General features: G+C 42.5%; 1 protein-coding gene across 1 annotated transcript; it reads left to right on the top strand.

Moving 5' to 3' along the window:
• The first annotated feature begins 88,057 nt into the window (after positions 1-88,057).
• znrf2b (zinc and ring finger 2b) lies at positions 88,058-143,953 on the top strand. Its single transcript, XM_085290545.1, has 5 exons — positions 88,058-88,991; positions 123,942-124,037; positions 137,847-137,952; positions 139,732-139,805; positions 139,880-143,953. Exons 1-4 carry the CDS (start codon positions 88,601-88,603, stop codon positions 139,787-139,789), a joined length of 651 nt encoding a protein of 216 aa, XP_085146671.1. The 5' UTR covers positions 88,058-88,600; the 3' UTR covers positions 139,790-139,805; positions 139,880-143,953.
• Positions 143,954-144,179: the final 226 nt, after the last annotated feature.

The raw sequence follows: 144,179 nt of genomic DNA, 5'->3' as shown, positions 1-144,179 counted from the left end.
GTTACTCCCTTGTGTATTTAAGCCCTTTGTTTTCCTCTGCCCGTTGTTGCATCGTTACCCGACGTTGCTGTCCGTTTCTCCATGTGCCTCGTTTCCCTAGTTGTTTCCCGTCAGCTCCTAGTTTCAATTTTATTTTATTTTCCTCTGTTTGTATTATTCGAGTTTTTGATACAGCATTAAAACTGCCTCCCTGAGTTCACTCCTTTGTTTCTCGTGAGTCCTGCATTTTGGGTCCTTCATCCCGCCTGCCACACATGGCAGTCTGTAACAATAGTAGTGATTAGTTGTATATGTCAAAGTAACGTCCACATGATGTTGGACCCAAGGTTTCCCAGCAGAACACTGCCCAAAGCATCACGCTCCCTCCGTCAGCTCGCCTTCTTCCCACAGTGTAAGTGAAGCACACACACCAAGCCATCAGACCGGCCCACCGTTCAATGCTCCACGGTCCAGTTCTGATCGCATGCATTCAGTGGTGGACAGGGGTGAGCATGGGAACCCTGTTTGGTGTGTGGCTGTTCAGCCCCATACACAAACTGAAGAACTGAGTATTCTGACACTTTTCTATCAGAACCAGCATGAACCTTTTCAGCAGTTTGAGCTACAGTCGCTCATCTGATGGGTCAGACTACATGAACCAGCCTTCACTCCCAATGCACATCAATGATCTTTTCAACAGATACTGACCACTGCAGAGTGGGAACACCCCACAAAAGCTGCAGTTCTGGAGATACTCTGACCCTCACTCATAACCTTACGATTGCCCATTTCCCTGCTTCTAATATATCAACTTTAATGGGAAAATTTTCACTTGCAAAAAACTTAATAGTATATCCCACCCAACTGACTGACAATCATCAAATCTTAATGCCTGTGATGAAGAACTTCAAGCTGGTTGGAGCATTTTGAAACAATTTATGTCAATTTTTAAAAAAATCAATCAAAGTCAGACATTGTTTTGAGGCAACTATTACAGTCTGTCCATTATATGAAGCAGTCAAAGGAGCTTGCAAAGAAAAGCGTCTGGACTTCTTTAAGTTGCTTGAAGACGTTTCACCTCTCATCCGAGAAGCTTCTTCAGTTCTAAGGTGAACATTGGCATCCTCGAAAGAGTGTCCTTTATCCAATCCTATCGAGGATGCCAATGTTCACATTTTGGACAGAGAGGACAGATGGTTTGAAAGAGGAGTGAAAGAAGCATCTATGTCCACTGTGAGCGACCATCTTTGAACAGAGGCGGGGGTTTACGACACCAACTCTCTGCCATCTATAATCCAGTTTTGAGATCCCTTCCCAGACGCCTTAACGCCCACTCACATCCTGGGCCATCTGACCTCAGGAATTCGCATGATAAGGTGGGGCCAGGTTTCACAATGAACACACCCGAAACTCTGGCTGATTGGGACCCACGCCCAGTTTCCCACCTTGGCTCAGGCGATTAGAGGATCATCAGGGGGTCCTTTTGTCCCTCTGTGGGGGGAAACTCCCACTAGGTTTATATCTGGGACTCTCCACCATTTGACCTTAGAACTGAAGAAGCTTCTCGGATGAGAGGTGAAACGTCTTCAAGCAACTTAAAGAAGTCCAGACGCTTTTCTTTGCAAGCTCCTTCGACTACGATGACCTGGATGACTGAGAACCTTCACAGACATTATATGAAGCACTTAATCCTTAAACTGATGACTTGAATGGAAAAAAGTTTACAAACCCTCAAACAGCGACAGAGAAGGAATCGGTTTTCCTGGACAGACAGGCAGGCACATAGCAGATGTCATTGTGCATCATTGTCAGTAGAATACACCCCACTGTGAACGAGACTTGCTCCGTTCCCAACCCCTTTGCCTGATGCTCAAATTTAACTGTAAACATGAACAGATTAACGCTTCAGACACAAAAGACTGAAGCAACGGTGCTCAGATTTCAGACATGATTGATTACACTCACAGAGGGGGATATCCAGGCTGCAAGGGCCAGGCCCCTTCTGTAATGTGACCTCAAGATCAAAGGAGGCCACCAGACTCAGGACACTGTCCAGAATCATTGTGTATTTGCAGTGGGAGCGAGCACTTGTCCCGTTTCCATACATGCTGACAGGAACGTCTGGAATGCTGCCGCGGAGAGACTGGAGGAGGTGGTGTCGAATGGAAACCTAATTATGGCAACAAAAAAACCAAACAGAAAAACTTAACCTTACTTTGTAATAAAAATATGACACCTAAAAAAATGTTTTCAGTTTTTGTCATGGTTGTTGTGGTAGAAGAGGACCCAAGTGACAGACTTAAGAAGCAGAATGTAAAATCTGTATCAGGCAAAGGTTAGACATAAGTGAGTGAGAGCAAACAGAGCAGCAGGCAAAAGGCAGAATCCCAAAAATGTTCCGAAAAGCCTATAGAAACAGAAGGAACTCTGGGAATTGCTGGAACGCTTGGCTAATAGGAGTTCAAAAACAATCTGACAAGGAGAACGGGGACAGCTGGCTCCATATACAGTGAGAGGACTGACTGTCTGATTGCGAACAGGTGTTGTAAATCAAACACAAGTGATGCTATAGCGCAAGTAGACAATTACTAATAAGAGAAAACTAAGCAAAAGCTAACACGAATAACAAAGTAACAAGGATTTCAAAGTAAAACAGTAAATAACTTGAGAAATAAACACAATGGAAGTCCCAGAATCCTCTTAGGTCCAAGGACCAGAGCTCCCCCACCCACTCCTGACCCGCGCCTTAACCGGTTGTTTTGGAGAATTGCAACATACTGTTTGGGAAATTGTTGGTTTTAATGTTAAGCCATCCACCCATTCTCTTCCACTTATCCTCATCAGGGTCACATGAAGGCGGAGAGGCAGGGTGCACCTTCGACAGGTCGCCAGTCTGTTGCAGGGCCAACACAGAGACAGACAACCATTAGCACTCACATTCACACCTAGGGGACATTTAGATTCACCAGTTAATGTGTACTTGTTAAACTGTTTTTTTTTTCTTTGTTTTCTGATTGCTAAAGTCTTTTTGTAGAATCCATAGGGTTAGTAGAGGTTTTTAAAAGTATTGAAGTATTATGAACAAAGGCATCTTTAGCTCAGAATATACTGATGGCAGAGATTTAGAGTTGGGGTACACCTGAGCTAAGAAAAGTTTCTGTGGAGATGGTTGCAAAAAGCCCAAAGTTGTGTTAGCTGGATAATGGAGTTTCTGGACATTTGTCCTTTTGTGCAATAAATGTAAAAGAAATGTCTGTATCTCCGTTATAGAGCATTCTGCTTTTCTCCTCCTCGCCTACACGTATTGAAATCAGGTGACTGACCCGCAGATGACTGAGGACCCTTTCTGAGACAACAATATAATTGTAACTGATGTAATTACTGACTCTAGTACAGCAACATGTTCCATGGCTGTGTGATGGCAAGCTCCACACCTCACCACCAGTTGATTCGCTTTAGTTTACTTTGCAGTCACTACTTTAAATATATTCTACTTATTGTTCAATATTGTTTCTTTATTAAATATATTTATTTTTCCATCACACACACCAATGTTTATATGGCGTGCACACATATTAACACTGCAAGGTCAAAGTTGTGTTTTATGTTATATTAATGCATCTTTGTTTGACTTAGCTGGGTTTGGCTTCTCCTCCTGTCTGGCAAAAGGTGTGGCAAAGTGCTGGGAGAGCTGAAGTACCACTGACAGCCTAATTGGGTGAAACCACATGCTTCATTGCCTGGGGGGTGTTTTAAGTTTGTTTAATTGTTTTGTACTAGTTGGTTATACGGCAGCCATTTTATTTTCCCCGTGTGTGTCATGTGGTTTAGCTAAGCCAGTATTAAAGTTCCCCCGTGTGTCATTTCAGGAGGTCAGTCTGTCTTATGTTTGTTTGAAGTTTTATTAATTGTTAGCTTGACTTTCGTCTATTGAGTTGACCTCTTTTATTGGTCTGCCTGTTTAAGTTTTTTGGTTTTGTTAAATATATTTTCATATTTTTGGGTCAATAAAACCCCTGTTTTTGAATTAAACACCTGTGTCCTTTATGCCTACTGCTTGGTCCCTGACACTGTGTTAATGAAAAATGTAATGTGATTGCACCAGGACACTGAACAATCTGGTGGATTGCAGGATGTCCTCTGAGGGATGAGCCTCGGGTATGCCGGCTGATTGACCAGGAGTATTCATGTCCCACAAACACTCACACATCAGATTCTCTTACACTAACACTTTGGCAGGTTAGCTGGTTATCAACTCACTAGATTAAACTAGCATTTCCCAATCTAGCTACAAGCGCGTTTACGTGAAAGGAGTGACAGTGGCAGCATGTGACTAATCACAAACATGGATAAATGTACAGCAGAGCAGCTGATTATACAAAGGAAGACACGCCTATATGACGAGAATAAACATGTATACTACAAACTGAAACCACCAAAGCTGTGAAAAGTGTTATACAGTAGTTATGCATTAGAAGCGCTTAAAGCAGACATGCGTGTGAACTTTCATCTGGATATCACAGCAAACCGTGTAATAGACACGCATGTGGAAGTTAAATTAATCTGCAGTAACAGCAGAGGGAAATATTTTATTTCAAGCCAACATGAAAATAATCACAGGAAAGTGTTTAAACAGACATTATTAACACATTTACATGTATATACATATTAGCCGCTTAGCTTATTCTAGAAATTAAGAACCCTTGAATTTGCTTCATACGTCTTTTTCGTACTGTCGACTTCTTGCCTTTAAATAAATTATCTCCCCCTGCTGGTAATGCAACTTGTGCATGCATTAATGCAACCTTATGTGTGTCCAGGTCACGTTTTGGTGGGTTGGAGCTATAGCTATTTGGGCAGTAAGGCTGCAAAAGAGCTACTATATAAATAACGTTTAGGTTGTTTGAAGCCAGCGAAGAAAATCAGCAAAAATCCAGACTGTGAATCCAGTGTGAATTAAGTGACTTAATAAAACAATGATACCATTAAGACTCATGTCATTATACATGTAATGTTTATAAGACAGTCTTAGTTTTTATTCTCTAAACTGCAGCCTTGGTCTGAGAACAAAGAATAAATATAAAAACTGAATTCAAACTGTGGTTTTAGTGCAAACTTAGTCCACAAGTACAAGCAGGTGTGATGTTTCAGGATCGTACTGATGCTTGTGGAACAATAAAACTGTTGTAAAGCTGTTTGCAGCCAACAGGAGAAAGGAATCAAATGTTTGCTGATAGTTTACATGAACTACTGATGCTCATCAGGGAAACAGAAGACTTTATTACAGAAACGTTAGACCTCTCTGTGCACGGAGGGCCGAGGATCTTCCAGGATCAGAGACACTCCGTTTCCAGAGAACTGATTGTTCAGAAAGTTAATAATTTCATAACTGTTGATGTAAGGTTTACAACCTTCAAATTAATTCAATTAATGTTTATTTATTTCAGTAGCTGGGACTACGTTTTGATTTAGATTTGACATTGGCAGACGGAAAGGTCCCACTCCTGAAATTCAGATGAATTATTTCCACAGCATCCTTGTATTTCTTGAAAGGTGCTATACAAATGTATTATTATTATTATTATTATTGTTATTATTATTATTGTTATTATTGTTATTGTTATTATTATATCAAAATTTGACAAACAAATAGTAAAGATAGTAAACATCTGCTTCATTTCTCATCACGGAGGAAGACTCTTGTACAATAACCAGTCCATCTGAGAAAAACTGAACTGAAATGGAATAAAAGTGGTCTGCCAACAAAAACGGTCTTTACTATCTACGAAGGCTCAGATCCTTCGATGTATGTAGCAGGCTGATCTATTTGTTTTATCAGTCTGTTGTTGTGGTGTGCTGGGGTGCAGGCATCAAAGCAAAGGACAGACTGAACAAACTCATCAGGATTGCCGAGTCTGTCGTTGGCATGATGCTCGATGATGGAGGTGATCAATGGCAGAGCAGCAATCTTGGACAATGACTCCCACCCCCTCCATGACACAGTGGGCAGTCTGAAGAGCAGTTTGAGCAACAGGTTCCTTCAACCTGGCTGTCTGAGGGAACGTTACAGGAGGTCGTTCCTTCTGCTGCTGTCAGACTCTTGGGTCATATCCACACATGTGGATCAAAGTTAATCACAGTGCACACTGTCACTTTTGTACACCACGCCATATATTTGGACACGTACTTGTCCTTTTATATTTATACCTATATCTCTATATTTATCTTAATACGTATCTATTAGAACTCTGTGTTTCTACACTCATTTTATATGAATGCTTGTTGTGTATTTGCTGCTATGACAACTCAATTTCCCTCTGGGATTGATAAAGTTTCTCTGATTCTGAAACTATAATAAAACAAAGGAAACTTACTTACTTAGCACACTTAGCACGTAGTTCCTCCTACACCGGGCGGCGCATCGGGCAGCTAGTGATCTCCAACTGCTTCAGCTTCGTCCCAGGCAATGTCGACAATTCTCAGATCGTCCATGAATGTCCGACGCCATGTGGTCTTTGGTCGGCCTTGCTTTCGCTTGCCAGTGCGTGGACGCCATGTAATAGCAATCTTAGCTGGGCGATGAGGGGGTAGGCGTAAAATATGGCCCACGAAGCCGAAGCGCATATCTGCAACAACATCGGCTAACGGGCTGGTGCCTGCTCTTCATAGAACCTTCTCATTTGTTATTCGGTCCCGGTAGGAAATTCTCAGGATTCGCTGCAGGCCACGTTGTTGAAGCACGTTCAGGTGTTGAGTAATTGCACTTGTTGAGCGCCAGGTTTCACTAGCGTGTAGTGCAGTAGGAAAGACGATAGAGTTTAATAGTCTGATCTTGACCTTAACGTTTAGGGAGGTCGAGGAGGGAGGACCTCCAAAAGTTGACCGCGGCCCTGCAGAGGGAGGTGACGAAAGTTGGATTAAGAATCAGCGCCAAAAAAACCAAGGTAGTCCGAGTTGGCTATGCACGTGCCCGCATTCCTGTCATGATCAACCAACAACGTGCTGAAGAGGGGGAGAATTTTACATATCTTGGCAGCATCATCTCGAATGACGGGGTCTCTGATCAGGATGTCGACGCCAGAGTAGGGAAGGCAACTGGTGTCCTGCGACGTCTCCAACCTATTTGGAACTCAACCTCCCTGAATGTTAGGGTCAAACAAAGGAAAAGAATTTTAAAAAAAAAGTGTGTGTGAATAAACAGGGTCTGAGTCTGTTTTTGCATGTATGATATAATATAATTGATCTCAGGTCAGCAGGAAGCTTGTTCCAAAGAACAGGACAACAATCGCTGGAAGCAGCCTTGGCAAACTAAGGCTCGACACTCAAAGCTTGTACTCTAATATAATTTAGCCAGGTCACTTTAGTTATTGAAGTTTTGATGTCTCTATTGTGTTATCTATGAGAACAGCAGCGGGCAAAGCAGGCATCAATGATAACAGACATTATCTCGGCTACAGGCAGAAACAAAGGAGTAATGGGGTTGCAAAGTGGCTTGCAGATATGTAGCAACTGTGGAAAAGCTAAAGCAGTTTTAACAGGATGAATTTCCATATCTAATTTTCCAAATGGAAATGTAGAAATATATCTAGAGTCACCAGCTAATGTGTGCTGGCACTGAGATTATTTGTGGTTTATAATAAAGCAGACAAGTTTTCTGTTTCTGACCTCACTGAATGTGTAAACCTGACAATTGATTTTATTTATATTTCCAGCTTGAACTTTGTGTATTCTCTTGTCATTCCTCCTCTGACATGAAGTTAACCTCATGTGGCAGGAATCCTGATTTTCTTAAGCTTTTTCACTTCCAGCACATTTCCTTGTTTGTTCCGACCTGTGTATACAGAGCTCTTATTATTACTTTCCGCTTCTTGACACAAGTCTTAGACAAGAACAATAATATGATGACAGAGCAGCAGCTACATCAATAGTTCGAACCATTCCCTCAGGAAGCTTGTCACTGTGAGGGATTAGGAATGGTTGTAATTTGTGTTTAAGTGCAACCAGCGCTTCCAGCCACAGATGTAATGATGAAGATCTGTGTGGACTCGCCTCCCAGCACATCCCACAGATCCTCAGACTGCGATCAGGAGAACGAATTCGAGGACTGAAGGTTTACCAGCAGAACTTCAGCCAAAGCCTCTCATTGTCTCCTATCAGCTCGCTTTCTTACATATACTGCATTTTCCTGCTAGTTCTTTCACAGGCAAATTATATACAAACACATATGATGTAAAAAAAAATCTGAATCATCAGACCTGGTCACAATTTTTTCTTAGATGCTCATGTACCCAATGTATACAGCCAAAAGTACGGACAGTAGTCACATAGTGTTTGGCAGATCAGAAGAGCTCAACACGCCGCGACTTGATACAAATATAGTCTTCGTTTAAGATGGCGCGGCCACGTCCAGACGCCTTCCTGACCGCTCCGCTCCGACTCCTTCAAGTATCTTGGTGTCCACATCTCCTCAGACCTGACATGGGCTGCCCACATTCAGGTCCAGACCAAAAAGGCTAGGCAGCGCCTGTATCACCTACGACAACTGAGGAAGTTCAGGGTCTCTCCAAAGATCCTCAGGATTTTCTATACAGGCGCTGTGGAGAGCATCCTCACACAGAACATGACATCGTGGTTTGGGAACAGCTGTGTGAAGGACCAAAAAGCTCTCCAGAGAGTGATCCGTACAGCAGAACGCTGCTGCAGGATTGCTCTCCCCCCGCTTCAGGACACCTACACCAGGAGATGCCGGACTAGAGCAGATACTGAAGGACCCGTCCCATCCTGGCAACAAACTGTTCCAACTTCTGCAATCTGGTAGAAGGTTCCGCATCTTCCGGGCAAGGACAGAGAGACTCAAGAGGAGCTTCTATCCCCAAGCCATCCGTGCCCTAAACACACACACCCGCCCTCTCACATCATCTATAATTGACTGAGACAGGACTCTTCCAAACACTCTAAACCCAGGCACAATGTACATTTCAATTCCTTTAATTTTAAATATGTTTATATTGTCTATCCTGTAAAATAGTCAGATGTCTATTCATATTAATGTACAGAATTCACCTGCTTGCTGCTACTACTGCACATTCACCCAGTGTATATACTATATGTATATATATATATATATATATATATATATATATATATATATATATATATATATAATGTTCTTCCTCTACACCCCCCCCCCCCTTCCCCCAATTTTTGCACATGTCGAGGAGCGTGTCAGGCTACATTTCACTGTGTGTTATACTTGTATAACTATGCATGTGACAAATAAAGAACCTTGAACCTTGAACCTTGAATCTAAAATAAAAACCAAGCACGTCAGTCCTTGGATTAGAAGTCCTGTTAGGAAGCCTCGTAATGATGTGTCTAACTGTGAAACCACACACTTGGCAAATGACTTGTAATTGACAACTCACATGTTCTTCCCACCCAGTTCCCATCCGCTGGCATTGAGGAGGCGGGGTTTATGACCTGTACTGCGGCCAGACAGCAGGGGGCGATAGAGACATTTTGGCTCCATTTTTGGGGAGCTATTAGGTCGTCCATGTTTCTGCAACCACTGTTCCAACCACAACTGTGGCCCTCTGGTGGCCTTTGAATAGAGTGCAGTTTTGTTTATAGCATCTATGCATGGCGGCAGTGAAAGTGCTAACCGATGACAGCCGTCTATCTTTCAAATCTTTCGTCTGTAGTAATTGAAAACTGGACTTTCCATGACTTTATCAGAGTGAACCTTTATAAGTGCTACATTATCCAAATCATTATCACTGCTAAAATCATGGCTTGATTATCGTCAGTCTGCACTTGAAATGTAGCTCCTTTATTCAGAGAAAATGATGGTGAGGACTGCTTTATCTGGGACACTCCTACACTTTGGCACACTTATCATGATCATTGCTTTTTTTTTTTTTTTTAGCTCCGTGTGTGTGTGTGTGTGTGTGTGTGTGTGTGTGTGTGTGTGTGTGTGTGTGTGTGTGTGTGTGTGTTTTTTAGGAAGCCAAAACAACTGCACGCTCTTAGCAGACAACAGTCTGATTGCATGTGTGGACAGAAACTAGCAGCCTGGAGATATACTGCCACAGTGGCCTGACCACAGAGGGTGGTGTGGTGTTTGTGCACACATGAGCATACTTACTGCAGCTTTGTGTGTGGCAAATGTCCCATGAGAAGAGTGAAAAATTAACTCTGACCAGAATTATAGCATATTACTGAATCTAGTAGTGCTTGAAAACACAACCCTCTAATTACCCACAGTGAATGAGTCTCAGGGTGGCAGTCTTTACTGAGATCTGCTACTCTGCTAAAACTCTGCACAGCACCGTCCCAGTGTCACCACTATTTTAAATGGTTGGTGGTAACACAGTGGTTGTCTTTTAGAATGGAAAACAGCAAACAGAGCAGAGTGAGAGCGCAAAGTGTGGACGAGCGTGAGAATTCAGAGAGTTGTAAATCAAAGAAAACCAGCTGTACAATACGATGGCAGAAAGTGCGCTCAGCCTGAGCACATGGTGAAATGGTGTTAGTGAGATTCAGTTCCAGAAACAGGAATCACTATAAGTGTGGGTCAGTTACTGTGGAAACTGTGTAAGGATAACCTGCATCCCAGCAGGACTACTTTAACAAACCTGGTGTTTCCCTCTGTCTCTGCTCCTCCTGCTGAGCCTGAAGCAACTGCCTGACACACTGCTTCGTTTCCACATTCATACAGTCCACATCAAAGGGTGGAGTGTAGTAATCTGCAGAAGTTTACATCAGGACAAGATCACTTGTCTTTTTTCGACACAGTACCTAGGGGTAATTAAGCCATGTATGGATCAGTTTTGTTACACTGAAATATTTACTGTTCACCAGCGTAATGACTAAAAATGCAAAAACTATAACAGACACTATCCTGTTATAGTGTTATAGCTCATGCTTTGATTTGCTGTACTTACAGAGTAATCAGCCAGATCACCCTAAGCAGGCCTGTTAGATCATAGAAGTTAAACAGGGCTGGGCCTGGATGGGAGACTGTTAGGACGATCAGGAGTTGTTGCTGTAGCTCAAGAGGTAGAGCAGGTCATAGATTAGAGGTTCAGTCACTGGCTGCTCCACTCTGCGTGTCAAAATATCCTTGGGCAAGATACTAATCCCAAGTTGCTCTCCAGGTCGTGTGTGAATATTAGACAGAAAGTTAGTGCTTGTATGAATGGTTGAATGAGACCAGTTGTATAAACCACTCTGATGCTGAGGTAAAGTAGAGATGGCAACAAGTCCTTTACCCTGGATCATTCCTATCAGTTATTGTGTCTCTATTTCATACTGAGCATGGCCTCCGCATTTTAGAGGTGGCTTAAACATATTTAAAGAGTAAGCTTTTTAATATAGCTAGAGTGATGGTGCATTGTGAGCAAGGATTTTAAATTTAAATTTGAAACGTTTACTCAGTTTTCCTAAATTTTATTTGCATATCAACAAGCTCTCCATTAAAAGCTTGCTCTACTTTCATTTTCCTCCTCAAGCGAAAGAGAAACTGCTAAATAGATGTAGATATATTAATATAACATAACATTTCAGACCTGTATCGTTTCTTAAAAACACAATATATCAAAAGATGAAGGAGGATATTTAGAAGTGACGTTCTCCTCAACACTACTTGCACTAGGTCCTTCAGATGTTATGTCTAATGATGACTCTATACATGAACTCGGCTCATCTGAGCATAGATGGATGCTTGAAGTCCCTAGAATATGTGTATGGTGGATTTAGAGGCCTTTAGGTCCGACAATGACCCTCCAGGGCACCTCAGCATTTTTTATTACATATCTGCCTCTAGTGGTTGGATCGGGAACTTCCATCTGCAATTATCAGTTGTAATGGCAACCGGTACACATCATCTCTTACTGGCCAAAAAATACTTGTTGCCAAGTCATAAGGATGTATAAATCAAATTAAAACATCTGGCTTTGGTTCTCAAACAGCCTTCTACTTGATCCAAATTTTAAATGTCTCCTCAAATAGTGATGTTCGAAAACACAAACACTTCTATGTCCAACAAGAATAGAACGAAGGAGCTTTAAAGGTTTTTTATGTGTGTGTGCAACTGCTGTTTAAAGTAAATCTAAAGTGAAATATTTCGGCCAGTGAGATGAAAATATGCCAGAACAACACAAATGGGAACAAATAAAGCAGCTCACAGACAGATCAGGGTTTTTCTAATCTGGATTGTTCTCTCGTTGCTCCCCACGATTATGTTCAAATAATGTCATAAGAAGTATGTCATATTAGCTGTTCCTGATTTCAAAAATACCCACAGATGCATTAGTGGATTACTTTGAAACTGTAGGATGTTTGTTTCTTAACTGTCTGGTTTGTGGGACAGATTTATGGAGGGTTTACATTTATTTGCCTGCTTTTTTTAGTTTGTCACGCTTTATGACCAAATCGTGTCATCATATCAACTAATTCCACAAAATCTGGAGTGATTAATACGAACCACCCAAGAAGCATACTCGCAATATTTTTCTCCATCTTCCACTGCGATGTTAAACCTGACCAAACGGGCCTGTAGTCACATTTTCCATGTTTAAAAAACAATAATAGCCTGCTAAATCGTACAAACTAGCATCGATTTATTATATTTATGCTTCCCATGTTTACACTGACAACAGAATCTATTGCTTTCCAAACCAAGCACACACCCACACATACACACAGGCATATTGTAATCACAGAAGACAGTGAAATGGCAGGGCTGCATTCTTCCTGCCCTGCTGAGCAGAGCAGCAGAAAAATGTCTTAGATCACTGTACTCTGACATGTTTGGCTGACCCGATAGGAATCCGCTGATAAGAGAGGAAAGATGCAACACACTGAGAGCGCAAAGCCAACGGTGTGCGAAAACACAAGTGTCACGTTAAACAGAAACGGCACAAACAAGCCTCTGTGTCTAGCACGTTAGAACTAAAATCTCCTACGTGTGACGCTATGCCGTCACGTGAGCTACCACAGGCTATGTTGCATTCTGCACAGTTTTTCCTGAGGGCTATCTGTGCGAGATAAGGCCAAATGGCAGTCAGGGGATGGTGAGTGATTGAATGTGTGCGTATCTTTTTACATGAACAGTGTGTGAGGATGTGGAGAGCAGCGAGGGTTGAGAATGATGATGGGATATGTCAACACAGTCAGCTGCCGACAGGGAGACGCAGACCTGCCCAGTGAGACGTGGCTCCTCGGTGTCTCCTCAACTCAAATTCCAGCCAGCTCAGATTGTTATCAGATCTGAAGATACCCTCCTACTCAGCCTTTTTTCTTTGTTTTTTATTCCTGAGCAAGATATGCCATGCATAGAAGACATGTTAATCATAAATAGTTCTTTGAGTTTTAAAAATATTGGAATTTAACAGAAGAACAAGTTTTGGTGTGAACCTTACAAACAGTGTTTGTCATCCAGGTAAAGAAAATGTTCTTAATACTCCACCTGTCATGTGGATCTGAAAGATCAGACCTTATTGAACTGTCCAAACTGATCACCAACATAAGGAAGTGATCATCAGCCTCTCTGAATGCTTTTCAATTCAATTCAATTTTATTTATAAAGTTCCAAATCAACAGTCGCCTCAAGGCGCTTTATATTCTAAGGTTGAGATGCTACAACAACACAAAGGAAACAGAGAAAGCCCCAACAATCATATGACCCCCTATAAGCAGCACTTTGACGACAGTGGGAAAGAAAAACTCCCTTTGAACAGGAAGAAACCTCCGGCAGAACCAGGCTCAGGGAGGGGCCGTCCTGGGGTGAGAGGAAAGAGGAAAGAGCAGAGCCAGAGATGAATAATTGTGTATAAGCGCACAAATTGAAGACATGATTGAAGAAGAAACACTCAGCGCCTAGACCTTATGCAGAGTAACTAAGGGAGGATTCAGGGTCACCTTTTTGATAAATTATAACTTTATGCTTTATCAAAAAGGAAAGTTCTAAGTCTACTCTTAAAAGTAGAGAGAGTGTCTGTCTACGAATTCAAAGGTTCCACTGAACCTGAAGCTGAAGGCTCTGACTGAAATCTGGAGCAAGCACGCCCGAAGTGCTCTATTAGGATAATATGGAGCTATGAGGTCTTTAAGATATGGAAAGTCTCATGTGCTACATGTCATTCATTATTTTTAAGAAACTTGGAAAAATATTCACCATTCCACATTATTAATAGGGATTAATAACTGGTACCAGGGTCGATCTTAGCCCATTTTGGGGGTGCTTCAGCTCGCCTCTCCCCTACTCTGGCTAAGTGCCTGGCTTAAAACAGGACCTTCAGTTACTCTTTATATAGTTAGGTAGGAGTCACACCATGTTTCTTTTTAGCTGAAAAACATTACACCAGGTAACCTGCAGTGTTGAAAACGAGTTTTCTGACGATGTTTGCTACCCTACAATCCGTCCTGCTCTGTAGTAAAATCAGCGACATCTGACCGTCCTGTTGCTCCCATTGAAATGTATACAGCCTATTTAAAATCTGAAACTTAAAATGGTTTTAGCCTACTGTTGTTACCACTGTCCTGTTTGAAATGGAAGGAGAGAAGCTGCTTATTTTGTCATATGTGCCGATATTAATCCCAGGAGCCACATTCAGGTAAAAGTGTAAGATCAAATGATCCGTCAATAAAGAATAATGTTGGATCAGTGTTTCAATATTTATATATCTTTTGTTAGATGTACATGTGGTTTGGTTATTTGCCTTTTGGTTGAAAGTACACTGAGAGAGGACTTTTTTTTTGTTAGTGATCTTGATAGTTTGTTTTTTTCATATTAATGTAATTTTTTTAATCTAATTGAACACAATCTATTTGTGTATGATTGTCAGTCCAAAGAGGGAGAGAGGAAAGAGGGGAACATGAGGAGAAAGTACAAGGTGAGGAAGAACAGGTAAGAAAACAGAGAGGGAACAGTGACAGGCACGACAGAAACTGTTAAACTGCCTGAGAGAGTTGACCACCAAAAGTGATAGACAGATTTGCCAACCTGAAGGTGAGGCTACATAGGTTAAAATAAAAGTAAAAAATCTGCAGAGCCATAGTAGCATCTGCAGTAAAGATCTTTTCATACATTGTATAGATTGTACCATAGGCAAAGTTGCCTCCATTTTTATATTTGTTTATCAATATTTTGTACGTTTCAAGGACTCTATTTTTGGAGTGTATTTTTATATATCTGTATTGTATTATACACACACATTAAAAGTGAACCTCTGTCCAAAGAAATGCACTCACTTTACTTCTGAGCATCATTCATTATTCTCCTGCAGTAATTACGGTTAGGATATGTATTTTTTTTATTCCAATCCATTCTTCTCTTGCAGCATTTAAATAACCTTTATCAGATTTGATGGTTTTGTTACAGACTTTAAAAAAGTGTTTTTCTTTTCTTTCACAAATGTGGGATTAAATTGTGTTAAAATGTACAAAACAGTGATGTCATGTTTTGTGACGAGGACCCAGGCACAGAGAGACTTGATGAATTTAAGAATCTTATGATTTAATAAAGAAATTTGCAGAGTTGCACAGAGAGGATAAAATTATGATGACTGATAATGGAGACGAAGAAAACAGATGATGAGGACAGGGAGGAACAGGGGTTTAAATGCACCAAGGAGACAGTCAGAGAGAACTCGGGACAACTGGAGACATTTAAGGATGCAGGGACTGACAGAGACAGGGAAGAAGTCTCATCTCATCTATGAAGCGCCTTGAGGCAATTTTTGTTGTGATTTGGCGCTATATAAATAAAATTGAATTGAATTGAATTGAATCGTGACGAGTGAAGTTTATCTTGCCTGGCTGAGCAGCTCTCTGGGTGCTCAGCACCCCCAAAGCTCTGATCCTAGAATCGCCCCTGACTGGTACCCTTTAACATCCTGAGAGGATATCATTGCTCACACGTGTGCATGCTGTAGTGCTTACACACAGTAAAGAACACACAATGTCAGTAGGATTCAGCATCTTGTAGCAACAAATGGAAGAAATAAGTGTGAGTGGGTTAAAAACTCAAAATTCACAATCAGTCCACACTGATTAAATAGGAAGCGTTCTTCACAGAAGACAGGTGGGTGTTGGAAGCATCTCGGTGAAGTTATTCTTCTGTGGTTTTCGGCTGTGTTAGTTTCCTCTGTTTCTTCATGTGATACCACACTGACTTTATGATGTTGAGATCAATGCTCTGTGGGGGTCAGACCATCTGTTGCAGCACTCCTTGCTCGTCTTGTGGCTGAATGTAATCTTTTCTCACTCTGGCTGCATCTTCGGCCTCGTTTTCATGCTGCAGAATGAATTTGGGGCTGATCAGAGCTCTTCTTGATGGATTTTGTGATTCTTAAGAATTGTTTTGCGCTTGTATGAGCCATCCTAAAATGCAAAGCTTGGCACGTATTGCATCAGTAAGCAGGGTGCGGCAATCAGTCAGTTCACCTTTGCAGAGCTGTGTATACAATACTTTATGGATGGGCGTATGTGATGCTTTCACTGTGACAGACACGCACACACACAAACAGATGTATACTCATGGTTCCCACTAATGATGGTAAACCAATCAATCACAGTTGGAAGCTTAAGCTTCTGATCTATAATTCATAGACTTTTTCACAACATTTTGACATGCGTGCAGATTTTTGAAGCACAGACATGCATGTTGCTCTGTTTTTCCAGTCTAACTGATCAGTCAACACATCAGAGGCTTTGAAAACAACGTCTACTCGAGTAAATCACCTGCTCACGGGATCATCTGTGCTGTTAGACACCTTTCACCGGGGCCCATTATTCATATAGCATTCATATTTCTCTGAATGCGGGACCATTCCATTTTTTACGGGACGGTTAGCAACTCTACTAACTAACCTTATGAATAAAATAAAGTTCACTATCAGTAACATCATAGCACCCACCCAGCTGTATAGAAACCCCGTCATGCTAGCTAGTACGCAGTACGAGTTATTGCAACTGACTGTAAAAAGTCAGCACAACGAAAATAAACTCCACCTAAACTTGGTTTATATCTGACCCAGATAGACTGCAGGTCATAACTTCTTACCTGAAGTTCAGTTCACCTGACACTCGGACCGGCAGCCGCCTCAGGTCTCTGCTCCTCCTGCCTCCCCTTTCCCTCATCCACCTGCTGGCCTCTGTGGAAGCTCCGCCACAGCCACCACCAAACAACTGAGTTATTTTTGCACATCGGCCAGCATCTGGCCAATCCACCAGTGTTTATACAGTTACAAAAACAACAACAACAACAGAAACGTCGACCCTTCACGTGCCAGCTGTGCCCAGGGTTGCTGACCCCTGGTCTACAATGAGTCTAAGTCTGACGCTGAAAAATGTCCAAAACGTCCAAAAATGACACATAGCTCTGATGTCACTGTGCACAGTGGGAAGATCCTGTATTTGGCACTGGATTAATGTATCCATCCATCCTCTTCAGCTTACCCTTATCAGGGTAGGGTGGCGGCAGGATCCCAGCAGGGTGAGAAGCGGGGGAAACCCTGGTCAGTCATACAGCTATCACAGAGAGACAGACAACCATTCACACCTGTGGGCATTTAGAATCACCAGTTAACCTAACCCCACTAACTGCATGTCTTTGGACACCCAAACACATCATGCAAACTCCACACAGAAAGGTCCCAGCCAGATGGTGGAGTCAAACTCAGCTGTGAGGCAACAGTGCTCACATAGCACAGATATCTGACTGAAGTCATTGTAACATGTTGACCTATGTTTGTATCAGCCACTAGATGGCACTGTGTTGCTGCAATGTGTGTAATTCACTGGCGAGCAAGAAGCTCCAGCAAGAAAATGGGAATAGGAAATAAAGTGGAATCGGAGCAGAGATCGGTGTGTGCGTGCATTTAATAAGAAGCTCGGTATACAGACAAAGATAATACATGGTGTCAGAGTAGCGGTTTTCTACGCAATCCCTTGCCGTCGGACAGCGCAGACATGGAGGCTTACGGCGTTCCCACACCACGCATGGATTGGGACTCTAGCAACCTGCCCGAGGCATGGCGGCGTTTCAAGCAGCACGCTGATCTAATGTTCGCTGGTCCTCTTCGGGGGAAGGAGGAGGCAGACAAGTGCAGCTACCTTCTTCTATGGGTCGATGAGAAAGGACGGGACGTCTACAACACGTGGACGCTCACCGCAGACGACTCCCGAAAGCTTCAGACGTACTACGATAAGTACACTGATTACATCATACCAAAAGCTAACCCAATCTACGCCCGATATAAGTTCCATGAAAAGATGCAGGGTGAAAATGAGGCGTTTGAACAGTTTATTACAGAACTGAAACTACTTGCTAAAGACTGTGGGTACCCAAATACAGATGAAATGGTCAGGGATCGCATCGTATTTGCCACTAACTCGCCACACATCCGAGAAAAGTTACTCAGCCAAGGTGCAGAGCTCACGCTAGAGAAAGCTATAGATATAGCACACGAGCTAGCAAAGCAACAGCTAAAAACTATGGGTCACTCCAGGGGCCAAGAAACTGTGCACGCCATCGGCAGGAAACCGCACAGACAAGAAAATCAAACAAGAAGCGTGAAACCAAAAGAACACGCTAATGCAACACTAAAAACGTGCAGCTATTGTGCCGGACAACACAGTAATAAAGACACCTGACCAGCAAAAGGGAAGCAATGTGCAAAATGCAAGAAAATGAACCATTTTGCAAGAGCATGCAGGTCAAGACTCCCTTCTCAGACAAAAGCCACCTCAAATCAGTACACACTGTGAGAGAGAACATAGAAATGACAACTAAGGACACAGATGAGGAGCAAGACTGTTTCTACATTGATAGCATCACCATAGAAAATGAAGGAAGAAATGATGAACAAGCATATGCAGACATGCAACTTGGTTTCTCCCCACAGACAGTGAGGTTTAAAGTTGACACTGGGGTACAAGCAAACACAATTCCAGCCAACAAGTTCCAGACACTCTTCCCACATGTGACACTGAAGCCTGTCACACACAAGCTCACAGATTACGGGGGACACTCACTCAGCGTGGAAGGGAAATGCCAGCTAAAATGCAAACACAAAGACAAAACCCGCACGTTGGAATTCCATGTTGTTAACACAAGCGCCCCACCTGTATTAGCAATGAAAGCTTGCCGTGACCTTAACCTGGTCAGGATCGTGATGGCAGTGACGGAGGAAAGAGACAAGACAACCAACAGTTCACAGGCAATACTAGACGAGTATGCTGACGTATTTAAAGGGATAGGAGAATTTCCTGGTGAATGCAGTTTCCATGTAAACCTAGACGTTGCACCCACAGTCAGCCCACCTCGTCGGATTCCCATCGCTCTGCGAGCCCGACTCAAAGACGAGCTTGACAGCATGGAAAGGAATCAAATCATATGCAAGTCCTACGGACTAGGTGAATGCACTTGTTGTCGTGGAAAAACCCAAGACAGGCAGACTCAGAGTATGTCTGGACCCCAGACCCCTCAACAAGGCTATACAAAGACCCCATTACCCTCTACCCACCTTGGAGGATGTCACCACAAAACTTGCTGGGGCCAAGTATTTCAGTGTTTTGGACGCCAGATCAGGCTACTGGGCCATTAAGCTAAGCCACGAATCATCTCTGTTAACCACATTTAATACTGTGTTTGGCAGGTACCGCTTCCTCAGGCTGCCATTCGGCATAATCTCAGCCCAGGATGAGTTCCAGCGACGCGTGGATGAGACCTACGAGGGCCTGAGGGGCGTGGCAGCCATTGTGGACGACGTATTGGTCTTTGGAGGAACCAAACAGGAGCATGACGACAACCTGAGGGCCATGCTGCAGCGCAGCAGGGAGAGAGGTGTAAAAACTGAACCCTGACAAGTGTACCATCTGCGTCAAAGAGGTCAGTTACTTCGGTCACACATTGTCACACGAAGGACTAAAACCAGATCCACAAAAAGTAAAAGCAGTCCAAGACATGGCGCCCCCACAGAACAGGGCAGAACTGGAATCAGTGCTGGGAATGGTTAATTATTTAGCAAGATTTGCCCCACACCTGTCAGAGATAAATGCACTGCTCCGCCAGCTGTTAAAGCAGGACAGTGAGTTTGTATGGGACAAGAACCATGACAGATCCTTTCAACAAATGAAGGAGCTGATCACTAGAGAACCAGGCCCAGTTCTCTCCTTCTTCAACCCCAAGAAAGCGCTATGACTCCAGGTCGACGCATCCAAAAGTGGCCTCGGTGCTGTGATGCTGCAGGACAGCAAGCCAGTCACCTACGCATCCAAGTCACTTAACAGCACTGAGCAGAACTATGCCCAAATAGAAAAGGAGCTGTATGCTGTTCTCTTTGGCTGCAAGCGGTTCCACGAGTACATGTACGGTCGACATGTGACCATTGAATCGGACCACAAGCCACTCGAGTCCATACTCAAAAAACCACTAGCATCAGCACCACCATGGCTACAGAGGATGATACTACAGCTGCAAAAGTACGACATCAGCATCATCCACAAGCCAGGAAAAGACATCCCGGTAGCCGACACGCTCTCCCGGAAATCCATACAGTTCCACGATAAATCACTATGTGACGGGATGGATGCACAGATTCACTCAGTCCTCAGCAACATGCCTGTCAGTGATCAGAGTCTCTCAGAGATAAGAAACAAAACAGCCCAGGATCCTCAGCTCAACACCCTGAAAAGGACCACATTGAGTGGATGGCCGGATAAAAGGTCTCAATGTCCGCCTGACATCCAGGAGTTTTGGAACCACAGGGATGAGATCTCACTGATAGACGGGATCATGTTCAAAGGAGAGAAAATGATCATCCCAAAAAGGCTCAGAAAGGACATGATAGATCAGATTCATTCCAGCCATATGGGCATAGAAAAGAGTAAAAACAGAGCCAGAGACCTTCTGTTTTGGCCAGGCATGGGAAAGCAGATTGAGGAAGCAGTCGGAGCCTGCAGCACATGCCAGGAGAGACAAGCTGCTAACCCCACGGATCCCCTGTTGTCACATGCAATACCAGAACGACCGTGGCAGGTCATAGCCACCGATCTGTTCACTTGGAACTCGGAAGACTACATCATCATCGTAGATTACTACAGTAGATTCTTCGAGTTGGAAAGACTGCACAGCTGCACTGCAGAAGCAGTGATCCACAAACTAAAGTCAGCCATGGCTAGGCATGGTATTCCAGAGTCGGTGATTAGTGATAACAGCCCGTGCTATGCTTCAAGTAAGTTCCAACAGTTCGCAAAGTCATGGAGTTTCACCCACACCACTACTAGTCCCCATTACCCACAGAGCAACGGCCTAGCCGAGAAAACGGTCCAGACAGCAAAAAAACTACTGGACAAGGCCAAAGCTGAACATAAGGATCCCTACTTGAGCCTATTAGAATACCGGAACACCCCTGTAGACAACTTAAAGTCGCCTGCACAACTACTCATGAGCCAGAGACTCCGCTCCATCCTCCCTGCAACACCAAAACAGCTGGAACCCCGAGTAGTTTGCCAGCAAACAGTGCGTGAGAGGAGAGAAGTCTGCCAGCAGCGCCAGCAGACTTATTTCAACAGAGCGGCCCGACCTCTGCCTCAACTATATCCTGGCACACCGGTCCGGTTCTGGCAACAAGATGGTTCCTGGAAACCAGCTGTGATCACAAGTTGTGCTGACACGTCCAGAAGCTACAACATAACCACAGATACAGGACAACTTTATCGCCGTAACCGCCGACACCTCCGCGAAGGCAGAAACAGCGTAGGAGGTGAGGAGTTCATTCAACCAACAGTCAACAGCGATGACAGCTCTGTGGTTTCTCAGCCCCCGCCTGTGGAGCCCCCTGATAAAGACATTACAACACCCGGATACACGACTCGATATGGGCGTGTTACTAAACCAAGACAGGTCTTGGACCTGTAATATTGTAAAGGGTGCAGGCAGATCGCTGCCCTAAAAAAAAAAAAAAAAAAAGGGCTGTTCACATGTTTGTTGTTCCAATGATGTCACTAAATACATCTGTTTATTATGGTTATGATGTAGCCAGTATTGAGTCGAATGCTATGTTATTAATGGATGTTGCTCAGGATGTTATTCCCGTAATTTCAGTTGCCTTAGAAATTTTACAAGCCTGAGTTGTTTTGTTGTTTTGGGGTTTTTTTTAAGAAGGGAGATGTAACATGTTGACCTATGTTTGTATCAGCCACTAGATGGCACTGTGTTGCTGCAATGTGTGTAATTCACTGGCGAGCAAGAAGCTCCAGCAAGAAAATGGGAATAGGAAATAAAGTGGAATCGGAGCAGAGATCGGTGTGTGCGTGCATTTAATAAGAAGCTCGGTATACAGACAAAGATAATACAGTCATCAGTGAATGCTAGCAAACTTCATTTATAAACTGTAACTGGGTATCTGCTAATAGAGGCTAAATACTAGAATTTTACTCTTCAAAAACCGAAGCACAAACTTCTTGGATAGGCTGTACCACACAAGAAGGCACATTCATTTTCAGGTAATTAACAAAAATATTGCAAAAGTCGCCAACAGCACAAATAAGCTCCAGTTTGATGTCTCATGTTAGTGGAAGTGAGGTCCAGCACTAAGATCACCTTCACCCACTCTATAGTTGCTAAGAAGAGGCAGGCTTCCCATAAAGGCCAAAACTGTGTTTCAAACCAGACACTAAATATTGTTAACGTGGGGGCTGACATGCTTTTGGAGTGGTCATTCAAGGCAGTATAGTTTTGGTAGTGTTGATATCATTTTTCAGCCCCATAGGCTGCTGCTCATCAGTAACAGGAAAATATAGATTTTTTCCTATTCAGAGTTATCAAAGCATTCGGTTTACCCCAAACACATGCTTACATGCATAGCTCCGAGCCCCATGCATGGAACAATAAAAAGTGACTCATATCAGTGTGAAAATGATAAATCCATAATAACAGACACCATGAGATCATTGACCGTCAGAAAACGAGTCAGTACAGTTTAATACAAAAAATATTGTTTACTCAGTTTTTCATTTTTTGGAAATACTCTTTACTTCATTATTAATATTATTACAATATTACAATGCATTTGTGTTCTTTATTTTCAATTGCAAAATTAACAGGAATGCACAGTTTCATACATACATATAGGGCTGGGCGATATGGCCTAAAATTCACATCGTGATATAATTTGAAGCATGTAACGATATATATCACGATATATTCTTTTCTTCTGTATAACATATTTTCCACACTATAAAGACTTAAAATCCTTTAATTTTCTCAAAAATTGAGAGTGTGCCTTATGTATGAATTCTGGTTGTGCTTACTGACCTCGAACCGATTTGGGCAGAAATCTGTTAAAAAATGTTTTAGTACAACTTTGGTAAGCCGCACTGCTTGATGGCTCGTCAGAGCATTACGGCTGCCGTAGTGAGGAGCTTCGCGGAGTAATCTGGGTCCAAAACTCCGTCAGCTTCAGGTCCCAAAGTCAAACAAACACTAAGAGTTAAAAACGGTCTAAATTCTTTCATCTTTAATTAAATCATCAGCGTTGCTGCTTTACCAGGTGTAACAATTAAGTTTTACATCCATGAAAACAGAATTTATTAAATTTAACGGAGTTAGAAGTTAACAGGAAGTTAGCTCGCTAGTTTCCACCTAAACATTTCATAGCATGTTCTGACAGAGATTTTTGAAACTAATTCAAACGTACAGCTCTGCTACCACTTCCAACATAAATGAAGACAGAAAACTAAACAGCAGTGACGTTTGCAGGTTACTGAAGTTGGACTACCTGGTATATAATGTTGTGCTACGTGATTGCTAGCGACACAGCTATGTTAGCATAACATTAGCACAGTGAAGCTGGAGGATGAACGCCAACTTTTTTTCCACTCGATAAAAGTTAACGTGAGTGATTCTGGTGGTCAGGGACAAATGCAGTCGCATAGCAGGATGCTATACACGGGCCAAACTTCAGTCAGGAGAACAACTGAGATTATTCATCCACAATACGAGGTTAGTTATTAATATACTGCAACAACATGGGAATAGAGCAGCTGTGAGAGAATTCAGCATTAATGAATCAATGTTACGGAAGTGGAGGAAGCGCAGTTTTTGGCTTTCCCCATATTTCAAAAGTGCTTCATCTCTTTGCTGTGACTGTCGCCCGCCATAATTTGGAGATGATAATGGTTTTAGCCGCTGCGATGCTTTCGACCAAAACAGGCGTAGCTTGATGACATCATCAACATGCGCTATCACGATAGAGTGATAGTCAAAATCTCTATCATTGGCCAAATTTATATAGTTTCTATCGTATATCGTTTATATCGCCCACCCCTACATACATATACAGTATATATATTTATGCTTCAAACACAAGCAAGGGAAGTTAATATATCACATTGTATAGCACATTTTCTACACTTAGTACCCATTAAAACACAATATATGACTCGAGTAATTAGAGGTACGTATGTGGTCAGATAGCCAATATTCACATTAAATCCAAATCCACCAAAAACATTCTGGTTTCATTAAAGCATCTCAGCCCTCTTAAACCAATGACCTCTCCCATCCATGCATTTACTATGAGCTACGTTATTGTACAAAGCACGCCTCATTACGCCCTATCAAATCTGCTTTGATCTCTAAGCAGCTGAATGCCTGTTTACCTGTAATTGATTCCCTTTTGGAAACACAAATGCAAAGTGTCCACGAAGAAACATTTGAAAAATTGTCTGCAGATGTGATTTATACACAGTCCAAGATTTTTATCCAGGCCTCCCTTTGATAAAACTGACCGACAAAAGGAAACATTTACTCCTCTGCACAGGCTCCAAACATTTCTTCTTCTTCATCCCAGCCCCCAGCTGCATATGGAAAGGCTCTGCTGAATAACTGATCCAACCTTCCTGTCTCTCTGGCAGCACATCTATTAGTTCAGCTGCGAGTTTGACTTGGATATAGGACATGCTGGCTTTGCTTTCTACCTTTGTACCGTTCTCATTCTGTATGGACACATGCCCAAGTGCATCTGGAAAGTACCCTGAGTGTATAGTGTGCGTGGGTTGTGAAAGGCTCCTGACCTCAGCACTGGACAGTTAGAGCCTGTCCTGTAAGGTTTAATTGTGTGGATGCCCTCAAGGGCATCCACACTATTGAGTTCCTGTTTCTCTTTATTCTTTATTATTCCTGTCGCTTCCGTACGTTTTTTGAGTTCGAACTACTCCCTCAGTTTTCAGCCGATTTTCTCCGTTCAAACTCTAAACTCTTCTGCTCTTTCTACTAATGCCGGCTATATCTTTTGGTGTTTATTACTATTATACTTTTTAAAATATTACACTTTTTTCCTTTAATTTGTCCCATTGAAATGAATGGGAAACTTCCACAATTCTGCTAAAACTTTCTTGTCTTTGAAACGTAACTAGAAAAATTTGCATTTCCTGCGAAAATGCTGTGTGGATGCCTTACGCTGAAGATTTCTGCTGAAAAAAGCTGAAAAAGTTGAAAAAACAAAAAACATTGCCCTGAGCAGGATTCGAACCTGGCCCTCCTGATCTAAAGGCGGCGACTCACCTCACTGCACCAAACTCATTCTTACACTCTCCAGTGTGTCATTACACATACAGCCATCTTCAGCAAGCACTTCTGCTTCTACACCTCTTTTCAACTCATCTTTTTGCTTCTTTACCTCTTTTCAGCAGAAATTCTTCTGATTCACCTCTTTTCTGCCAAATGTTTAGCCTTTTCACCTCTTATCAGCACAATTCTAAGCAGCTTCTGCTAATTTCACCAGAATTGTGAGTCTCTCCACCTCTTCTCTGTAAGAATGAGTTTGGTGCAGTGAGGTGAGTCGCTGCCTTTAGATCAGGAGGGCCAGGTTCGAATCCTGCTCAGGGCAATGTTTTTTCTTTTTTCAGCAGAAATCTTCAGCGTAAGGCATCCACACAGCATTTTCGCAGGAAATGCAAATTTTTCTAGTTCTCTTTGAGATGAGAAAACATGCAAAGGTAGTACTAAGAAGATAGTATTTCTATCCCCATAGTAGAGTATGAGAGAATCTTGCTAACACTCCTGAAGCACTTTCCCAGAATTCTAGTCCAAATTGCTTCTTGCAAATCTAACGGCTTTTCATACTAAAAGTTTGAGTAATTTTTATATATTTTTCGATCTTTCTGTCTGCTCTTCAACTTTATCAACAGCTGTTCATCCAATGTTTTTGTGTTAGGTGAGTGTATCGCTGAGGACTGGAGTAAAAGTGCTGTGGGAGCTGAAGTTCTTTGGAGGAGTGTTTCTCATGTTTTGGCTAAAAGCTGCTTTTTGCTAAGGGACTGCTGCCTGCTCGCACATACACACTATCTTTGTGAGGACATTCACTGACATCATTGCATACCCAACAATCTGACTTCTAAGTTTACCCATTGCTGGCCCAAACCCTTACACAACAATAGCCTAAAGCTAATTCTGACTTTAACATTAGCTGCTTAACTTTAACTGTTTTCATTTTTTTATTTATTGTCTGTGACAACAGACTGCGATCGCCCACTCGTGTTGTTTGGGTGAGTTCCCATCAGTCTTTGAGTTCATCACAGCCAGGTCCAGCAAACACACAAAGGCCAAAAAAGGTCACAGACTCAAAAATCAACAGTGTGCCTTCTGTATGAATTCTGGTTGTGCTTACTGACCTCGAACCGATTTTATGTGGTACTTGGCAAGTTTATTTATATAGCACAATTCAACAACAAGGTGATTCAAAGTGCTTTACAGAGACATTAAAAAACCAAAACAATAAAAAAGCACAATTTAAAAATGATTAAAAAAAACAGTAGATAAAATCAGAACAGTAGATAAAATCAGAACAGTAGATAAAATCAGTAGTTAAAATGTACGTTTTGAAATTTAAGCTTAAAAGTGTGGATCTGGTGCTTTATTCAAATGCAGCTGAGAACAGGTGAGTCTTCAACCTGGATTTAAATAAACTGAGTGTTTCAGCTGATCTGAGGCTTTCTGGGAGTTTGTTCCAGATATAAGGAGCATAAAAGCTGAATGCAGCTTCTCCGTGTCTGGTTCTGACTCTGGGAACTGATAAAAGACCGGATCCAGATGACCTGAGGGATCTGGAAGGTTCATACTGGGTCAGGAGGTCATTGATGTATTTTGGTCCTAAACCATTCAGAGCTTTATAGACCAGCATCAGAACTTTAAAGTCTATCCTCTGACGGACAGGCAGCCAGTGTAAAGACCTCAGAGCTGGACTGATGTGGTCCACTTTTTTGGTCTTAGTGAGGACTCGAGCAGCAGAGTTCTGAATGAGCTGTAGTTCTCTGACTGATTTTTTAGGTAGACCTGTAAAGATGCTGTTACAGTAATCAAGCCTGCTAAAGATGAATGCATGGACTAGTTTTTCCAGGTCCTGTTGAGACATCAGATCTTTTATCCTTGATATATTCTTGAGGTGTGAAATGTGTGTGTTTAGTTAGTTAGTTTGTTTGCTTGTTTTAATCAATTTTAAATCATGCTTTTTATTTGTTTTTGTTTCTAATGTCTCTGTAAAGCACTTTGAATCACTTGTTGTTGAATTGTGCTATACAAATAAATTTGCCTTGCCTTGCCTTGCCTTGAGGTGATAGTAAGCTGACTTTGTTATTGTTTTAATGTGTTTTTCTAAGTTTAGGTCTGCATCCATCACTACACCCAAATTTCTCGCCTGGTTTGTGGTTTTTAGGTGTATAGATTGAAGTTCTCTGGTGACCTGTAATCGTTTTTCTTTGGCGCCAAAGACTATTACTTCAGTTTTGTTTTTGTTTAGCTGGAGAAAATTGTGGCACAACCAGTCATTAATTTCCTCGATGCATTTACCAAGAGCCTGTACAGGGCTCTTGGTAACATTGTGATATATATTTGTGTGTCATCTGCATAGCTGTGATAGTTTATTTTGTTGTTCTTTATAATCTGTGCCAGTGGGAGCATGTAGATGTTAAACAGAAGGGGTCCCAAGATGGAACCTTGGGGAACTCCACATGTGATACTTGTCTGCTCAGATGTTACCTATTGATACAAAGTATTTCCTGTTTTCTAAGTATGTTTTGAACCAGTTTAGTACAGTTCCTGAAAGACCTGTCCAGTTCTCCAGTCGTTTGAGTAATATGTTGTGGTCAACTGTATCAAATGCTGCACTGAGATCCAGTAAAACTAAGACTGACATTTTTCCACTGTCTGTATTCAGACATATGTCATTAAACACTTTGGTCAGAGCGGTTTCAGTGCTGTGGTTCTGTCTAAAACCTGACTGGAAGGCATCGTAGCAGTTATTCTGTGTTAAGAAGTAACTGAGCTGTTGAGAAACTGCTTTTTCAATTTAATTTTTTTAATTCAATTTAATGTTTAATTACAGCAGTTTTTAGTGGTTCTGGAAACACAGCTGACATTAAAGAAAAGTTGACGATCTGTAACAGGTCTGACTCCAAAGTCTTTGAGACCTTTTTGAAAAAACTTTTTGTCAGGACATCTAAACAGCAAGAGGAGGAGTTCAGTTGACCTAAGATGTCCTCCAGGTCAAATTCAAATTCAAATTCAAATTTTATTTGTCACACACACACACACAACCATACACAGTATGACATGGGGGTGAAATGCTTGTAGCTGTACAATGCCCGACCATTAAATGACAGAAGAAAAGTTTTACAAGATTTACAATTTACAGTTTACTACAGAATTTACAAATTAACTTAGGAATTTACAGTAAAGAATGTGCAAATAGCAGAAGAGATTATAAAGATAAGGATTATAAATTATAGGAATTATAGGATTATAGGAAATGTGTGGTGGTGCGTGTGGTGATGTGTGGGAGAGTCCAGTCCTACACCTGGTTCAGGGCCCGAATAGCCTGGGGGAAGAAGCTCCTCCTCATTCTCTCTGTTTTGGCCTTAAGGGAGCGGAAGCGCTTCCCAGACCTCAACAGTGAGAAGAGTCCATTGTTGGGATGGGAGAGGTCCATCATAATCTTCCTAGCTTTGGACTTGCACCGCTTGGTGTAGATGGACAGCAGGTCAGGGAGCTCTGATTGAATGATGCATTCGGCTGAGCGCACCACTCTTTGCAGATCTCGTCTGTCCTGCTTGGTGCTGTTCCCAAACCAGGTGCAGATGTTTGCCGTCAGGACGCTCTCGATGGTGCAGGAGTAGAAGTTCTTGAGCACCTTCAGTGGCAGATGGAAGTCTCTAAGTCTTCTGAGGAAGAAGAGACGCTGACGGGCTTTCTTAACCAGGTTGTTGATGTGGCAGGACCATGACAGGTCCTGAGTGATGTGGACACCCAGGTATCGGAAACTGTCCACTCTCTCCACTGGCGTGCCACTGATGATGAGGGGTTTGTAATTCCTCGCCTGCTTTGTAGTGAAGTCCACGATCAGCTCCTTAGTCTTACTGATGTTTAGGAGGAGGTTATTCTCCTGGCACCAGGTCTCCAGGTTCCTAATCTCCTCCAGGTAGGCCGTCTCGATGTTGTCGGAGATCAGGTCCACAACAGCAGTGTCGTCAGCAAACTTGACAATGGAGGTGGTGTCTGATGTGGCTACACAGTCATAAGTGTACAGTGAGTACAGCAGGGGGCTTCAAACACAGCCCTGAGGCACTTCAGTGCTGAGTGAGATGGAGGGGGAGACTTGTTTTCCCACCCTCACTGATTGGGGTTTGTCTGTGAGGAAGTTGAGGATCCACTGACACAGTGATGGGCTGAGTCCAAGATCCGTCAACTTGGTGAAAAGCTTAGAGGGAATTATTGTGTTGAATACTGAACTGTAGTCCACGAACAGCATCCTAACATAATTCCCTCTGCCAGTGTCCAGGTGACTCAGGGATGTGTGGAGCAGGTGAGATATGGCATCGTCTGTGGAACGATTAGTCCGGTAAGCAAACTGAAGTGAGTCGATGGTGGGAGGAAGTGAAGAAGTGATGTGATCTCTCATCAGTCTTTCAAAACACTTCATCACAATTGAAGTCAGTGCTACTGGACGGTAGTCATTGTGGCAAGCGGGCTGTTGTTTCTTTGGAACAGGGACAATGATGGACTGTTTGAAGCACGTGGGAACCACAGCTTGGGCCAGGGAGAGGTTGAAGATCTCCGTGAACACCGGTGCTAGCTGGTCAGCGCAGGCCCTCAGGACCCGGCCAGGGATTGCATCTGGTCCTGCTGCCTTCCTGGTGTTCACCCTCCTGAAGGTGTTCCTCACGGCATGCTCTGTGATGACGAATGCATTTTCTTCATTGGTGCACTCCGAGCGCGCGCAGCCGTTTGTTGTTTTAATTGCTGCGGCGTCGAAGCGAGCATAAAACGTGTTCAGCTCATCAGCCAGTGAAGCATCTGCATTCATCACTGAAGAAGCTGGTCATTTATAGTCCGTTATAGTCCGCAGTCCCTTCCACAGGCTCCTAGAGTCGCACTGTCGTAGCTGTGACTCTAGTTTTTCCCCGTAGCTCCGCTTTGCCTTTCGGACCGCGCTGCGCACGTTGTAGGACGCAGCCTTGTATAGGTCCATATTACCGGAGACAAGCCCTTCATTGTAGGCAGCGGTGCGTGATCTCAGAGCATCGCGGATGTTTTTATCCACCCACGGCTTCTGGTTGGGAAACGTTCGGATGATAGTTCTTTCTGCAGTGTCGTCCGCTAGTTTCCCGATAAATCCCACAACCGCTTCCGTAAACATGTTGATGTCATCAGAGCTGCGCCGAAACATGTCCCAGTCTGCGTCATCCAGTGCGTCCTGCAGCGCGGCCACTGATTGGTCCGTCCAGCGAGCAACCTCCCTCCTGATTGGCGGTTGCTGCTTTAGCCTTTGTTTGTAAGCAGGTATGAGGAAGATGGCGGCATGGTCCGATTTTCCAAATGCCGGCAGGGGCTGAGCCTTGTAACAGTTCTTGAACGGGGTGTAGCAGTGGTCTAATGTCCTCGTGCCCCGGGTGGGGCAGTTGATGTGCTGGTGAAGGTTGTGAAATGTCCGTTTGAGATTCACTCTGTTAAAATCTCCCATAACAATGAGTGCGGCATCTTGGTGAAGTGTTTGTTGATGTGTGAGAGCCTCATGTAGCTCACATAAGGCAGTGTCCGAGTCCGCGTGAGGCGGAATGTAAACAGTGCAGGCAATGACCGCAGTGAATTCCCGAGGGAGATAGAAAGGGCGACACTTAACGATCAAAAGCTCCAGATTGGGCGAGCAAGAGCGTGTAAGTGGGGAGATGTTTGTGCTGTCGCACCATCTGTTGTTCACCATCAAACACACTCCACCACCTCTTTTCTTCCCCGACTCCTTTGTCCTGTCCATGCGGTAAACTGAAAAGAACCCCATCGGCTGCACAGCGTGGTCTGGTATCGCTGGGTTCAGCCAAGTCTCGGTGAAGCAGAGGAGGTTGCAGTCCCGAATGTCTCTCTGGAACTTGATTCTGGCTCTGAGGTCATCAAGCTTGTTCTCGATGGATTGAACATTGGCTAGCAGGATACTGGGCATGGGTGCGCGGTGTGCGCGAGCCCGTAGCCTGTTCCTGATGCCGGCTCGTTTCCCTCGAGGCCGTCGCTTAGGGTCGCGTCCTTTGTTCTCTCTCAGGATCTCCTTTGGCCAGATTGGATCCGGAGTTAAACATGGTGAAATGTTCGTGTATTGTAGACCAATAGAAACCAACCTCTACTGTAGCAGATTTGTGTGTTTTGCATGATGCCCATGCAAGATTATGGCAGATATAGCAAAAAGTGACGAAAAACTGCAAAAAGTGGAGAAGTTGGGGCAGAGCATCCAGCACGGCAGCCGACCTCACCGGCGCCATTTTAAACAGGTGAAACTGTTTCATGGTGTTTAAACAGTTTTTCGGTGGACACAGTACATATTCTGGATCTGCTGTTGATGTACCAATTTCTTGTCTAATCTTTTGGATTTTTTCTGTGAAGAATTTGGCAAAGTCATTGCAGGCCATGGTCGAAGTTCAGCTGGCACTGGCACAGGAGGGTTTGTTAGCCTGTCAACTGTAGAAAATAAGACCCGAGCATTATGACTGTTTTTGGTGATGTCAGAGGAGTAGGACCTTCTTGCACTCCTCAGTTGTAAATTATAATTGTGAAGTTTCTCTTTATAGATGTCATAATGAACCTGGAGGTTTGTTTTTCTCCATCTGCGCTCAGCTTTCCTACACTCTCTTTTTTCATTTTTCACCAGTGTGAAGTTTCTCCATGGAGACTTTTTCCTTCCAGAGATAACCTTCACCTTAATGGGAGCAATAGTGTCCATTACATTTAACATGTTAGCATTGAAGCTATTGACGAGCTCATTGACTGAACCTTTGGACAGGTCAGGTGTTAATGGGAAGACCTGGTTAAAGATCTCACTACTGTCTTCAGTTATACACCGTTTTGTTATCACTGCTGTTGATATATTTATGTGGGCTGAGATTTTACTTTCAAAGAAAACACAGTAATGATCAGACAGGCCCACATCAGACACAGTAACCTTTGAAATGCTCAGGCTCTTGGAGATCAGTAGGTCGAGAGTGTGTCCTCTATTATGTGTGGCCTCTGTTACATGCTGAGTCAGCCCAAAGTTGCCCAGAGTGTTACTCAGGTCTTTAGTCCCTTTGTCCTGAGGGTTGTCCACATGAATGTTAAAATCCCCAACAATAATTACACAGTCAAAATCAACACAGATCACAGACAGCAGTTCACTGAGGTCATTAAAAAAGTCTGTGCAGTATTTGGGAGGCCTGTAAACATTAAGAAACACAACTTTGGATGGGGCCTTCAGCTGTAAAGCCACATATTCAAAAGACTGAAAACTTCCAGGAGATAGCTGCTTACATTGAAATGATTCATTAAATAAGACCGCAACCCCTCCTCCTCTCCTGCTCGCCCTGACCTCACTGATAAAACTGTAGTTAGGAGGGGTCGTCTCGATGAGAACAGCTCCACTGTTACTTTGGTCCAACCAAGTTTCAGTTAAAAACATAAAATCAAGGCTGTGCTCAGTGATTAAATCATTAATTAAAAATGTTTTCCCAGCTAAAGATCGAACGTTTAATAAAGCCAACTTAAGTGTTTTAGAGGCATTACTTGTCCCCTCGTGTTTGGGAGCAGTCTGTGGCACACGAGGTATGTTTACTATGTTTAAAGATCTTTTAGAGTGCAGCTCTCTGTGTTTTGACCAGGCCACATGTCTCCTGTCACCTAAAAGTACAGAAATTTTAAAACCTTCTAGTAAACAGGGTCCCAGCTTCTCCTGGGAAAAGTCATCACTGCCATAATCCTCGCAGCCCGGACCCTCCACACATCACACATCAGACTGCGGAGACAGGGCATGAAGGTGGTAAGGAGGAACTAAGGGGGGCGGGGCTGGGCAATGTAACTTTGATTGCTCTGTTGAGGGTGGGGCTCGGTGGCGAACCTTTGGCCGCTCTGGTGGGGGGTTTATGGGGGACAAAAAGGGATTGGGCCGGGGGGTAGATCTGAGCCCAGCATTGACCCGCTCCATCATCTCCTCAGTGAATTTCAGGTGTGTGGAGGAGGGAGAAAGGGAGGGGGAGGAGGGTGATGGCCTGTCAGGGGTTTGGGGGACTGGGGAAGGTCATGGTCCCTGGTATGGTCGTTGGTGTTGTTGAGAGAGTTGGAGGCAAATCGGGACCCCTCTTCTTGCCTCTGATGTCTCTCCTTTCTGAAGCTCATCCCGGGTGGGGGCAGATGGAGCTCCTCCTCAAGGTTTCTGCTGGGCTTTGTCTGTTCTTGGAGTACTGTTTGTTCCTCTTTATGAGATAACTCCTCGTTTATCTCAGCCTTGGCACCAAGCACGGATGGATGACGTTTGGAATAAAACAAGTTGGAGGGGAAGAGTTTCACCCCTGACTTGTTAAAATTAAATCCATTTGCTTTAAACAGATGCCTGCGTTCCCAAAAAATATTAAAGTTGTTGATAAAATGCACTGAGTGGTCAGCACATGCTGATATAAGCCATTTATTCAGTGCAAACAACCTGCTGAATCTCTCGTCTCCTCCTCTGACCGGCGGTAGAGGTCCACTGATGAATACAGCTGCATTGAGAGTTTACAGTATTTAATAAATCCAAATCCAGTTTATTTATATAGCACGTTTAAAAACAAAAAGTAAAACACAAGATACAACCACTGACACTCGCATAAAACATAATAAAACACATAAAAACCAACTCAAGCCAGTCTGAACGCTATCGAAAAAAGGTGTGTTTTCAAAAGCATTTTAAAAACAGGAAACAAAGATGCCTGTCTAATATTTAAAGGCTGCGTATTCCAAAGTTTTGGGGCCATAACTGAAAAGGCTCGTTCTCCTCTACGTTTAAGCCTTGATTTTGGGACAACCAACAGCAGCTGGTCAGCTGATCTGAGGCTCCGTGAAGGAATATAAGGCTGAAGTAACTCGGAAAGGTATGGGGGAGAAAGACCATTAAGGCATTTATAAACCAGTATTAGGACTTTGAAATTAATTCTGTGATGAACAGGAAGCCAATGAAGAGAAGACAGGATAGATGTTACATGTTCATAGCTGTGGGTACCAGTTAAGAGGCGGGCAGCAGCATTTTGAATGAGCTGAAGACGAGCAGGAGATCGTTGGCTGACTCCAAAAAACAGCATTACAGTAGTCAAGCCGTGTTGAAATAAGGGCATGTATTACCTTCTCCATGTCACGTCTTGACAAAACTGGCTTCAGCTTAGCTATTTGCCTCAGTTGGAAAAAGCCTTTTTGCAACGCTGAACTAATATCTTTGTCCAATTTAAAATCTGCGTCCATAATGACTCCCAAGTTTGTCACATGCTGCTTGATATAAGACCCTAGCCAACCACAATTTACGAGCAGGCTGCATGAAATATTATTAGGTCTAAATACAATCACCTCCGTTTTACTCTCATTGAAACTCCAAAAGTTCAGAGCCATCCAAGCTTTGATATCTTCAAGGCAGTTCAAAAGGATTTGGATGGAGCCTGGGCCATTTGGTGCTAAAGGCAAATAAATTTGGCAGTCGTCTGCGTAGCAGTGAAAGGATATTTCGTGTTTTCTAAAAATAGACCCCAAAGGGAGCAGGTATAATGAAAAAAGAAGAGGGCCAAGGATTGAGCCCTGGGGCACAAGGAAGGGGGGCTGATGTGGACTCAAAATCTTCAACTTTAACACTAAACGTTCTGCCACTCAAATATGAGCGAAGCCAATCCAGTGCTGCACCTTTAATGCCAACCAGGTGTTCCAAACGAGAGATAAGAATATTGTGGTCAACAGTGTCAAACGCTGCAGTGAGATCTAAAAGCACCATGATCACGGAACTTCCACAATCAGTAGCTAAAAAGATATCGTTAAAAACACGTAAAAGTGCTGTTTCAGTGGAGTGTAGATGTTTAAAACCAGACTGAAAAAGTTCTATGATGCCATTAGCATCAAGAAACATATTCAGTTGGGTAAAAACTATTTTTTCCAATAACTTTGAAAGGAACAGAAGTCTTGAAATAGGTCTAAAATTTGAGCAAACTAAAGGGTCAAGGCCATTTTTTTAAATAAAGGGCTAAAAATTGCACATTTAAAACCATCAGGAACCACACTGGAAGTAATACTGCTATTTATAATAGCAAGGACTGAGGTTCCAATTGAAGGGAAAACCTCTTTAAAGAGCCATGCAGGGATCACATCCACGAGAGAACCAGAAGGTTTAATTTGTCTAACCATCTCGTTAAGAAGTGTAATTGAAATGGGTTCAAACTGGTATAAGGCAGCTGAACAGGGACTAAACGTGGATGGGTCATATGTAGGAGGTACTATTGCTGACCTGATGGACTCAACCTTGTTTACAAAGAAAGAAAGAAACCGATTACATCTATTAGCAGAGCCTTCCAGGGTGGCAGACTGGGGCACATTTAAAATAGAACTGATGGTCTTATAATGTGCGCGAGGATTATGACAATTTGATGCAATCACCTGAGAAAAATGGCTGTTTTTCTCATTTTTCACTGTATTTTGATAGCATTTCCAACAGTCCTTTAACATTTCAAAAGAAACCTGCAATTTGTCCTTCTTCCACTCTAGCTCTGCTCTCCTGCATTGACGTCATAATCCAGTAAAGTCCCGTTTCAGAACCTCCGTCTGTTATTTGGACACATCGTTTGACCCTGTATGCAGAACAATGTTTGTCACATTTGGATATTCATCTGCAATTTGAAGAATTCTCTCCTTCAGGTTGTTGACCATATCCATGGGAAAGCAGAGGACTTTAGTGTTCTTACCACACATCCTTTGTACATCCTTTACGGCAGAGTCACCCACAATCAGAGTTTCAGGCCTAGCTTTCCCTGTGGTCTTTTACTTTTCAACAGATTTTCAGACCTTACTTCGCTACTTTTAGATGGATGGTTGTCCGATATAGATCCAGGGTCCTTTGATAGTGGAGCAAATCTGTTCTGCAGTTTCACATTCAGTTGTTTTGGAGGTTTGTTGTTAACCTTCCTATTCACGGTTGTCCAGTCCTGTTTCCTCCCGTATACAGGGGTAGAAGAGGTTCTCTGTCTCGTAGGAAGTGAAGGCCAGTCGGTTTCAGAGATTTCAGCTCGCTGTGCCCTGCCTGTGATACGTCCTCCCCCTTCCAGGAGACGTGATTTATGTCTTGGTTTTGCACCAAGACAGTCCAAGGGGGGATTATCACTTGAGGATTTATAATAATGCACAGAGTCTACTTTCTTGGTCATGTTATCTGTGCTCCTTAGCTGTGTACTAGCTTGCTCATCGCCATTGTTTTGAATCAAAGGCAAGGTTGTTTCATTTCCACACAGTCCATTTACCTCCACGTTTACTTCTAAGCGATGAATTTTTGTCTCCAGTACTGCAATCTTCTGCAGGAGGCTGTGGTAGTCATCTGTGGAGAGGGGAAGCATCTTGCAGCTAGTTAGCCTAGTGGTTAGCACCTTTCCAGGCTATTGAGGCTGTTCGGTGCCCAGATGCTGTAATCAGCTGTGTCTAGGCCACAGACACACGGAGCACTGAAGATACAGTAACTATAAAAATCTTAAATCCATCCTCTGGGTCCTAAACTCCGTCCCTTCAGGTCCCAAAGTCAAACGAACACTGCAGCATCACTGAGAGTTAAAACTGTCTAAATTCTTTCATCTTTAATAAAATGATCAGCGTTGCTCCTTTATCAGGTGTAACAATTAAGTTTAACTCATTCACTGCCAGCCATTGGCAGTGAATGAGTTAAACCCATTGACTCATTCACTGCCATTGACGGCTATAGACGTCAATGGCAGTGAATGAGTTAACATCCAGGCATCCATGAAAACAGAATTTATTAAATTTAACAGAGTTATAAGTTAGCAGGAAGTTAGCAAGAAGTTAGCTCACTAGTTTCCACCTAAACATGATATAGCATTTTCTGACTGAGAGATTTCTGAAAAAGTTCAAACGTACAGCTCTGCTATCACTTCCAACATGAATGAAGACAGAAAACTAAACAGCAGTGACGTTTGTAGGGTTACTGAAGTTGGGCTAGCTGGTTTATAATGATGTGCTACGTGATCGCTAGCGACACAGCTATGTTAGCATAACATAAACACCATGAAGCTGGAGGATGAACGCTAACTTTTTTCCACTCAATAAAAGTTAACGTGAGGGTTCCAGATGGTTAGGGACAAATGCAATCGCAAACGGACCAAACTTCAGTCAGGAGAACAACTGAGATAATCCATCCACAATACGAGGTTAGTCATTAATATACTGCAACAACATGGGAATAGAGCAGCTGGAGAGAATTCAGCATTAATGAATTAATGGTAGGGAAGTGGAGGAAGCACAGTTTTTGGCTTTCCCCATATTCCAAAAGTGCTTCTTCTCCTTGCTATTACTGTTGCCCGGCATAATTTGCAGATGATTTTTCTTGCAGCCGCTGCGATGCTTTCGACCAAAACAGGTGCAGCTTGATGACACCATCAACATGCGCTATCGCGGTAGAGCGGTATAGTCAAAATCTCTGCCATTGGCCAAATTTATATAGTTTCTACCTGTGACAAAGTGGAGAAGCAGTTGTAATTCTCTCCATTTGTCCCATATGTGTTTACCTTTTTTTTTTTTTGCACATTGTACACGTTATTCTGTTTCTATGTATTTGCTATGATTTGCTATTTGTCAAGTAACATTGCTTCACTCACTATCCCGGGTTTGTTTGTGTAAGCGTTTTGTTGCCGGCAAATCAAACATTCTGCAAATTAAGACAAATACTAAGTTATGTTTCTTTATACTTTATTATGTTACAGATTAAGTCATTTGTTCATACTTACTCTGTTTGTCTTTTCAGTCATCATGAGTGTCAGGTGTGGGGAAACGCCCGCTTGGCATTTCCTCATTTTAAAGTCCTGATCATGTCACACATGACATCATCAGGTCAAACCATGTGGAGGGGTTTCTTTTTCCAGAGAGATGCTTCCTTTTGTTTGTGTTAATGTTTAAAGGGATTTGTTGAATGTTTTTCCTTTTGTTAATACTGCCATTTAGTTGTGTAAATGTGCATATTAGAAGTGTGTAGAGGTTTTGTGTTTTTAGATAACCTGAGTAGAGTTTTAGATCCCTCAGTTGAGTGAGTGGTACTGGCTGGGCAATTGGAGGGAAATTGATGGCCCTATTTAAAGCCAGTCTCTACCAGATGCAGGAGAGAGGAGAGGTGAGCTGTGTCACCAGAGCCATGTTATGTTGAGTTTTGGTAAATGAATTGATTTGGGGAAAGTTTTGTTAAGTTATACATTAAATTAAGTTCACTGCAAATAAATTGCTCACCTTGGAAACCCAAAATGTCTGCATAGTCTGCTTCCCTACCACCTTCCTTGACGTTCGAGTGTGACTACTTCACACTACCGTATACCGTTTCTACCGCCCACCCCTACTTCAGATCATGTCACTCATGTCATTGGACTCTTTAAAAAAGCTGCAGTTGTTGTGAATATGTATCAAACTTTCAGGATAAATGATTTTATTCAATTGCAATTTTTTATGCAAGCTTGTCCTATCAGAATATGGTACTTTTGCTTTCACAAAGCTTGGCAATCAACCAAAGAATAACATTCAAACTTACTTGTAAAAGCTGCTCACATCCATCCCAGGGTTACTTCCTGTTATCTATGACATAGATCTGACAAGGTTAGTCTTCAGCTATAATTGTAATTTTCATATAAAAAAAAAAAAAGCCTGAAGTTGTTTGTGTCTCAGTAAACAACAGAGCTTATGTCCACTTGTAAGACACTGAGTTCTTAAATGATATTTACATTATTTCCTTTTATCTCATTTTATGTCAGCATACCAAAATGAGCTCAGATGGGTTTTCCCCTCCTGTGTTTTCTTTAGTCAACCATCTGTTTGGCCTCTGGATGAACTCTGGTATAGCTTCCTGTTCCTTTTCTTTATGAGACATCCTATATTCTCTTCCTTATTAGCAGCTCCAAAAGAATCATGTTCAGAGATTTTATCTTACAGGTTGTGAACTCTTAGAAATCCCAGTATACCCATAGATTTAGGATTTGAGTAGTTTGGTTAAGGTTGTCCTGTTCCACTCAAACTTTGCTTTTCCAGATAATTGTTTAAAAAAAAATCAGTGGGAAATGCTTAAAACCCGGTTTGTTACATGTAGCCCATTGTAGAACTAGTTTACCTTACATCTCAGTTCAAGAAGCCATTACTGATTCACACAGAAATGAATCAGTTTTATGAAACTGAATATCATATAGCATGCAGCATCTTAGGCATAAAAAAATTCTGCACTACACACCTGAGCACCATGATTTATTTACCAGTTAGCTCAGCTCAGGTCTCATTAGTGTTATTCCACTTGTCAGTCACAGCAAGTTCGTGCAAGGTTGAACTAAAGTAGATCAGCCATTATAACCAGTCTGACTTTGCAGGAGTGGGACTCACAAGTCACTGAAAATATTAAAGCGATGGCAGCTGTCAGTGCCTAACATTCATATTATTGCCATAAGCACGGAGGCCCACAGGCCAACAGCAGACAAGGTGTGACAGCGTTCTGAACATCGTAATCAAAAAGTCAGTGCTCTCCTTTTTGTTTTCAACCATTCCAAAAGTGTTTTTCCATTTCCTGCGTTACCATTTGCTCTTTTCCTTCCAACACTATCCCTGTGATCTCACTCAGTACTGTCCTGGACATCATAACAGCCCTTTAGGTTTAAGTTGCAGCTTTTAAGAAGTCATGTTTTTTAATACTGACATTGCTGACTGTTGAAAAATAATTGAGACGGCTGAAATCCACGTTAATTCTTATGAACATAAAAGAAATTACAGTAAACCGATTCATACCGTGGATCATGTTCTTGTCTCTCAACACTGTTTAGCTGGATGTTTAGCTTATCTGTCTCCTCCACTTAACAGAAAAGAATTTTAACAACATGGCTTGTGTTTGTCTCATCAGTGATACCTTCTTTTCAAAAACATCAATCAAATAACCAGTTTTTCTTTTTAGATTTTGGAGTGAAGACGTGCTCCAAACCAATCAGCAACCTCAAGTAAACAAGCAAGTGCAATAACAACCTGGAGCTGCCGAGCTGGCTCACAAAAGTGTGCTCCAGTTTTGACTTAGTATTTACTTAGTATTTTATTAATCTGTTACATAGCACTAATTAGTGTGTGTGTGTGTGTGTGTGTGTGTGTGTGTGTGTGTGTGTGTGTGTGTGTGTGTGTGTGTGTGTGCGTGCATGCATACAGGACACACCCCAGGATGTCAAACCTTACAGCACAAAGTAGTCCTGTAACCTCAAAACTCTCAGTAGCACTTAAAGACACTATAACAACAGCACACTGGCTGATTTTGACTACAGTAACTGAAGCCCACACATGCACTGCACACATGCACTGCACACATGCACTGCACACATCATTTCCAAAACCAATTTCCAAAGAATTTTCACCAAAAAAAAAGCATAAATACTGACCACCAAGACTATACTGTCTAACTACATGTTGTCTTTTGTACAAGCATACATTTCAGTTCAAGCTTATCCTCGGCTATCAGTATTGTAGTGGTGTGGATAACAAGATATAATGACCCAGAACTTTTTTAGTATTTGACTCAACACAATCAAAGCTTTTCCTATGTCAGTCTGATATACCTAAATGTCTATTTCATATGCAAAGTATTTAATTTAAATGGTGGGGGTATTTCCAATATCAGCTGGTCATAATGTTTGCTCAAAGGCGTCCTTGTAACAATGACAGAGCTGCACAGTGCTGAAAATAGCACTAAGGCCATGACTCGTACTCTTGTGGAGTTGAAAGGTATGTGCTAATCCACCTGACCTCCATGGGGCAGAAGAAGGGTGAAAACAGAGTCAGTGAAGGGTTTAGGGTGCCAAACTGATCTGGCAGAAGTTCAGAGAGACTTGGTCTCTGCTACAAAGCAGGCCAGCGGAAACCAATTTAGCCCACCCAAGGTCATGGCTTCTGGACAGCTGGAGCTAAAACGGCTCCGGAGCTTTCTTCTGCCGTGAAACCTCAACAATCTCCTCTCAAAGCCCAGCATTTGGACAATGGCATGAAAAAAATGGACATTTTTCCTTAACATTCCAGGTTATGCAGCATCAAAAGAGGCAGTGACTTTGTTCATGTTATGGAAGATTAATTAAATCTTTTCTGTGATCTGGAATTCTAAATGTGCCGTGGTTTCTCATTAAAGAGTTCTATTTTTCCGTTTGGTTTGGCTTGTTTGATGGGCAGCAGAGCTCTTGGTCAGTCGAGGCCTGTCTTTGATGTTCGCTGTGGTTCCTGAATGATGATGTGAGATGGAGAGTGAAGCAGACACATGTACACCACAAAAACTTTAGGATTAGCAGACAGATGGGCGACACAAAACTGATGGCCGGTAATAGTTTATGTTCAGTTGAACTCAGGCAGCCGAAATTGAGCAATTGAATCTGAGAAATTTAATACAATTGGATTTTTTTAAAGGATATATTTGATCGTTTATTCCTCCTTGGTAAACTGACTGCTGATTGTTCCTCCACACAGAGCATGTGGAAAGCAAAAAGGAGAACGGCAGCAGCAAAACCGCCTTGAGAGAACATTTGTGGCAGAAATACAGAATGAAAGAGCTAGCATGTAGGTGGGTTGCAAAGTAGCTTGCAGAGGAAGCAGGAAATAGTTGTCTTTTTGTATGCTTTCTATAGTTACAGACTCGCTTAGCTCCTTGTACTTGTACATGGAGTTTAATTTATTTAAAAAATAAAAATCATCAAATTTGACTGACATTGCTAATCGTTTTTCTTTAATAAAATATTGAATTAACAATATTGTGGTCATGTTGTAACTTGTAACTTAGCAGTTACAATACATGTATTCTATTATGGCACCAGTATGAAAAAATAGAAATTTGGACATGTGAGTATCATATTAACTCTGTGACATCAGTTTCAGTTTTTAAACTGTGGTAGCTACTTACACATGGAACCAGGTTACATTAGAGACGATACAGGAGACTGCTGATCTGACTGGTTGGCTTTGGTCTGTTTTTACAGGTTGAGGAATTTAGTCTAAATTTGAGTTTATTATTTTCCACAACTCTGCTCATAAGGCTTCATATCATAAGCTTTAATCTGATCTGCTGATCAAAATGTTAGTGTTAATTACCCATAAAGCCCAGAGCTGATGAGCTGCCATGGTCCAGCGACACTGCAAATTGGACTTCAGGGTAGATAGGCTTGCCTGGTTTAGTAATTTTGAGACAAATCCCAGTTTTTGATGTAAACATACATAACAAACCCCAAACAAACCACTGCTCCACAGTTGGATAAAGCGCACTCCCTCACAGTGCTGCTGAATCTTTCCTTATATTTGAGGCCCTGTTTCTTTCTCCCTGGGTGCAGGATAAATAACTTTAAGTGCCTGACCTCATGCATTAGAATTGCATCGCATGTTTGGCTTGCATGTACCCCGAGCTGGAAAAGTCATAAACTGCACCACACACGGAGGTCGAGCTTTGTGCTTTTATGTGCTCCGGCTTCCACTCACAGACACAGTTTCTCCTTTGATATTATTCCGGGGTCAGGGCCCCCTGTTGCTATTAAAACTCCATAAAGCAGCAGTGCCAGCCTGGAGTGCCATATCCCCCTGAAACCAAAGCCTGAGCATCCCCGGTTGTCGTTTTTGAAACGAGTGATTATGCAAACCAGGCTGTTTACCTTGGATTACAATCAATATCCAGGTGCCCTGTGAGATTCGTATTAAAGCGAGCGGCAGCAGGCGGCTTTGCCCTGGGAAGTGGGCGCGTCTACGTGGAACAGCGAGCAGGACTGTGAGCGCCAGATAAAAGATGAATTATAGATATCCAGCCCCAGGGCGAAATGTGGAGGTGGGTGGAGTGGAGTGCAGCGGGGGCTTGGAGGGGGTACGTCTTGAGTAATGACTCTCAGTGGTGGTGCTCGAAAAGGTGAAAAGGTTAGCATATGTGAGGAAAGCAGATAAATTACAGGATGTATTTTATTGGGAAAGGAAGGGATGCAGAAACAGGGCTCACTTATCATGCTGCGAATTATAAAAAGATGGGAAAAAGTGGTTGGAGCGACTGTTAAAGATGTGTCAGAGACAAGGATTTTCTCCGGTAGAACAGAATTACAATTTAGAGCTGCTCAACTTCAAACACGTTGCAATACCTCAAAGAGTGACGGGCATGTAATTTCAACACAGTGTTAGATGTGCTGGCTCTAACTCTGATGCTGCAGCTGTGCAAAAGTTGTTAAATGTATACCAGCTATTAAAATGACATGAGTTTCAGCGAGCTCTGCACAGGATGGTGCAGTCCAAATCCCCAGGTGAGCTTCCATAACTCCTCTATGAGTCTTTAATTTTTCCCTGTAGCCTCAAATAAGAGGCGGCAGCCTCAGAACTGATGTGAGAGTGTATTACTATTTCTATAATAACGCCACAGAAAATTGTTATAGTGTTTTTCTTTTAATCACATTGGCTTCTAGTACAAAATGATATAAGATGGTCTCTATAGCAGCTGTAGAGACACGACAGTGGAACTAAATAATCTGTGAAACGCGTCAAAAATAGAAGACTCTTTAACTTTTGCCCACCTTCATAGATCGTGACAACGGTCCTGAATCACTCAAATGCTACTTCTCTCAGTGTCCACACTGTTGTTTCTCTAAAGTCTTTCCTCAAGAATGATGATGATTTAGAGAAAAAAATGGTTTAAAAAAAAAAAAAAAAATTTTTTAAATTTTTAAGAAAATTAAAAAAAAAATCTTTAAATTTTTTTGGATTTCAAAAAAAATTTTTTTTGAAAAACTAATTTTTTTGATAGTTTTTCAATTTTTTTTGAAAAACTATCAGTTTTTCAAATCTGATGTGAAAAACTGATAGAGGAAGCCAGCGTGCACTGAGAGAACCATGCAGACGTGAGGAGACCAACACAAACTGCACACAAAACTGCCTTTGTACCCCTTCTTTAAGGTGTGGGTCATGTTTTCCTTTATTAACTGCCCCAAGGAGGTTACGTTTACAGTAATGTTTGTCATTCTGTCTCTAAACAGGGTAGCTCGAAAGAATTTGAATGAAGTCTGATAAAACTGGGTGTGGACTGGGATCATCTTAACCATCCATTAAAACTTCACGTACATCTACCAAGGTCTTCAAGGTCAAGTTAGTGAGTCATTGGTAGAAAATTGACAAAAACTCTTATAAGAAACTGTGATTCTCTCAAGTGTTGTCTGTATTGTCAACATATCATGTCCAATTTGACCTCTGAACTCTCTTAAAGGTCATTAGATTGATTTGAAGGTCCAAGTGGTTATAATGCTATATAGAGCTATTTAAAAATATGTCTTAATGCCGTTCTTTGCATTGACAACATATAGGCATACATGGAATAATATATGGGGATTGTAAATATCACATTACTTTCGATGTTTGTTGCATCTCTGAGTGCTTCTTGTTCTCAAATGAATGCATTTTGCATACATTTGTGCAGTGTTGTTGTGATTGTTCTTACTGCTGTTTTCAATGTGAACATGTTATTTTTCAACTCAAGTTTACAGAGGAGCAATAAAATAGTTTCAAGCGTTAAAAAAACGAGAGAGGGAGAAACTGATGGATACCGAGAAAAATGCACAAGGGTCAGAAAGAAAAAGTGATTCAGAGATATATTTGAAAACCAGAAAAATAGAAAAATAAAAAGGTGCAAAAAATCGTGACATGGCAGTAGGAATGAGAATATACATGTATTTTTTAGTAGGTATTTATCCTGCGTGCATATTGTACACCGCGACTGCTTTTTGTGGCTGTAACAGCTGCAGGAGAGGCTGCTCCGTCTCACTGCCTCATGCAGAGGGGGAGAGGTGTTAAGCTAACATCCTCCTGTCACCCACATCTTCTTTTAAAAAGTCAAAGAGCATGACTCTCACAGTGCTTCCAGTACTTCCCAGGTGAGCCTGTGCAGGAGATAAATGACAGCCTCACCCACTCCAGCACCGGGACAATTAACAAAGCAGGCTTAAAAGGGGGGACACTCCCACTGGGTTTAAATCTGGGACTCTCCACCATTTGACCCTTAGAACTGAAGAAGCTTCTCGGATGAGAGGTGAAACGTCTTCAAGCAATTTAAAGAAGCCCAGACTCTTTTCTTTCCAAGCTCCTTAGACTACGATGACCTGGGTGACTGAGAACCTTCACAGACAGACTTAAAAGAACGAGCAGGCGTAGGACGAGCACCAGCTGATCTGTGAACACTTAATAGGCCCAAAATTTCTGTTCATCTGGATGTTTTCAGTGGGAGAAACGTTTCAGCATCATCCAGGTGACTTCTTCAGTCCCAGCTGACTGCAGGTTTCCAATCTTATAAACAGGACATTTGCATAATGACTGAAACCAGCCCACTGAGGAACAATGGGCTGGGAGGTCAGCTCCTTAATCATAGTTATGCAAATTCTCATGACCATTGATCAATAACCACTGATCAACAGCCATGAGTACCATTCACAGAGAGTTGGGGAATGGCTGTAATCACAGCATTGTAAGATAGTGACAGATGGACCATTAGGCCCCCTCCTCAATTCAGAGATGGTCTTTCCCTTTTCACGTAAATGTCCTCCTTGACTCCGCCCTCACACCAGCGTTCCTCCCTGTCCAGGATGTGAACATCCTCATCATTGAAAGAGTGTCCACTGGCCTGTAGGTGTAAACAGACTGCAGAGTCCTGATCTGACGAGGTGGCTCTTCTGTGTTGTGCCATCCGCTTCGCCAGAGGTTGTTTGGTTTCCCTGATGTACAGAGTGGAGCATTTATATGGATACACCGTAATAACATGGGAATGGTTGGGGATATTAAAGCCCTGTTTGTGGCACATTAGTATATGTGAGGGGGCAAACTCCTCAAGATGGGTGGTGACCATGGTGGCCATTTAGAAGTTGGCCATCTTGGATACAACTTTTGTTTTTTCAATAGGAAGAGGGCCATGTGACACATCAAACTTATTGGTAATGTCACAAGAAAAACAATTGTGTGCTTGTTTTCAACTTCTTGAAACAGAGGGAACATAGTCTGGACACAGGAGAATCACAAACATGGAGACAACAGTGACTGGACATGAAACGCAGACCACAGGGAGCGAAAGCAAAGACTAGAACTACAAATATAACATGAGCAGAAAACAATCAAGAGAACCAAACCCAGGGAATAACACTGAGTCACCAGACCCAGGACTGTGGTAATATCAGCTGTGTGGTTAAGCTCTACAGACGGAGCTCACAGGAACGGGATTATTGATGCAAGTACAGGTAGTAAAATGTAACATAGCATGCAAAAAATTTATATATTTTTATATATGAATATATGGAATGTGTACACTTTCTGATGGCTTAAAAATGCATACCAAACAATGTTAGCGATATTAGACAAGGAGTCTGAGTCCGTGGATGACAGCTACTGCAGCAGAATGAAAATTGGAGACCAGTGGCACGAAGCAGTGATACTGTAGTGAGATGCTTGGTTTTTAGTGTGATAAATCAAGACAGAAGAGAAAGCAAACAGGACTCGAGACTTGTCCAGAGTCTAACCCGCCTCTCACCCTGACAGCCAGGAGAGGTTCCAGCCCCACAGCGCTCCTACATTGGAAAAGCAGGGAAGAAACGGATGGATAAAGGGAAGATAGGTCAGAATAGTATCCAGCTTGATTCTGTGAAGCTTTTACTGGGTGTGAATCTGTGAATCTCAGCGTTCTCATGAGTCTAACACCCACTTCTACTAATGATTCTGTGAGTGGACGCAGAAGCAACAAAATCACCAGTCCTGTGAGAAATCAAGGGGAAAGCACACCATCGTGAAAAAGTGCAGCGTTTCACAGTGTAGACATAGTCTTTATTATTCATATAATTACAGACTAGCAGTCGCATCTTCAGTTCAAATTAAACTCCACTGAGATCATGAAGCAGGGTTCTTTAATGACTGCTGAAGCTCGGAGTGCAGACAGCACTGCAGATGGATAATAAACTGCAATGATTAGCCATGCACAGCAAACCGAGCTGCTGCAGGATTAATGCGTTTGACGTCTCAGTGCAGAGCAGCGCTCACTGCTCTTTCACTTCCCACTACGCCTATGTGAGGCCTGTGTAGGGAGACAGTGTTGACTGCGGCGTGCAGATGACATGTGCGTGTGTGTGTGTGCGTGTGTGTGTGTGTGTGCGTGTGTGTGTGTGTGTAAAAGAGACTGGGAGATGTTCCAGTGGTGAGGAAAAAGCTGAGCTCAGACTTCAAAGGTGTGTCAGGGCATGCAGCGCTGAGCCAGCCTGCCGTGGATGCCAGTTCTGTGTGGTCATGTAAATTTCATGACAAGTATCTCTGTATCCCGTTATCCAGCTACAATCTCGCTTATTGCGTGTGCATATTTTTTACACGAGCATACAAGTCTTGTTCAAACAAACCCGCCCCGCTCACACTCATTAAACTTCATCTTGTACCATTCACATATCCCTTCCCCTCTGTGGTCTTCCCATCGGTGTATTGTATTTCTCATAAGCCTGCCAGCTGTCAAATGCAAGCCAAAGCTTCACTCCACCTCTTTATTTTACCCCTCCTCTCCAGCTCTTTCAACTCATTGGCCCTCTGTCTTCCACACCTTTGCAGTGTTTGCCTCCTCAGCTCTGAACCCAGATCTTCTCTCTGGGGCTGGCCTGTCAAGGTGAACTGAGCCCTGCAGCTCCAGAAAACTGGAAGCTCTCTGAGCACAGTGAGCACAGGGCTGTAAAGTCTAAAGTCTGATTACTGAGCAGGAAGACCTGCTTTAGTGAAGAAGAAGAAGAAGTAGTCAAGTTAATGAGCTACACTGGGCTTTTCCTCACACTCCTCACCCTCTTTATTCGCAGGCTTTTGGCATAGTTATTACACGTCTTAAGCCCTATTTGGATGGAATTAACTTTACAGGGGGAGGTAGGGGATAAAATATTCCCTGTGATCCTTGATAATGTAGCACATCATTCTGGATGAGATTTCAAACTTACAGAATGTGCTGTTTAAGTCACAGACCAAAAATTCAAAGCAAATAAACATAAAGACCCAACGTGTGCTCATCACATAGCATAATGTGTCGTGTTTGTCAGATGCCAAGTGTCGCTGCTGCAGAGAGACACTAAATCCATCTTAGTGACCGACTAAGTGAAAGGTTACAACCTGAAACTTCATGTTTATTCTTTTGTTGTGGGTGAAAATATTTTAGTTTCATCAGGTTTCACATCAGAAACTACTGTGATGTCATAAAGTTACAGTATGTTTTCTCCTGTGCCATCAACTGCAGCTCGCCACAGTGCAAAGTGGGGGTACCCAAACACACTTTAAGATAGTTTTGATACCAAACAATGGTAAAATATTACCTTGACTGAAGTGTTTTTATGAAGTCATGCTAACAAACGTGATACCCGAAACGCAAATCAGATTTTGAGACACTGTTTTGCCGTTACAGTCGATCCAAGCATCTGCTGTTACTTACTAAAGCAGACGTTTTATTTTGCTCTATAGATACCTATTTACAAAACTGCTTTTCAGCCCTGCTGTGGTTTCACATCGAATCAGCTTTTAAAAGAAAAGTTTTTCCTCTTTCTTTGTTTGTCATGGAACTGAGTGCCTTTTGGACTCACTTTAGCATTTGATTTCCATTAAGCCTGCATGTGTGTTTTAGTGTGTCTGCTAAGTTTTAGATCACTGCTGAGCGGATTTGTGGGGCTATCATACTTTGGTATAAATATTTGGCATCACACTTGCCCTTGTTGTTTGGAGTAGATTATACAAGCTAAAAGAAAGCAGAGCCATACAAATGGTTATTATATTAGTGGTCTCGTGGTCTGTGCAGGGTGGTCTGCACTGGAGGATTCCTGTGCTTGTGTGCAGAACCCACACAATATGGCTGGTTTAAATAAAAAAAGAATTCATCCAGCAGTGGAGTGAAAGGAAGGTAATATTTGGTCACTCGGTTTATTCAGCACTTTGGAGCCTTTTCAAGCGTTAGCATGCAGCTTCACATTCTTACAGGCAGTTTAATTCACTGTCACATTTATGTCATTAATGTTATCACTGCTCCAAAGCATCAGTATTGCTACAATGTTACATGCTATTCACTGTAGGAAGCATCTACACCACTTTTGTGTCAACCTCACCTGAGATAACAGGATGACTTTACCTTTACATTTGGTGAGTAGAAGTCAATGTGGACCAGATACTATTACAATCACTTTAGCAGACAGAAGAGCGGTGAAGTGGCAAGTGTTGGTTGAAAGGCTAAATGAAAACGTTTGCACAGCTACATTTGAACCTCTAAATCCTGGACACACTCACTGGCTTATTATGCATTTCCTGCTGTCATCTGCATCCTCTCTGCTGGTTCCCCCTGGGCTCGGCCACATTGTGATAATTAGAAAAGACTGCAAATTTGCACCCATCATACAGAAACTCACAGCATGCGTCTTATCTAATGTTACCATAACTACTTTTGCTGGCTGCGATGTACCACCTGTTCTTTGGCTGTGGTTAAACATGAGGCTTCACTGGCAAGTTACAAAACACAGCAGGTTTCCTGCTATTTACATTACTCGGTGCCTCTGATAGGTAGCCCAGAGAGAGGAGACAAATGTGTGTGTCGCTCCACATAGTCAGTATTAGCACCATATCCCCATGTCTGCTCATTAGCAGCCTGCGAGAGCACACTCGGCCAGTTCTCACACAAACAAAGTTGGAGGGTCTTCAAGAAGTGTGCAATTACATGCAGAGTAAGAGCCTAAGATGTTGGATTCCTGTCAGCTCAGCCTGTGTGCGCCGGCCTCACCAGTGTTTGTCTCGAGACATTAAAAATGCTATGTGTATCATTTTGTGTTTCCAAAAAGAAAGGTCCTAATAAACAAAGCTGTGATCTGCCACACACTGCTGTGACTGGTCGTGAGTAAATTGCTTTTCCTACTGAGTCGTCTTCTTCCGGATCATAGCGTTCCCGACTGAAATCCCAGCGCTTCTTGTTTCAAAGAGGATGTTGAAATCTCGTAAGAGCGTTTCATAAAAGCCAATATAGGTTCAGAGTAGTTAATTAATTCAAAGCTCTGCAGTCAGAAAGGGGGAACTGGGGTAAAGCTTGTAAATTACCCGGAAAGTTGAAGTAGCTTCAGGTTTGTGCTAGACAGCGAAAGCCGGCACCCTCGCCCAACTCACTGAATGGAAAGAGTGCAGGAAGCAGGGTGACGGTCAGAGTGGCTCATTTACCATCAGCTGCAGCAGGCGTCAGCTCAGCTGGTCAACACGGTTTAGAAGTTTCACCAAAGTTTCAAAATCACCCTTTACAGCAAAATTTGAAGCATTACGAATGGCACAACAGCATCGATGAACGTTTTCAGTCTTGTTTCAAACATCTTTCTCAGGGCTTCGCTCATCAGTGTGACGAATGATGTTCGAACTGCTCACGCTGACCTGCAGCATCTGATACGGTGGCCTATAAAATTTGGAAAGGATGCAACACTGGGATCATTCAAGTCAAATCATACATTCTTTTTGCTTTTGTGCTACTGACCATTCCTCTCCTCTGTCAGTATTCAACTGTGGAGTCACCCAGGGGTCTATATGTAGATCTGTGCTAGCTCTAACTCGCACACAGAAATACAACTAAGCTCTATGTTCCAACAAAAACCGCAGACACAAGAAAACCTCTCTATGCAAATCTTGTATTAAAAATATTTTTTAAACTCATCAACTTTTAATGCAGCTGTTCACACTGACCGCCTCACTTCACTGTAAAAATTTGGGGCATTTGTTCTTTCCGACTTTGTTCCAGTTTGGTGGAGAAACAGATGTGACCAATCAGACCACTGCATCTGGCAACACGTGCGCTGTGGCTCAGAGCGTGCACTGGTACTCTGCACATGCAAATAAACTAATCCTGTTTTCCTTCAGATATACAGCTAGACGTTACGATATCTCAGTCGGTTTCCTAAAATGATTCCTTTGCCTCAAAGGTATCGAACTCCAGGCCTCGAGGGCCGGTGTCCTGCAGGTTTTACATGTGACTTTGATCCAACACAGCTGATTTAAATGGCTAAATCACCTCCTCAACATGTCTTGTAGTTCTCCAGAGGCCTGGTAATGAACTAATCATTTGATTCAGGTGTGTTGACCCAGGGTGACATCTAAAACGTGTAGGACCCCGGCCCTCGAAGCCTGGAGATGGACACCCCTGCTCTACTTGCTCAGATGTGGTCTCAAATCTCCTAACAAGAACTTGAACTGCCCCACTGATGTTGCGAAAGCAGTCGTGATCCAGCTTCAACTCCTCCCTGCTGCTGCCTCCTGGTGAGAAGTGAGAAATCTCAATTTCTTCCTTTTCTTGTTTGTAGACATCAGGACCGGTTCATCGTCGTTTGATGTCAACTCTGTCAGAGTTTTGTGTCGTTTTTTTCACGACACACTCAGTCTGTAGTTTTACTCTGAACTGTTAGGTCCACATTTAGCAGCAGACCTACTCTTAGCTGCACCTTGTAGTTGCATAACTCGGTTGTTTTTAAGCTTTAGTAAAGACTTAATAAAGACTAGACCCTGCAACGTTACACTTCCACAGTTGACTTTAGGTCTAATGGGACTCTGCTTCTGTCTTTCAAACAGTTCAACCTTAACTCATCTTTCCATAGAAGAGTCTCAACAATGTTTGAGAGTCATGAAAGCAGTAAAAAGATCCTTACTGTTCTTTGTTAGCAGCGGCTTTCACCGCTCCACTCTTCCAGCTGAGACCAGTCTTTTCTTCAGTCTTCTTGCTTGATGAATGATCATGCACTCTGAGGACTTGTGGATGGTGCCTGCTGTCTTATTCACCATCTTTCCCATTTGTAGCTAATGTATCACAGTGTGGATCTGTGGATTCCCGAAGCCTTAGAAAGAGTTTCATAATCCTTCGCACACTGATTCAAACATCTCCTCTGGAATTTCTTCTGAATGTTTTGCAGCAACTTTATGTTTATGTAAATGTTCAATTTCATGAGCATTTGCCTGAACAAGGCTGGCTGTAATCAGGCCTCGGTGTCTTGCCCAGCTGCAACCGGGTCACAGTGCAGTTTGGATTTACACTCTTCACACAGGCCCAGGTGGTATTAGATACCCTGTCTTTCTTCAATACATAGTTATCATTTTAAACTTGTTTCTTGTGTTAACCAAAGCTGCCGTTTTTATGTTTAGTATGAGATACACACAAAGAAGAAATCAGGAGGTCAAAACTAGTTTTCCTTCCTCTCATTTCTTCTGCTTTGTCAGTGACTTTCAAAGTTCCAAGTCCTTCCAACTCTAATAGCCCAATCTTTGAGCTGAAAGTCTCTCAGCAGTAAACTAACACAGTTAAAGAAACCAGGCCATCTGAAGTTTTTCATATGAAACTTCAGTCTAATACTTTTTTGAAACAGATACGAGTCAGAGACCTCAGTGTTTCCTGTTGAAGCAGCTCTGGTTTGGAGAAAGTAATAAGGAAAGCAGCAAGAAAATGGCAATATGATACGCTGACTCTCTCACCCAGTAATCCCAGACGGCTGCATCCCTGCAGGCACTCCTCTGTCTTCTGATGGCCACTGTCAGTTCTGACTCTGGACCTTCAGGGTTGCAACACAAACCAGCCTTGCATTACATCGAGGAGGCTTTTCCTTCATCTGTTTTAGCTCAACAATGCAGCTCCGTGTCACCAACGCAGACAGGATGCATTTCAGTCACCCTCTTGCAGGCTGTAGAAAATTGATACCACGTGTTCCCTTCCAAAACACCAACTACATATGTTAAACAAGAAACAAAGTGATATCAAATTTTTCATTTATTTGGGCTGTTCACGCAAACCCTGACACTAGAAATTTAATCTGCACTGGGATCAGATACACCCACGGCTGTAATTTCATGTTTGCCTCATATCTGCTAATATTACACAACCCACTGGGTCAATCTAAAGGTTTAAATCTGCAACATACAGCACAATGAAGAGACAAATGAAGTCTCTCACATTTTGGGTTTGAAAGATTTTCCACTTGATGATCTGAACTGGACAATCTTAAATAGTAGCCCTAATCCTGCGTCTGGTGGACTTTAAAAGTTTTATGATGTGGATTAAGATCAAAATTAAATTTTTAATGATAAAAGAAAACTTTTATGGCACCAACAAAAACACATAAGGGTATTCTCTGAGGTAGCCCACAAAGGCTTCAAATCAGGGATTCATGTTACTAATCATATGTCGGTTTTTAGCCGATACTCAGCCAACTTAAATTCATTGTCATGACTTTCAATGAAATTCTGCACTTGGTGCCCAAGTAATTAATATTTCACCCTGATGGCTCCCGTATGAACATGAAACTAAGAGGTTATCGTAGCATTGTTTAATGACAATAATGGGGTCATGTGCTAAGATTTATTTAGATTTTAATCAATAGGTGGCAGTGTTTTACAAGAAAGTATCAGTGTAGGGCTGGGCTAGTGTAGCCTTCACTTGTAGTAAAAACAGAAAAACTGAATATTTGGTCTGAACCAAGAGTGGTGTAGCGGTCAGCACTTACTGTAAGAAGGTTCTGGGCTCTAACTTCATCGCATTCTGCCCTTCACTGTGTTAAGATGACCTGTGTAAATGGAAGGTGCCATAGCATCACAGGCTGATTTGTTTCAGATCACCATGACACTGTCAACATGGTTATTTCATGAACCACATGGTTCACTCACTCGTGGAGCCAGCCTCAAGTGGCCACTCCGGGAACTGCAGTTTTTGGCATCTCTTCATTTTCAGGACTCGATCGTGATCTGTCTGAGCTCAAGTACGCCTGTAACAAGCACTGATCCCTCAAGCTGCATTTCTATTGGAGGAGCAAAGAGCATTCTCTTGAGTAACCAACCATGATTCTTTCCAAGGACTAGGATTGAAGAGCAGGGTGCTGTGATAGTGTGGTGTTGTGTGTCCATTATTGAAACAATGTGAAGCAAAATAAAAAGACAACTCAAGGAAACAGTAGCCCAACACCTTAACATCCCAGTACTCCTTTAGATTACAGTTTTTTACAGACGCTAGGACACATGTCTCAATACTTAGGTCACGTTGGCAAAACTCCTCACACAGTGAGCACAACAGAAGTCTATGTGGGCTAAACTGAGGACCAGTTATCATTGTTTTGGCACAAAATGCATTCAATGACTTCATCTCTCAAATTTCATGAATTATCTTCTCACTCAGACACAACAACTGCCAAAAATCTTTGTATGTACAGGACATTTTGCATGAGCTTACATACTGTTTCCAAAACTGTTAAACTTATGGCCAAAACAATAACACAATGCAAAACTGAATAAGACAGCAAAATTCAACAGCAATATTTTATTGAAACATGTTTTAAATCTAAAAATGCAGTTTAACCAGCCACAGCTGATCCTCATTGTAGATGAACCTCTACACAGGTGTCACTCCTTCAATTTCATTACAAAAGGAGACGACTGCTGAATAGGTTTGTTTTGTGATGTGAACATGGACCCAGCCAGAAATGGAGAAGTGGCTGAAAGAGGAAGAAGAGTGGCCGGGAGGGGGCGAGGAATACGTATGCGTGGTGGAAGAAGAATAAGAGGAAGATCAAGAGCTGTAGTCTCAGATGAGATCAGAGCTACTGTAACTGATCATGTAGTAAATCATGGTCACTCAATGAGAGAGGCTGGTCAGAGAGTGCAGCCAAATCTGCAACGCTCTACAGTGGCATCTATTGTTAGAGTTTTCTGGCAAACCAACAGGTAACTTGTATTCTGCAGGGGCATTTGCACATTTCAGAAGTAAATAAGCTTTTGTGTAATTGTTGTTGCATTCCTGCTTAGGACTCAACGGTTACCTCACACAGGAGGGAGAGGACGGATGTTCACTGATGTGCAGGAAACTGCCATTGTTGATATGGTCATCAGAAACATGGGATAAAACTCACTGAAATTAGACAAAGAGTCTTGGCAGACAACGTTACTTTCGCAAATATTCACAGTGTGAGCGTAACAACAATTTCTAGAGTCCTGAAAAAACATCAGGTCAGGATGAAGCAGTTGCACACTGTGCCTTTTGAGAGGAACTCTGAACATGTCAAGCAACTCAGGAACCAGTATGTCCAGGTAAGATCACGATACAGATCTGTTTTTGAACAAAACCAAACACACACAGACAACTTTTACAAATTTACTACTGTACCAGCTTATGTTGCCCTGTGGATTTATGTTAGAGAGTCATGGAGATTGAAGGCAGGCAAACACACCACATTTTCATCTTTGTGGATGAGGCAGGTTTCAACTTGGCCAAAGCATGGCGACGAGGGAGGAATGTGATTGGGAAGAGAGCCACCGTGAATGTCCCGGGCCAGAGGGGTGCCAACATCACAATGTGCGCAGCAACATCCACTGATGGACTGCTGCTACACAGACCACTGATTGGGCCATACAAAACTGAATGGCTCCTTGCGTTCCTGCATGATCTCTATGGAAGGGTTGTGCTAGGTGAGGAAAGGGATGCGGAGAGAAGGAATCGGCCAACATTTATAACTGTATGGGACAATGTGGCATTTCATCACTCCCGTGCAGTCACCGAGTGGTTTGCAGCCCATCCCAGAATGGAGTCTCTTTTCCTCCCACCTTACTCTCCATTCCTCAACCCCATAGAGGAATTCTTTTCCTCATGGCGGTGGAAGGTTTACGACCATCATCCACATGATCAAATGTCCCTCCTGGATGCAATGAATGCTGGATGCCTGCAGATATCAGCAGAAGATTGCCAGGGATGGATCAGGCATGCCAGGAGATTCTTTCCTAGGTGTGTTGCCCTAGATGACATAAGATGTGATGTGGATGAGAACCTGTGGCCAAATGGAGAAGACCGAGTAGATTAGCATTACTATTGTATGTGTATCAGTGGATGGTGTGTATACAAATTCTTGTATTTTGGGATTACTTAGTGCAAAAACATAAAAATACAGAAACAAATATTAACGAATTCTGCATGATGTCTGATTCATTCCAGTAACATATATTGAAATTATAAACAGAGATGTGTCCTTGTTTTACACAAGAAAACACTGTAATGCTACATGTTGTTAGTGTTTTTTAGGTCATTGTTTTGTGGGTGACAAAGTGTGTTTGTCGGCTGTCAACCTTTGCTAGTGTTCTGGAAGAATGAGTTTATTTGAGACCTGAATGAAGTGTTTTGGTAGTTGTAGTGCATTTTGAATGTGAAATGAACTGCTTTGCCAAGCTGACGGTCAGTTAGGAGGATTGTGTGAAGAGTTTTGCAAAAGTGACCTAAGTATTGAGACATGTGTCCTAGTGGCTGTAAAAAACTGTAATATGTTTTGTGTGTGTGTGTGTGTGTGTGTGTGTGTGTGTGTGTGTGTGTGTGTGTGTGTGTGTGTGTGTGTGTCTTTTAAATTATACCCTCTGTGATGAGGTGCAGTATAGACTGTAAGACCTAAAATTCTGATGTAGAAACAGATGGGAGCTTCCTTGTCTCACTCTCTCTCTGTCACAAATGCACAGACACACACAGACACACATATATACACACACAGACACACACAGACACACACACACACAGACACACACAGACACACACAGACACACATATATACACACACAGACACACACACACACACACACACACACAGACACACATATACACTTCTCCCAAGATGCAGCTTTAATCCGTTAAAGATCATGAACTCGCGGTTTCCCTCCCCATAGGCTGACCACAGCCGGACTTTCGTCTCTCGGCTAATTATGAACATATGTGACAGAGAGAGGCCAAAGCCCAGCTCTAGATAAAATATGATCTGTTCCTAATCATACCAGTGATCTTTAGACAGCAGTGGAAGACTAAACGTCCTCTTGTTTCTGTAATTTGTATGTGGGGCAGGCCAAAGGAAAAATGCAGCAATTTACTGGAAACTCTGTTTACATATTAATCACTGATTTTTACTATAAATGCATAGAACTCCAATCCGCATACAGCAGATAGAGTATATGGGCTTATAAGCTTTTTTGTGCCTGTCTTGTGGGATGATGGTTAACGCCACTGATTTATAACATACCAGAGTGTGTGTATTAGCACCACATGGCAAAGATGGAAGTGAGAAACCAAAAACACAACGTGAGATCACTTGAAGATGGTCCAAGGATTCCACAAGATCAATCACTTTGTTGGTCAGCGTTAAAATGACCTGAAGGCTGTTAAACATTTCCGAACTAACTTAATCATATTAAGCAACAGTCTGTATGCACATTAAACAGAAAAGAAAATCTTTAAATAAATATTTATTTCACGTGTATTTATGCTCTGGTACCTAAAAGATATTGGTCTGTATCCTTGTAGTTTAAAAGAAGAGCAGCTTTGTTATCATTTAATTAAATATATTATTAGGCATTGTTCAGAAATGTCCTCTGACATCCCGCAGGAAAAGATATCTATAAATCTTATAAAGTTTGTATCTGCCTTGTGTGAAACTTGTATGAAAAGCATATAAGAGTGAAAACAGATATAAGATCCCTTGAAAAATTATATAAATGAAACTAGTATGTTTTGGATACTAAAACAACATATGAAAGTGGCCACTTTCATGAGTAAAGCATATCAGCCTTCTATGATTCACTATATGAAGTAGGCCACATCTGATGCAAGTCTTTTATAAGTTTTTTCTATTTCTTTTCCATATGGGATTAGAGAACTATTGGAAAAATGTCGTGACATCCTCTTAATCACCATCACACCACTTGAGGTTGAGCTAGCTTATGGTGCATTTAGCCACATGCTAAATGGCCTTGCATCTCTTCTGTTAGGAGATTTTCCTCTTGTTATGCCAAAGCAGTAAAAATTCCATATAAAGTCATGTAAAGAATAAAGCTTACATAGGACTCTATGCAATCCTGCCTTTTAGGTAGGCAAGACCAAAGCACGTGGAGTTTTTCCTTCCCACTGTCCCCAAAGTGCTTGCTCATAGGGGGTCATATGATTGTTGTATGTATTATTGTGGGGTCTATCTTACAATATAAAGTGGCCATGTTTAATATCTAATAGTTAATCCAACATTTGTACTTTTTGTCTAAAAAAATGAAAATCCATTAAAATGAGAAGTTTGGTTTGAAACTCCCAGAGTAATCTAACAGATGACCACTGCTGCGTTGGGAAATTACCAAAATAAAACTGAAGATTTGCAACAACAGTTTTTCCCCCTAACCCTAACCCTAACCCTATTTAATGAAGCTGACAACCCGATCCTCAACCTAGAGACTTCGATGTATTCAGTTGTGTCAGAACACGACTTGTAAAGAGGAAGAGATCTGAAATTACAAGCCAAAATAAAAACAATGCAGCTCAGCCCACAGACAGTGAACGACAGATTTAAGTCAGGTATTGTTTTACATTCATTGTAATGGAGAGCTGCAAAACTATGAGATTTCACCACATGTACAGTATATTCATGTGAGGTGTTAAATACACTGAAATGTCCTGGCTATCTGTATTAAATAATATGGTTAAATATGGCTGCACCGCAGACACAAAGAAGGGCAAACTGTGACAAAAAGAACAGGTGACTTCTTTCACTTTTTTAATCCACGCCTGCATGTGAGCCTCTGCTCGACAAAACACTGAACATTAATTGTCCAGTGGGCGTGCGCTTGCTTTTACACTAGCTCACGGTTTAATTAAAATAGAGCAGTGGTATACCACTCAGTATGTTTTTTCCAGTCTTTTGTTCCAGCTTTCTCTTTCTAGGTCAGTTGGTTGTAGCCTTCAGGCAATCGTGTGTAAATAGGAGCAGTTGTGTGTTATGATATTGACCTGCAGCCCTCTGGGAGCTTCTCTCTCTGTTCTTTACTGAGATCCCAGGTGACTCAGTCATTTCTCTACTCAGTAGAGCTGCAGGGAGCTCTTCGTGCTGTTCAAATGGAGATGAAGAAGATACAGCATGTGACCCAGACAAGCGGATTCTGACTTACCCCACAGCACCACCCTGCTGCTTGCTCGAATTCCATCTGCAGTCAGATGCTCGGGTGGAGGAGATCTAATGTTTTGTGATTGTGATTGTGCTACAGTATGCCAAACACGTTCAATCAATATGTTGCTTACAGCCTTTCAAAATCTCTCTAGCTGTTTGAGATAGCTGTAGGACTACATGAGATGAGGTTTACACTGAATTTAATATAAAAATAAATCAGGTGACGGGTTCATATGTGATAGATTGATTATTAGTTGAAGTTCATAATGGAGTAAAAAGTTGTGGTTAAAAGTTACCCAATGTATTATTCAATTTATTTCAAATATGTAAATGTATAAACAAGGGTAAAAGAAGTCCCATTAAGAGACGTAATGTAACACCGGCTAAAATAGTTAACAGAGTTCATGACTATGTTCAACCGGATAACAATCCTTAATGTGACTACAACCTGTGTAAAATTCAATCTGTGGTCTACTTGTCGAGCCTGGGGAATAATCCATGTGATTTAGTGATCATGATTGATTAGTTATGCCTGCCGTTGCCAGAAGAGGGAGCTCTGGCCACGATGCCTCATTCGACCCCGTGCACGAGACAATGCTAACTTCCTGTTTTGAGACCAGATGTGGGGTTGTGCATTTCCGGTAGCTTTACTTTGCGGTCAATCGCTACTGCGAAGATATCCTCCAACATCATGTCCAAAACTCGAAAACGGAAAGATGGCGTTAAGTTACAAAGAGCAGAAGGTGGGAACACTCACCGCTGCTGTGTCATAAAAAATCTAATGATCAATTTTGACGTTTAAAGCGTTTAGATCGATCAGTTGTTTACATCACTCAACACAAGCAGAACTGCATCACTGCAGCAGAAGACACATCGTCCACACTCAGAAGCACATCTCTGTATAGTGACTGGTCTCATGATCTAAACAGGCAAATGTTCAGCATTCAAACTACAGGTGAAGAACAGTCAAACCAGATGTTTCCCGTTATGTCGAGATCAGCTAGTCAAGTACACACCTACACAGCATGTCAACAAACCGTGAAAACCACACAAAAATGAATGATTGTAAGGGTTTCTATACATTAGTATGTACGAAGGGTATGTTGTGACTTACCTTCAAAATTACAGTGGTCCCTCGCTATAACGCGGTTCACCTTTCACCTCGCTGTTTCAGATTTTTTAGTGCAAGTTTGCATGCTTATTTTTACGGCACATTGTGTCCTGCGTCCTGATCGCTGCAGACGATCTCCTCCGTGACGTCTCTCCTGTACAGTACAGAATCGCTGCATCGATGCTAGCAGCGTGACTCTGAAGTGCAGTACTGTATGTCCACGATGTCCACCAAACGTTTTGCACCGTCAAAAACTAAAATTGGCTTCTTGATTTCACCTATCGCTGGTTATTTTTAGAACATAACACCCGCGATAAACGAGGGACAGCTGTTTACAGGAATCCCTTTTCTCTTTTGCCCTGAGGCCCTCGGCCAGTTGGTGATGAGTGCGCTAACATACCTGTAGGTCGCCGTTTTAATGAGTGTTTGATGGAAAACGACAAATGCGGAGTTTGCGCTCTCCAGTCGCATGATAGGTGAGTCATAGTAAATAATTTTCCAGTACGTGTACGTTACACATGCTATTTTTTTAAAATTAGGATTATTATTTTGCTATCAAACTGGCTGGAGAAATGATTAAAGTGCACTGAGTGTGATGCAGTATGGCAACGCTATTATGGAATATGCTGTGAACTTAGCTAACATTACTTAGCAGTGATATGGGTTAATTTACTCAAGTGAAAGCTTTAAACATTAGCCCGATACATAACTAGCCAACTTAAGGCTTTCTGGTTAACCTCTGGGGTTGACGGACCCAGAGTCTCCGTTTCAACTTGGGTTGAACGTGCAGACTTCAAACTATGTAACAGTTTTTAAATTGTGTTGATAGGTACGGAGCCCCGCAGGGGACATGGGAGAAAAAAAAATTAAGACGGACTTTTGCGAGATCTCGCAAAACAAACTCGAGATCTCGCAAAACTTTTGCGAGATCTCGCAAAAGTTTTAGCCGCATTCTTCCCATTAGCTCGAAGCTAACGGGAGGTCGAGACCTACTACAGCCGGGAGGAACACCGCTTTCCCGGCACATCGTGCCTCGACCTCCCGGTCGGCTTCGAGCAGGCGTCCGAAGAATGTGGCTAAAAGTTTTGCGAGATCTCGCAAAACTTTTGCTAGATCTCGCAAAAGTCCGTCTTAATTTTTTTTTCTCCCATGTCCCCTGCGGGCCCCGTAGATAGGCCACGTAAAACCGACGTTTTTTGTTTTTAATAAAACAGTGGTGTTTACTCTGGGAAGAAACGGTTAAAACGCCGTTTTCTAAGGAGAGCGCTAGCAAACACGCTTTGCTTGTGAGTGAAAAAAGAAAAAGAAAAAACACTCCTTCACTATTGGTGGAAAAATGTACCATGTCGACCAATCAAAAAATTATATGGCAACATGTGGCATCTGGTTGCTTGGGAAGAGGGGGAAGTTTTAGGAGTGACCGGCGAGAGAGAGAGAGAGAGTTTTGATACGTGAGAGATTTGTGAGGTTTACCGTGTTTGGAGTCTCAAGTTAGTGTGTTGTCTTGTGTAGTTAGTTTGTAGTTGTTGTTTTGTTTTGTGTGTCAGTTCTACTAGTGAATGTCATAGTTGCTGCAAAAAAGCAACGGTGAAAATGATTCGTTAAACATGCTTGTGGTTTTTACAGTCAAAAATATCACTTTCTACTCGTATTTTAAATTTTGTCTGAATTTAGATAAATTGTGCTGATACAGTTTGTCAAAATGAGTAAGTAACAGATTGGCAAGATAAACAGTTTTTAAAGGTGAAATATAGAGGCCAAATCAAAAGTAGTCAAAAACAGCCAATTATACCCTGGACACCAGAGGGTTAGAGGCTAAAAGCAAAGTTGTCACCAAGTACTGTTTATATTTGTGTGTATAGCTGCAGCTTTTTTGAGTATTAACTTGGTGCCTTTGGGTGAAATAATGGTAATATGAGTGATCCATATGGTCACAAAGAATAGCCACTTGTTTCTGTGCTACCAAAGCTCCCCGGCTTTCATTCAAAATGTGTTTCTGGTCAGCACCGACACATTAAACTACTTAAACATTATAAATGTCTTCAAGCTCACACTCAGACAGTACACACATTAATATGTGTATTTGTACATGAATATTTCATACTTTAGGGCTGCCTGTTTATTTAAGGGAGATGAACAAAATACACTGGATTTGTACATAATAATATCACAGATGATAAATTAAATAGATTTTAAGTAGATGCTTGTGCATTCTTAAAGTCTTATATGTTGAACTGAACTATGTGATCTGTTCAAAGCCTCCCAGTCAGTGCTGTTCTCCATGCCTGTCTGACTGTGCATGATGTTATTAGCACAAACACTTTAAAGGTGACGTTTAGGACTTCAGCAATAATACAGACAGCAATGTAGTTACCAGTAAAACAGTTTTATTTGGAATTAGCTTAAAAAACAAACAAACATCTGTCTCCTATTTTTTGTCACACAGGAAAGAAGCATCAATATCTGATGAGAAGACTTATTTATTCTTTTTTTTGGGGGGGGGGGGGGTCAACAGGAGATGAATATCTCTAACAAGTTGATTTGTTCACATTTTCACATCTTAATTTTTAAGTGAAATGTGCATTTTGAGTTTATACACGATGTATATAAGGCGACCGTTTCCTTAAACAAAGGTGTTTAAGTTCACCTTGGATGATTTGTCTTCATTTTCACATGGTCTTACTGAGGTGATGTGAATTGAAACATGCATGCTTCTTTTTGGGGGGGGGGCGGGGAGGGGGGATGTGCTGGAAAAGTTTAAAAAGGCACCTTGAAAGTGCTTAAAAAGTGCTTGAATTTGACCCTGAAAAAGGCGTATGAACCCTGAATTGAGCAATTCTGCTTTTGGACTTTACAAATATGTATGTTGAGCTGTACTGACTGTGTTTCCAAATGTACCAAGAGGTTACTAGGAATATTTAGATGATCTGTGTTAACTGTGTTGTTAGGATACGCTATAAGCAGCAAGCTAAGCTAAGCGCTCTGTTGGTGGCTAGCATGGAGCATTATCGTGCCAGACTGTGTCTGAAACATTGTGTGCATTTTGCATTTGATCTGGACGAAGAACATGTTTATTTTGTGTGAAGGGACAAATGCCTATTAGTATTTTTATATGAATATTTTGTTTATGTTCTGTACATTTCAGTTTAATGATCTAAGTTTGTTTATTGATTCATAAGCTGCTTTTGTAAATTCTTACATCCAATTTAATCTGTAACTTAAAGGAAAGGAAAGAAAACAGTCTTGAGATATATCCTCTTACAACTAACAGAGACTGTACATCGTTGTTAAGATGTTTAATGCTTTTGTATGTATGTTTATATTTCTGAAGCAATGAAGCTGCTGAAAGAGAAGCATCGTGTCTGAGCGTTGCCATTGACTTATCCCCTTTTCAGCCCCTTTTCAGGGTGTAACACACACACTAACTAACTCACCACACAGTTCCCAAGAATCCCAACAATCAGACGACCCGTTATGAGCAAGCACTTAGTGACAAAGGGAAAGAAAATCTCCCCTTTAACAGGAATCTCTCTGTGCTGGTTTCCATCTTTGCTTTGTGCGATCAGCTTTGTGTTCATACCTAAACACTAAGAGATCATCCTGCATAATGTGTCCTCATCAGTATAGGCATTTGTGATGGTGTGCTGACTGTAGCCTATAGGTTTACGTTGTTAAATGGTAATTATGAGATGATGTGTTTCAGGTCATTTTACGGAGAAACACAGAAGTAACAAGCACTATAACAAAATACTTTCTCTTGGTACTGATTAAGTAATGTACTGCATTACTTTTAAGGAAAGTGTTCTTAAAAGTGTAATATATTACTTTTTTTGAGGAACCCCAACACTGATCACAAAAAAGAGAGGAAGTGCCTCCAACACACTCAAATATTTGCCCACAAGTGTGTGATGCAAATAACCTAAATGAAAATAATGTCATTGATATCAACAGGTACACATTTAGACAAAATAATGTGACCCTTTTAGTTAACATTTGTCTTTATGTTTCAACAAGCCCATTTGACCGTCTGTTGGGCTGATTGTTCACCGCTTCATTCTGTTGGTCATTGGAAGCAGTGAGCAGTTTGCATGAACTGAAGGCTGGTTCTACATGATAGGTCCAACCTGTTTCTTCGCCTCCTCGAAGGAACAGCTTCCAGGACTCCAGCGCGCCTGTTTAGTCAGAATATGGAGAGCTTATTTACATTCCTCCATCCTGCAGGCAAGGCAGCAGAGAGGATTCTAGCTGTCTCTGTCCCTGTCCTCATTAGTGCAGAGCTAGTCTGTTTCTTCACTCTCTCACACACACACATCCACAGACACACACAGACACACACACCAATCTCCAGCTCTAAACAGGCTGACAGTTTGAAGATAGGCCAACTGTGCCGAGCAGAGCGCAGGGCTGTGAGATGAGAAAGCCCCTGAGTAAAGGAGAATGCAGGCGAACGATTGTAATTGGGCCCTGAGTATCAGCTGCCAAATATCTCCCGTTAGTTCTCTGAGCTTTTTTGGGGGGGCTGTTACTATGCTAATGCCATGCCATCTATGCATGTAAATGAGACAGGGCACACTTGGCAAAGTTCCTGCCCTCAGCCAATCTCTGTCACAGAAAAAGCAGTGCTCACTTTTCTCCCACTGATCGCTGACACTAAACACACATACATACTTGCCTTTAGCAGGTGTTTTCACTGCATCCATAATACATTGCAGAACTGTCACACGACAGCTTCACAGCCAGAAACTGTGGTATTGTTCTCACTGCGATGTGCTGCAACACAGAGTGAGAAACATACACGTATGGATTTAGATTTGTGATGTAGTCACACGAACAGCTTGCAGTAACTTATTATTATACCTTCAGTGTTTTGTGCTGTAAACTCGCACATTTCCTCTCATCTCCTTTTATTCTGAAATGCAACAAGCGTTCAGACTTTGACCCCAAGAACACGCCATGTCAGGAATGACCATGTTAGCAGCATGAAGTTGGAAGCTGAGTCCGATTTATAGTTTTCATACCAGCTGACCTAGTAGAAATAATATAATAAATGTTTGACTGAAAACCTGCGCAAACTTTCTGTATGTGATGCAGCACGTTACAGATTGGGAGTCTTGGCTTTGCACAACAACAGCCAGGAAGTGACTCAAATAGCAACAACTGGACTTTCCAGTATTCACTGCGGTGGCTTTCAGAACTCTGTGGTTTATCGAAAATAAATAAATAACACAGCATTTCCCCCTAAATCATTATCCAGCTACCCTCTTCACTATCATTGGAAATCTTGGGCCTAATGTGCAGACACAGTGACAGCTGACGTAGGACAAAAGGTAAGCTGGGACAGTCCTGGACAGGTCATCAGTCTTTCAAAGGCTAACACAGAGACAGACAGCGGTGTGCACATTTCAGAATCACTGTGGGAGAAAGTCAACGTACAGACTGTGAGGTTAATGTGGGCGACACAAGTTGAGTGTGTGTCATAAGCTGAAGCTGAAATGTTTGTTTGTGTAACTGTTTGCTTTTGGTGTTGCGTACTTTGCTTCATCCATATGGAAAACTACAAGTAGGGTCCCAAAACAAAAGCTGCCAATGGATGCAAACGGATTCAACCTACCTGCTGACTTACCGTTCCCACGCTCACCTGCCAGTGGCTAACTGGGCAACGTCCACTGTAGCCTACCCCATAAACATGTCCCTGGTGGTACATGTCACAGTGGCAGCCACAATAATGCCAGGAACCAGTGAATCCCAGCAGAGCATTTAACTATGAAATCATCAGCGTTCGGCTGCTGATTGGCCAAAGTGTACCCCACCTCTTACCCTACCTGCAACATAAACTGGTTAAACTGTGTGTTTGCAAAAGATTAACAAGAAATATTTTGAAGCGTGGGAATTACGTCAAAGGTGTGCATATTCTCTCTCTCTATATATATATAGGAAAAGGGGTAGGCGTGGTTGTTGTGCAGATGCATATTTTACACACCGAGCTCAGGAAATGAGGAAAAAGTGTAAAAATGAATTATGGTAGGTTCACTGATACAAAGTGAACAAGAGTGAAAAGTGAATGAAAGCAAAACTGTGGCAACAGTAATGATACATGTGATCACATGAACACAGTGAGCGAGTTCACTGCACACACGTCGATGCTTTCATTCGGGTGCTGTCGTGAGTCTGATGTGCTTTTCTGCTAAATGTGAAAGTAATCTAGGTTCCACATGGAGCTCAGTCGTCCAGCCTTGTTCTGTTAGTGAGATGTAATTAGTGATCACTGTTAACCTCAGAGCTGTGTATCACTGCTGTTCTCATGAACGCTCCCCATTGCTCTCTCTCATGTTTCAGAGGACAATAGTGACTCTACGGGAGCGCAGTTTCCGTTCCTGTCCCTGGTGTTGTATTATGTTCCTCAGGATGAACCTGCAGGTTTTCCCACCTCCAGCTGTGATAGTGTTTCTGTGTGTGTGTGAGTGCTGGGGCCTGTAGCCTACACCAGGGGAACTTCTGTGCAGAGGAACTCATGTCATAAGTAAATTATGACATGATGTGTTGACAGTCCAAACAAAGGCAGAGAGATGTTCCCATGGTGTAGGATGGACAGCCTGCAGGCTTAGCTCACCAAACACTGTGTGTTCCCATACAGAGTTAATTGCAAGTTAGGAAAGTTCGGATAACATGAATGAAATTAAAGGCAGTTCACGTTGGCTCCGTGCAGCAGTTTAGCCTGGCTGTAATTCTAACCTTATAAAGACTTCATTTTTTCTCTTTCACTGCCATCATGTTGTTTTCAATTTAGTTTATATTTAGCACCATTATAGACACAAACGTATACGTTATGCATACAAGTGTTTCAATTAGGTCGTCATAGAAACTAGCCTACAGGACCTGTAGGGGTTTATTAATGTGCCTACGCTGCTATTCACTGTGTGTTAGTTTGATGTTTAATGCTGTCTGTTTTCAGACACATTAGGAAGCAGATGCTTAATCTAAGATTTTTTTCTCCTATGGGAAACAATAAAATGATGTTTTTCATATGGATTCAGAAGGACTGTGTTTAACACATGCTCATACCTGCAGACAGCTCAGGTGACTTCTGAAAAAGAAAACAAAGACATGGTACAGTGACATTTGTAATAATCCCAGCACTGGTGGACCTGGTGAGGCTGGATCAGTACAATGAACATACAGAGGAGGAGCATAAGGCGAAAGCTAAACATGAAACTTATAATGAAAGGAACCACGTTTAGGAAGGAGGCTGTGCTCAGGTGTGTAAATCTGCAGTACCTCTAATGGCCAAAAGGACGTCAGTCTTTGCAGACTTGTTAAAATGCCAAAGTAAATGTTTCCAGCTTGGCCCAAACATGATTCTGGCCTTTGTTGATAGGCTGCCGTTCATAACATTTGTATGGGTAGTATTTTGTCTTTGTCTCCTGATCGGTAAGGCTCAAAGTCTGTCAGTCAGAGGGCTTTACTTCACCAGGTGCTGTCACTGGGAGTTGCAGCTGATCGCTGTCTGCTGGGCCTCACTCCCACTAAAACGGGCGTCTCTGTGCTGTTGGTGCATTCTGGAGGATTTTACCTGTTATGATCACATCAACCAAGACGTCCGTGTTTCACTTTTGGTGGATGAAATTCTAACCTTTAATCAGTCTTTTTATCATAACAAAACACTTATGGATGAGGTTTGCCAGCTGATATCTCAGCAGTCGGCCCTCCAGTCTAAATATGGTCTCCTCTGGCTCCAAAAGCTCTCATGGGGGCAGCGAAACTCCTGAGGCTGAAGTTTCAAAGTGGCTCCAGAAACCCAAGGATGACATCCACCTTTACATCCAGTCTATGGTAGCAATAGGCTTTCATACCGTAGGCGGCACATCACTTCTCCCATCAGCAACAAGCTTCTCCTCCACCACCTAGTGTGATCGTTTCATGAATACTTTATTTTTGTACAATTCTGTCAGATTTTGAAAGCACAATGTAAAATTCAAAATGCAGCATGAATAAATCAATAAATAGGAATGTATATTTATGTATGTCTAAGTATATATGTGGAACTGAGGTCATGCCTGTCATGGTCTCACATGTATATATTTTATTTCTGACTGACTTTCTTTTTCTAAATCGTACTACTCTAAAACTGCAACAGAAAATATATTTCAAAACTCGATTCCTCAGATCAGCTGGGAAAAAGCTCCAGTACATTACAAAAGTTAAAAGCATGTCTGCGAGTGTCATTAAAGTCCAGTCAGATGTGATGCAAAATGCTGACGTTGCTTTTTTCTTACAAGGCTGCTAACAGGTTTGTTTGTTTTTTTGCTAACAATTAGATTTTTCCAGCCTGTAAGATACCAGAGAAAAACTCGTGTATATAAATAAAAAGACCTTCTATCCAAAAAGCAGTTTAACATATATCAAAACCAAGAATTTAATTTGCAAACTTTGCGGTTGCAAATTAAACCAAGATGTTAGCTATGAAATGTTGGAGTTGCTCAGGAAAGTATCCACTCGTTTTTGAATTTCATGCTACAAACCGGCTTTTGGAACAAGCTGAAAGTGGGCGAGGACACGGAGCGCAGTGGATAATAGCTGTGTTTGTGACATTTGGAGATAAAATTTCAAGCTAAACCAGAATCCTTGAGAGGAAGCTGCAAAGCATGGGAAACTCTCACATCCCATCTCGCTCTCACAAAGCTGCCGTGCTCTTCTTTTCACATTAAAGGGGACGATTGTTGGGTGTGTTACCCAGGGCTTGTTTTTAGCTTATATATTCCATATCCTAGTTTTCCTTTCAGGCAGATATATAATTGGTGTTTTTTTGTAATATACTTATACAGAGATATACCTTTGTGAACTAGATGATGTCCAGTCACTTGAAATGAATAATCTGAGCTTTGTGACGGTGCATTATCCTGCTACAAGCAGCTATCAGAAAATGTCTACACTGTGCTCACAAAGGGTTGCAGCACGTGGTTATATATGAGTTACTGTTGCCCTCTTATCAGCTCAAAGCATTCTGGACAGTCTCTTCTAACCTCTGACATCAGCAAGACATTTTTGTCCTGAACTGAACTTCAGCATCCATGTCTACATGTCCAAATTCAATCAGCTGCTGCCAGTTGATTAATTAGATGATGGGGATGAAGCTGGATGAGCAGTGAGATGTTAGGTTCTGTCATGGAGTCTAAACTTAACTAAAGCAATGAATATTAAATAATTCATCACTTTAGTTAAGTTCTAGTTATTGGTTATGATTTCTAGCTGTTTCTGTGCCTCCCTTGTGTCCCTCGTGTTACCTCTCATCATCCATGTTTGTGTATTTCCTGTTTTACTTTGATAGTCTCATGTCCTGTGTTCAGTGTTTTGAGTTTTGCACAGCCGGCATTAAAGGCTCGTTTCTGGTTATCATCCACCCTCGTCTCCGTGTGCCTGCATTTGGATCCTCAATCTCCTCACGCCATGCCCTCTGCCTCGCCAGACATGACAGATCTAAAATTCAAATACTGGTCAAAACATAATATCGAGATTCTTAGCAGGCGGTCTGACGTTGCTGGTGAGGAGTCTGATGCGATGATTGACCTCCTTATGTCACGGCCTGGGGGATCAGCGGGACGCTGATCGGCCATTTCTACCTTTTTCTCCCTCTCGCTTTCTCTCTCCTCCTCTCTGTCGCCGGGGCAGAACTCATTGTGGGTTCACGCCCTCGGCCCACGCCCACGGAAGGGGAACACACCTGATGCCCATCAAGGCGATCGGCATTTAAGCCAGGAGGAGACTGCTGGTCTTCGCTGGATCGTTGTCTGCCACGTGTCAGTGAGAGTCAAACTACAGCACAGCTAAGTCAAGAGTCTATTGTGAACTTTGTAAGTAAATCTCGTTTCCTCGTCTACAGACCTCCTGGATATCTTCCCTGTGTGAATCTTTGTGTGAAGAGTGGATCTGCGGCCGTGAGTGTGGAGAGTTGGAGAACGAGTGACTACCCCTTTGGATTTCCCCGGGGCCCCGTCCCTCACTTTGTTGTATATAGCACTGCCCTGCACTTCCTGTATATACACCTGGTGGATTCTGTAAATAAATTCTCGTGTACAGCAGATTCTGGAGTCCTGCGCTTGAGTCCCCCACGTCGAACCGTAACACCTTAGTGCAATAAACCCAGAAGATTCGGCAATGTGTGAAATATGAAGAAAAGTCATAGTGAATATGACATTTTGGAGCAACATTATACTCCCATCCAGATAACCTCTTCATCTTTAAAGGGAAGGTCTTGCTTATTTCAGCAGGATAATGCTAATAGCTCTGTAGAAGGTGTCTGTAGTCCAAACCATCACCCACTGGTGTTTTATCACAGGCTGTGACAAAGTAGCTCCTCGCCTGCTGAGCGATCCTGTTTGAAGCACGAATGGGAAACATTTGGATTACAAAACTGCAGCAATTGGTCTCCTCAGTTCTAAAATACTTGCAGTATTGCTCAAAGAAGAAGTGACGCAACTCAGCCGTAAACACTGAACAATCAAATTTCTGGTTCAGGATTTCTGCTTTTTGTAACCTTTCAAAATAAATATGGAGTTTAAATAATTTGAAAGTGCTCATATTCTTTATATTGTAACACATCTGCCAAACTATGTCAGAAACGTGTGTGTGTGTGTGTGTGTGTGTGTGTGTGTGTGTGTGCGCGCGCACTGTTATTTGATCTTATTGATGTAACACACACAGTGTTATTGATTCACAGGCGGCTCCATCACCCCACTAAAGGAAAAGTGGATCTGCTGTGATATCTGTTCACTGACCTTCAGAAAGATTATGGTGCAACAGAGCAGCAACGAAGGAAGATCTGCAAACTTTTTTTTCATATCTTATGCTTCAAAGTTTGAAATAACCCAGCACAGGGTGGAGAAATGACTTAAACATGAAAGGAGAAGAGTTAGCTGCACCTTGACCTGAATAAATAACATACTCAATCTTTCTCAGCGTGACCATATTTTCCCGCTCGTCATCATACAAAGGATGCATCCACTATAGAATAAGAGCAGCTAGTCTGATGGGTTTGGTGGGGGGAGAAGCTGCTCTGATATCTGGCTCATTTGAAGTGTTGATAGGCGAACAGCCACAAAAAGCTGAGTTAATAAGCAATTTAGAGCTTTAAACCCAGTCCGTGATGAAAGTTTAATGATATCAACACAAATTTGCTGTCACGTAATCTCTCCTTTTAATCATTTTCCACTGTCAGCACAAGGCTAAGAGAAAAACAAGCCTAATCCACCTGATTGACATCTCCCACCAAATTGGCTGGAAGAAAGACTGGATAATATGTCAGGCAATTAATTAAGTGCATTTTTTTCCCTTCTTTTCAAGTTTTTGTCTGGAATGCAGAGCGATCGGAGCGGCGTGCACAGAGGCGGCGTTGCTTTATTACCGAGGGTCAATCAGTGGTCATTTCAGATAGCCGGACATAGCTGCTCCACTCTGGTCACCAGATTCCTGCAGCTGTATCTGGCAGCTGATTGGTCCTCGCCAAGAAACATAATCCGGTCATTAAGTGATGACGTGACGAATCCTACTTCCGGGTCTAAAGTAGTCTGCGTTTAATATGGCTTTTGTGTTGTTAACATGTTTAATGTTTTGTATTTTCTTCTATTTAATCTCAAAAAGCTCCTAAAACAGTCAGTGATCACTGTTGACCTCCCTCGGCTTTTATTACCGCTAATCATTTATATAAGCTCAGTTTTTAAAACCTTAGGATGTAACTACAGCCCAGCCCATGCAGCAGTATATGAATGACTAACCTCGTATTGTGGATGGATTATCTCAGTTGTTCTCCTGGCTGAAGTTTGGTCCTTTTACAGCATCCTGCCATGCGATTACATTTGTTCCTGACCACCGAGAACACTCACGTTAACTTTTATCCAGTGGAAAAAAAGCTTGTTTATATTATGCTAACATAGCTGTGTCGCTAGCGGTCACGTAGCACATCATTATATACCAGCTAGCCAAACTTCAGTAACCCTACAAACGTCACTGCTGTTTAGTTTTCTGTCTTCATTTATGCTGGAAGTGATAACAGAGCTGTACGTTTTAATTTGTTTCCAAAACCCCGCAGTCAGGACATGCTATATTGTATTTAGATAGAAGCTAGCGAGCTAACTCCCTGCTAACTTCTAACTCCGTTAAATGTCATAAATTCCGTTTTCATGGATGCCTGGATGTTAAACTCAATTGTTACACCTGGTAGAGCAGAACGCTGATCATTTTATTAAAGATGAAAGACTTTAGACAGTTTTTAACTCTCAGTAATGCCACAGTGATCGTTTGATATATGGACCTGCAGCGGAGTTTAGGTCCAGACACGGCTAGTGACGTCAGACTTTACGACCGGATATTGATTATTGGTATATAGTTTTTCTTTTTTTAAGTGAGACCCAGGAGCAGCTGATCAATCGACACACCCAATCATTGCAGTGTCCACTTGTGGTTTAGCTAGTCTGTTGGAAAATTTTAAGAAAGAGTATATTGCTTTGGGTCTAACATCTAGTAATTCAGAGCATGGATATGTGCAGCAGCTTTACTCTGCCCTGCTGGTATTTATGGTCATGATAGTTCTGTGGGACCACCTCCTCACAGCTTGCATGTCAGGTGTCGACCAAAGCTCATAAGAAACAGGCAAAGAGAAACGATATGAATCAAAATTGATGGCAGCAAGTTATGTAAGAGCAAAACCATCTTCCCAACAAGTATTCAGCAAATGTTGAAAATAAGAGTGAAAACGAGAGAGAGATCAAGAAGTTTGTGCGACTGCGGTTTGAGGTTCAATCAAAAAATACAGTTTTCACAGGACTCTGAGCGGTGCCTTTAAAAACGAAGTTTCATTCTTTTTTGTTCTTTAGCAGTTCTGTTACAGATTTACTGCTGAGCTCATTACCATCATCGTGTTGCACGACAATGTTTCAGCCAAGCTTTAGCTGTTGGACGCATGTTATACAGGTACTTGAGTTCATAGTTGACTCAATGAGTTCAAGTTCCTCAGGTTCTGAGAAAAATAAGCCCAAATCATCATTATTCTATCAATAGGATTAATTTGATGATTTTCTTTGTCCCTTATCCGATCCATCAGTCATTATCGGTTTAGAGGTGAGGACCAAAGGAATGAAGGGGTCAGTACATGTCACTCTCAAAATGTACACAAAGGTGAGTGAATCTGAACACAAGAGCCAGAAAGAAAGCAATGTGACAAAATCTCACTGAGAAGACAAATGCATTCCAGATCTACCTGCTCGTGTTGAGCTATACCAGAGTACTGGGAACAAGACTCTGCACATGCAGCTGCAGGCACAAAAGACCAGCAGTCATTTTGTTAATATTAATGAAGTCTAGCTGAAGTGCACCTGAAGGCCTCGCGGGGCTCATGCACATTTGGTGCATTTTCATCTAAAGTCTCTGCAAACAAGACCCCAAACGGACCCCAGCAAATATGTAGATGGAAGAAGTTTAACATGCCTCTGAGGAAAAGGAGGAATAATCTGGTTTTAATCTTGGACCAGCTCTTTATCCTCTCGTGAATACTTGAGGATACAGGAAGTTTGTCCAACCGGTCTGCATGTGCTCTGTGGACTTGGAGATGACATTTTGGTCTTGGCGTGTCCTGTGGTACTGGACTTCACCCTTTTTACTGGTTCTGTTCATTTTTTCATGGACAGATTTTCTAAATGCAGTCAAGGGGCAGAGGGCTCAAGTGTTGCTTATAAGTTAGGGAAGAACAGTGTGAGGGATCAGACTGCACTGGAGCAGTGTCTGTAGCAATGCGATGCTATAACACTTTATACCTACTTTTATACCTGCTATACCACTGGAATGGTTTCACGTCACAAGTGTGCCTGTCAGAATTCATTTTATGGCAAGAACCAACCAGCTAAGTAAAGAGAAATGACAGTCTGACATTACATTGAGAGCTGAGGGTCGGTCAGTCTGGAAAATTCCTAAAACTTTAAATGTGTCCCCAAGTGCAGTCGCAAAAACCAACAAGTGCTACAATGAAACTGTCTCACATGAGGAGCGCCCCACAAAAAGATCAAGAGTCGCCTCTGCTGCTGAGGATGCATTCATCCGAGTCACCAGCCTCAGAAACCGCAAGCTCAGATTAGAGCCCAGATAGATGCCACACCTCTACATCAGCTGTTCAGAGGAGACTGTGTGAATCAGGCCTTTATGGTCAATCAGATGCTAAGAAACCACGACTAAGGAAAAGCAACAAGCAGAAGAGATTCGTTTGGGCCAAGAAACAGAAGGATGGACATTAGAAAATCTGTGCTTTGGTCTGAGTCCAAATTTGAGATCTTTGGTTCCTCTCACTGTGTCTTTGTGCGACACAGACAAGGTGAACGATGGTCTCTACATGCATGGCTCCCAAGGTGAAGCATGGAGGAGGAGGTGTGATGGTGTGGGGGTGCTCTGCTGGTGACACTGATGGGGATTTATTCAAAATTGGAGGCACACTGAACCAGCATGGCTACCACAGCATCCTGCAGCATCAGGCCATCCCAACCCGTTTGTGTTTAGTTGGACCCGCATTTATTTTTCAACAGGACAATGACCCCAAACACACCGTCAGGCCGTGTAAGGGCTGTTTCACCAACAAGGAGAGTGATGGAGTGCTGCACCATGGCCTGGCCTCCACAGTCACCTGACCTAAACAGAATGGAGATGGTTTGGGATGAGATGGAGCGCAGAGTGAAGGCAAAAGGACCAACAAGTGCTCGGCTTCTCTGGGAACTCCTTCAAGACTGTTGGAAAACTGTCTCAGGTGACGACCTCATGAAGCTCATGGAGAGAATGAAGAGTGTGCAGCAGCAATCAAAGCAAAGGAAGGCTACGTGGAAGAATCTCAAATATAGAACATGTTCTGAGTTATTTCACAAGTTTTTGTTTACTACATAATTTCATACGTGTTCATTCATAGTCTTGAGATTATGTAGAGTGAGATTATGTACCAGCTGATATTACCAGGACATGTTCGATTTTTTACACATTTTTAAATGTTGTTTTTGCCGTTAGCATATTATTCAAAAAACAATTATATGTAAGAAACATAATTTGCAGGATAACATGTTGTATCTTGTGAAACTGCTTATTTAGCATGAGTCCAAAGAAGAAACCCCAAAATGAAATTGTTTTTAAGAGAGTTTAGAAAAAGGAAAAAATGAATAACACATAAAGGCAAAAACAATTTATTTATTTGTATATATATTATAACCATGCATGTGTGTCATTGTCAGATTTATTTATATAGTGCTAAATCACAACAACAGTCAGCTTGGAGATATAAACGCGGACGCATACATAAGATATGATAAGGTACATTTTATTTATTCCAAAGTCGGGAACTATTTATTTTCAAAAGAGCTTTAATATTACCCAGCCTCTTACCCAAACTGGTCTCCTGAAACAACTAGAAACTGAAGGGCACATTAATGCAAGTGTAGCCTAAAAGCAAAGGACAGATAGGTTGTCTGGCTAAAAGCCTTATCAAAACCTCAGAAATGTGTATCCATCCATTCTCTTCTGCTTGTGCTTGTCAGGGTTGTGGGGAGGCGGGGGGCTGGAGCCTATCCCAGAGGCAGGGTGCATCCTGGCATTGACAGACTTGGTCACCGGTCTGTTGCAGGGTAACACATAGAGACAGACAGCCATTCACACTCACAATTTAGCAATGTGGAGTGACCAATTAAGCACACAGCCCACTAACTGCATGTCTGTGGACTGTGGGAGGAAGCACCTGGAGAGAACCCACACAAACACAGGGAGAGCATGCAAACTCCCCCTGGCCAGGGGTGGAATCAAACTCGGGAGCTTCTTGCTGTGAGGCAGCAGTGCTCATCACCATGCTGCCAACATGCTCTGTAGTGAATGTCATATGATGCTGTTGCACTACTTTCATTTGTAGGTTTAAGATTCAGTTTTCCATGAATATGGACGTGAAATCATTTTAGAATAATAGTGACCGCACAGCCGTTTTGTTGATTTGAGTGGAAGCCATGCACCGTGTGCGTTGTGTTTGACTCTCGCTGCTGCACACAATAACACCATCACCACGGTGACAGATGCTTAGCAGTAACTGGTGTGCTACTGTACTTTGTCACTGGGGCATGGCTAAACACAGACAGAGGCATTCTTTTGTTTCGTGCCAGTCTTCGAGCTTGTTTTAATTAAAGCAACACTGCCACCTGGTGGTGACTTAAAGTATAGCACGCACATTTCCACTGACTGTGCTCAGGAGATTCTCATAGCCTCGAGGAGATATTTCCACACTGGCTGGATGAGCTGCATTCAGGTGTTGTCTGCTCTCTCTGGCATTGTCTCCACGATTACTGGCTGGAGCCTGGAGGATGTTTTTCTTCCTGTCTGAGACTTTGTCCTCAGGCTGGACCTGTGAGAGGACGCAGCTGCAGGAGAAGACATGGGTACGGGTGGTGGAGAGGGTACCTGTCTTAATACTTTGGATTACAACTGTCAAAAACAGAAAAGAAGAAAAGAAAATGTGCTTCCTTTTTTTCTTTTAACTCAAAGGTGACATGAATCGATTTAGAGTATTTCGATTATATAACCCAACCTTTAGCTCCGCTTTGGTTCACATCAGTTTGATGCTGTGGTGACACAGGAGTGGGGATTCATATATAAAATCAAAATTGCAAGTTTTCACAGAAACACAGGAGTGAAATAAGTGGTAGCACTATGTGCTGACTTCACCCTCAACAATTTGAAGTGCAGGTTTATCTTTTTTCCACTTTGACTGTCAGTATGAAACAAATCCCAGCCGAACCTGGAAGCACCAAAGCCTTTGTCTACTTTATGGCTAAAGTATAAATAAGACAGCAACCTTCTTGAAACTGGGAAAAAAATGTGGTTGTCCGGTGACTGAACTGAATTATTTTCACGTTAGATTGCAGGCTGTTGTGGAGTGGACCAAAAAGTTGCAGGAAATTGCTTGCAAAATGTTGTAATTCATTGGAGTCAGTGTGTGTTAATAAGCCGATATCATCTGCAATCTTTGCAATAGTGGATTCAACTCAACTGGTCGGATTTCCTCCATCAAAGTGAGCTCATTTTGTCATTTTGCAGCTCAATCGCTGTTTTGGAGCAATTGTTTCAAATCCATGAAGTTCTGCCTGGACTCTGAATGTAAACACTGAATGTGAATTTCTGTTTAAAGTGAAATCCTGTGTTTTTAGGCAGTAACAGATTTTCAGTTTTCACCCATTTATCACAGTAAATCTCCAAATTATCACAAACAAATTGCATCTAATTGCCAGCGTGAACGCTTTCATTCCCTGGTAAGAGTTTAAATGAGGTGAGATTTGATCAGGTAAAGGATTAGAAGTACTGCTGCTGGGTGAGCTGCAGTGTCTTCTTTAGGCCAGCAGGGGTAAGTAATAGAAAAGTGCCTGCTCAGTTTTATTCTAGGAACATCAACAATAAGAATCACAATACAGCACAGATTTCACTTTAACTCCCAGCGGAGACAAAGGCTTCCATTGTGTGATGCATGAATGATGCAATGTTGTGCTGTTGTGTGATGCAACTTGAAATTCCTGCCTCAGTAAAGTTGCGCTCTGTTCCTGATTAGGTGAAAGATTTGAAAAGAGGTATCTGCACTCGCTTCACGATCTCGAAGCATTGCTGCTCGGTTCAGTCAAAGAGCAGATAGGATCACACGGATGTGAGGATTCACAGAAACCCGCTTCCACGCCGCTCCATATGATGAAACGCTGGGTTATTTAATGTCTTCCTGATACCTTGATCCTACTTTTCTTTCTGTTCCAAATGCTTATCATCAGTGGAGACGCAAATATTTGGATTCCACGGCTCCATTCACACACCATTAGGCCATGATTTTTCCATTCAGCATGGATGCTGCACTCTATTAATGCATGTATACTCTTTAAAAAAGTGCATATTTGTTAAGTATTAAAACATGTGTGTGTGTGTTTAAGGTGTGGGTTAGAATATACAGAGAGGAATAAAAGTGTTGTGACAGCTGTACTGGATCATGTAGGCACAGCATCACATTCATATATGGAAGTAACAAAACAGGATGACTGACTCCAGAACAGTTTCCAGGAGGTTTGCTGCTGGTGATGGTGGCAGCCCTGGACATTTGGGGAGGGAAGGCTTTTACTGTTACTGTGAAACGCCTTGGTCTGTAAGTAAGGGAAACCTTAGATTAGCAAATGCTACAGCTGAACATCACTGTACCAACGTGACACATTCTACCCTAAAAGTTTGTGAACTCTTGAGAATTTTCTGTTTCTGCATAATAAGAACCAAATAAAAAACGGCAGTTTTAACACAATACAGCCATTATTGGAATCCTGAAACCTTCCACCTCTATTGTTGTTTTCTTGGAAAAGGTCAGGCTGAAATACTGCTTATTGTCACTTTATACACTGAAAGAAACCTGTTTACACAACAGCTTTGTATCCTGTTTGTCTGGTCCGATGTAAAAGTGTCCTTTGGGAGTGCAAACCAGACCCTGACTCATTCTAAAATGAGAAAGGATGGAGGTTTTCAACCATTCTTTCAAGGAAAACTCTTTTCCAGAAACTTCCCTACTGGTAGCAGTCCTTCCATTGCATTGCCATTTGTATTTGCACCTGTTAAAATCACTGAAAGAGAAAATTAGCCAATTAGTCCACTGATAAAGCAAAAATGTGATGGTCTCAATATTCCAACAAGTGTTTTTATTGAAGCCTAGACTTTGTAACTAGTCTATCAGTGGTACAGGTGATCACACATGCTGTTTCATGCCTTCAGTTACAAAATAACTTTCGTGAGGAAGCCTTGAGTTGAGTCCTTTGACATTTTGGTGGTTAGAAACCAGGAACGATGATACAGCAGCAACTTTCTTAATCTGAAGGTAGACCCACCTCCAGGGCTGCGCTGGGACAAAACATCGGCCCGGGCATTTTGACCAGAGACCGGCCCACCAGGTATTAAAGCCATAAAGCCTTTGAATGATAACAAACACTGTTGTGACAGTGATGTACAGTCTTGTTGGTATATGTATGATTTCTATACATTTTACACATTTTACAGATAAACACTTTGGTTTTAAGTTTCAGATAATATTTGATATATTTGCTAGACCCGCCCCTGCACAGTTACCAGCTGTCAGCTACCTAAAAAAGGATCCTGGTGTTATTTGTCTCTCAGAAACAGTTCATAACTTCAACTCATTCATGTCACCTAAAAGGTAAACCTGTTTCTCCATCACCTGTTCAGCTCTGATGATTCAGTAAGGACATCTCCTGGTTTCATCTTCATGTTTCCCAACCAAATAACCAAACCATATCATGACCAGCAGCTTTACAGCTGTGGCTGCAGCAAACATCAGCTGATGCTAGAAATTAATATTAAATAAATTCTAACAACAGCTGATCAAACCTGCTGCTGTTGTTTAGCGCGACATTCGCTGGTTTCCTCTTTCTGGCACAAAGTGGGCGATAAACAAACAAGAGAGAAAAGCCGATCAGCTGATCATTGATCAGTTTCATGATTGAGTAGCAACAGGAGAGGGAGGGGCAGAGAATGAGAGGAGAAGAGGCAGCTGTGCAGCAAAGAGAGAATAACTCCAGCTTTGTGTCTTTTTCCATTCTAGCTGAAGTCCGGGACAAACTGTTCCTTTTCACCTCGTTTTCTTCTTCTGTTTGTCTGTGATAGGACAGCTTTCAGAGCATTGCCCAAGCAAGAGGGAGGGTGCATCCCATGTCGATCACGACCAATTGGCCAATCCACCACCTTTCATTGTTTATACCAAAACAAAAACATTGGCCCATAAAAACGAAAAATCACCATCGGTCCACAGCTGTGTCCACCTCTAAATACAACTCGCTTTATCCTGTAAAATCAATTTTAAGGTTTAATCACCAAGACTTGAACCCCTGAACTCATCAGCAAAGTATTTCTGAGGTCATAGATCCAGAGAACTGAGGGCTGTACATCCCTCTACAACCATGCTGGCCAATAGAAATACTGCAGGTTTAACACACTTCCAATTTAGCTTTACATAAGCGACACCCACCTTCTATATACAGTCTAATTTGTACAGTACCACATAATGCATCACTGCAGTGTGCATCAACATTAATCTGGTGCATTATCAGGTAAAGAATGGGATGTAATCCACGTGTGCATATTTCTATATGGAGTGTGATTCATAAATGGAACATGGTGTGCATATGTGCATAGGCATGCTTGATCCATAACATTTTTAACACGTTTAGCTTGGAGCACAATAATACTACCACCCTGAAAGTTTATGGAAACAATCCCATTACGGCAATTTGCTGCATGGCTGCTACACTTCCTCATCCTCCTCTTCATTATGCAGGTGGAGATGGATGCTGTGGCCACTGATCAACCGTCGGTCCGGCCTATTGATTAAGAGGATTAATGCGGTTGAGGTTGAAAACATGACTCACCTTCCATGCTCTGTGCATAAAGAGACCGCTGTTGTGGGCAGAAGCATATTCGACACTCGAGGCTTTCAGAAAACCTCAACAAATCGCCCCTAATGTGTTTTCAGAAGATGCACTCGCCACCATTACATTTACATTCATTTGGTGGTTTAGGTCTCTCGAAAACAAACCGCAGCACTGTTAACCACACAAAACAAGCACTTGAAGGGAAGTCGAATCTTTGCACAGCTCTTCTGCTTTCAGTTCAACTGAAACCAATCAGAACAACTGCAAACGCTGTATCCTGGTAGAATTACCCGAGACTCAACATTTGTTGCTCCGTTTCAGTGGAAACCAGAATCAACTGTCTGGAATCAAAATCATATGAAAAGTCAAAGTTAAGATCATTCCCTTTTTTTGGTGTCTTAACAGCATGTTTCAATTCATTTCAATTTTATCTACACACAGTCAGTTATAGTGCAATAGAACTATACACTGCCAAACAACAACCTTTTTTCCATCGACCACCCAACAGAGATCCTTTATGGTTGTTTAGAGGATGTATAGTTTGTGCCATTCCTCTCCTTCCTGCTCTAATGTCACTGGTATGTGTCTGTGCGCTGTCAGTTCTGCACGGAAGCTGAGAAACGCCATGAAGAAACAGGCTGAAGAGAACAAAGTGTCACAATATAAACACGACCATCCACAATCCTGACAGCTGTAACAGGGAGCGTGGCAGGGTACACCCTGAACAGGTTCCCAGACTGTCTCAGGGCGAACACACAGAGACAACCACTCACACCCGCAGCCATACTAGCACCAACTAGCCGAACACATATGTCTTTGAATTGTGATGAAGCCAGAGAACCCAAGAGGAGAAAATGGAAACGCCACACAGAAGGACCCCGGCCGACCTTCCTGCAATGAGCCAACATCACTTACCATCACACGATCATGTCACCATGCAGCTTGAACGAACTACACTTAGTCATTCGTGGTAAATGTTAACGTCCGGCGCCGAATCAAATGTCAACAAACAATGTAGTTTTATCCAAAACACTGTTGCATGCATGCACCCTGATCACCAATCATCTCAAAGACAGGAAGTCAACAGATAATTCTGGTTTGTTTCCATTCAGCGTGGCTTTTAAGGTTCGCAGGGTTGATCTGAAATGAAACAGAGGGACTGATTGCTTTCTCGGTGCAAAATTCAGCAAGACCAAGAGCCACCATATCTACTGCCATGTCAAAATAACCTGAAGGTTCCTTTAAACCAAGAGTATCAAACTCACTGTACAGCCCAGCTTAATCTGTGCAAGCACAATGTAAGAGTGTATGGTATTCATTTTATTTCTGTTTTCATTTTTGTGATTCAAACTATTAAAATCAAGAAGTACAAAAAACAAACTTACTCCACTGTAGTAATGCTAGCTTGACCACACCAGGAACAGAAGTGTTTTTGTTCATTTCTTTAGCCTGTGGGTCATGTGTTTGACACTCCTGTGCTATAAATTATTTGAATGTAAATAATAAATAGTCTACTGCATTTTTAAAGGAGCCTGTATGAACTTATATATCTGCCTGCTCTTGAATCTTTGTGTTTTCACTTTGCTTCCGCAGGTTTACGTTCCTGAACATCTGCAGGTAATTCCTGGCAAATAACTTAAATTGTATGACACACGACTGTTTCTGCGCTATGACCACAGTCTAATTGTATCTGTACAGTGAGAGCTGTGAGGGCGGACATGAAGCAAGCTAATTACAGAAAAAGCGTCTCAGTGGCAAACACCACCTGCATGCTGTTGCAAACGTGAGCGAGGGATTCACAAGGAAGACCATAAATGTACCACGACACTCTCAGGTTGTTAATGACGTTGCTGCGCTGCTGCTGACGTCGCCCGACGTGTTAGTCCTAAATTTATTAAAGCCTTCTTTTGTTTACGCCGTCAGACCCAAAACAAGCTCATTGGTTTTCAAAATAAAAGCACCACTTCCGCGTGTTATGCCTAGGCTGAACAGAATAAACAGTTCTGTAGTTCTTATTCTGTGGAAGTGTCATAGTGTCGTGTGACTGTCTACACTGTAATATGGGAAATGTTTAGTACATGAAGATGACACTGCTATGACGTGTGTGCTGTATTATTTCACTAAAGCAGAAGATTCAGTCTCAGCTGGCTGATTTAATCTCTTTAATTGACAGCTGATAGCTCAGCAGATAGCACACATGCACAACATCACATACTGTAGTATATTGGGCAGACTTGCACACTGTATAATAATGCTGCAAATATGTCTTTAGAATTTGATAAGTTAACTTTTCTTAAGAACATTTAAACATGTAAAATAACCTTAGAAATAACGATCACAACAACAACAGCAATAATAAAAGAAGAACGCCTTATAGCTTCTGACTTTTTTATTTGGCATGTGCAGAAGGGATTTGTCAAATTAGCTTGAAATTATAGTAAAAATGCATTTTAATCACTACATGAGTCTCAGCTTGGGCGTGTTTCTAGCAAACACACAAAGGGAAATAATGAGCACAGCTTAGCCACATTAAGTCAAACATGAACTTTTAGTCTTTGCACCTGCCATTAGATAAATGTTCTCTGCTTAGGAAAATCAAAGATGCACCACTTTACTTCTTAATATCCAGGCAAAAAAATACTGATAACTCAAAGTAAGTACAATCAATATTATTTCATTCAAACTAGCCAGAAGAACTGCAAATAGTGTATCCAGGTAGAATTACCTGAGACTGAGTATATACTGCTAGAAAAAAAACAGTTAAATCACACATCAGATGAGCTTCAGTCCCTTTAGGGCCGGATTCAAAATCAAACTAAAAGCTAAGATTATTCAAGTGTCCCCTTCTTTTTTGTTGTTGTGATTTTTTAGCAGTGTATTTCAATTTTATCTACACACACACTAACAGTTATACTCTCATAGAACTATAACCTCCGAATTTACAACATCAGTCACCTCAAGGCACTTTGTACTATAAGACAAAGACCCTACAATAGAAAGAGACTCAAACAACAACCGTTTTTTCCATCAACCACCCAACAGAGATCCTTCGTGGTTATTTAGAGGATGCTGTATAGTGTCCTGCTCCTTGCATCTAATTTCACTGGTATGTGTCTGTGTGCTGTGCCAAAATGCCACTCCCGGTCAGCTGTGGAAGCTGAGAAAGGCCACGATGAAAAAGCCTCAGGAGAAGTCAGTGATACAACATAAACACTAACATCCACATTCAAAATTACAACAATAAAACAGGTAAAATTGTCTAACACACAGTCACATCAAAAGAGGAATGGGTTCCCTGTCATGATTTCACAAGGTCACGTCTTTTAAAGTCTGCAGGTGAAATCATGTGGGAAAAAAGATCAATGTAGCCACCATGACATCACTCACATGACTGTGACCTCTAGATTTGAAATCATTATCATTCATGGTTTGGCTGACAGCATGTCGTGTGACTGCTGTGACCCTGTTTAGACAATAGGGTACCAAACTAAGTTTATTTAACGCTGCCAATCTTAGTTCACAAGCTGCACCCAAAACCTGTGTGGACGCCTCACACAGACACACATCCCTCAGTCGCTTACAGAGTTCCCAGGCTCCGGTTGCCTAGGTAACCTTCTAATGTATTTACTACCAGGTCATATGTCGATCAGCGGTGTATGTCACCCTCATTCGTAGTTGCTTCAATCACACACCTGAAAGCTGGGAAAAGTTGGCTTCTTTGGTGCCACTTTATTCCCTTTACCTGCAGTTATTTTGCTGAAGCTTTTATTTTTATTGTCTCATCACTTCCTTTTTTTTTTTTTTTTTTTTTGCCTGTCCCGTTTGGCTCTTTTGCATCAGAATTATTGTCTAAAGGCAAAGAAAGATGCCCAACGGATTTACTTTACCAAATTGACCATCCCAGCCTTGCCATAATGGTCCATTTGATTCACCTTTTATTGTTTATTTTTGTTAGGATGCCTGGGTCGTTGACCCAGGGTTTTTGAGTTTATGATATTATTTATATTTTCTAGTTTTTTGGTTTCTTTGAGTTCTGTCTTATGGTTTATGTCTCTGTCTTCTTTAGTTGCTCTGTCTCCCCTATCACCTGCATCCCCTTGTCTAGTTCACGTCTCTGTGTATCCTTAGTTCCTATATCCCCGTGTTCAGTCAGTGTTTGTGTCTGCCCTGGTCCCACGTCTCTGTTCCCTCTGTAGTGCCTACAGGTGAGGCTGTGTCTTTGTTCAGTCTGTGTTATGTGTTTCCTGTTTTACTTTGAAGGTCTCTGTCTTATCTCAGTGTGTTCATGTTTACGCTTCTTTGGTCTCGTCAGTTCTGATTTGTCCCAGCTGTGTTTTCCTCTTGTTACTCATTCCCTGATTGCTCCCTCTGTGTATTTAAGCCCTGTGTTTCTCTGTGTCCGTGTCGTGATCTACCGTTTTCCTAGCTGTGTGTCCTGTCATTCCTCCTGGTGTAAGTTTATTTTGAGTTTTCCAGTTATGTTATATTTGAGTTTAACATTAAAGTTGTTTTGAGTTCACATCTGTCTCCGGAGTCTGCACCTTGGGTCCTATTCCTGCCTGCACACAGCCCTACCTAACAATTTTATTTTCACTTACTGAATACGGGACAGACTTGACTGGGGGAAAGAAGGGGAGAAAGAAAGAGGGAAAGAGAAACAGCTGAGAAGAGGGACGGGGGAGAAGGGCAAAAGACAAAAACCAACAGAACGGGCAGGAAAAAAAATGCATATATCAATCACCTGGATCACCTGCTGAGAAAGAAAAAAGAAAGCAAGCAGAAGAGAACAAGAGTAATAGAATAAACAACATCACAATGATATATGGGAATATGACAGTAAATACTAAATATTAAACATTATTGTGCAGCACATAAGATCAACAGATGTGGGGGGGCCACAGCCCCGTCCTCCAGGGCATGAAGCAGGTATGGAGGAGATCAAAACTCCAGACATCCAGAGGCCCCCAGAACACAAGAGACCAAGGAAGACCAACAGAGGGGCAGCCGCGCCACTGTCCCAGAAAGAGCTGAGGAGAGTCCCAGATGAGGGCTCACTCAGCAGCCACGGAGCAGAAGCCAGGGGGAGTTGCAGTGACGCGCCCGTGAGCTCCGCCGGCAGCCAGCCGTGCCTGAGTGACCGAGCCCCAGGCCGAGGGGCCGGGGGCACCCCACCTCCGAAGTGGCCCGAGCGAGCCCCAGGCTCCAGGCCCCGATAAGCGGCCGCCAAGGAGTGAGCCGGTGTGTACCTGGACGCCCATCCCCGGACACAAAGAACCACCAAGTGTATCATCACTTCCAATGTGGATGCAGCTTAAGTAACCGGCCAGTAAAATTCTAGAATTTCACTCACCAAAACTGTAGCACTTATTTTCTGAATGTTGTAAACCGGGCTTCCTTTCACTTGTGAACACATTTCACCTCTCATTGAAGAGGATTCTTCAGTTCTAAAACCAGATTATGGAGTCCCAGTGATCTAGTTGGGTGAATCTGATCAGGCCTAGTGCACACCTGACACAAAAGGCAGCTACGCCCCTTCATCCAGGATCAATGAAGGGTCAGGCATCAGGCAGAAATCACAACAATTTCATTATGTGATGTGAAACTGTAAGTGCAGAGTGTACATGACTCTTACAGAAGGCAACACTATATTCACATTAAATGTGTGCTTAATATGTTGTATGTTACTAACTAGATTGTAATGTAATGTAATTTAAGGGTCTTTCAGGCTTTATGTGTGACGTGCTGGAAAGGCGAGTATATGCTTTAGAGCTACGTTGCATATTTTACTTTCTCTGCATTATAGCACACATTGCAAGTGACATGAAGATGAGTTGTTTGGTGTGAAAACAAGGCTCAGTGTGAAATAAACAGTAAACGCTTCAACTTGCCACATATCAAAATTCATGTCTTTGTCTGGAATTCAGTCTAATAAAATACAACCCTGGCTTATTTAACTGAATTACTGAGTCATAAACATAAGAAACTTGGAAATAGATAATGAGGAAAGTAACATTTCAAGCAGAAATATTTGTTTTATTTTTTATTAGTGTTCATCTTCAAAGTAAATACTTAAAAATAAATACAAAGCTTGGATAAAACCTGGGGGTATTGGTTACTCTTGCAGTTTTTCTAGAAACAAACCTGTCGAAGCATTATCTAAACTTTCATTTGAATAAGAATATGTTAACCCCAAAGGGGTCACTTTAAAAAAACTGCTATATCACTGACACGTGCCACATGCCCATTTAAGCAGGTTACAAAAGTAGGCAAAACTCTCATTTTGTTGCACTCTGACTCTATCTCTGAAAAAATGCCATCATCTGCCGTCATCTCTGATGAACTTCAGGATTCTCTGCTTCTAGTGAGTTCCTGTTAGTTTGCCCCAAACCAAGAGATGAGGATGGAAAGGACCAGTTGTGAAATATAACTTTAATTCCACTGATGAATCTAAATATGTTCTTTGAGAAAGAGGGGATCTGTGAGTTTCACGTGGTTGCCGGTAGGTAGCATAACAACAGCGGTGGCTGCAGTGACTCCTGACATGTTCTCAAAAGTTCTAAGTTTGGACATATGCTGTGTGTCCAGAGGGGGATACATCGAGCGCTTGCGGACGTTGTAAGTTCTGTATGTAAGCACCTCTTGAAATCGGATGATTCTTTTTGATACACTCAGTCTATAGTGTTACAGATAACGCTACTCAGAAGTACATACAGCATGTAAAATCAACATTAGAGTTTTACATTAACTAATCAGTCATTATAACATAACTTGTGTGATTCTGAACAAGAAGTACTTTTATTTGAGATACCTGAAATGTATATTATTATTTGTGCTTACTTATTTAAATGCATAAATTGCCACTTTGTGGCTATTTAATAACATTAAACTACTGCTAAAGAGGCTTTGGTGCCTGGTGCCTCTGTGATGTGCAGTGGGGAGTTAAACTCGGCAGAGGCTTTATTTTGAAACTTCTGGGCGGAAGTCCCCGTGAGCCTGCCTAGCTTGGCAGCTAGCCTGCGCAGCAAGTCTCCTTGCCGCCGCCGCTAAAACGGTTCAGTGCAGGACTTTCTCCTCCATCACTTCCTTCTACTGAGCAATGTGTTGTGAGGCAGGGGGGTGTGAGGAGCGCCACTCTTCACTGCTTCACGCGGCTCGGGAGCCATGGCGGAGGGGGTACTGAGGACGACCCAGCGGCCGGAGCACAGCGGGTCACCAGGAGCGGCTCAGCGCACAAGGAAGGACCCACGTTCTCACCTGCAGCTCAGCCTCTAGAACCGTTACTGACGGAATACAATGGTGACGTCTGCTAAACTTTTCCGCACATCCCCAGCTTTGGTCACGCGCGGCCGCTTTAACTTTTCACCAACTGGCAGTTGTCGATTCTCGATGGTATCGTAGCGACGCGGAGTTTGGTGTGCTTTTCTCTTCTTCCAGGACCTGTGTCCTGTAAAGCCATCTGCCTCGGGCGGAAATCTGGCGTACTGTCCCGCAGCGAGCTCGCACAGCGCCTCGTTAATATTTCATAGCCGAATCAGAGGTTAACATGGGGGCAAAGCAGAGCAGCCCCACTGCTAACCCAGCTGCTAACGGACGGACCAGAGCCTACTCCGGCTCGGACCTGCCCTCCAGCACGTCCGGCAGCAGCGCTGGCAGGACTGCCGCCCGGGGGGCGAGGTACCACGGTGCGTCCGGAGCCTCCGGACCCAGCACCAGCCAGCAGATCGGAGCCAGGGCCAGGTCTGTTGGGGGCTCGAGTTTAAGACCCCACTCTGGCATTAACATTCCCAACAGCGGCGGGGGCTACAGCTCCCCGGAGTCCGGCGGCAGCAGCCCAGAGGAGGCGGCGGACAGGGAGCGCTCGGGCGGAGGGCAAGAAGTTCCCCGGCTGTTGATTGGATCATTACCAGCACACCTTTCGCCTCATCTGTTCGGAGGTAAGAGCGCAGAGCCGCTCCGCTGCTGCGGTGACGCTGACGCACGGCTGTTTACAGCAGGGTACAGCGGAGAGGTTAGGATGGGGGGGCAGTGGTAATCAAACAGGGTTCATTGATCGCTAGAAACGTAGTATTACAGTCAGCTGGTACTACACGAAGCATAACTGATGTGGGCCAGTTAGCGTTATGCCAAGGTGCTCCTCAATCCGAGGGAGAGTCAAATGATCGCAGAGGCGATGAACACACACCGTGTTCGTTACCTCATCGAAACTTTACAAGATTAACGAAAACCAGAGGTCAGCTCCTTCCAAGAAAAATGATCAGACTAAACGTGGAGCAGGTTTAAGTGAATGTGAAGCTCAAATAAAACATGTTTGTTTGGTTACTTTTGCAGTCGCTCTAGAAGCAAGACTCAAATAAATGCCCACATCTGTCTTGGTAAAGTTATCTTTGAATTATAAGTGACAGGAGCAATAATTTGCCCTAATAATAATAAATGATGACATTAATTGAGCTGCATTGATGTTACAAACTGTTCCTCTGGTGTTACTGTTCAGTCTTCAGTATTGAATGTTTGTAATGAATGAAAAAGATGCATTCAAAGGTTTGATTCCAATATGCGATGAACAGGTGAATCCAAAAGTTACGGTCAGGTGGAACATTAAGTGGTCGTCATTAGAGTGAGGAAGAATTATCAGAGATGGGCTTATTGTGTGTCAGTCACAAGTCGTTACCCAGTATTGTCAGTGGTGCCTGTGAATGTGAAGCCTGCCAACTAAATCCTCCCATTATCAGCTAACATTAGAAACCATCAGCAGATACCTGCAGACTAGCTAAGTATGTGTGTAGCCATCAAGATGTCACCCACTGGTTAGTGATGTCCAGTTAGGAAGCCTAAAGCTGCTTGCCATGTGAGGAGGGAGGGGTGGACATTTATTGGCTGATTACATGTCAGTCATGGGTGTTTTGGACCAGGGTTGGGAATGCTGGTTAAAGCTGGCGATGTTGGGCCAGACTAATACAGGGGTTTTAAGAGCGATAGCATTTCAGTATTCCGATACGTTGGGTGTCTTCTTCTCTTTCTGTCAGACACATGAAGCACACAGACACACAAACCATAAACATATTTGCCTAACATTTGTAATAGCCATGAAGTTATGCCCGTGATTGCAGTTATTTATTTACTCGTTTATGCTCTGCCCAGCTCTACAAAAAAATCACAACTTTTTATTCAGAATGATACAAAATCAAAGTTTGAGGCTCTGGAAGGTGTTTCCAAAGGTCACGGCCAACCACTGTTTTCTCAGCAGTGCTGTTAAACCACAGGTATTTGACTGTGTGGCCATTAAAAAAGTGCTGCTTTTTGGCATTTCTGTGTTCACCTTCTAAACTGTCTGCGGTGATCTGACCAGCTCCCCAAACGACTTGTTAAGACTAGTTAATGTGATCCGTGGCACACATCAAACTGTGCAGCTAGCATTTCCTTTTACTGTAAGGGCCAACATGGAGGAAGTTGGTCACCCAGCTGTAACTTCACTGCCAAATATGTTTCTGAACAGTCTTGTGTTTGTGTCACAGTTTTGACTGAGCACAAGTTAGAAAGCTGACTGCAGTTCTCTGAACAGTGTCAGCGTTAATGGTTTTATGAAGTAAAACGGCGCCTTATTCTAAGCTCGACGTTGTTACAGTGATAATAGAAAAATGATCAAAAAGCGATCCACAGCCTAGCTTAGCTTCAAAGCAGCGCTATGAATTAGACACAGACAGCGATGAAGATGCTGGCCCCTGAGTGAGCGGCTCCTGCTGGCTTTAATAACAAATAATGTGTGATGGTGATGATGACTCATTTGAGCCAAGTGCTAAGATAAACAGCGCGAGCCTCCTTGTGAATGTGCTCTTCTTGGTTTCATTGATCTGCTGTGAGGGCTGTAGTGACTAATCTTCAAGCGCTCTAATGCTTCGTGACCTGAGATTGATCGGGGAACTGGGGCAGAGGTCAGATACACAGCTCGGCATGTGGCACAGAGGGAGTCGGTCTGGGAGCTGATCGTCAGCGCAGGTGAGGATCGGCTGGGTGATGCTCTCGGTGAAAACGATTCGCATGGCGCAGCACATCATCCAGCACGAGCACAGTGAGTGTGTGTGCTTGTGTCTGTTCACAGAAGGAAGACAGAAACGCTGAGTTCATTCGGGGAAGACAATAGAGCCATTTGAGATGCATTGCCCTTCTCCTGGAGAGTATTTAGCAGCAGGCGGTTCAGGCTGGACAGTTTCCAGAAGGCATCATTTTTATATTTATTTACTAGCGTTTGCTGTTGTGTTTGCTGTCTGTCAGAACAGTGACAGGTTTTATGCCTTGATCTGATCATTTTATAATCTATAGCTTAAGCACGCTCACAGAATCTGAAGATGTTAAGACAGATCAAACCAATCCAGGCGAAAATAACCTCAAGTAAAATAAAATCATTCATCTGTCTGATAAAAGTACCTTTTAAGAAGATATTTAAAAGAAGTCCCAGACTCAGCTGGTCTCGTGTCCTCAGGCAGGCCCGGGGGCTCCGACTGCAAATGCTATGATAAAAGACCTCTGCCTCAGGACTACTCACCACATGCTGGCTTGTCGTCTTGTGTGTGTGAGGTCAGAAATGTTGGACTGAAAAAGGCCAAGGAGGAAGTAATAACGTGGTTGACACTGAGAGCCGGAAAGTTTAACGTCAGTGATATAAGCAGATCAATGCATGTTAAGTTCATGCAGCTTAAATCATTGCTGCTGTGAAGGTGTGTGAAACGCTCTCTGTATGTTTAACAGTCAAAATAGATCCTGTCTGTGAAACAGATGTTTGTGGTGTGCTGCTCAGAAGTGTTCAGATGATTCGGCTGGTGAGTCACGTAATGAGCGCTGAGCCCCGGAGGGCAAAAACAACACTGCAACTTGTTGGACCCTGACAGTTTGTAGAAGCTGAAGCATGCCAACATTTCATTGGTTTCATTCTTATCACCTCTGAAACGGAGGGAAAAACCGATGTGATAAAACTCGCAGGTATCGTTTGATCCAGGTGCAACTGTTGCTTTCCACTCTCTGTGTTTGTGCAACACTTTGCATTTTATCATTATTATTCATCTCTGACACTTTTCCACAGAGTGTCTTTTGTGCTGTTTATTCCCCTCAGCTGATCACAGCAGATGGCCCCGCCCCTCCCTGAGTGGTTCTTCTGGAGGTTTTTCCTGTTAAAAGGGAGTTTTTTCTTCCCACTGTTGCCAGGTGCTTGTTCATAGGAGGTGGGCATTTACTCAGTATTATTGTAGATAGAGCAGGGCGATATGGCCAAAAATTTTATCACGATATATATTTGAAACTTTGCGATAACGATATAACTGACGATGTAATTGATGCGAGACAAAATACAATTCCACAACTTTACTAGCGCAAAAAAACCATCCATTTATTTTCACTTAAACAAGCAGCTGTTTTTTATGTCAATTAAAGCTTTATAAACATTTAACAGTGCGAATGCAAATTCCTTACTGAAAGTTTAACCAAAAGGCATTTCCAGTAGAAATGGGCTGACATGTCCTGAGCATAACAACAACAATCTTTATTTATAGAGCACATTTAAAAGCCTTGGGCATACCAAAGTGCTTTACATAAAACAATAAAAAATAAAACAGTTCACACATTAACATCAAATACATAAGAGTAACGGATTATGTTCACAGATAAAAGCCACCAATAAGAGTAAACTGCAGCACATAGGTTATAGCAAGGTAAGACTGTACCACCATGATAAAAGACACCAATAATGGAAAGATAGCAGAGAATTTAATACAATACAATACAATAGAAGAAGAAGAAGAAGAAGAAAGTGTGTACATTATTGTACTTTATTGAGCCCCGTGGGGAAATTGCTCTCTGCATTTAACCCATTCACTCAGTGAAGCAGTGGGCAGCCAAATAGGTCAATAGGTCACTGCAAGCAAGCCAGCATTTAACTGGTAGAAAAGGCAAGTTTAAAAAGATATGTTTTTAGCTGTGATTTAAAAGAATGAATAGAATCAGACGCCCGGATGCCAATCGGGAGATTGTTCCACAGCTCCGGTGCAACTAGAGCAAACGATCGATCACCTCTAGATTTCAGTCGAGATCTGGGCTGAACCAACAGTAACTGTGAGGATGACCTTAAAGCCCTAGCAGGAGCATATGGGTTTAAAAGTTCCTTAAGATAGCTTGGTGCAGTGTTATTGGTAATTTTAAAAGTAAACAACAAAATTTTAAATTGAATACGATATTTGACAGGCAACCAGTGCAGATCAGCAAGGACAGGAGTAATGTGGGCAAACTTCTTGGTTTTAGTTAGAATGCGTGCTGCAGCATTCTGAACTGTCTGTAATCTATGTAAAAGGCAAGAGTGGAGACCACAATAAAGTGAATTGCAGTAATCAAGCCTTGACGTTACAAAGGCGTGGATGAGCTTTTCTAGGTCTTTATACGGGATATAGTGCCTGGTCTTAGAAATAAGGCGAAGCTGGTAAAAACTGGATCTGACAACAGCAGACACTTGTTTATCAAGTTTAAATGAGCTGTCAAATAAGACACCCAGATTCCTAACAGTGTCAGAGAAAGAACTAGTGAGAAAACCAAAGGCATCCCGAAGTTTGGCACGAAGGGCATTACTACCAAAAATCATAATTTCGGTTTTCTTATCATTAAGGATAAGAGTATTTGCCAAAAGCCATTTCTTGACCTCACACATGCATTCTCGAAAGCTATTCAAAGACAGAGCAAGATCATCGTTTAACTCGAAATAGATCTGGATATCATCCGCATAATAGTGAAAAGCAATGTGGTATTTCTCAAAGATAGCACTTAAGGGAAGCATGTACAATGAGAAAAGGGTAGGGCCTAACACAGATCCCTGGGGGACACCACAGCAAACAGGTACAGCCGAAGAAGAGGATGTGGCCAAATGTACCGAAGAGAGCCGATTGGAGAGGTAAGATTTAAACCAATCCAAGGCAGCGCCCTTAATGCCTACAGTGTGCTCTAGTCTCGCCAATAGGATGTTGTGGTCAACCATGTCAAATGCCGATGAAAGATCCAATAGCACTAGGACAGAGGGGCGTCCATTGTCAGCCATTAGTAAAAGATCATTGAAAACACGAAGCAGCGCTTATTCAGTGCTGTGATGTTGTTTGAAGGCCGATTGAAATTTATCATTTATATTATTCTCATCCAGGAAGGTCTGCAATTGAAGCAGGACCACCTTCTCAAGAATTTTAGCCAGGAAGGGAAGCTTAGAAATCGGTCTATAGTTGGCAAAATCACTATGATCAAGGTTCCTTTTTTTTTAGAACAGGTTGAATTATAGCATGTTTGAAAGCTGAAGGTACATAGCCAGAAAGCAAGGAAAAGTTCAATATGGACAATAAACAAGGTCCAATTGCATTAAAACAATCCTTGACTATACGGGATGGAAGAACATGTCCTGAGCATAACCATGTATAATATCCACTGACGTTAAAAAGAGGTGCTTTGCAACATTAAACTGCAGTGTGCCAAATACGTCAAATACGTATTTTTCAGACCATAAGGTGCACGGGATTATAAGGCACAAGAAACAAAGCAGTCAGATAAATCAAACTTTATTAAACTCATTCTTCTTGCTTCCTCCACTTCTGTGCCATTGATTCATTAATGCTGGATTCTATCACAGCTGCTCTATTCCCATGTTGTTGCAGTATATTAATGACTAACCTGGTATTGTGGATGGATTATCTCAGTTGTTCTCCTGACTGAAGTTTGGTCCGTTTACAGCATCCTGCCATGCGATTGCATTTGTCTCTAACCATCAGGAACCTTCATGTTAACTTTTATCGAGTGGAAAAAAGTTAGCATTCATCCTGCAGCTTCACTGTTTATGCTATGCTAACATAGCTGTGTCGCTAGCGATCACGTAGCACATCATTATATACCAGCTAGCCCAACTTCAGTAGCCCTACAAACGTCACTGCTGTTTAATTTCCTGTCTTCATTTATGTTGGAAGTGATAGCAGAGCTGTACGTTTGAATTTTTTCAGAAATCTCTCAGTCAGAACATGCTATATCATGCTTAGGTAACTAGCAAAACTAGCAAGCTAACTTCCGCTAACTTCCTGCTAACTTCTAACTCCGTTAAATGTAATAAATTCTGTTTTCATGGATGCCTGGATGTTAAACTTCATAGTTACACCTGGTAAAGCAGCAACACTGTGATGCTGCAGTGTTCGTTTGACTTTGGGACATGAAGCGGACAGAGTCTTGGACCCAGATTTACGAGCACCTTAGTCCGACAAATACGGCAATAACGACGGCCCGCTTGCATATTGTACAAAAAAAAAAGTGCTTTGTTGTGTATCTGATAGACAAACACCAAACCAGTTCCACATCACTGGAGCTGCACCATTTTTACAAACTAATTCTGGTTCATCCGTTTCACTCAACAATCGGCTTTCCCCCTTCTCATTCTCCGTTGCCGCCATGCTTTTTCGGCCATGTGCGTATGAAAACATGCGCGTTTTACTCATATTCTATTGCGATATTTTATTTTCTTATTGTTGCCTAACATTGTACTGGTATTACCGTGAACGGTATGATATGGCTCAGCCCTAGTTGTAGAGTCTTTACCTTACAGTATAAAGTACTTTGAAGCAACCCTTGTTTTGATTTGACACTATATAAATCAAACTGAATGAAACAAATCTGCACTTCAACATCTAGAGAATGTTTACACTGCTACCAGTACAAAGGTACAGTGTGTATTTTGGATCTGGACGGGTCAGTAACAATCCTGCTATTTCAGACTAAAGGCCAAGCGTTTTAGTGTAGTCCAAGTAAAAAAATATGGAGGTGGAAATGATCAGACTCACTTTAAACAATCTGATTATAACAGCCTTTAATGTAAATCAATGTTTTTATTTGATTTGAAAGAGGAAAAACTGAGCAACTGAATTTGACAGTGTCAGAAAACAACCCCTCCTGTGGACACGTTACTGTCTGAAAGCCTGGCGTTGGCACATTTGTCACTGACATTTACACTAATGCTGGTAAACCTGCTGTCAGCTGATCCACCCACATGGTGGTTCCACCTATCAGACTCTATTTAATAATAATATTATTGATTATTATTTAATCTGATTAATAGTAGAGTTAGTAATCACATTATAAGCATATTAAAAGTGTGTTGCAATAATATTTAAAGAGACAGCAGTTATAGTCGAGGCTGTTTTTAAACACTGGATCCAAGAATTTACCTGAGACTGTAAGCAGCAGGTGGATAACATGATGGATGATTTTGTATCTAAACATGAACGATAATATTAATGTTACCGTTGGAAAAGTCTGCATTAAACAGATAAATACGAGGAGAGGGTTCACAGATTATACGTTTCCATCTTCTTTAAGTTGCCGATCTGTTAGTGAATGGGAGCTATCAAATGTTTACAAGGTATGAAACATATCTATATGCATAAATTATTATCAAATAAACCAAGAGATAAAACACTGCAACTTCACACATTCGTAGTAATACAAGAAGCATATCTTTTTACATGAGACTCCCTCAACTTTTGACACATAGCACCAGTGTGTTTCACCATTCTAAGCTTTAGCTTTGACAAAGGCTTTTTCTCCTCAAGACAGCATGATTGTTGCATGATGTGAGTGGATGACATGTGGGCTTTGCATAACATGCTGTGGTGTTTACCTGCAGTTCATTCAGAGCAGCAATCAGACCTACATCACAGGAGCAGATTGAACCTGTTAAAGAAAGAACTCCCTCATTATCATCCACAGGGAGAACATGTTCATGTATCAGAGAATTTGAACTGATTTATTTGGACTCGCAGGTTTTAGTTCAAAATAGAAGAGAGTCGAAGAGAAAGAAAAACAGCACACACACTGTGGTGATCATTGCTTTCTGCACAGGCTTGGCTCATTTTAAATGAGTCTGAGCCAACCCGCCTTCCCACCGACTTCCTACTTGAATTTGTCTGTGAGCGGGAGGAGCGAAACAAACGGTACAGTATCTGTAAAACCTGTGAACCAAACGTTTACCATTTCGGTACATTTTTCGTAGTACCTTTAGTCTTTATTATTTTGGCGCTGTATGTGAGTGCATGTGAGCGTGTTTACTAAAACGAACACATTCATGCACCGAGCACCACACACACGTGTCAGGTTGTGTGCACAGGTTGTTAGTGCGAGTGTGAGTCAGCAGACAGGAGTGTAATAATTAACTTGGCTCGTTCAGTATCCTTCTTCTATGATGGCCGCATGCATGGATCAGTAGTGTGCACACACATGCACACACATTTAAACTTGTCTGCAGGCTGTGTTAGCAGGTGGCGTGATGGCTTTATTAAAGGTGCTGGATCTTCATTTAAAGAACAGACTGGTGGATATGCAGCAGAGCAGCTTTGCCACACTCAAGCCAAAAACAGTGTGGAAGAGTCTGTTTTTGCTGAAGAGTATGCAACGCTGACAGAAATGTAATGCAAATGAGGAAGAGAGCTTTAAATAACGTGGTCTGATGAGCAGCATAACACATTCATGCTGTTTGTCTCAAACACAAACGGATGTGTTTGTTTCTTAGTGTCAGAACCACAGACTGTATATAAAAGATGGACATAGCTGCCGTGGCACTATGAAACGAGCCGATGGTTTTGGCCCCTGTATTTTTGAATGTCACTGTTGGGCCAGTGGGTGAGATTAGATATTAAAAATTAAATTTGATAATGCTGTCAATCTTGGTTAGCAAGCTGCATTCATAACATCTTTGCTAATTGGCATTTGCCTGAATAGCATATTCACCCCTAAAAGCCGTCGGGGTGAGGACTAGAGTACGACATTGCCTAGATGTTGTATGGAATTGCACTTTGTGAATACTTGTGCTATGGAGGTAGAAGTTAGCTGTTGTGTAGTGACCCGTGTTTGTTTTTTGTCCCAGACTGTGTGGTGTAATAGTTTGTGAATTTAAGTGGCTGTTTCCTGCCCCGATTACGAACACCACGCAGCATTCTGACATTATTTGTGTTCCTGCAGAAAACCTTTAAAGTGGGATCAGTCAGTAATGGAGCCTCTTTCTGCCAATCCAAGCAAGCAGATAAAAGCTGCCATGTATGCTCTTTTTTTTTTTCAGTACCTGCTCTGCTCAGCTCAACTCAGTTTTTTCAGGGTTTGCATTAGGTGGTAGTACCAGCCTACTCAGCTGGGGTTCCAAGGCGATCCAGAAATGTGACCTCAAGAGACTGCATGCCACCGATTGGCCAGTACGCAGCGTCAGTCGATGATTCATGAGAGTGACTTCTTTACAGAAATCAGAACCGCCATTTTTGAATCCCGGCAACAAGGGAAACAGCTGCAGAAAGTCAACACTGTGTCCAAGCAGCAGGTATACCATCGCCTCGAGCTCCTGCTTTGTTGTGTGTTTGTGTTGCATACAAAGATGTCACAGGCTAGGGCTGTTTGATATAACGATATATATCAGATGACGATATAAAAACGTCTGTCGTTTCATTTTACGCTACCGTTTGTTTCGTGGTGTCGCAAAATAAACTGTTTACGGCAACATTTGTTCATGGTTTTGATGTCACTGTGGTTATTATTAATTTCTTAAAGTTCTCTCTTTCTCTTATATTTAATAAAACCACACCACGGACGGACAAGCGCCTGTTTTTTATGTGTTGTGGTTAGCAACCACGACGGTAACACCATCGCGTGTCCGCATGTTTATGTTCCACATAAACCTTTCACAATAAAGCTCAAGATCCTGCTGAGACTTTTCAAAATAAACCCAATCACGTGAAAGATGCAGATTATTTATGGATGAGAATTAAAAAAGAGCTGCCAGGTGCTAAAAAATAAAGCTTAGACTCAAACGTTAGAACAGGCTTTCCCCCGCAGCACGCCGTGTAATAAATACTCACAAAGAAACGGCGCCGTTACAACTTATGTCTAAAAATGTATCGTTTCATGCATCGGTTACAACACTCGACTCAGCTACACGACGCGCAGCTGGAAACACTTCACGCAGGTCGAGCTGCCCGAGATTCACAGAGTTTACAGAAAATGTTACATTTCTGTGATTTATATCGTTATTGGGCGATAGATGTCTTATATCGGGATATGAGACTTTAGTCATATCGCACAGCCTCATCACAGGCTTTTGGACACATTGCTATAATGACGTCACGCACACATGAGCTACTCAGTTTTAATGGAAAGCGGCCATAACAGCTGAGGAGGTTCTAGTGGAAAAGAGATTAGAGTGGATCCCAGCTGAAACACCTACCAGCAAATCTGCATATTCCAGCCTGGTCTCAGTTGAAGCACACGTTTTATTGACGCTCCCAGAGAGCAGCCTTTATGTGCATCCTTTTTTTCCCAATAAGCTACTTTTAGTGATTGCACTTTAATCTGAAGTTTGAGTCTGATTGAACCAGGTGCCAGCAGCAGTAGCTGCTTAACATTTAACAATAGCTAAAATAAAATAATCTTCTATTTTTGCAGGATCTGCACAATATTGTCTCATAATAACACTAAAAATGGGTTTCTACCTGGGATGTTGTCTTGGGTGAAGCTTCTTAACCAGCTGCTTAAAGTCCTGTTTGTCAGTCATTTCCATCCACCCTTTGCTCCTCCTGTGATATGGAGCGCAGCTAGCGAGGGTTCCAGCGGTGTTTGGTCATGTGTTTACATTTTGGTTGCATCTCACCAGCTGCTAGCGTCTCCTTTGTATCCTGGTTTTACTCGTCACTGTGTTTTTGCCTGAAGTGGTCAAACGTGTTTGTTGTTTCCACCTAAAGGTAAAATACTTTGCATGTTTTGCTGGGCTTTGTTGGAGGCTGTTGATCGCTCCCTTTTAGGTACTCAAGCTGATACTTGGCTCTCAGACATGCCCAGACTTGTGTTGTTGTTGAGCGCACTAGGGAGTGCAAAGCCATATGACATAATAATTTGACATTTTTATGCTATTTAAAAATGTGTATTGTCACAGATGATATGGCTCAAACTATCCAGTGCATGTAAGGTTCTCGATTCCAACGAGCAGCGGTCATTTTTCACAAACCACAGCACAACTACTGACTGAGAACTTCTGTGCGGCTGATTCAGTTATATATTAAAATCCTCACTGCAAAAAGAAAAGAAAGAAAAAAATATTTGTTTTTACAAAATATTTTTCAAAAGTCCTGTAACTTTCTGCCAGGAGTACAGCGCTATACAAATGCAGGCCATTTTACAGACTTTTAAATGCTAAAACAGAAAATTCTGTAGACTGGCAGCATGTTGGTCTGTGCTGCTTACAGATAGTCCCTTTAATTTTAACATGTTTTCTGTACCATTAACGGACCTTTCTGTAATAGTAAAATGTGAATACTACCATTTACAGCTGTTTCCTTTCACTGTAACTCTTTAAATATACGTTACAGTTACAACCTAATGCACCCTTTGCTCAAAAATCCTTAAATTAATCTGTGCTTAGTACACAACATGACTCGTGTGTTTAATGTGAAATATCCTTTTATTCTTCTCAACTCAAAAACGATACCAAAATATAACGACAGAATCCATTTTACCATAAAATGACTAAACAGCTGATACATGAATAATAAATATCAAAGTCATAATCTTTACAATTTGAGCATTTTATTTTTCCTGATGTCAGTTTGTAAATTTCTGCATATAGTTCATATACATGTACAGTTTTCATCAAACAGGATGCCTCACACACATTTACACACATTTCATTTAACAATATGCAGAGCACCTTAAACTAGAATCATGGCTGTGGTTGTTTGTTTTGTGGTTGTCTGTGTGTTAAGTCTGTATAACGTCCAGTATTACTTGTGTACGGCCAAAGAACACATTGATATCTGACACACCAGCAGCATCTGTCAGTGGCATTTAATGCGCTGGTTTGTGGCATTTTGGGGCTGATGCAGATGCAGGTTTTATGGGAGTAAAAAAATAACAATATTCATATTTCAGCTACACAGAGCCGTGAAGTATGAGATACTACTTGTGACCTACACGGATTGCATTGCCCATTTTGTCCTCTGTCATTCTCCTCCAACTACAAAGCTCCTGTTATTCCACTTCACTAACATGTCTCAGAGTCTTTGTTTTGATGTATTGGGTGTATTCTCCTGTCCCCACAACATGTTTCCCCCCATCCTCTGTCACCACCAGCACGGGCACCTTGTCGGACTTTTACTTCACCTTAATAGCATTAGCCTTACTCGTCTGAGTATCCTGAGCATGAACATTGTTAACTTTTAGAGCCCGACAGATTTATTGGCAGGCTGATGTTATCAATCATTAGAAACTATTATCCTGTCTGTCAGAGCTATTGCAGCACGGCTGCCCCACCCTGAACCTGGTTCTGTTCATCCCACTTTCACCGAGTGTTTGCTCGTAGGGGTCGTCTGATTTTCTCTGTATTGTTGAGTCTTACAATATAACCTGCCTTGAGGTGACTATTGGTGTGATTTTACCACTGTTAGGTTGAAATTGTTAAATGTTGTCATTGTGTTACTTAAATTTGTAAGTCTTGGTTCAAACTGTATGATCAAAGACACTCCTGTTTCTATTGCCCTCCCCAGTCTGTAGAATGGTGGGGAGGCTGTAGTGTTTTATTACAGGCACAGCTATGTGAGGCTTCTGTTTTCTTGTTTAGTAAACTTCCTGCCTTTATGACCCTTTTGGTGAGCAGGAGGTCACACAAACGCACCCCCAAACACACACACACATACATGCTCACACACTTTTGCAATGCTCCTTTTTGTGTTGAGTTTTGTTGTTGTTCTTAGCACAGGTCCATTGTTGGTCGACACAGACTCGATACAGGAGGGCGTTTATATGTGCATGGCTTCAGGTTCCCTTCTTGTGTGTAAGAGTTCCTGAAGCAGCAAAGACAGAGAAAGAAGCCACCAGGTATGCTCCATCTCTACAGCAGTCCTGGACAGTTGTTCCACGCCATCATTAGGCTGCTGCTACTTGTTCTTCTTTTGGCTGTTCTCTTCAGACCGGCTCAGCTGTCTCATCTCACTCTGTCCCTAGCATCCTCTTCTGTCACACTAAACCTCTGCACGTCCTTTCTTACTACAAACATGAACGTCTGCTGTGGTCCTCCTCGTTTCCTCCTGTCTCATAGCTGCATCTTCAGTATCCTTTGGCCAGTATATCCACTATCCCTTCCCTGTCTGCCAACAGTAGCACAGTTTCCACCGTTAACCTGTAAACCAACAGCACCAGAGGCGGTTGTTGTAAACCTGGGCTCAAACCAATCCAATGTTGAAATGTCATTCTTTATGATCCGCACTGGCCATTGTTTTACACCCTTACTGGCACAACCCTTCCCATTTATCCGGGCTTAGGACTGGCACTAGGAGTGCACTCGCTTGTGTGCAGTAAGGCTGCCATAGAAAGGTCCAGAACTCGACATTATATCAAATTAGAGAAAAACACCTTATTGCTGAAAGTGGTTGCACTCAGTGTGTCCAGAGACATCCTGACATAGTCGTAGTGCGTACCTATATAGTTTGAGGCATCTGTAGAATTTCTCTCACTATGTGCAAGCTGTAAACTCATGAAGGAAATGGCCACCTATTGATTATAGTGTGGCTATAACTCTCAATCAGTTTGATAACATGCTTGGCAGCAGAGAGGCACAGTTCTGAATTGTACCAATCTCTAGCTTCATGCAGATACTGACTGGACTGTGACCAGGTGGAGAAATTGGATTTTAGGACCTTTGAGAGACTTTTATGTGGGCAATCAAAGATATCCCATCTCCAACTCGGCTATTCTCCTGCTTCTTCCTGTATGCCAGTGAAAAGCAATTATAGTGGGGTCAAAGGTCTTAAATATTGCACGGGGTTGTAAATTCTTTGCTTCTCTACCTGTCTCTTTACAACAATAGAAATGCCAGCTACTGTCCACAGTGCATAGACAGTGCATTTGTATGTCTGCAAAAACCTATAAGAGCCAGTCTCACCTCTGCAGCATTGTTCCGATAAATGATTCACTTTGTCTTTTAAATTTGGTCTAACAACCGCAAGACACATTAGTCAGATCTCTGCATATCAACACAGGCTGATTTTTTATAACATTTTAAAGAAGAAACTTTGGTCTTTCTAGATATTAAGTAGAGCTGGGACGACTTTGTAGCTGTGAATCCACAACAAGTGCTAAAATGAAACAGGTGCATTGTTACAGCAGGCCCGACTGCAAACAGCACATGCAGCATCTGTCCCTGTGTGACCTGGTTAAACAGCACAGTATCTCTGCGCTCCTGTGCAACACTGAGAGTCACTTTAGTCACATTCTGACCGGTAAGATCAGTGGTTATAAAATGTGATCAAACTGTTTTTTGATTTGTTTGTAGTTAAAGTTCACAGAAGCTAAACATGACAGAAATCAGAGGTTGCCGTGACGACTGTGAGGAGGAGGTGCTTTCAATCAATCTAAGATTCTTTGATGTTTGGTGATTCCTAATGAAGTCATTTCATTTCGGGTTTACTTAATATTTTCAGATGTGCTTACGATCCAGCTGATGTCCACTCACAATGCTGCTGACTCTGTCTGTAAATAGGTTACCTGAAGAAATCCCTCTAATAGGACATCACATTCTTATTCTGGGAACTAGCAATGATTAGTGTTGACAGAAGCCTCCTGTCTTGCTGTTGTACACAAAGTCTCCTTTGCTGTCAGTGGCCTGATGCACTTGCTGGGACATCTTTAGCTGCAGAGGGATGAAGGTCTTGTTGTCCTAAAGAGGACAATAAGCCCTTTGGCCAGGAGACCCTGAACTGCCTCCCATCAGGTACTGTGTGCTTTGAACTGTGGCTTTCACTACCTGCTTAGATTTAGACATTGTTTCCCACCAGGTTCGATCCATGTAAAAACTACACAGATCTAATGAAGTAGTGGTAGGATTCATTACTGAAAAGGTTACAGAGTCGTTTCTAAAGCTGTGGGACTCCAGTGAACCACAGTGGGAGCCGTTCTCTACAAATGCCAAAAACATGGAACAGTGGTTCACAAAAGACCCCAGAACATCATCCAAACTGCAGACCTCACTTGCCTCAGTGTTCATGGCCGCACCATGACAAAGAGAGTCAGGCCATTTGTTGCTCATCTGTTTTCTGCAAAGACCTAAAGCCAGATTGGAGCTGACAGAGAAACCCCTGCAGACACAGACCAGTCCCTGACAGTCATCTTTTTCCATCCTTGCTGTCATTATTCATGCACAAGGACACGGTGATCTAAGTCCTACACACTCTCTGCTCCCGAGATTGATAATATTGTGTCTTTCTGGAGAAATGTTTAACATGTCAGCATGAAGGTTCAGATGATTACACATCACAGGGGCTCAGTTCTGTGGTCAAGTCAGTCCAGGTTAGCAGAAATCTACCTTGAAGAGATAAGCTATCAGCTACTTAACCTGCTTTCTTAATCTGCGCCTTCATCTGAATACAGCAGCAGATGTGTTTTGGTGATTAACTGCATGGATGTGACGTCAGCCACAGGTTTGTAAAAAGGTGTTGTGAAGCTTGGATTGGGTTTCCTGCTGACCTTTACGCTGTAAAATGTCCACAGGACGAGGAGTTTCTCCACACTCTTATCCAGGAGACTCTTGAACTGAAACCTTGATGAAATAAACATCTGGAAGTTTAAGGTATCATCTCATGTTGAAGTGGTTGACTCCGACAGTGATTTTGTATAATTTGTAATCTCCACAATGATAAGAGTCATAACGGTCTCATTTTTAGAAGGGACTGTCCTTGTGACTGTTAGCTGATAACTTGGCACTTTCCCCCCTTCTGGTGTAAATATGGGAACTTCTGGATCCAAAAATCAAGCAGAAGCCAAAACAGTAATGTTAAGGCTTCAAAATGAAGAGTCAGAGCAAGTTTGTGCTACAATTACATATAAAGTTACATATTATTATTATTGACATGATTTGATTGATTGTTAGTCATATCGTTCACAAAAAGGGTTTCATAGTACCAGAAATCTATACCGTTAGCTTAGTACCATATACTTAGAAAGCAGCTGGATTCTTGTGAGATGTCACATAAGGTTTCGTCTGGCTGGCTTCAAGCTGTGACCTCTGTGAAGAACTACTGGACAAACTAACATTAGACTTTGTAACCTTTGTTCTGCACGCAGCTGATTTCTCACCGACCTTGAATTCTGTGTGGAGTTCTGCTTTTTTTATACGTTTCAGTGACTATTTGCATCCTGGCATTTGGTTGTGTTGAACAGCAAAACTCATTACCTGACTGAAAATATTTAAATATCTCCAAATACAGCATAGTTCTGGCTGCAGAGCTGGGGTACTTTGGAGCAATGTATTGCCTTTCCTAAATTCTCTAGTTAGAAATGCTGGAAATACTTTAGTCACTGGGATTAGCAGCTGCTAACCGCTCGGTGTTTAAAGCTGGCCTACATGAAGAACTTTGTACCTAGAAAGAGCAACCACAGTGGGATAAAGAGCTATGTTACTCAGTTTCTCCTGAACAAACTTGTAACATTTTTGTAGTTTGGGTGTAAACGTCTCCACCATTCAGAACACTTTCCAATGATTCTAGTCACACTGTAACGGGCAGAGGACTTGCTGCTCTGCTTGAACACACAAAGAGTTTCAGAAAACACGCCTCATTCTGTCATTCAGCTTAGGCAGGTTAACTTTTCTTGAAATCTTCAAACATTTGCAATAGCAAGACATTTTTTTCCACAGCAGCATGGTAGCGTGACCAAATCAGTATATTTTGTAAATGTCCGAGCCTCTTCTTCCTGCAGAGATTCTGCACCTCCTCGCCATCTTATTCGATAAATAGGCAGGTGTCAGCTGGACAGGTGCCGATCCTGCAATCTCTGCCCATTGTGCCTCAACGTACCTCCTGCTGCATGAAGACGAGCACTTAAAGGCCAAAAACCCCAGAACAGCCACATTTGAGTCGCATCATGCACACAGACTCTTTGTTTTATTTTACTCAGAGAGGCAAACTGCACATAAAGAGAAACTGAAAGGAAACTGTTATGATGAATGTAACCCTATGCCCTGTTATTTCACAGTGGAGTCTTTGACAAACAGAATCATTTACTTTGTCATCTATTTAACTATAAAGTGATGACCTTAATAATCTGACTTATTGTTTCACTAAGAATAGGTTTATTCTTCAACCAGGATAATATATTTGATGTCTCTGCTGTGTTATCAACCTGCAATATTATCACAGATTGACCAGAGTAGTAATGTCTTTGTTTGTTTGTTTCATTTTCATGATCCATAGTCTACGACCCAAGTAAATTCAACTTTTTCCTTCAGTAAAGCAAAGAAACGTTTTCATATCACTGCATGTCAGCAGTACATCTGTGACCAGCCACTAGATCTGTTTTACAGCAGCCATGTTAATATTTAATAATAAATAAACTCAGGTGACTAATCACATTAATCAAGGCTATGGTTCAACATGGAATAAAACTTGTTTCGTTGTCATTAACAGCCTATTCTGTCAGCACAACCATCCACGGTTCCAGAGCTTAGAGTATTTGCAGTGTTTGCCAGCCTTTATTAAACACACATAAAAGAACCACACATTTAACTTTAAAGTCCAACACATGGAAAATAGATTTTATTGTACAAACAGGAGAAATATGCAACATCATGTGTGTGAAACTGCCACATCTGTGCACAGCTGTGCAGTGTGGATAGATTAGAGGAATATATTTATAATACTGGTACGAGTGTTTCACTGAAGATCGTTGATATGGGTGTACTGCTTCACAGTGTTGTCCTTTCACCTTGAGTAGTTGAACAACCTGTAATCTCTAAGCTGATGCATAGTCCTCTAAATACTGAATGTTAACTTAGGGTGACGTTTCTGGCTACTCGATAAATGCAAATCAGAGGTTCATTGTCCTTCGAGTTCTCTTTGGAGTGGCAGTGATTTCTCAGAAACATATCCGTGGTGGACCTGGGAACATTGTGACTGTAGTAGAGCAGGTAGTGTACACTCCACCGACTCCACTTTGCACTGTGTTATATTGTTCTTGGTCTTATGGCTGCCACAAACGATTGTTTTGATAGTCGACTAGTCGGTGATTATTTTTGCGATTAGTCGACTAATCAGATCATCATCCATTCAACGTAAAACGTACAGCTTATTGCACCAGCAGCATCTGCTCTTATATAACTATCATTAGCTTACAGCTTTAAGTGTTTCAGGTGCTAGCTAAAAATAAAGACAAGATGATAGTTTATTAAATTTTAATGAAATTTGCAGATTGTTTCGGTGGAGTTTAATAAACTCAGCCGTCTGCTCCTTGCTGTCTAAAATATAACAGGACACCGGAGTAGATTCTCACACTTCTGATAATCAGCTGTCTGCTTGACGTTTATTCAGCTGTGTAAAAACTATAACTTTAATCTCATCCAAACCGATTTACTCAGGAACAAATAAAACACTGAAAAAAGCCAAACAACAACATTTTTAAGTTATCTAAACGACTTATATATCATGTTTAACCTGAGCAGCGAAAGACGGCGGTGGGTTTGAAAACGATTTGCCGGGAGTCCGGTGTTGTCACCGGCTCTAGTGACCTAGCCCCCGGCTCGCTATCGAGCTGGTGGGTAGCAGACGCCTCCGAAAACGTCGGAGCGCTTTTGAAAATATGTGGTGTCCTGATAAACTGAGCAGATATTTGAGGTTTACACAGCTACATTCTCGGCTGAAAATATGTTAAATGTTTATTTTGTGACCCAGAAAGAATAATAAGAGTAACATTAAAACTAACCAACTGCCGCCATTGTTGGAAACTGAGCTGGGCTGCGATGGGCCGCGCTATGAATTCTGGGACACAGTTTCTTCTTCTTTGGTGTTTAACGGCAGCTGGCATCCTTGTACATGCAGTGCTGCCATCTTCTGTTTCAGTCCGTTATTACACTCTCAGCTTCAAACGACGTGTCGACTATTAAATTAATCGTTGACGATTTTGATAGTCGACGTAATCGTGACTAGTCGACTAATCGTGGCAGCCCTACTTGGTCTACATTTTGGATTTATGTGGCTGAACAGTTTTTCGTTGCTCCTGCAACAGTGACAGTGAAGATGATCTTATATCTTACTGCTCATGATTTATACAGTCTATACTGCATCTGATAGTGTGTGAAGGGAAATCACAGAGAAAATGAAAGTGGCTTTTAACCGTCTTGTTCTTCTAGTACACACGGTTCTCCCCTCATACTCCTTCCACATGTGAAGCATAAAGAGACAGTGTTTGCCACGGTTTTGTGTTGTTCTTTTAACCCCCCCTCATGCTGTTATTCTGAGGGCAGTCCATCTGCTGATCTCAGAGGGCAGATGATTAACAGCACACAGCACCTGCTGAAACCTTTCCTCACACTTTGACTTGTAAGTGGAAACAGCGGAAAGCCCCTTAAAGCCCACAGAGGTTTATGGTAGTGGTGGTGTGTTTGTGACAGATAAGACAGTCTCAGGTGCTCGCAAATACTGCATGTATTCACAAGATGGGAAATAAGTGCAGCCATTCAGTACTCCATCTATGAAGCAGTCACTTACTTTTATTACGATGCTGACCTCTAAAGAGCTTCTTTTTTGCTGTTTCACATACATGTAATGGTTCTTTATGACACAAAATCTCCTGGTTTAGAGAACTTTATTTAGTTGTTTCATTGTGACAACAGTTTCAGTGTTCTGACCCGTCTGTCTGCTGGCTGATGTTAGCTCAATGCAGCGTGTAAGCCAACACAGAAGCTATCTCACATAACAACATACGGTATTAAAGCTCAGCTAGTTCATCCAAACTTCCAGGGCCGATCTGGTAACGTAGTTGGCCATTTTCAATCTGCTAACTCTAACTAACCAACTAACTCTGCCAGATTCATCTAGCGTAATCCAGCTAGCTGGCTAACTCTAGTTTGCTTGCTATCGTCAAAGCTAGCCAAATCAAGTCAACAATAGTTGAGCAAAAAGAACCTGACCACGGTTTTACACGGTGACCCGACGCCAAGTCCTCCTCGTGCTCTGTGTTTGCGTGTGATACTAATATTTACTGAGGGGAGGACAGAAAGACTCAGGCTGACGTAACAAGAAGGCAGTGCTGCGTTAGACAGGAGCACTGCCTCGCATCGTCTCCACTACACTACACCGAAAAGCACCACTGAACGACACAGGAAATCATTCCTGCCTGTGGCCATCTCCCTGTACAACGCATCCACTTAACACACTGTTTGCTGCTACAACTACACATGTTTCTTTTCCAAATATTTATTTATAAGTGACTTATGTATGTATGTATGTATGTATATATATGTATATATTGTACTATTCTTAGTTAGCGTATTGTCTGTCTTGTCTTAATGTTGGTTTAAAATGGAGCACTGTAACAAAAAATAATTTCCCCCAGGGATCAATAAAGTATTCTGATTCTGATTCTGATTACATCCAGCTCTTTCCTCAGCAAGCATGTTTATTTATACCCCTGTTGTTGCTGCTCTCTCCTGCCCACTCTTCTCTATATTCTTTTTATTCCAGTCACTTCCTTTTTTACCCTCTGCCTTGGAGTGAAAGTGCCAGTAACATGAACTATATATACATCAATGGGTCAACAATTCTTCAGCCCAACTATCAAAAGAATGACCCTCAGTGGTGTCCAGCATCAGTACAGCTCTGCTCCCTCACAGCTTTCTGTCTCAGGAGGACTCCCTTGCATTTTATCTAGATCCACTTACATACTTTGAAACATTTAGACTCCCCGATCACATCAATTTATTTTTAGTGTTCTGCATGTTTTAAATACCTAAACCCCGAAGTCTAAGGAACGACTGTATTTTCTTCAAGACATTTCACCTCTCAGGTGATCGATGACCCTGGTGCAGGTGGTACATGATCAATATGGGTTAATGACCCTGTTAAGGACAGTTCCCTTATATAACAGGGACTCTCCACCATTTGGTTTTAGAACGGAAAAAGCTGCTGGGATGAAAGATGAAATGTCTTCTTTCCAAGCGCTTATACTATCATGACCTGGATGACTGAGAACTTCCACAGACATAAACCCAAGGTTTCAAACGATCTGAGTATTTGTTGGCCAAGAGAGAATCAAAGCCTGTCTTATGCAGACTGCCTGTAGCTACTTTGTTACTTGGAGCCGGCGTAAGTTCCTCATTCAGTTATTTCATTATTGATTCATGCAGAAGTATTATTTCAGTCAAGTATGTTTCCATTACTGAGGATGGTTACTGCAATGAGGAGATGGGCAAAACAGCAGGTGATTATCATATGTCAGTGCAACTAGATCCGTATTAATGTTAACAGCATGAAGGAGCTCACAAGGCTAATATTGTTTCCTTCCTTTTTGTTTTTGTAATTGCTGCTCGTTCCTTGAAATGCACTTTCTGTGCAAGTTAAATCACCAAAATTCATGGTGCAGTCAAACAGTTTTGCAACTGTGTCCATAAAAAGCAAAAATCAAAAAAAAAGCTAATTTAAAGTTTGTAATCTCTGTGGAATTCAGGCTGCTTGTGATCACAGAGTGATGTTAGAGAGCGGTCTCTGTGTTGTACAGCCGGGCCCATAAGTGTTTAAACAAACCATTTTTGTAATCTTGCCTGTGTACAACACCTCAGTGGATCCAAATCAAACTATCGAGTGCAGACCTTTTCTCTGGCCTTGGTTCACGAGCCTTAGGTTCTATGTATTTATGAATCTGTATGCTGGCCTCATTCCCCAAACTGTCAGTTCAGGTGGCAAAGAAGAGCAGTGAAAAAAGACAAAGGGGATTTACTTGGTCATGATTGATTACCAGTTTCTTATCCCTGCCAGGTCTCAGCTTAAGAATCTGCCTAGCTCTGGAAAACCTGACGTTAATATTAAAAGGATTGTGAGCAGTGGTGTTCATGCATATGCTGATGGATTCATGGAAGGCGTTTGTGTACAATGAGCTGGGCTACTGAAGTGCAGCCACACCGGTTGGACAATCAGTGAAGTGATCAATAAAATGCCGATTCATAAATCCCTTTTAATAGCATGGTGTGCAAGATGTGCTGACACAGGGACTACAGGAGAGCCGAGTTAAGGACAGTGGGTAATGAACACAGGGCTCAGGGATGCTCTCCAAACAGCAGATTAGATGGGAACAAAGATATGGTGCTTATATAGTCAAAAGTGTGAAGCATTCTGGGTAACAGTGCGTGAAGTTTTGAGTCTGTAGCCAAGAAGCTGCTGGCTCGCAGCTTTTCATGGTAGTCTTTGGACTTCAGTCCAGTCTGCTCCCTCACTCACCACAAGCCCTCATAACATTAACCTTCGTAACATTAAAGTGGCGACAAAAGTGGAACTGATTACCCGGGGCCCCAATGGTGGGAAGGGCCCTTGCAAGCCTAGAATGAAAAATTTGGGTTTGTTTTCATTTTTCATTTCAAAGTAATTAGTGTCATAATGAAGTTTCCGCAATAAATCAGTCGTGTAAATGAACTTTAATTCCAAGAAGTAGTGGAGACACTCATTTTTACCCAGGTTGGTTTAGTCCACCCGGAGCTGGACTGGCGTTTAGGTGTTATGAATTTATTCTAGCCGACATGCTGATGTGCACTGTGACTCATGTCTTTCTCTAAGAAAGCAAAATCATATGAAATAAAGCAACTGAGGGAAGTTGGCTGTTAACAAATTTCTATCAAAAGAACGGTGAGCACAGCAAAACTAACAGTTGTTAAAAACAATGAGCTAGTGTCATCTGTAACACTGTATTCATCAAATTCACACAACCTAACACCAAGAAACACACAAAATGTGAGAAACGGCTAGAGCAGGTCCTTCTCCAAATGATATGACATGAGGTGAGCTCATGTAGTGGCAACTAAAACCAGCAAGGACGACGTGAGTAAGGCACAAACCCAGTTTTAGCTGATGCATTTTAACATACTGCTTTTAGCCCTTTTCAACCTGCTAATTTTAATTCACTGAACACCAAATGTGGACATTTACAAATATAAATACATTATTTACAGTGGTGTGTCCTGAAAATATTTAAGCAGGTTAACAGGCTAATTAATATCAGTCCTGTTTGCTTTATTCTTGTAGGTGTGTCAGTGAGCCCAGAGAATGGTGAAGTAAAAGAGGTTGCCCTTTATTTTACATTTATTTACCTTTATGTGCGTCAGGAAAGCAGATTCTTTTTGTGTTTCTGCAAATAAAACTCTGTCACTAGATACCATTTATGTCTTTATTATGAAGCGCAGGAGCCTGCGACTTTTGTTGCCATTTAACCTTTTCTTTTATACCATGAGACTCATAACTATTTCAGTGAAAAAGGCTAACCTGTTGACCATTACAGATATTTGTATACAGTTGTCAGCTCAGATGCTGGGTAAAAAAATACATAGATATGGTCCTACTCTACCTGAGCACCCAAAGCTGTTTATTAAGCTTACCTCATTTTTCTGTTTAAGCCCTTTCTAGCTAACCTTCATACACATTCATACTCTGATGGATGCATTGGAGAAAAAGATTGAGAGAAAACTTGGAGAGAGGATGAGAGAGCATCTTGCCCAAGGATACTTCCAGTGCTCATATTTACATATGGTGATCTAAGAAAGGATGCTATGAATGTCATTACCCCAATTTCATATTTTTATCTTTTTATACCAATGAGTTTTATGTGTTGAGCTATTTGGTTATAAGGCAGAGCGTCACAATTAGAGACAACAAACAACACAAAGCCCTCATACCAGGTGTACACCATGGTGGTGCAGGGGTAAGGATTTATGACCTGGGCAACTTGCAGTCAGTGAGTTGACCATCAACTGTATGCCAAACTTTTCTAGACCCAAATGTGAGGCCATCTGTCCAAAAGCTAAAGCTTGACCAAACTGGGTTAGGCAGCAGGACAGTGATCCACAAACAAGCTACGGTATCAAGATGTTACAGTGGCTCAGTCAAAGGCCAGACCTCAACCTGATTGAAAGACTTTGGCAGGTGAGCTTAAGAGAGCCGTGCAGTGCTAGATGGTTAGTTGGACAAATATACATGCACATAAAAGTTTGAAAGTTGTATCATAGGTAGCGTTATATGCCTTTACATGTCCTCTTTGCAAATGTGTCCACAGGAGCATTGTCCATATAATGAAATAATAAAAGGAGACAGTTCATTTCCACGTACAGTAATAAAACCGCAGAATTCATTCCCTGCCTCAAAAAAGCAGTTTGAGCTTCTCTCCCCTTAAAACTTAGTTTTTTGATTGGCCTGTGCCAACAAACAAAACAACAGCTTCAGGGGTCACAGCTGGAATGCTCACCATAATGTCACACAGCAGTTGTTAGTGGGAAGGAAGCTAATAGATAAGGATCAGCAGAAAATAACAGCTTTTACTTTATACAGCGCCTTGCAAAAGTATTCGGTCCCCTTGAACTTTCCCACATTTTGTCTCATTACAGCCACAAACATGAATCAATGTTATTGGAATTCTACAAAGACCAACACAAAGTGGTGCACACGTGAGAAGTGGAACGAAAATCATACATGATTCCAAACATTTTTTACAAATAAATAACTGCAAAGTGGGGTGTGCGTAATTATTCAGCCCTCTTTAGTCTGAGTGCAGTCAGTTGCACATAGACGTTGCCTGATGAGTGCTAATGACTAAACGGTGCACCTGTGTGTAATCTAATGTCAGTACAAATACAGCTGCTCTGTGACGGCCTCAGAGGTTGTCTAAGAGAATATTGGGAGCAGCAACACCATGAAGTCCAAAGAACACAGCAGACAGGTCAGGGATAGAGTTATTGAGAAATTTAAAGCAGGCTTAGGCTACAAAAAGATTTCCCAAGCCTTGAACATCCCACGGAGCACTGTTCAAGCCATCATTCAGAAATGGAAGGAGTACGGCACAACTGTAAACCTACCAAGACAAGGCCGTCCACCTAAACTCACAGGCCGAACAAGGAGAGCGCTGATCAGAAATGCAGCCAAGAGGCCCATGGTGACTCTGGACCAGCTGCAGAGATCTACAGCTCAGGTGGGGGAATCTGTCCACAGGACAACTATTAGTCGTGCACTGCACAAAGTTGGCCTTTATGGAAGAGTGGCAAGAAGAAAGCCGTTGTTAACAGAAAACCAGAAGAAGTCCCGTTTGCAGTTTGCCACAAGCCATGTGGGGGACACAGCAAACATGTGGAAGAAGCTGCTCTGGTCAGATGAGACTAAAATGCAAAACGCTATGTGTGGAAAACTAACACTGCACATCACTCTGAACCATCCCCACTGTCAGATATGGTGGTGGCAGCATCATGCTCTGGGGGGGCTTCTCTTCAGCAGGGACAGGGAAGCTGGTCAGAGTTGATGGGAAGATGGATGGAGCCAAACACAGGGCAGTCTTGGAAGAAAGCCTCTTGGAGTCTGCGAAAGACTTGAGAGCGGGGCGGAGGTTCACCTTCCAGCAGGACAACGACCCTAAACATAAAGCCAGGAAACAATGGGATGGTTTAAAACAAAACATATCCATGTGTTAGAATGGCCCAGTCAAAGTCCAGATCTAAATCCAATCGAGAATCTGTGGCAAGATCTGAAAACGGCTGTTCACAAACGCTGCCCATCTAATCTGACTGAGCTGGAGCTGATTTGCAAAGAAGAATGGGCAAAGATTTGCACATCTACAGTCTGTAGATGTGCAAAGCTGGTAGAGACAGACCCTAAAAGACTGGCAGCTGGAACTGCAGCAAAAGGTATTGACTCAGGGGGCTGAATAATTACACACACCCCACTTTGCAGTTATTTATTTGTAAAAAATGTTTGGAATCATGTCTGATTTTCGTTCCACTTCTCACGTGTGCACCACTTTGTGCTGGTCTTTCACGTGGAATTCCAATAAAACTGATTCATGTTTGTGGCTGTAATGAGACAAAATGTGGGAAAGTTCAAGGGGGCCCAATACTTTTGCAAGCCACTGTATGTTTGTGGTCAAGTCAAATGACACAACTGCAAAGCTCTGACAACACCTTAACTGCAGCCAGTGTAACTTAACATTTGGTCGGTTTTTGACCTCACCTGGCATATTTCACCTCACATACATGAGGGAGAGCAGCTACAGGAGAAACACTGAGCTGTGATAACACAAGAGCAAATCTATTAAGTCAATAAGGTAAATGCACAAATTCAGAAAATAAAGACTCTTGGGTGGATTTATTTAAAGTTATTTGAGCATTTTTTCTGTCAAGCCTGATGTTGCCTTAAATATAAAGCAGCTTCCTCACAGTGACAAATGCAACCTTTTAAATAAACACTAGTAACAGATCAGGACTTTATAACAGAAGATACACAAAGCTGATTAAGGCTATCCTCTCTCTGACATCACAGAGAGTCAAGAGTAGAAAAAACAGTGAAGCCTGAGCTCACAGGGATTATTGTACACTGGCTTTATTATTTGAAATGTTGCCATGTTTAATATGAACATCCACCTCTGTGAAAGTAACAAAAAAGGTAAAGCCTAATGGGTCCACTGTAAAATATTTCACAGTGGGTGGGTGGGTGGGTGGGGGGGGGTGTTCAAGATCAAAGTCATCCAGTCTTATTTGAACTAAAGAGGAAAAGTAGCTGAAGTTTGAGGGTTTCATCAGAGAAAGCAGTCGAACAGTTTCCCCAAACATATCGTACGATAGTGAAAGAAAAAAGCATACAAACTAACATTTACAGGCATCCGTGTTACAGCAGTGTTGTGCTGTGGCTTTAAGCAGGAGCAGCATGCAGAAACAACGTGTTAGAGCTGTTTTACACCCTTTGATGATGATGATTTTTCATATATACATATATATATGTAAATTCTACTTCTCTTCTGGTTTGTTTTGGGGAATTCAGAAATTTCAAACTTCCTATCTGGAGGAAACAGATGTTTCACATCATGTGACTTTGTTGACTGCAGCACTTTACAGGAAAGTAAAAGATGCAGATCGGACGGGGTTATAAATAACACTCATGTCATTATTTCAGTGTGTGCGCCTCATACTAGGAGGCATATTGTTTGAGAGTTTTAATGCGACCAACAGCAGGTATGACCTCAGAAAGACACGCACGAGGACATGTGCAGCAATTTAATGTAGTGGAGAGAGCAGCCCATATAGAGTAGCGGATGAGTCATCGCAGCCTCACAGGGAGGGCTCAGCTCGGGCTTTGAGCATTTTTCAGAATGAGCGGTGGAGCCGTGCAGAGCTGGATCCATCCGCATTTCTCCATTTCAGATAGACACACCTAGACTGTACATGCCTAATTGTCAGCATATGGCCAGCAGGTCTTAAAAGATGACACTGTGCATGTGTTGTGAGGTCAGGCAAACAGTGTTCTTTTTTGCCTGCCTTAATCCATTTATCCTTTGCACAGATTTTAACATTGTAGGAAGCTCCAAACACACACACACCTGGCTGTGATATGTCACACTCTGCCCCCTGCTGCAGAACTGCTGATGGATAGTGGAGGAGGAAATCTGCAATGTGACAGGAAACTGCAGAATTTGCTGTCTCCGCTGAGATTGTGACAGCAAGATTGTGATGGACGTCGGAACAAAGGGATAATTACTGGATGTGGGGAGTGTGATATACAGTATGCAGCATAATTTATGTAATTATCTGCCTCCAACTGTCTCTGATTAATCATTTATTAATACATTTAGTGATTGAATCCATGGCTGTCTGTGTGTAAACACTGCTGTCACTGCTATACAGTTCACATATTGCACATAAATGACATTTATTTGTCCCAGAGGGGAAGTTTGATTGCAGCAGAAGTCACCTGGCATTTGTATACACCACATAAAAATAATCCCATCAACTCTGGAATCCTCTGTGCCCAGAGACTGACCGCAAAACACTGTGTTCCAACATTCAGATCATTGAGGGGCAACACAAATGCTACAGCAAGGGGGAGCAAGGACATCAGGTTAGGGGGAGTGATAATATCACCCCCACTCGAGATTGGGTACCAAGTCCCAAGTACTGAAAGATAGGCTCATGGCGAAGCTGGAAGCCTGGACCCTCCGTAGCCAATTACCAAGGCTACGTGACGTACTCTCTGAAGGTCTACTAGAAGGTGTGAATGCAGCATCACGGACAATCCTTACTGCGACCATCACTGAGACTAATCAGCTGATCTACACTATGGCAGCAGTGATGAATGGCTACAAGATGAACAGCCACAAGGAGGAGTACCCCCCACGGAGAAGGAGACTAGAGGCCAAGAGCAAGGCAGTACTAAGGGAACCTGCAAGCTGCCCATACCCGAGACATCGATTCCCGCATGCACACCACTAGGACCTACAGCAATGGCATTGGATGTCATTCACACTGGAGAAGTGTAGTTGGATAGTAACAAAGCGAGGAAAGGTAGGCAGAAGTGAGGGGATCGAACTACCAGAAGGCAACATTGCAGACACTGAGGACAGCTACAAGTACCTGGGAATCCCACAGGCAAATGGGAACCACGAACAGGCTGCTAGGAAAGCTGCAACCACCAAATACCTGCAGAGAGTTAGGAAAGTCCTGTATACCAAGGGCTGACAGAAGAACCCGAGAAGATGTGGAGGATGAAGGTGACAGTGGTCCCCGTGGTAATCGGAGAACTCGGGGTAGTGACCCTCAGGCTGGGCGAGTGGCTTCAGCAGATCCCTGGAATAACATGTGAGATCTCTGTCCAGAAGAGCGCAGTCCTGGGAACAGCTAAGATACTGCGCAGGACCCCCAAACTCCCAGGCCTCTGGTAGAGGACCCGAGCTTGAAGAGGGCAAGAGGGGAATTATATATATTTCCTAATTGGCCTTTGGCTTTTTGCCAAGCCACCATGTAACCACTTTCATGGATAAAGAAACATTTCTTTGATTCTGCACCATCTTATCTCATGGTGCCATGTGATATTACACAGAAGTTTAGCCAATCTTCAGTTGAACTTCCGTTGGTGTTAATTCAATTTTCAATTCAATTCAATTTTATTTATATAGCGCCAAATCACAACAAAAGTCGCCTCAAGGCGCTTCATAGATACAGAGAAAAACCCAACAATCATATGACCCCCTATGAGCAAGCACTTTGGCGACAGTGGGAAGGAAAAACTCCCTTTTAACAGGAAGAAACCTCCGGCAGAACCAGGCTCAGGGAGGGGCGGGGCCATCTGCTGCGACCGGTTGGGGTGAGAGAAGGAAGACAGGATAAAGACATGCTGTGGAAGAGAGACAGAGGTTAATAACAGATATGATTCAATGCAGAGAGGTCTATTAATACATAGTGAGTGAGAAAGGTGACTGGAAAGGAAAAACTCAATGCATCATGGGAATCCCCCGGCAGCCTACATCTATTGCAGCATAACAAAGGGAGGATTCAGGGTCACCTGGTCCAGCCCTAACTATATGCTTTAGAAAAAAGGAAAGTTTTAAGCCTAATCTTAAAAGTAGAGATAGTGTCTGTCTCCCGAATCCAAACTGGAAGCTGGTTCCACAGAAGAGGGGCCTGAAAACTGAAGGCTCTCCCTCCCATTCTACTTTTAAATACTCTAGGAACAACAAGTAGGCCTGCAGAGCGAGAGCGGAGCGCTCTAATAGGGTGATATGGTACTACAAGGTCATTAAGATAAGATGGGGCCTGATTATTTAAGACCTTGTATGTGAGGAGCAGGATTTTGAATTCAATTCTGGATTTAACAGGAAGCCAATGAAGGGAAGCCAAAACAGGAGAAATATGCTCTCTCTTTCTAGTCCCTGTCAGGACTCTTGCTGCAGCATTTTGGATTAGCTGAAGGCTTTTCAGTGAGTTTTTTGGACATCCTGATAATAATGAATTACAGTAGTCCAGCCTGGAAGTAATAAATGCATGAACTAGTTTTTCAGCGTCACTCTGAGACAGGATATTTCTAATTTTAGAGATGTTGCGCAAATGGAAGAAAGCAGTCTTACATATTTGTTTAATATGTGCGTTGAAGGACATGTCCTGGTCAAAAATGACTCCAAGGTTCCTCACCGCGTTACTGGAGGCCAAGGTAATGCCATCCAGAGTAAGAATCTGATTAGATACCATATTTCTAAGATTTTCAGGGCCGAGTACAATAACCTCAGTTTTATCTGAATTAAGAAGCAGAAAGTTAGCGGCCATCCAGGTCTTTATGTCTTTAAGACATTCCTGCAGTTTAACTAATTGGTGTGTGTTATCTGGCTTCATGGACAGATAGAGCTGGGTGTCATCTGCATAGCAGTGAAAATGTATGCTATGTCTTCTAATGATACTGCCTAAAGGAAGCATGTATAATGTAAACAGAATTGGTCCTAGCACTGAACCCTGTGGAACTCCATAATTAACCTCAGTGTGTGAAGAGGACTCTCCATTTACATGCACGAATTGGAGTCTATTAGATAGATATGATACAAACCACTGCAGCGCAGTACTTGTAATACCTACAGCATGTTCTAATCGCTCTAATAGGATATTATGGTCGACAGTATCGAACGCTGCACTGAGGTCTAGCAGGACAAGCACAGAGATGAGTCCACTGTCAGAGGCCATAAGAAGATCATTTGTAACCTTCACTAAAGCTGTTTCTGTGCTGTGCTGAGCTCTGAAACCTGACTGAAACTCTTCAAATAAACCATTCCTCTGCAGATGATCTGTTAGCTGTTTGACAACTACTCTTTCAAGGATTTTTGATATGAAAGGAAGGTTGGAGATTGGCCTATAATTAGCTAAGACTGCTGGGTCTAGAGATGCTTTTTGAGTAAAGGTTTAACTACAGCCAGCTTGAAGGCCTGTGGTACATAGCCGATTATTAGAGATAGGTTGATCATATTTAAGATCGAAGAATTAATTAATGGCAGGACTTCTTTGAGCAGTTTTGTAGGAATGGGGTCTAAAAGACACGTTGATGGTTTGGAGGAAGTAATTATTGAAGTTAACTCAGAAAGATCAATTGGAGAAAAAGAGTCTAACTTAATATCAATGGTACTAAGAGTAGCTGTAGATAATATTACATCTGTGGGATGATTATTGGTAATTTTTTCTCTAATGATAAAAATTTTATTTGTGAAGAAGTTCATGAAGTCATTACTAGTTAACGTTAAAGGGATGGTTGGCTCAAAAGAGCTCTGACTTTTTGTCAGCCTGGCTACAGAGCTGAAGAGAAACCTAGGGTTGTTCTTATTTTCTTCAATCAGTGATGAATAGTAAGATGTTCTGGCTTTGCGGAGGGCTTTCTTATAAAGCAGCAAACTATTTCTCCAGGCTAAATGATGATCCTCTAGATTTGTGACACGCCATTTCCTCTCCAGATTACGAGTCATCTGCTTTAGGGTACGTGTTTCAGAATTATACCACGGAGTCAGGTACTTCTGATTTGAGGCCTTAGTTTTCACAGGAGCTACAGTATCCAGAGTCGTACGTAGTGAGGAGGTGAAATTATTAACAAGATAATCGACCTCTGTTGGGGTAGCGTTCAGATAGCTGCTTTGCTCTGTGTTGGTACAGGGCATTGGAGATGATAACAGTGGGTGGATTATATTCTTAAACTTAGTTACAGTGCTTTCAGAAAGACATCTACTTTGATAAAGTCTACTCTTCACCGCTGTGTAATCAATTATTGTAAAAGTAAATGTTATCAGGAAATGATCAGACAGGAGAGGGTTTTCAGGAAACACTGTTAAATGTTCAGGTTCGATGCCATATGTTAAAACAAGATCTAGAGTGTGATTAAAGTGGTGGGTGGGTTCTTTTACATTTTGAGAGAAACCAATTGAGTCTAATAACAGATTAAATGCCATGTTGAGGCTGTCATTTTTAGCATCTACATGGATGTTAAAATCACCCACAATAATTATTTTATCTGAGCTCAGAACTAAATTAGATATAAAGTCTGAGAAATCAGACAGAAACTCTGTGTAAGGCCCAGGTGGACGATAGATGATAACAAGTAAGACTGGTTTCTGAGTTTCACAGCTGGGGTGGACAATGTTAAGCATCAGGCTTTCAAATGAATTAAAAGTCTGTCTTGGTCTTTCATTAATTAATAGGCTGGTGTGAAAAATTGCTGCCACACCGCCCCCTCGGCCTGTGCTTCGAGATTTCTGGTAGTTAGAATGGCTCGGGGGTGTTGATTCATTTAAACTAACATAATCATCCTGCTGCAACCAGGTTTCTGTAAGGCAGAGTAAATCAATTTGTTGATCAATTATTAAGTCATGTACTAACAGAGACTTGGAGGAGAGAGACCTAATATTTAATAATCCACATTTCACTGTTTTACTCTTTGGTTCAGATGTGGATACTGTATTGTTCTTTCTTTGTAATTGTTTATGTTTAAGTTGTTTGTTTCTGGTTTTTAGTTTGTTTTTTGTCTGTTTGGAAGCTGACACAGTCTCTATGGAGATGGGTTTTTGGGGGGGTAGCAGGAGGAGAGAAGCTGCAGAGAAGCGTGTAAGACTGCAACTCTGCTTCCTGGTCCCAACTCTGGATAGTCATATTTTGGGGGGTTTAATAAATTTGTCCATATTTCTAGAAATGAGAGCTGCTCCATCCAAAGTGGGATGGATGCCGTCTCTCCTAACAAGACCAGGTTTCCTCCAGAAGGTTTGCCAATTATCTATGAAGCCCACATCGTTTCTGGGACACCACTCAGACAGCCAGCAATTTAAGGAGAACATGCGGCTAAACATGTCACTCCTGGTCTGATTGGGGAGGGGACCAGAGAAAACTACAGAGTCCGACATTGTTTTGGCAAAGTTGCACACCGATTCAATATTGATTTTAGTGACCTCCGATTGGCGTAACCGGGTGTCATTACTGCCGACGTGAATTATGATTTTACTGAATTTACGTTTACCCTTAGCCAGCAGTTTTAAATTTCCTTCAATGTCGCCTGCTCTGGCCCCTGGAAGACAATTGACTATGGTTGCCGGTGTCTCTAGCTTCACATGTCTGAGAACAGAATCGCCAATTACCAGAGTTTGACCCCCGGCGGGTGTGTCGCCGAGTGGGGAAAAACGGTTAGACACATGAACGGGTTGGTGGTGTACCTGGGGCTTCTGTTTAGGACTATGCTTCCTCCTCACCGTGACCCAGCCGCCCTGATTCCCCAGCTGCTTGGGACCTGCCGGGGAACAGCTAGCGGGGCCTACGCTATTTTCGGCTGCACCAGCTACAGGGGCCTGGCTAGCTGCGGGTGAATGAAGGGTGCGAAGCCGAGTCTCCAATTCAGTAATCCTGGCCTCCAGCGCTGCAAATATGCTACATTTGTTACAGATATCATTACTGCTAAAGGAGGCCGAGGAGTAACTAAACATCTGACACAATGAGCAAGAAAGTGCAGGAGGGACAGGTGAAGTAGCCATGGTGCTAATGAGTCGGCTACGAGCTAAGCTAGGCTAGCGAGACAGTACAGAGACAGTGAGTGAATACTTTGGCTATAAATTAGGTAGTGAGTACACAGAAAGTGTGCTTCGGAGGAAGCACGTGAAGATTATACTATGAAAGAAGAATGTATTTAAAAGTTGTTAATTAAATCGCTAAGCAAATAAGCTACTCAGAAACACCACTGTGTTTGAGCAGGAACAGGAAGTGATACTCTACCACAGAGCGAGCGAACACCAAGTTCCCCCAGTGTGTTACATTCACACTGGGGGAAACAGAGCAGGGCTGCAAGTCCAGCACAGCTTTAGCTTTTCTCTCACCTTGCTGCCCTTTTTTTACAAATTACAAATGCCGTCGTCACATGTGAAAGCCACAGTTTAAACTGAGAATAGATATTTAGGGCTACTTAATAATTAAACAATCTTGTATCGTAAATGGGCTGATTCTTATAAAGCGCTTTTCTACTCTACTCAAAGCACTGTATACAACATGCCTCATTCACCCAATCACACAAAGTGACGCAAAGCAACTCTTTCCTCGTGTACATCCTTTAATCTCACACTCAAATGTCTTCGGTGCATGGCTCAAACAAACAATTGGCCTCGCTATTTCAAATAGTGTTTTGTTCCATCAATATTATGATTATTATTATTATTATTATTATTATTATTAAGTGGGGGTTATTACTGAAATACATGTGTGGCTCTTGCGACTCATTTATCTGTTGAGTTATCACCTACAGTAACTGTGCTTTTCTCCTGAGCTCTAAATAGCATTTCTGTTCCTCTCAGCTTACCGCTTTAGTGTTCGCGCCAGGAAACTTCAGTCTTATCAAACCTTTGTTTCTGTTTTCAGAGAAAGATAAACAGCACTCATACATCCACAATATGATGCTGCAGCATTCTGGTACCGCAACTGAAAAGCAATAACAAGAAAAAAACAGGTCACTCCCACAACTCAGTATTATTACTGTGTTTGTAAAGGATGGCCTTTAAATATCTGTAAAAGTCTAACAGTGATGTCTGTATGTCTGTGCAATAATTTAGGTTGGACTAAATCCTGGGTGGGAGCAGTGATGTAATGAAAACTAGCAGTCTGTGCACAGAAATAAATCAAATGTATGAAACTATATGTCACTGCTGAAAGATTACAACCCCCTCTTTAATAATCAGGTGCACCGACCATCACAGTGTGCTCTAACACACTGGTCATCTAGTGCAGAAACGTGTCTGGTGATGCGTTATTAGGTGAAATCTTCTGCTAGTGCAGGTTTCTTTGCAGTAAAGTCAAGAACTGGCTGTAGCAATGCATTCTACCCAGTCTGGGCAGAAAAAGAGTGTTCGCAGTCTCTTTCACAGCACTGGGCAAAGTGGAAATGAAATGCAACAACACATCACCAACTTGTGCTGAGTGAGGAGAGAAGAAAAGACTCAGTGTTTGCCACTTTAATGCTGTTGCACATTCGTTTTTTCTCATCTTCCACCTTCCATGTTTTACTCACTGCTGGTGTCTTTCTCTCTTCCAGGCTTCAAGTGCCCTGTGTGCTCCAAGTTTTTGGCCTCAGATGAGATGGATCTTCACCTTGTGTTGTGTTTAACTAAACCCAGAGTGACATACAATGGTAGGACTTCCTTTATTGCCTTTACAACATATACTAGCATTTGAAAGTATGCTGTAGCTGAATGCAAAATTCCCCTAGATAAGAAGAACAAGCAGTTATGAAGGGTCTAAGTCAGGGGTGTCCAACTCCAGGCCTCAAGGGCCGGTGTCCTGCAGGTTTTAGATCTCACCCTGGGTCAGCACTCCTGAGTCAAAAGATTAGTTCATTACCAGGCCTCTGGAGAACTTCAAGACATGTTGAGGAGGTGATTTAGCCATTTAGATCAGCTGTGTTGGATCAAGGACAAATCCAAAAGGCTGCCTGCCCAGAAATGGGATGGGTCTACTAAGAACAAGGGTGTCCAACTCCAGGCCTCGCAGGCCGGTGTCCTGCAGGTTTTAGATGTGTCCTTGATCCAACACAGCTGATCTAAATGGCTAAATCACCTCCTCAACATGTCTTGAAGTTCTCCAGAGGCCTGGGAATGAACTAATCTTTTGACTCAGGAGTGCTGACCCAGGGTGAGATCTAAAACCTGCAGGACACCGGCCTGTGAGGCCTGGAGTTGGACACCCTTGTTCTTAGTAGACACATCCCATTTCTGGGCAGGCAGCCTTTTGGATTTCACACTGGAGTTTCAGCACACAAAACCGTCGTATCAAAACATGTATTTGCTCTGCAGTGAGTGTTTAGGCCATTTTATAGAATCTCATGGCTACCTTCAATGTACAGGCAAAATAAGGGGAAATCTGAAAGTAGACAAAAGTGCCTTGAACTGAGTTTAACCATGCCTGTTTGTTGTGTAGTTACAGCAGATTCTGTGTGTTAAATGACTCCCACGTCCAAGTTCCCTGTGCGTGTTTGAGCCCCTCGTTTAACGTCTGAGGCTGAGCCCAGTTTTTCAGCCTCTGCCACATTCTGTTTCTACCTAGAGCTCAGTATAATAGATGATCTATGGCCTCATGAGTATTTTAGAAGATGCAAGTAGGCACCATGATTTTACCTGCTGGTCAGTGAAGACCTGTTTTTAAAGCCTTGACCTGAGCGTTATCAGCCGTCTCGGTGTTTTGACAGCAGATATAATGACTAAGGAGTGGCTCTGACTGTGACACTGACAAAGCACGCTCACTGCCTAACACCTTTTAACAACTTAGCAGCCAACTTACCGTACCGGATCATTCTACTGTCTGCAAGCACGTGCAGGGGGGGGGGCTAGAGGGGCTTGAGCACCCGCCCCTTTCCCGATGGGTGCCCAAAGTGCCCTTTTGTTGAGGCAACTTTTTTAAAAATAATTTATTTATTTTTTTATGTGTGTGTGCGTGCAGAGTCCTGTCTGTGCCCCTCAACAATTATATTTAACTATTAATCACAGTTTTGCTAAATAAAAGGATCTGGCTTGCATCAGTCACATGATCACATTTAACCAATGATCGCCCTTGACGGCAGAACGCGCTGGTTACGAGCCGGGAACGAGCTCACAAAGAGCACGCGCATTTTTAGCGGTCCGGAGCTGCAGGAGAAACACAAGTTATCTCAGAGACACAGAGTGATGCGATAAAACCAGGAAGTAGGTGTACAGCGCACACTGTAGTGTGTAGCACCCAGGAGTATTAGCTTATTACGTACACGTTGGTAAGTTGTCTTGTTGCAACTGACGAACTGAAACAAACGAGCGTGCTGTGTGTGCAACAGCGCGACAAACATTACCTGTCCTTTTATTAACTGCACAGGTAGTGCTGGTCATAGCTGCTGGCTACCTGGCTGTCATGGGTGTGTAGCTCTGTCACCGTTTCAGGGAACATATTTAGTTTTAAAGGAAGTTTCCGGGCTTTTCCTGCCTTTCTGGGGGGATTATATTTCACTAAAAACGATCTAATATGCATGTCCACATAATTATGCATTATTATAATATTTTAAAAAACACACTCTGTATTTTAAAGAAAATACATTAAGAAGCAGATTATATTAGATTTATATTTTAAATAAGACAAAAGTTGGATTTTACAGCAGTAAAATGATTGTATCTCTACAGTTTAAACATGTAATAAGCTTTGCCCTGCACAGAGTGGATAGTGAAACAAATGGAATCATCATAATGACATTATTTCATATTTATTACTTCCCCCTCCTCATTGCTTTATTATTGTAGCTCTAGTAATAAATATGTAAGGATTCTGGATCAGCACCATGATGCCCATAGTATATACAGTATTCTGAAGAAGGTCTAAAATGTCACTGTGTGTGCATGTGTGTGTTTTATTTAGATGGATTTTAAAAAAAATATTACTCATGATATAACATTGTGCAGACATGCCTGGTAAGGACATGAGGAGGAAACAGCAGAGCTGTGTGAGGCTACTAAAAGCAGGGCTATAACATTTTTCTGTCATCATTTTATTATAGATTAAGTGCAAGAGTTGTTAGGTGTGGATAATTAGATTATAGTTTATTGCAATAGCAAGTTGTGCCTTGTTCTCAGATAGACAGCAAGTGGAGAGTGATATATGAAATGATGGAAGGAAGGAAGAAGAGAAGCAAAGAGTGATTCACAGGCAGAGCCTAAATTATTTCTCACAGTTTTTTGTGTCCTTATGGTTCCAAGCGCTGTCACCAATCTTTGCATTTTGTTATTATCTCATGACACTTGTTTAATCAGCTACCATCTCTCCTATGGACTTTTTAATGTCTACAGTCTCAGATCAACACAGCCCTGCCCTCCAGCACTATCCACAGCAACCCCTCAACAGCAACATTGTACTGTGGCTGTAGCTCAGGTGGCAGAGCAGGTCAGCCACTAATCAGAAGGTCGGTGGTTCGATCCCAGGCTGCCTCCTGGCTGCATGCCAAATATCCTTGGGCAAGATACTAACCTTGTTTGCCTACTGGTGGTGGTCAGAGGGCCCGGTGGCGCCAGTGTCCGGCAGCCTCGCCTCTGTCAGTGCGCCTCAGGGCAGCTGTGGCTACAATGTAGCTTGCTATCGCCTGTGTGTGTGAATGACTGAATGTAGTGTAAAGCGCTTTGGGGCCCTTAAGGACTAGAAAAGCGCTATACAAATGCAGGCCATTTACCATGTACCCATCAGGTAAAACATCGGCGACGTTTGCTTTGCCTTGTTGCCCATATTAGATTCTTGATGAATGTGTGTTGTTGTTATTCAGCCTGGTTCAATGTGCCCCTTTTTAACTTTGAGCACCCGCCCCTTTAAACCTCTCTGCACGGCCCTGACTGTCTGCCTCTTATAATGACCATAAGCAACAAAAGTGAACTTCGTGTTCGAAGCACAGGCCGAGGGGGCGGTGTGGCAGCAATTTTTCACACCAGCCTATTAATCAACCAAAGACCCAGACAGACTTTTAATTCATTTGAAAGCCTGATGCTTAGCCTCGTCCACCCCAGCTGTGAAACTCAGAAACCAGTCTTACTTGTTATCATCTATCATCCACCTGGGCCTTACACAGAGTTTCTGTCTGATTTCTCAGACTTTATATCTAATTTAGTTCTCAGCTCAGATAAAATAATTATTGTGGGTGATTTTAACATCCATGTAGATGCTAAAAATGACAGCCTCAACATGGCATTTAATCTGTTATTAGACTCAATTGGTTTCTCTCAAAATGTAAAAGAACCCACCCACCACTTTAATCACACTCTAGATCTTGTTTTAACATATGGCATAGAAACTGAACATTTAACAGTGTTTCCTGAAAACCCTCTCCTGTCTGATCATTTCCTGATAACATTTACTTTTACAATAATTGATTACACAGCGGTGGAGAGTAGACTTTATCACAGTAGATGTCTTTCTGAAAGCACTGTAACTAAGTTTAAGAATATAATCCACCCACTGTTATCATCTTCAATGCCCTGTACCAACACATAGCAGAGCAGCTATCTGAACGCTACACGTGCTGATGCAACACCTCTCTACTAGCTTCTCATCACTCGTGAATAAGATCCAGAGATTCTTAAAGTTACAGTGCGTAAAATGTCACCACTAGATGTCAGTAGACTGCAGATTCAGTAAACTGAATTCTGTTTTCTTACCTCTCACAATTCAAGTGCATAAGCCTAGCTGAGGTGGCCGCTTATAAGATGTCACTTTTCCACCCCATAGATAAAAAAAACAAGAGTTCCTGCAGCCTGATTCTTGCTTTGACTTCTAATTCAATTCAATTCAATTCAATTCAATTTTATTTATATAGCGCCAAATCACAACAAAAGTCGCCTCAAGGCGCTTCATTCTAATGATCATGTACATAAATGTGTATTAAACTAACTGTACCAAACCAAAATAGAGCTGTCAGACTGAAATAACTAAAAGAACCTAACTGAAGTTATGTGAGCTTAATAACGTCACTCTCTTCCTTCCAGAAGGCTTATAATTATCCTCAAGATGATCATCAGTATAACGTTAAAAAAAACTTTTATATGAATTAGCCAGTCAGCTCCCTGCTTATGTAACAGGTTCTTCCTCCTGCAGTCTGAGAAATTTAGTATAATCTTCATGTAATATTTCCCAAACTACATAGCTGTGGTTGCCTGAGGGCTGCTTCTCCTTGCATTTAGCAGAGATCTCTTCTGTATTTAAGGATATCACAGCCACAGTTAGTGTGGCTGGGGGAAATGTTTCGTTGTTTCCTCTGCTAAACATGAGTATGGGCTTGTAAAATACTCCCCACAGTGAAGTTACAGGAAGCTACGAGATGCAGTCATGTTTCCCTGCAGATTTGACAGATGTGCTCTGCTGCCACTGTCAGCAAATGGTGATCTGTTTTGATAGATTTCTTAATTTGGTTTTCTGAGCTGAGAGGATCTTATTACTGTTCCAAAATAAACATGAAAACTCACTTTATGTAACAGCATTGCCTACATTTAAATGATCATTTAATCGCTTAACCCAGAGGTTCCCAAAGTGTGGGGCCCGCCCCCTAGGGTGGGCGCAGAGCCATTGCAGGGGGGGCACGGTATGAAAATTTAAAAAACGCATTAGGTTGTGTAAAATGCTTGGACACTGCTAGCATCATGGACAGGTTTTTGACGGGGCTCCCACACAAACGCAAAGCAGGAGATGAAGCATCGCCAAATATGTTTCCAAACCAACTTCCTTCCAAGCCAAAGACTAGAAAATATGATGAAGCAAATCTTCCCTTTGGCTTCACCTGCACAAGAACATTTTTCTTGTAAAACAAAAGGGGGCCTAGCAAAAAAGGTTTGGGAACCACTGACTTAACCTCTAGTTCACTTCAGTTTTTTTATATAGCACCATTTGACAACCAGTGTGAATGGTGTTTGCCTCTGTGTGTTAGCCCAGCAACAGAATACAAAATAAAGAGGAACGATGGAAATATGTGGCTTGGAGGTCGGAGGTCAGCTCTTACTGTCTTACTGGGGGTGGCTGTAGCTCAGGTGGCAGAGCAGGTCAGCCACTAATCAGAAGGTCGGTGGTTCGATCCCAGGCTGCCTCCTGGCTGCATGCCAAATATCCTTGGGCAAGATACTAACCTTGTTTGCCTACTGGTGGTGGTCAGAGGGCCCGGTGGCGCCAGTGTCCGGCAGCCTCGCCTCTGTCAGTGCGCCCCAGGGCAGCTGTGGCTACAATGTAGCTGCCATCGCCAGTGTGTGAATGTGTGTGTGGATGGGTGAATGACTGAATGTAGTGTAAAGCGCTTTGGGGTCCTATGGACTAGAAAAGCGCTATACAAATGCAGGCCATGCAGGCCATTTACTGTCATTATGTCAAAAAGTCCTTGGGCAAAATACCGAACCCCAATGCATCCATTAGAGATAGAAAGTTCTTAAATAAATAACAACTTAAGAACTGAATGGCTTCATGACTGCTTCATAGAAGGCACTAATGAGGCTTGTAGTGAAGCATGCACAGCTAAGAGTTGATAGGCACTATAAAAATACCAGTAAAAAGAAACCCATAGGAGTGGATCATGGGAATCCACAAAAAAAACTCTGCCCCCCCCCCATGATGCAAAGCCAGTGCTGTTTAAAATGTCAATAAAAACAAAATGCAATGATTTGCATAAATGAAATGTTATACTGTAGGGCTGTTCCATATAACGATATATATCGGATGACGATATAAAAACGTCTATCGTTTCATTTTACGCTTCAGCTTTTTTACACATTGTTTGTTTCGTGGTGTCGCAAAATAAACTGTTTACGGTAATATTTGTTCATGTTCTGATGGTCACTGTAGTGGTTATATTAATTTCTTAAAGTTCTCTCTTTCTCTTATATTTAATATAACCACACCACGGACGGACAAGCGCCTGTTTTTTATGTGTTGTGGTTAGCAACCACGACGGTAACAGCATCGCGTGTCCGCATGTTTATGTTCCACATAAACCTTTCACAATAAAGCTCAAGATCCTGCTGAGACTTTTCAAAATAAACCGAATCACGTGAAAGATGCAGATTATTTATGGATGAGAAGTAAAAAAGAGCCGCCAGGTGCTAAAAAATAAAGCTTAGACTCAAACGTTAGAACAGGCTTTCCCCCGCAGCACGCCGTGTAATAAATACTCACAAAGAAACGGCGCCGTTACAACTTATGTCTAAAAATGTATCGTTTCATGCATCGGTTAAAACTCGACTCCAGCTACACGACGCTCAGCTGGAAACACTTCACGCAGGTCGAGCTGCCCGAGATTCACAGAGTTTACAGAAAATGTTACATTTCTGTGATTTATATCGTTATCGGACGATAGATGTCTCATATCGGGATATGAGACTTTAGTCATATCGCACAGCCCTATTATACTTTGAGAGACTACAGATTACAGATTACATGCCCTAAAATGTATTTTGTAACGTATTCCGTTACGTTACTCAACAAGAGTAACGTATTCTGAATACTTTGGATTACTTAACATATTATCATGCTTTTTACAGCTACATGAATGTACTATTGCTGTGTGATCTATTAGTATTACTGAAGGTTACTCTCCATACCAACACCAACTAATGTTTAAATCTTAATATAAATGAGTAACAGTAGGTGCACATTAGGTAAGGCTGCACTTTTTGCAGCGATCTCGTATAGAAACTATTCAGCGCGTATATAAAACAGGTCCGCGGCTCCGAACCGTAGTATGGGGACCTCTGGCTGATACGTCGGGTTCATGTCGGCTCGTAGCTGAAAACTAGCTTTACTTTGTTGTCTGGCTCAACTTTGCTAGCGAGAGACAGAGAGGCGTTGAAAGGCTGCTGCAACCAAACTTATTGTTTCAGAGGAAAACATGAACACAGCGTACAGCCGAGTCTTAATAGCTTACTTACAGCTGGGCTCGTCAGGCTCTCTGTTTGGCTGCAGTGGTTATTATTATATTTACATGCTTCCAGCTCCCGTTTCTGCTCCGTGACAGCTCCTACTTTTCCTTTCTCTCCCTCCTCGCTCACAGACACATCACGGGTATGGCAGTCCATCCTCCCTGCAGCACCGACTACACCGCCCATCAGGCTACATGCTTTAGGGCGATGCCTGTAACACTCTGCTATTGCCTTCATATTAAATAATTTTTGTGAACACAACCCACCGCCGTCTTTTGCTACTCAGGTTAAACACGATATATGAGTCACTTAGATAACTTAAAAATGTTATTGTTTGGCTTTTTTCAGTCTTTTATTTGTTCCTGAGTAAATCGGTTTGGCTGAGATTTGACTTGATTGAGACTTCTGAGTTATTTTTGTTTCATGCAAAATCAGAAGTTAATCACGCAGACTGTTCTGTGATCTGCCGCCCTGGCTGTATGCATGTGCATCGTGGTCGTGAGTAGTCTGTCCCAGCCCTAACGCCTAAGTGTAGTGAGAGCAGCAGGGATCGTGTCTGTTTTAAATCCACAATTGGCATTTAAAGGAAGATACAAACAATCAATTGTTACACAGTGAAAATGCAATGAAAAATAACCATAATGAGTTATTACATTTGACCATAAACAAACGTAATAATAGGATGATTCTTTTTTTCCCAATTTTCCACAAGTCTCAAAGTGCAAAGTGCATTCTTCTTACACACAACAAAACCTCATCTCGTACTCGTTTCACAGCATGGATGACCCACTTTCATTTCCTGATTCAGGATCCTGACAGTAGTGACGTTTAACATGCATCAAGCGCAGTGAGCGTAGTGCAGCAGCATCTCTGGTGTGTTCATGCCATGTCTTTGTTTGACAAAGGCCTGTTTCTCACTTCTTCTCTCTCTAAGTCTGAACACATTTCAGCTCATACCAACACTGCTCGGTGTTTCCCTTTCAGCTGAGTGCTTTCAGGCCAAGTTGAGTTCCTCTTTGAGTAAGCCCACTTCCTGTTCTGCTGGGACTGATTCCTCTCTGTCTTCCTGTCTCTCAGTCATGTGATGGTCCCTGTCTGAGCAGACTGCTGCAATATGGAGAACACTGTCAGCTAACGCAGGAATGCAAACAATGAACACGATCTGTCTTTGTTCCTACAGCCATGCGTCCATGCACCCGTCTTCTTCCATTGATCCAAAGTTGGGTTCAAAATGCAGCAGGGTATTCCAGACGATCACTCGCTCTCAGGAAGTGGAGATCTCGAAGCATTCCCAGGCCAGATAAGATATATAATCTCTCCACTGGGATCTTTTTCCAGTGGAAGGTGCCAGAAAAATGGTGATGAAGCTGCGAGGTGATCTACTGGGATACTGTGAGACGGGGCCTGGTTGTTGCTCACTGCTGTTTTCTGTTAGCTGGTGGCATCGCCTGGTGCGTTTAGGAGATCGCTGCATAGAGTCACAACAAGCTGCCTTTTTAGGCACTAACATGGCTCTTGCTTTCAGACATGCCCAAGCTTGTCTCGTTGCACCGACAGGGGAAAGTAAATGCATGGTGTTGCTATAGCAGTGATATTCTATTATGACATTTTTATACGATGTTAAAATGATCACAGTGTGATAGGCACGGTCTAAAGCCTGAGCAGGGAATATTTTAATGTTGTGACATTACACGTGTATCAAAAAGTAAAGAAAAGCAAAGCAGCTCTGCTAAGCTTGCCATGTTTCTTATTACCCTGTGTGGTTTTGTCTCAGTGATCACAGCCGCTCCCTGCTGTTTGTGGCCTTTCTAGGAAAATAATAAGCCGTTCAGGTCTTTCCACTCTTACCACACACTCACACACAGTCACATGACTGTGAAGATCTGTAATCAGCATGTTTATATTCCTTTCAGTTGTTTGCTTTTGGTCGCTCAAGGACAACCCTTCATTATGTCACACACACTCACAAACACACACGAGCAGGTGCAGGTAACGATAGTGTAACCAGTCTGTTCTCTGATGCTGTGAGTGTGTCTTTGTGAAAGCAGCAGCACAGCAGAGACAGAGTAAAGGTGAAGGCCTCGTGTCACTGCACGCTGGGGTTTGGCCTTGAACTGCTATTTATTTTCACACACATGCACACAGACCTGTGCTCCCTAAATGTATGTGGCGCTGCTTCGAGACATGGACGCACAAGCACAGCAGCTGTTGCATGTTTATAAGATGACAGGTGCGGCTTGGCTGAAGCCGGCGATGCTCCGTTGACCTCGGTCCTGGTTTCTAACCTGCTGTGAGACAGACTGATGACGCTGTCAGAGAAAGTGCTCGTAGGCATGGGCCATATGATATTATTCACATCATATACTTCTATCATCATGTGCTGTTTCATGGCATAAACACGTCACCCCATTAAGCAGTGGATTGCGCTCACGTGGGTCATGCAGCACAAAGTTATTTAAGTTGTGAAGGTGAAGGCAAATCTGTCTGGAAGCGTTACAGACGAAGATTTAAACCCCAAAAGAGCAGCTACTTCCCTGTTTGGGAAATGATTTTGGATATCAAAGCAGGTACAGAACAGAACACTATACCTCAGTCTGACTGTGCACTATATTAACAGCAGGTGGGAGCTGTGCGCCTCAAACCGTGAGACCAGCTACTTTCCCGAGGATCACACATTTTAGATTCGGTAGTGGATTTTATTTTGTAGGAACCGGTGGTTCGGGCCTCTGACTAGGATGCCTCCAGGTCCCACAGGGAGGATGCCCCGGGGCAGACCCAGGGCACGCTGCAGAGATGGCCTGGGAACACCGTGGTGTTCCCCCGGACAAGCTGGAGGAGTTGGCTGGAGAGAGGGAGGTCTGAGCTTCTCTGCTTAGGCTGCTGCCCCCGTGACCCGGTGCGGATAAGCAGAAGATGGATGGATTTTATTTTGTAATACTATTTATGTTTTATGCTGACTTTTTCAATTCAAAGAACAGAGGGAGAATTTTTATTTTCATACTTGAATACACTGCTGAATAAACTATTCCACTAAAAGTTACATGTGTCATATATATTTTTTAAGTTTTTATCAAATATTTCAAGGCAGCCTGTTGTGTTTATGCTGTCGAATTAATAACACCCAAATTTATTGTGAGAATCCTCTGAAATATCGTGATGTTATGTTTGGCACATATCCCTGTCGCTAGCTGCTCGTTCTAAACTCCCGACAGACAGAAGCTGCAGCTCAGAGGTGCAGTGAAAGCTGCTCTGTTGATCACCTCCTCTTGTCCAAGGCCTTGCCACGGCGGATGGATCTGCGTATTTGATTTGGCACAGATTTTACTCTGCGTGCCCTTCCTCACACAGCTCTCTTGTTTATCTGGGTTTGTGTTTCCTCACAGTCTCAAACTGGGGATCTTGTGCATGTTAGAGGGGGAAACTATCCTCGGAGGCTAAAGTGTTTTTCGTGTCTTGTTTTAGCTGTTTTGCCCTAATGCTTTTTAATGCATTTTAACCCTGTGGAGACCCACTCTCTGTAGGAGCCACTCTTGAGTGGCACTAAAGGAACTGTGCTGTGTTCTGTGTCTGCGACGGCTCATGTTTTAGCTCTAGAGATTTCCCCTTGGTAATAGCACGGTGGCTGCCTCCAACCTTTAGATACAGTCTGTGGTTCATCCTAGTGTGCAAACCAATATTAAGACAATAGACAGTTCTGCAGTTAAAGACGTTAATGCTGGAGGAGGAAGAGCTGGAAGGAACGTTTTGACTTCTTTGCAAAGGGTATGTCTGCAGTTAGGGCTGGGCCATATCATACCGTTCACGGTAACACCGGTATGATGTTGAGCAACGATAAGAAAATGAAATATGGCGATAGAATATGGGTAAAACGCGCATGCGCAGTGCCTTTGTTTTCATACGCACATGGCGGAAAAAGCATGGCGGCGAATGAGAAGGTCGAAAGCGGATCGTTGAATGAATCCATGAACCAGAACTGGTTTGTAAAAATGCTGCAGCTTCACTGGTGTGGAACTGGTTTAGCTTTCGTCCGTCAGACACACAACAAAGCACTATTTTTGGTAGCGCATGCTAGCGGGCCGTCGTTATTACCGCGTTGTTTGGAAAATACGGCGCACTTAAAATCAATCCTTTGATTTTTCTGAAAGTCGACAGAGCCCCTTATAATCCCGTGTGCCTTATGTATGAACTCTGGTTGTGTTTACTGACCTCGAAACCATTTTATGTGCACGGCGCTCGAAAATCTGTCAAATGTTTCAGTACGACTTTGCTAAGCTACGAAGCCGCACCGCTTGATGGATTGTTGGAGCATTACGGCTATCGTAGGCGGAGCCTCGCGGAGCGATACGTACTGTGCTTCAACATAATATTACCGTATTGTGTGTGTATAAGCTCTTTAAGTTTTGTGGATATGATACATGGTTATGCTGAGGATGTGTCGGCCAGTTTCCACTGGAAATGCCTTTTGGTTAAACTGTCAGCGAGGAGTTTGCATTTGCACTGTTACATTTTTATATAACTTTAATGCACATAAATAACAGCTGCTTGTTTCAGTGAAAATACAGTGATGGATTTTGCACTAATAAAGTTGTGGAGTTGTAAAGTATTTTGTGTCAATTATATCGTCACTTATATCGTCATCACAAATTTTCAAATGTATATCGTGATAAATATTTTTGGTCACATCGCCCTGCTCTATCAGCAGTAAATGGAATATGACATGAAGGGCAGCTGTTTTGGGGTCGTGTGCATCACAGTCCCAGGGGCATGGTAACAACAGATTACTGGTTTTGATTCGACACGGTGTGCAGATTTTGCCCCTCACCTGTAAAGGCCTGGTGGGGTATTAATGTGAGCTCATTGGGTGGAAACCATCTTTGTGAACATCATAACTTAGGAACAAGGTGACGTGGGATTTTCACATTGAAACCATAGTTGCATCTACTAAACGAGTTCAAATATCAGTTGTCTGAAAATGCAGGATGTCCGACAACTCAAAAAGACATCATCTCATCCTCTAGGATTTTCACATTGATTCAATAAGGTCATCTGCCAGGAGTCTGAGAGGGAGAACTGACAGCTACCAGCATTTTGATTTTAGTTTCTCATGCTCGCCCACACTCTTTTGCGTGCGTATGCAGAATTGACAAACATACATGTGGATGCACAGACAGACAGCGGCCTCACGGATGGGGCAGGACAGAGGCCCTCTGCAGCTGAAGCAAACATCATCTGCATGAGTATTACAAACCTCTCACTGACTGGCTGCCCGGCCCAGACTGTCAGTGTGTTAAAGATGCTTTTGCCCTCAGCTGAGCTGGATGCCATGTGCTGCTGCCCATAATAACAGGCTTTTGCAGGCCTATGTGGGTTAATCCACTGTTACATAAGGCCAATCCTAATGACTGCGTGTTTTGCTGCAGGTGATGGGTTTAATGGTGCACATGCTGAGTTCCACTCTAGAGCCGGACCCATGCTATTCATAGCATGAACACACACACAGTAACCTCGCACACTGTAAGGAGCGCTGAGCAGAGGTGGAGGCTATCCGGCAGCCTCCTACCCACAGTACAAAACTGAGTGTGGAAACACTGATAGATAAAGATTTAAATGCTTCTGACAAAGTCGTGCTGCATTCAGGGAAATCTAGAAATTTCAGCTGCTTGAACAGTATGACTTTAGCTCTCTACACATCACGATCATCCAGAACAGCCTGCAACACACATCCTAATCACGTTGCCTCTGATTGCCACCAAAAACCCTTCTCATGTGTTTGCGTTCCCGTATTTCTTGTGTCAAGATCTTAAAAGTTTTAAAGGAATACATGGAGTGACCTCATGGACGATGCGTTTGTACGTTATATAAATCAGGCAACGCTTCAGTTCAAACAGGTCATGAAGTCGAGCTCCACGCAGTCCCGGCAGATCAGCTGATCCCAGAGCCTGCCCATATCAGCTGATCCCCTCCTGCGTGAACCTCACACAGGTTGGGCTTTTTAAGCCGTTTTAGCCTACCAGGAGTTGTTGCATATCTGCAAGCCACTTTGCAGCCCAGCTCCACCTCTTTCAATGCTGTCAGTAATAATATCATTACCGCTGATGCCTGCTGTGTTCTGTGCTGAGATCTTCTTACAGGGAGGACAGGACAGAGCTGCGTTTCCCAAAACACAACGGTCCTGACTGAGATATAAGAGTAGCACCGTGCACACCTAGTAAACAGAAACACTGAAATGTGTCCCCACTGTCGGTATCTCTGAACAGTTTTGTCAGGATGACCTTTTTTTATGTAAATATAATTGTTGAACTGTCAAAACCAGTATGGACATGTGTGGGTGCGCTGTAATACTAACGTACAGTACAACAGAAACCTGCACGCCGTCTCTGCTTTTACACTCACGCAACCACTAATTAAGAAAGATCACATGGTCACTTTGGTTTAAACACACTAGATTTTACTGCAGCTCTGTTTTGCCAACAGAGGCTGTGTGTTGTGTTATGAGTCATCCTATAATCCCAATCGTGTGTGTGTGTGTGTGTGTGTGTGTGTTCCAGAGGATGTCCTGCCTCGGGATGCAGGAGAATGTGCCATCTGCCTGGAGGAGCTGCAACAGGGAGACACCATCGCTCGCCTGCCCTGCCTCTGCATCTACCATAAAGGGTTAGAACCTCGTTTGTTTTCCTTTTCATCTAATAGTACAGTAGCAGTATAGTGGTCCCAGCTGAGGTGTGGCCTTAGCGACACAGTTCAGTCCCAGGAGGTCTTTTTAAGGAAATACAAGCTTGCTTCAGCCACTTCACTGTCTGCATTTCCATCACAGTGACGACTTGTGAAGATTAGGCAAAGAAATGCTGGGATGTTCTTATTGATCTTACCGATTCCAGTCTCACGCTCATATCTGGCTGCAATGAACAAACCCTCTTTAGTTCCCTCCCTAAAAGTGTTCCTGTGCTGAGATCAGTCAGAGAGGCGGTAAAACAGAAGAGCGAGCACTCCTAACTTTGGAAGATACCCACTTGATTTGACTGCTGAAGCCTAAGCAAGCTTCAGAGGAGGGATGTGTTTTGCATAGTGGTGTGTGGCTCTTGTCACTCATCATGAAATGAGAGCAGCACGCAAACACGGCTATAACAGAAAGAGGAAGCAGCAGTGTCAGTTTAAACTGATGCAAAAATGAGGTTCAGGGTTAAAAAGAACAGTCATGCTGACAGCGAGGGACGAGCACTTGAGTCATGCACACTGTGGCGCTGTCACGTTATTTCACAGAGGGCCTAGATTGGGCTTAAAGTGGATTTATTGATATTACCTTCAGTATTTACTGAACTGGCCTGTCAGCTGGTATCAGCTCACTGTTTTAAAATCAACCCCACACTTTATCATGTCTTGGCTGCAGTTTTATAGCCACGTGGTAATTTTAGTCCTTCTTTAATAACTGAACATGAATCTGGCCTTTTCTGGCTGCTGCCCTTTCAGAGATGCTACAAACTTAAAGTGTAGACCAGCAGACACAGACATCCTTTGATATGACGGCACCCACACCACTGAACATTACTTCACCTTTGAGCTTTCAGTAGTTTCAGGCAAAGACTGTATTTAAAAGATGGACAAGTCTGACCTATGAATGCTAAAATGCTTTAAAGGCCAGCGATGGGTGACTCCTTCTCCGAGTTTGACCTCAGCAAACACTGCCCAGGTGACTTTATGGTCTCGGCTGGTAGTTTGAGGTCAGATTGTAGAAAACATGAGGTTCATTTTGTAAGTTATAGTCAGAAAGCAGGATAAACCGGGGAGCGCTCATTGGCTAATGAAATGCGAGGGTTGCATCAGCCTTCAAGGCACCAAGAGCAGTGGTGAAAACCGTCAGCCTGAGGTTTTGAGGCTTCACTATCCAACAGGAAGTTTGTTTCAGCTGTTTTTCATATGAATGCTATCTGTGTTTGTAATGAACTGGACACAGCTGTTTGGTTCCTTTTAAAGTGTGGCTCTACATACATAAATACATGAGGATATTGTAAGTATGTAAAGCATGTTTGCTGATAGTTAATAATAAAGTGTTTAACTGCTTTGTTCTTTCATTTTCGATACATTACATCAGACCCCACTGTGGTGCTCTGAAAGAGGAAACACGTGTGCTTTCTGTAGCCTGAGTGGGTCAAGTCCAACACGGTCCACTACATGTACATGTGACGAGACTACTGCACACCAGCAGGTGTCGCCAGACGCAGCAAAATGAGCTCTATGAGGTTTACTTTATTAATGCCAGGGAGAAGGTGCACGGGTAAATGTTCCAGTGTTAACAATGCTTTGTACCACACGAACAAGTGAAAATAGCCGTAGGTGTAAAGTCTGATGAGGTGCATCGTGGCGGAATGACTCGGGCAGCATCGCTCTTCTCACGCTGTCTCACTGACTCCTCCCATCTTGTTTTCTCTCCTGCAGCTGTATCGACGAGTGGTTTGAGGTGAACAGGTCCTGTCCTGAGCATCCATCGGATTAAAGCTTTCATTGCACAGGTAAAATCCACATCCACAGACGTAAAGATGGTATTTTTTAAATGTCAGCATCTGGTTCTTTTCTGTGATTTCAGGAACATGAGACGTCCCCAGAGGGATCTGCAAAAATGAAATCCCTGGATTCAGGGACTCTGCTGGACTCTATGACCACTGTGATCAGTTAGCACCCTTCCTCCCACAACCCACCCACCCAATAATGTAGTACCACAGTGTGCCAAATGTCATTTAAGCAATCTTCAGGGATACAAACTTGTGTGTTTTATGTTTAAGTTGCACATCTACACTCAGCATCAGAGTTGACAGACTCCTCCAGCCCTGACGCTCGGGGCATCACCAGTATACACCAGTACACCAGTATGGAGGAGGAGGAGGGAGACTGTTGGCTGACGCGCTCCGACTCGCCCCCTCCCCTCCTCCGTCAGCATCAGTGTCTCCCAGTGCCTTGTTGTAGCGACGCTCGGCACGCAGCAGCCAGGACAGAGGGGAGTCCAGACTACGGCCGAGCCGGCTGTCCTCCACCCAACGCCCTACAACCCCCACCACCACCAGGACCATCTTACCACAACTGCCATTCTACCCGAGCAGGAGAAACAAGCCAGAGACGGCGTGTCTGCAGCTTCTCGCAGCTGACAGTGCTGCTGCAAAAACGGTGCCAGTCAACTGTGACTACTGTCAAACACTCAGTCATCAGTGCTTTTTAGACCCCGCCCACACAGGTACAGGAGCCCAGTCCATCACTCACCAGCCTAAACCCACTGCAGCACATTGCTGCTACTTCTCTGACACGATAAGTGTTGTGCATGCCAGAACAATGGGACACGACAGCATGTGGCAAAATGAGACTCAATTAAAAATCCACCCATCCTGTTTTTTAACTGCTTATCCGACTTCAGCCGCGTCCACACGGGGAGCAGTTCTTCCCCGTCCGAGTCTCTTCTTTCCCTCAAGTTAGCCCACATTCCTGGCTGGAAAAGGCTCCAGCCCGACTTTTGGATACGTGGTTAAGAAAATGGATGGATGGAGATTTTAACCCTCTGCTAGTAAAGCTGGAGCTTCACTTTCAGACATCACGTTCACCTCCACAGACCAGACCCAACTTCATCAGGACCTGAAATACTTTGTCCCCACCAGCAGATGTCAGTCTGTAGTTTTCCAACAAAGCACCAGGATCTTGAGGTATAACATCCAGGCTGCCGTACACGTGGCTGCAAACGGCTCCAGTGCATGCTGCAGAACCTGCATGAACCTGCTTATTCAACACCAGGGTAAAGAGCACGTGAACAGAATATGTCTGGACATAAATAATGTCTCGTTCCATCATGGACGGGATCTGGTAACGAGACAATGTGGGAAAACCTTTCAAGACCTTCAGTTTTTAGCTTTGTGTTCCTTCCTGTAAAAATGAGCTTCAGTTTTTTTTTATCACTTCTGTCAGCTCGTGTTCATTTCTGCATCATAACCGTAGCAGCTGCAGGTAAACCGAGCCCTCACGGTACAGTGTTGCACCAGACTGAGACAGTTTACTTGTGAGGAGCTGCAGGACTATAAAGGTCCCAGGAAAGCAGTGAGCTCTGTGAAGCTTTTTCAGGCACTGACCGTCACACTGGGAGTCAGCAACTTGATCTCGATCCTGGCAAATGCAGCAGTCCAGGTGCTGAGGCTGAGGGAACGTAAGCTAAACAGAACTGGAGGGACTAACTGGACCTGTCTGTTTGGGGTTAGGTGTGCCTGAAGACCTCGCTGAGGAACCAGTCAAGTCCCTGATACTGATTTCACCAACAAGCTCACGCTCAGCCTTGGAGGACGAGCTAAGTTCAAACCCATCTACTGATCCAGGGCTTGTGTGGATCCCAAAGCTCCAAAACACCTGAAACTTTTCCCTCAGTCTCTTTTGCCTGTGAAGACTAAATGCACCCCTTCCTGATTGCGCAGTCAGTCTGTGAGCGTTTGCTGGGGGTTGCAAAGAGGATGCTACACCAAAAACCTCCTTCCAGTTGCTCTGGTTGCGAGCAGATTGCCGTGGCCACCTTTAGATGATCGGTAAGTCGTTAGTGAATGTCTGAAGACAAGTCAGCGACCTCCATACAAACTGCGAGTGACCACAGCAGCAGCCTGTACCTCTCTGTGACCACTGACTACCACTACCACTCACCCACCAATCAGAGAACACACGTTTTTCTCTCGCAACACCAGGCAGCCACTCAGTGACCTCCAGGCTTCTGTGACTAGTTTCTCATCTTGTAATTATCATCATTAAATGAACAATATGCAGTTATAAGTGATATTTGGGATTTTCTTTTTATGCTTGAAATCATGCAGAAGCTGCATCGTGTTATGGAGGTGGAGACTGGCTACGAACCCGAGGTTTTTTTAAGATTTGTCATTTTGGTAATTGAACTTATTTACATAGTAAAGTGTTTGAAATCAAACATTAATATATTGTTTTAAATATGAGAATAATGGGAGACAGAAACATGTCTGTTTAGATGTGTGCCTTCTAGTCTGTAGAGACAGGATCCTTTTTGTTTTGCAGTTTCTGTAGTTGCTGCTCTCCACCACTGGGAGGCAGTGCGCTCTCACTTATGATCTTGATGTGCTTGACGTTATTTTTGAGATTTTTATCATGAAAGCAGGACATGAAAGGTTCCTGTGTCGTCTGTGATCTTAGACACCGTGAGAAAATGATGGCGGTGCGGAGGGAGGGAAAATGGTTTTAATAGAATAACCATGGTTTACGTTTTATTATTGCTTTCCTACACATTCCTCAAACGCTCACTGATTTGTGCGAAGTCAACATTCATTTTGTGCTTATATAAATATGTAAAAAGAATCACAGGCAGCAGTTTGTTTGGTTTTTGTATCTCCCAAAAATGATTCAATGGCTGAAAAGATTTTATAATGATGTTTTTTATGATCATGCTAACTTTGCTTTTTATTGTGACTCTTGCTGCGTTCACCGTGTCTTCCATGACATGTAATGTGTGTGTTGGGGGGTGTATTCTGTGAAAGTATGACGTTTTTTAAGATGAAACACTGGACTCTGTGAAATGTAAACTTTTTACATCATTAAAAGTTTTCATGAGCAAATGACAGAAGTGCAGAACACGCCGACCCCTGTAGCCCCTCCTCTCACTGGGTCCCTCACTGAACACACACACGTCTCGTGAGTCAGCTGGGAGTCGTTGTTGAATGTATTGAAGCTAGTGTGGTTCTCTGGTGGGCGTTTGGAGTTTTGGGATCCACCCCGGCGCACTCATGACTGCTGAATCGTCACACTGTATTCTGGAAATCGGACGGCCACACGGAGATTAACCGAGCCCGGTGACACGCTCCCTTCGCACAGTGCGTGGAGGCGTTTGTAGCGACAGAGCGACCACGTGGCTGCTTGATGGACATCTCACGGGGCTTTGACTGTACCGTCATCTCTCTCTCTGATCTGAATTCTGCAAGAGATTACAACCACTTTCCCCTGACTGATCATGCAGCTGATTCCTGTGAGCAGGTCCGCCTGTCTTTTCATTTCTGTCTGTGAATTTATGAGGAAATGTGCAACAAATCTGGCCTTAAAAGATGACTTTGACGTTTCACTCTCCTGTCCGTGTGGGTTTTTGTATTGCCATCATTTTGCAATAACACAGACACCTCTAATACCACAGTGGCTCTGACACCACGCTGAATCCTTGAACTTTTACGGGAAAGGCTGGCGTTAAATGAGAGCATGTTACGAGTGCAGTTAAATTATAGTTGCAACTCTGTAGCAAAACATTTCCAGAGCTTTCTGCCACGTGGCGCGGTCTTCCTCAGGAGATGACGTTATATCTGAGCTCAGTACGGGACTTTGGTTACATCAGCACACATCCAAAAACTACAGCTCCTGTAAATGTCACGGGAGGCTCGTTCCTGATCAGAGCCCACAGACCCACGCGTAAACACGCCTGGCGTTGCTTTACAGCTGGTACAAGAGCAAGCTGAGGAGTCAAAGTCACCAGCTGTCATTTCACCCATCGTCACTCGAAGTCACCCAGTGTCAGTGACCTTTCATACTCTGATGACACTTTAATCTCGATTCAGACTCTGTGAGAAAGACCTCCACAGATAATTAAATAAGAGAAAAGTTCCAAAATTTTTAAGAGGCCACAATAAAGATCGTATAGATGAACTGAGACATAATGTTGACGTACGTCGTCTTCTTCTTTCATGTATGAACATATGTGAGGGATTCATTGCATGGTTAGATACATTTACACTGACGGAGGTGTGTCACAGCCCAGGCTGTAGCCAGGATCTACCCTAACGTCAGCCGAACGCCATCCAATCAGAGCCCTGTAAATCTGTCTTACAGAGTGATTAATAAAGTTAAACTAATGACAGGTG

This window comes from Mchenga conophoros, linkage group LG11 (assembly GCF_057382185.1).
Source record: "Mchenga conophoros isolate Kocher_MC1m ecotype Shallow Benthic linkage group LG11, M_conophoros_male_GT1.1, whole genome shotgun sequence".
Taxonomy (NCBI): domain Eukaryota; kingdom Metazoa; phylum Chordata; class Actinopteri; order Cichliformes; family Cichlidae; genus Mchenga; species Mchenga conophoros.
Note: the sequence above shows the minus strand (reverse complement) of the source record. Positions and strands in the feature narration are given on the sequence as shown.

Coding starts and splice junctions, on each gene's coding strand:
- znrf2b (XM_085290545.1), top strand. CDS start 88,601: ATGGGGGCAAAGCAGAGCAGCCCCACTGCTAACCCAGCTGCTAACGGA. Junction 88,992..123,941: donor TTCGCCTCATCTGTTCGGAG/GTAAGAGCGCAG, acceptor TCTCTCTTCCAG/GCTTCAAGTGCCCTGTGTGC. Junction 124,038..137,846: donor ACCCAGAGTGACATACAATG/GTAGGACTTCCT, acceptor TGTGTGTTCCAG/AGGATGTCCTGCCTCGGGAT.